The sequence below is a fragment of the Girardinichthys multiradiatus genome, chromosome 23 (assembly GCF_021462225.1).
Source record: "Girardinichthys multiradiatus isolate DD_20200921_A chromosome 23, DD_fGirMul_XY1, whole genome shotgun sequence".
NCBI classification, from domain to species: Eukaryota; Metazoa; Chordata; class Actinopteri; order Cyprinodontiformes; family Goodeidae; genus Girardinichthys; species Girardinichthys multiradiatus.
In genome coordinates this window covers 16,331,966-16,476,144 of record NC_061815.1, presented here as the reverse complement: position 1 = coordinate 16,476,144, position 144,179 = coordinate 16,331,966, and the positions used below count along the sequence as shown (strand labels likewise).

General features: G+C 40.0%; 3 long non-coding RNA genes across 6 annotated transcripts; 1 reads left to right on the top strand and 2 right to left on the bottom strand.

Annotated features, from left to right (window-relative positions):
* Window positions 1-25,023: 25,023 nt before the first annotated feature.
* On the bottom strand, window positions 25,024-25,776 carry LOC124861000. Its single transcript, XR_007036538.1, has 2 exons — window positions 25,173-25,776; window positions 25,024-25,092 (listed from the first exon to the last, which is right to left on the bottom strand). It is a non-coding gene; the product is annotated as an uncharacterized LOC124861000 (long non-coding RNA).
* A 29,142-nt stretch (window positions 25,777-54,918) lies between these two features.
* Window positions 54,919-96,354, bottom strand: LOC124860022. Of its 4 annotated transcripts, none has more exons than XR_007036250.1 (5): window positions 96,162-96,354; window positions 95,875-96,018; window positions 55,473-55,592; window positions 55,116-55,380; window positions 54,919-55,039 (listed from the first exon to the last, which is right to left on the bottom strand). It is a non-coding gene; the product is annotated as an uncharacterized LOC124860022 (long non-coding RNA). The 4 variants fall into 4 exon arrangements; XR_007036248.1 differs by lacking the exons at window positions 95,875-96,018; window positions 96,162-96,354 and adding exons at window positions 65,754-66,269; window positions 71,498-71,611; XR_007036249.1 differs by lacking the exons at window positions 95,875-96,018; window positions 96,162-96,354 and adding exons at window positions 65,754-66,269; window positions 70,776-70,879.
* Window positions 96,355-116,366: 20,012 nt separating this feature from the next.
* On the top strand, window positions 116,367-119,087 carry LOC124860621. Its single transcript, XR_007036405.1, has 5 exons — window positions 116,367-116,824; window positions 116,936-117,010; window positions 118,530-118,650; window positions 118,725-118,948; window positions 119,034-119,087. It is a non-coding gene; the product is annotated as an uncharacterized LOC124860621 (long non-coding RNA).
* The last annotated feature ends 25,092 nt before the right edge of the window (window positions 119,088-144,179 follow it).

Here is a 144,179-nt window from a genome sequence, read left to right as displayed (position 1 = left end):
CCTGATGTGAGGTTAAATCTACATCTTTATTCTATGAGGCCACTAGATTAAGTAAAATGAAAACGGTGGTCCTTAGCAAAGTTGCTGCTCTCTAAAGCACTCTCCACCTTTCAGTCTCTGTCTTTTAATGAAGATCCTCCTGCCCTAACAGAGTCCTCTTGTTTGTCTATCATTATAGCCACTTTCAGCCCCTCCCACCGATTCTACCCTCAGCCCCACCCCTCCGTCTCAGTCACCCGCTCTGTTTTTTTACTCTTTAGCTGCTTTAATTGCTTGAAGGTCATTGACAATAATGTGACAACTTATTAGAAACCCCATCTGATGCCACTGATTTTAAACTTCACTTTACCACAGCGCTTGGTTTCCAGGCAATTACTGAGCATGCTATTTATTAATTTCACGGTTCACAGAGCATCACACACTATAAATAGTGAAGGATGATAGCTCAGTTATTCACAATGTTGGCGGCTGGTATCGATTTTGAGTTACATGCTTTGGTGGGATGGAGCCTTCATATTTTTGGGGTTTACGCTTGTGGGTATCTTTTAGTTCTCTGACTTAGACTTGGATTTTTTTTTTTCTGAAAATCCCCAAAACCTGCATACCATATTGAATGCACATGCCTACTAGCATTAGTTATATAAAAAGTTTCCTATAATATTCTCAAGATCTTTTCTGCAATAGTGACTGCTGATCACATGGTGTAGGTCATTTTATTGATCCCAGGTTGGGACACATGCAGAAATGTCGTACATTTCAATGAGGAGGGCAAATGTGAATTGAATTTCATTAATAGTAAACTAAAATGTAACAGGGAAGGTTACACAATTATGCTTTCTTCTTTGCTATCATCTTAAAGTAAAAACTTCAAATCTCAAAAATCCCTAACAACTTTTAAAAAACTCTAGCAATCTTAGTTTTGTCCATTATTTGTATTATTATTCCTTCAACTTCCTTTTAGCACAACATAAGATTTAGATTGTTTTACTGTTTTTATCAATAATTATAATATAATACAATACAATACAATATAATAATTATCAATAATAACATTTGCTGTGCAGCCTAATCACAGGTTTTGCTAAACCTCAATTTGGTTTTCTTTGCATTCACACAACCAAGACAGCTCTTCTTAGTCTTAAATTACATTTTGATGCAACATTATGCAGGTATTAGCATTCAAGAAAACTGAATCTGAAAATTCTAACTGAAAAAAAGGAAAAAAAAAGACAAAACATGAACATAAATACCACTATAAATAAATAAATAAACCATGAGAGAAAAATGGTTTACACTGACACCTTGTTGCCAAATTTTCCAGCTTCCATGATTCCCAGAGCTGTGGAGGTCCCTTGGCTTCCTTTTTTCTGGCATCATTTTTGTCCTTTGGTAAGCCAGTGCCAAGTGTCTTTCAGGTTGAGTTAACATCCCTGCTGTTCATGTGTGGACCATATTGGCTGACATTGACTTCCAGCATGGTCCAGGACCTGGTCTCTTGACTAACCTGCCAGATCCTGATTAGGAAGATTGGGTAAACTAACAACTCTAGAGCTGCCTGCAATAGTCAAACTACTCTGGTTTTTAGCTTCTGCTTAGCATATAAACTTCCTCCAGGTTCAGTAAGTGGCCCACCCATCCCTGAAGATCTGTTTCCCCTGCCAACATCTGTTGTTTTCTCATAGGGCATCTGTCTTCTCTGGGCAGACTTTCTGCTGAACATGATCTTGTGCAATCTCTACATGTGCATTATGAAACAATGTTAGTCAAAAGAAGTTGGTTGACTTGTCGCAACCTTTTATTACAAGAAATTTGGTCAGGATAATTGTGTGTTTTGGAACATAAATGCTTAAATAAAGGGCAACTAAACTTATCTTCTTATTAAAAAAATCCAGTTTCCCTATGCTTAAGCACTTAGTATTGACATGTCCTGGACAACAGGGAATCTACAGCAGGTAGTAAATGTACCTACACATAATTGTTTTGTTACTTGTTGGAGAAGGCAGTGAGCAAGCTGTCAAGAAATGCATAGAAAATTCTTAGTGAAAGTAGGTCACTGTTTTTCAGACATGAAGAAAATGAAATGTTTTTTTTTTTTTTTTACCACCTAAAGCAATAAAGACTTAAGGATCAGTATACCAGGATTTCACACTTTGTTAGATACAAAAGTATATAAACAACAACCCATGTAGCACTACCAAAATTCTTCTGGGTAAACAACCATCTGATTTAATCAGCTTGTCAGTCACGTGTGCACAACTGAAAGCGTGCTGACCGTGATGGTGAGTGTTCATCCAACCCCCTCCCAAATAAACGCCTTGTTATTTGAACAAATGTAAGATAATTTAATTAAACATATTGTTAATTTTAATATGTTATATTTTGTTAATTTAGAATAAAGTTATAACAATTGGGCTTTTTAATCTCCAAATAAGGTGGCACTTAAATTTTCTTGGTAAACTACTTAATTACCAGCAGGTCTGTGGCAAACTGGCAGTATGTTTCCAGACTTTTAATCACAATATAATACAACCAAAACAACACTAATTTTGACAGACGACACGCAAGCACACTATTCAGATATCAGGGTATAGTAGATTAAGTCAGAAGTTGTGAAATGTTGAATCTACAGTACCTATCAGCCTTAAGAGACAAGTCATAGGAATTAGGTTAAAAGAAACAGACTATACCACTAAGTAAAACTACTAACAAATATTTTTACTTACCATAGTGGCTCAAATAAAACCAAAATCTCCAATGTCAATTTGTGATTGATATATTATGAATAATCCCTCCATATATTTCCCAAAAGTGTCACTGTGAAAGCTCAAAACAACCTCATGTGTTTCAGTATTTTTTACAGCTTCAATCAGTCTCAATGGGTTTTTAGTTCCATGCAGCCTTCTCAGTCCACAGATTGCTTCCAACGCCATAACCTTCTGAGTCAAACTGTGTCCAATTCAGCTGCTAATAAATAAGAGATATCAAATTAGGGATTTAAAACAACATATACCACGGAAATGTTTTTGCATATCTTTTTAAGGTTTAATGACCTTGAAAAAAGTAGGAAAAATAATCTACTGTATAATGATTTTGTGTTCCTGTGAGAGCTCCATCTTTTATGATAATCATCTCTAGGCTTACAAGAACACCTTACGATGTTTACTTATTGCAATTCAAAATATAATTGGCTGTTCAAAGAGTCAGTCAGAATTTACACTGCCCATCGGTTTAAGGCTAAAAGTATTCAGACCAGGAAACATGACCCAAGTGAACTAGTGTCAAAAATGTCTGATTAAGTACATTTTTTTGTAAGATGTAATTACCATAAGACAGAGGTCTCAGACAGAAAACTTGCAATTTTATATAATTTTATTAGAAATAAGCTCTTCTCTGGACATTTTAATTTATGTTAAATATTAATTGACAATATTATTACTTGTTTACTTATTATTATTATTTAATATTGTACTAATTTTCTGTTATTTGTGGGACTACTCACTATCTTCTCTGTATACCTTGAAAGTAATGGTGGCTTGCCACATGTGAAATATAAAACATTCTTATATGTCCTATTTTGTAATGTATATTTTTAGGGTTTGTTAGTTGGTGAGGGGGGGGGGGGGGGATTTGCTCCCACATAATCAGCTTCCAACACCTCTACAGAATGTTCATCACTTGCAAAACTAACAGCACCTGAGCACCTGATTAGAAACAAGTTTCTCTGGTACACATGCTAGAAAATGTCATACTGATAATTACACAGATAAAGCAATATGCATGCTATGTGCTTTACATGAATTATAACAATGTCCAAATATAGGTGACATCCTCACACAAGGACTGAGACCAATTATATCTTGTTTTTTTGACAAGAGATTCACAGCTTTTAAGGTTTCTATTCACTTCATCTTCTCCATTGAGAACTATTTAACTGTCGAGACAAGAGATGTAGTTCATAATCAGTGTAATGATCAATTACATTGATACAGAACTTACAAGAAAGTAAAAGAAAAAAATCTGAATTAAATTTAAACAATGAACTGTCGAATTAATGTATTTGTTAAGCAGTATTTAAAATTAAAATTTTTAAGAAGTGCTTTGCATAACCGAGATATATTGAAATGGATGCTTCCCCCCTAAAGAGTTCTCAAATGATTATTACCCACAGTCCACAGCTCTGTCTTTTCAAGTCTCATTTCACATGAGTGGCTCTCTCACATCTACAGCTCGTTCTTTCGCCTGGAGGTGTGAAAAAGACAGGGGAATATGCACAAGACTTTGACCTTTAAAGTCAACAGCATAAATGTTGAGTCCCGGTGCCACAGTTGTCTTGTTATCATTACTAAATCACAACAGAGCGAGCAAATAAGGCTCAATATACCCGTTAATGTATGGGTTTAATCACCGGCAGGCACCAGCTTGTTTTCACAATCATCTCTTGATGCTTGTGAATAATCAAAGCTGAAGAAAATCAGAAATGAAGCCTGTAAAAGCTTCAGAGTTGTTGTTTTTTGGGATGTTTCTAATCAGGATGCAGTCTCCTGTTTTATTATTGCAACAAACACAATCAGTTGTTCATATTCTTGTAAATCAAGTCTACAAGCACTTAGTGTGTTGACAGTGTGCTGGAAGACACTTGTGCCTCAAAATACCACTTTAATGGCTTTCTACATGAGGCTATATATCCTCAGTGTGTTAAAGTCCCTGTCGAGGAAGCATGTGTTTGAGCCCCATGTTTTTATCTCACACTTTTTGACCGTAAAAAGCGCTGAAGCTAAAGGCTCTTCTGATTGAGAGGGCGGCTCCTTTTACGGTCCGGAGCACGCTGAACTTTACGAGAACGACACCGGCCCTTCAGCGCTGGTAGCTCCCAGTTGAAATATCAGGTTTGTTTATCACTGGAGAGAATTTATTCTGCTGATTCATTGGCTGGCACTTCTGCAACGGCTGAAGGAATTCGATTTTCGTTTATTTATGCGCTTTATTTTTCCTCTTGCGGAAGAGTTGTCTCTTGGGTGATACCATGGGAAAACTTCAATCTCCCCTTTGCTGTGGTCCCCTGTGAAATGTGATTACAAGGACAAAGAGAAACAAGAGATATAGAGGACTGGGGACACAATAGAGCTGTTATTCGATGTAGTTTTGCTGTACCTCGTGTTTCTTTTTGCCCTTATGTAAAAAAAACATTAGATGTATAGCAGCTTTTAACAAAAGAAATACATTTTTTTGATTGTATAAGGTGCCTTGTAAAAATATTTATATCCCTAGAACATTTCCACTTGCTGTCACGTGATGCAAGGGATCAAGCGCTTGTCTTTGACGCAGGCTGTCATGGGATTCAATCCCGGCTTGTCGACCTTTACTGCATACTCTTCCCCTGCTCTCTCCATCCTATTTCCTGTCATCTTTTGAAAAATTTGAAAAAATACAGGCTGCTAGTGCCCAAAAATTACCTTAAAGCTGAAAGTCTTTTTGGGTCTGTCTCTTCCAGCTTTGCACATCTTCTTTTCTTTTTAATTTTTTCTTACTCGTCTTTTTTTCCTCTTTTTTTCTACTCTTTTCAGTGCACACCTGGGGATTGAAACCTTTGCCCATTCTTCTTTTGAAACTGCACAAACTCAGTCAGATTGGTAGAAGATTGCCAGTGAACAGCAATTTCCCAGTCTTGCTGGAGATTCTCAATTGGTTTTAGGTCAGGAATTGGACTGCGGCATTCTTACACATGAATATGCTTTAATCTTAACCATTTCATTGTAACTCCGACTGTTTGTTTGGGTCGTTGGCTGCTTAAAGGTAAACCTCGACCCCAGTCTCAAGTCTCTAACAGCCTCTAACAGGTTTTATACTCTGATTTTGGTGAATTTTGCTTTATCTTCTTATCAACTCTGATCAATTCTCCTCTCTCTGCTGAAGAAGCACACTACAACACACAGGCTGTCACCAGACTGTTTTTTTTTGTAGTTACGTTGTCCTGAGAATGTGCAGAGTTTTCTTCCACACACTATTATTATTTAGAATCTATGCCAGTAAATCTGGTGTCGTCTGACCAGAGCACCTTTGTCCATGTGTTTGCTGTATCCCCTACATGGCCCGTCCCCACAAGACTTCTTAAGAGGTTCTTTCAACAATGGTTTTTGTTTTTGCCACTCTCACATTAAGGGCATATTTATCGCAAAAATGAATGGCTGTCCTGTTGATAAATTCTCCCAGAAGTACTGCTGGTCTCTGCAGCTCCTTTAAAGTTACTATTAAACTCTTGGCTGCTTCTCTGATTATTGCTCTTCCTTCCCAACTTGTCACTTTAGCAAGGGAGACATGTCTTAGTAGGATTGCAACTGAGTCATACTCTTTCCATTTTCAGATGGATGATTGAACAGTACTCTGTGACATGTTAAGAGCTTGGGATCGTGTTTTATTACCTAACCCAGCTCTAAACTTCTCCACATTATCCTTCTGTGTTTTCTGATCTTCATGATGCTGTTTGGTCTCTAATCTTTTCTAACAAAGCTCCAAGGCTTTTGCAAAACTATCGTATTTATACCTAGATTAAGTTACCAACAGATGGGCTCTATTAACAAATTAGGTGATATTTGAAGGAAATTTGCTTCACAAAATTGTATCATGGTACAAGAGAGTAAAAGCGACCAAATATAAATAGATGGCACACTTTTCACATGTTTATTAACAAAATTACTTGGAAACAATGTATCATTTCCTTCCACTTTACAATGATGCACTTTGTTTTAGTCCATCAAATAAAATCAGTATAAACTGCATTGTATTTATTGGTTGTAAAATTTAAAAAAATGAAAAGGTAGGTCCTAAAATAATCCAGGGGTTGAAGCTTAGTCCAGTAATTTTGATGAAGTATACTGTCTGATAAATTTTGATTACACACCTGGCAGGAAGCAAACTCCAGCCACCACCAACCATCTCTTCCAACTTATTTTTTGAGGCTTATGATATAAGATTAATGACATGATGTGGTTGGAAATTCATTAAAATTGACATTGAGAAATGATAAACCACACTGAATATGTGTGTCTGTGTATGTGAATGTGCTTGGAAAGAAAATGTCCCCTCAGCTAGTGCAGGTCACCCATGCTGATTGGCTTCAGAGGGAATTCACTCTGACTGTGCAGCAGTTCACGGACCTGTGAAATAACATAAGTAAAGGATACTAACATATGGTACCTGCTGTGATTTTCTTTGCAAACACATTTCAAACACAGACTTCTCTAAATCCTTCTGTCTGGGTTGTGTCAGCGGCAGGATACAAGCCATCACGAATCCTACAATTAATGCCCCTTATTCGAGCCCTGCCCATTTGTCTGAAATAGCTTGGTTCAGCAGTGGGACAAGCCCAAAATGCTGCTGTCAGTGCTGCCGGGGAATGCATGACACACCTTTTGCCATTTTCTCACTCTTCCTGCAGTTTTTCACGCATCCAATGTGCAGTCAGCTTGATGTGTGACACTTGGCTCTATGTGTCACATGGCCTGCCCTTAACCCATAGGGAGGAGACCCTTAGCATGACACAATTCTCTGAAGTCAAGAGAGCATCAACTTAACATGTAGGTCACATGGTTGCTGCATAAATTTTGTTTTTGGTTTAATTCCACCTGTAGTCATAGAATACAGCATTGTCGAGCAAGAGCAATGCCTTGCCTTTCATTCTGCTCCAAAGTAGCACAGATTATTTGTATATGTAAAGTCTGGTTGCAGTCTTATTTCTTTGCAAATTTCTGGTTGCAGTTTTTTCCTCACCTGCTCTCGTGGTTTTGGTACAGCTGGCAGGTGGAATTTAATGGCACATAACCCTGCTTGCTCTGTTCTTTTTTTTGCTCTTCAGTCTGTAATTATAAATTTGTGTAGGACAGTGTCAACATTTTAGAATAGAATAGAATAGAATAGAATAGAAAAACTCAGGTACATTAAAATAGTTTATTACAGTAAAGAATATTAGTAATTCCGAATAAGGATAGGTAAAACATAAATTAGGTTCATGGATATTTAATGGCTTAATCACCCCCTTGTCAGTTTGCACCCTTGATATGTCCCTTGCTAATTCCACTTCTTATCCACGTATTTAAATTATTGCATAACAGTTTTTTATTTTGTTTTTGTTGGCATTATGAATGTTTTTTTGTATTTTAGTGCTCTCATTTGTTGTTCTGTTTTCCCATTGGTTTATTGTACATCACGTGACATGTCTAATTTAATGCACCTATGTGAAATAAAAAGTGTGTGTGCTCCTTAAACAATGGAGAAACAACACAGAGCCGAGTTGAGCATTATGCGTGTCGTGTTTAATGCTGCGCCAAAAAGTGACTATGCAAACAGGTTATGGGCCCAGGAAGAACTATGAACAGTTTGGAGATTAATGCACAAACAGGTAAATGCCACGACGGACAATGTGCACCTGTTCTTTAAGTGACTAATGAACATGAACAGAGGAGAAAAGGATATGGCATATAGTCGCTGGTCAAGACTTCTTTTTGATGGAGATGAGAAAAACTACGAATTATGGGAAACAAAGTTTTTAGGACATCTTCGGTTACAAGGGCCGAAGGACAGAATTTTAACAGGTCCTATTGATGAGGAAGAAGAAGAGGCAGATGCAACAAAAAATGCCGAAGCTTATGCAGAGCTCATACAGTTTTTAGATGACAAGAGTTTGTCACTTATCCTACATGATGCGGCAGACAATGGACGCGCGGCACTTCGAATCCTGCGTGAACACTATGCCGGAAAAGGCAAGCCCAGGGTAATTATATACTGTATACTGAATTGACTTCACTGCAGAAATCGACAAGTGGGTCGGTAACCGAGTACATCATCAGAGCTAATGCCGCAATGACCGCTTTAAGAAGTGCAGATGAGGATTTGAGTGATGGACTTTTGATAGCCATGTTTCTGAAGGGGCTTCCAGAGGTATTCAAGCCATTTGCTATTTATATCACTCAAAGCGAAGATGGAGATAAATTGACTTTTGCAGAGTTTAAGACTAAACTCAGAAGGTATGAAGACATTGTAAATATGCGCACGAATGTATCTAAAGACAATATGATGAAAGCTAAGGCACACTCGGACACAAAATGCACACCTAGAGGTGCCAATGATCCTGGGGCTGAAAGTTCTGAAATCGTGTGCTTTAAGTGTAGGATGAAAGGCCACATAAGCAGAATCTGCCAGCGGAAACAATGGTGCAGTCACTGTAAAAATAACACACACAGCAACAGAACCTGCAGGCAGAAAAAGCAGTGGGACAACGCATGCAAATTAGCTGAAGAGGAGAATGGCAGCGAGAAAGAGTTTGCTTTCTGGGTGAGTGATGCTGACACGCAAATGGACGACAACAAGAGGAGAAGTCTGATAGTGGACGCCGGAGCAACGTCACACATTATCACTGACATCAGGAAGTTCCGGAGGTTTGATGAAAGTTTCCAGGCCGAAACACACTGCATGGAATTGGCGGAACAAGGTGCCTTGGGGTTGCTAAGCAGCGAGGAGAAGTGTAGGTGTATTTGATCGACAGCAGAGGTTGACGTCTTAAAATGGTGCTGAGGAACACACTGTACATCCCATCATATCCGCACGACATCTTCTCAGTGAAGGCTACCACAACCAGTGGAGCAACTGTAATCTTTAAAGAGGGAAAGAACGTTCTTCTCAGACACGGTACCAAATTCCCCATTCACGTATGTAACTAACTTCATTACTTACAGACCACGGACAATTAATGTGGGGATCAGAGTAAAAAATGTGACTTACAAAGCTGGCATGAAATTCTAGGACATTGCAACTATGGAGATGTGTTGAAACTAGAAAATGTTCATGGCATGGAAATTAAAGGAAGAGGTTATCTGAACGACTATGTTGCATTAATGAGGATGTAACTAATATTGATTATAGTTGCAGACTAATTAGTAATGTACCACAAACCTACAAAGAAGCTGTAACATCAGTAAATGCGAAAGAATGGATTACAGCAATGGATGAGGAAATGCAGTCATTAGATGAGAATGCCACTTTTACTCTGACCAACTTACCTGAGGACAAAACTGTAGTGGGGGTAAATGGGTGTATGCAAAAAAAATGAATAGTGATGGTTCAGACAAATATGAGGCTAGAATTGTTGCCAAAGGGTACAGTCAAGAGAAAGGTGTGGACTATGATGAACCCTTCTCACCAACTGCTAGCATGACAAGCATCGGAATATTAATGCAAAAGGTGGCACAAGAGAACATGTTTGTTCACGAGATGGGTGTGAAGACAGCATATTTACATGCCCCAATAGAGTACGAACTTCACATTGATCAACCAGAGGGCTATAGGAAGGAATCTCAGAAAAATGAAAGACTTGTGTATAAACTGCAAAAATCCCTCTATGGACTTAAACAGTCCGGCAGAAACTGGAACAAAATGTTGCATGACTACCTATGTGAAATCAAGTTTGTTCAAAACCCTGCTGATCATTGTGCTTACACAAAGATTACTGGTACTGAAAAGGTGTTTATAATTATATGGGTAGATGATTTTATCATGGCTGCCAGTGATATGAATACCCTTAGAGATGTGAAAGAGAAGCTCGAGTTCAAATTTAAAATGAAGGATTTAGGAGAGTTGACACATTTTCTCGGTATTGACTTTGAGCACGGTGCTGACAGTATTAAAATGTCACAGTCCAGATATGTGGGAAAGATACTGAAGAAGTTTGACATGCAAAACTGTAAGCTAAGAATGACACCCTGTGAGCAGAAACTCAACTATGCTGATAATGCTGAAGTAATGAGTGATGTCAGAAAGTGCAGGGAGGCAGTAGGGAGCTTAATCTGTTTGTCAACATGTACAAGACCAGATTTAAGCTATGTAGTAAGTAAACTGGCACAGTATTTTGCAAACCCTACCACAGAGCAGTGGAATACTGTCAAACATGTTTTTAGATATCTAAAAGGCATGCAAATTAAAGGACTGTTTTAAAAAGGGTGCCAGTGAAAACCGTATATATCCATACAGTGATGCCAATTGGGCAGCTGATGTAACAGATTGAGAAGTACTACAGGTTACTGCATAAGCCTAAAAATGGATGGTCCATTAGTCTCATTGAAGACCAAAAGACAGCCTACTGTAGCACTGTCCACGTGTGAGGCAGAGTACATGGCACTAGCTGCTACTATACAGGAGTGCCTATACCTGAGACAACTGTTATTCAACATGGATGGTCTGGATTATTTAGCTAAGGTCTATGAGGATAATCAAGGTACCATATCCTTAGCCAAAAATCTTGTATACAGACAAAGGTGTAAGCATATTGATATTAAATATCACTTTATCAGATCAGTTGTAAATGAAGGGAAAGTTATTCTGGAGTACTGTCCAACTAATATGCAGGTCCTTCTCAAAATATTAGCATATTGTGATGAAGTTCATTATTTTCCATAATGTCATGATGAAAATTTAACATTCATATATTTTAGATTTATTGCACACTAACTGAAATATTTCAGGTCTTTTATTGTCTTAATACAGATGATTTTGGCATCCAGCTCATGAAAACCCAAAATTCCTATCTCACAAAATTAGCATATCATTAAAAGGGTCTCTAAACGAGCTATGAACCTAATCATCTGAATCAACGAGTTAACTCTAAACACCTGCAAAAGATTCCTGAGGCCTTTAAAACTCCCAGCCTGGTTCATCACTCAAAACCCCAATCATGGGTAAGACTGCCGACCTGACTGCTGTCCAGAAGGCCACTATTGACACCCTTAAGCAAGAGGGTAAGACACAGAAATAAATTTCTGAACGAATAGGCTGTTCCCAGAGTGCTGTATCAAGGCACCTCAGTGGGAAGTCTGTAGGAAGGAAAAAGTGTGGCAGAAAACGTTGCACAACGAGAAGAGGTGACCGGACCCTGAGGAAGATTGTGGAGAAGGGCCGATTCCAGACCTTGGGGACCTGCGGAAGCAGTGGACTGAGTCTGGAGTAGAAACATCCAGAGCCACTGTGCACAGGAAATGGGCTACAGGGGCCGCATTCCCCAGGTCAAGCCACTTTTGAACCAGAAACAGCGGCAGAAGCGCCTGACCTGGGCTTCAGAGAAGCAGCACTGGACTGTTGCTCAGTGATCCAAAGTACTTTTTTCAGATGAACGCAAATTCTGCATGTCATTCGGAAATCAAGGTGCCAGAGTCTGGAGGAAGACTGGGGAGAAGGAAATGCCAAAATGCCAGAAGTCCAGTGTCAAGTACCCACAGTCAGTGATGGTCTGGGGTGCCGTGTCAGCTGCTGGTGTTGGTCCACTGTGTTTTATCAAGGGCAGGGTCAATGCAGCTAGCTATCAGGAGATGTTGGAGCACTTCATGCTTCCATCTGCTGAAAAGCTTTATGGAGATGAAGATTTCATTTTTCAGCACGACCTGGCACCTGCTCACAGTGCCAAAACCACTGGTTTACTGACCATGGTATCACTGTGCTCTATTGGCCTGCCAACTCTCCTGACCTGAACCCCATAGAGAATCTGTGGGATATTGTGAAGAGAACGTTGAGAGACTCAAGACCCAACACTCTGGATGAGCTAAAGGCTGCTATCGAAGCATCCTGGGCCTCCATAAGACCTCAGCAGTGCCACAGGCTGATTGCCTCCATGCCACGCCGCATTGAAGCAGTCGTTTCTGCAAAAGGATTCCCAACCAAGTATTGAGTGCATAACTGTACATGATTATTTGAAGGTTGACGTTTTTTGTATTAAAAACACTTTTCTTTTATTGGTCGGATGAAATATGCTAATTTTGTGAGATAGGAATTTTGGGTTTTCATGAGCTGTATGCCAAAATCATCCGTATTAAGGCAATAAAAGACCTGAAATATTTCAGTTAGTGTGCCATGAATCTAAAATATATGAATGTTAAATTTTCATCATGACATTATGGAAAATAATGAACTTTATCACAATATGCTAATATTTTGAGAAGGACCTGTATAATATAAATAATATTAAGATATGGTTGCAGATGTACTAATCAAACCAGCAACACAGATGAAGTTAAGGAAGTATGACATGTGTATGTTTGGTATGACAAAAATGAATTTGGAGTTGAAACATTAAGAGTCTAAGGGAGTCACCCAAATGTGAGCAAGTGGGGATGTTGACATGATGAATGTTTTTTGTATTTTAGTGCTCTCATTTGTTGTTCTGTTTTCCCATTGGTTTATTGTATGTCATGTGACATGTCTAATTTAATGCACCTATGTGAAATAAAAGGTGTGTGTGCTCCTTAAACAATGAAGGAACACTACGGAGTCGAGTTGAGCATTATGCGTGTCGTGTTTAATGCTGCGCCAAAAAGTGACTTTGCGAACAGTTTTAAAGTTGTTTTCCTCAATTATTTAGATAAATAATTATCAAAATGCTCAAATGTTAGATGTAATTAATGACCGCTGGAGGAAGGCAGCAGTATTCTGCGTGCCTGCAACAATAAGCGGTTATAGAAAATGATTGGATGAATGGATGTATATTGTATTCTAAAATACGATAGATAAGGATAGATAATAATAATCAAAAATATCTTCAATTTGTTGCTTGTTGATAGTGAGTACCAAATATTCCACTGAAGGAGGCTCTATTTTGTACCCAAACAACAAAAACCACAAAGGTGCAAAACGGCAAAATGAATAGGATGGTATCTAACAACCTACTGCAATGCTGCAAGCTACAGTACTTCTACAAGAAACTTAAAAAAAAATAAAAATGAGATATGTGAATGTTGGCTGAAGCTGTTTATCTGTAATTGGAGGATGTTTCTTTCCTGATTCCACCTATAGCTTTGTCAATGATATTCCAGCCAGGTGACTGACAGATAGGAACCTGACTACACATTAGACGTGAGTGGTAAGTCATGTTTCTATTGCAGCCCAACCTAGAATTAACTTAACAAGGTTAACTATCCATGTTGAATAGATATATGTTGGGACTCCATCCATGAAGTGAAACATGGATTAACATGGACTTTGAACTGCACACAAAGGCTTGTTTGAACCTTAAACACTACACTAACCTATTCCTAACCCAGCCTAGGAAGAGGAGGAGTCATAGCTGACTTTTTGCAGTCTTGCTGCTAAACAATATTTTAAAACTGCAACAAGCAATTCTTTTGCAGAGAAAAAAAGCACAGGAATTGAAGGAGGCTTATACACCAGACTCTCGCCATGGAAGAAGTCTTTGTTTGTAAGGTGATTTAAATGTTATGGGCTACTGACGGCCCAGAATCACTCTGAAGCCGGTGGCACCTTACAATGTTGAGCCTAAAAAAAACGGTAAAAAAAACTATATATAATTGGCTTGTTGCCTAAACTTTAGGTGGATCTTATTATTCTGAATTGATGGTTGATTACATTGATGGTTGTGATTGGTTTTTGCTCAAAACCTCACATGCAGCAATGAATTGGCAACATACTTCGGCGAAGTACGCTTAGATGTTCGCTTAGCTGAAGTGTGGATCAAAGGCACAAAGGAGGCAGAACGAAAGACCACTCTGGAGAATTGGGACATACTACGCACTTGAACCCATCAATGGGAACGCACAATTGAGGGACACAAGGGTGGAAGTGCAAGTATTGGGACAGGGCCACTGTTTGAACAAAAACGCCATGTTCCAACATGGCAGCCTCTATCACACGGGTCTCAAGCAGAGCTGGATGAAGCGACGCATCGCATGTGAATGTGTCCTTGCTGACGGGCAGACATAACTCTTCAACTTGAATCCAAAAGTGACTTCGATCACGACGATTGCGAACAACAAAGTTAAGTAATGATTTGTTGCTCAAGTAACCGGCATTTATTTACTTTTCTTCTGAGGCCTCCAGAAGCAGCCCTAATTGAAGAGGATTTTCCCCACGACCAGAGAACACTGCATCGGGACCGCATCATCGCACGCCTTCCTGTGTGCATGTCCAGGTAGAGAGCTCCCACTGAAGGAGCTGCACGTGCCTTTGTTGTACTGCTCAGTCCATATGTGGATGACCAGATAACTTTGCTTCCCTCAACTCCGGAAACCTTTTCATGTTCATGTAAGATGGTGTGTTTGGGCAGAGAAGATTAGTTTAGAAAGAAAACATCATGACATTTGGTTTTTGTTGTGTTGAGAATCAGCTAATGTTGTGTTCTGTGTTGTGTTTTTAAAGTTAAGACAAACTTTATTTAAAGGGTGGTTTTTAAACACAGATCGGCCATAACATGCCGTTATCACTTATGCATTTTGGTCATTTATTGCTGGAATTTTAAAGGTCCATGTCTGATTTTAAAGGAGTGGTAACAAGCTAAGACTTCCCTTTTTGTTAGCTGAAAGCACTAACAGCTAAGGCTAAACATGGGACTCGACGCCATCCTATGAATCCATTAAGAATCGCTTAACAATAAAGGTTGTTAGTTTCCGATCTAGGAAAATAATATTTCCTTAAATATTATTTTATCATTCAAAATAATATTTCCTTAAAGATTATTGTACTAAATAAAGGCAGCTAATTAAACACCATTGAGAATTAGTTATTCAGAAGGTTGGTTTAATTCAGCTAATTTGGTTGGTTGCACCAACCCAGACAAACCCAGAAGGTCCTGGGTTTGACCCCCCGGCCGGAAGTCTTTCTGCATGGAGTTTGCATGTTCCCCCCGTGCATGAGCGGGTTTTCACCAGTTACTCCAGCTTCCTCCCACAATCCAAAGTCATGCCTGTTAGGTTAATTGGTCTCTCTAAATCGCCCTTAGATGTGTGAATGAGTGTGTGCATACTTGTTTGTGTGTTGCCCTGCGATGGACTGGCGACCTGTCCAGGGTGTACCCCGCCTAAAATCTGATCTTGTTCTCACAAACCAGATATCATGTATTGTATCATCTCGTGAGCTGGATGCATAGATACACCCCTAATGTTTAACAAATTAGAGAGTTCCTGGGCTGTTTTGGCATTCTGAAGATAAAGTGGTTAGCTAATGTTTTGACTCAAATTAATTGTTCTATTTAGACACTAATAATAATAAAAGCCACCCTGAACAAGGCTAGTTCTGCTGTGGTCTAGTAGCAAAATACAAAATGTATTAAAAAAAAATAATTTGTTCTTGAGAAACCTGCATAGTTATTACGCTAAAGCTAACGACTTAGTTATTTTGCAATTTGCATCGTATTTGTTGCTTATTTCTACAACCAAAAACAGAAAATAGCCTTTTAAAAAAAAAAATTTTCTTTTTGTGTCAGATTTTGACAGCGTTAATGCACCTACTGATAGCAAAATCCAACTGCAGCCAACAAGTAATCACACCATACAGTTTAGGTAGCTGCAAGTATAAAGATGGGACCTATAAGATTATTCTTTAGCTTAATAAGGTGGATTTATTATTTATATTTTAGACCTGTACATAAACTAAGGATAAGTTGACAGCTGGGCTTTGCTCTATAAACTCATGCCATCTTTAAACTGCATGTGTTAGTGTCATTCCTCTAATTTTCATCATCAAACAAAATTTGGAAATTTAAAGTTCCTTCTATATAACATGAATATTTCACTGATATGTTGTTGCAGAAAATATACAGTAGTCTTCAAATGAACATAATCCAATATGGAAGGTGACCAACTACTCTGTTATTAGCAAAGAAGGGAAATTGTCCACTTTTGTCATTCAATTTTTATTTATTTTCCGTATATAACAGATAAGACAAGTTACTTTTATTTTTAGTTGTTTATTAGACTACCAAATCCCAGTCTAATGAAGTATGTCTTTTTAAGAGATACCTTGTAGCAATTTCGCTTTTGGTTGTTACAACATGTAGTGGTTGTGTATCACACTATCACCTATTAAATATAAAAGATGATTCAAAGCAGTAGGTAATCTATCTGATTTTGACAAGCGTCTAACAAAAGCAACAGATGATCAAGTAGGTTGTCAGTCTCCCCAACTTGTGAATAGCTCTGCCATGCCAATTCAATGGCTAATTGGTAGCTGCACTAGACACGAGTTGCCCATGGTAAATGAATAGTCATCTTTGCATTTGCCAAAGCAGGATGTTTATTTATCAGCTCTAAATTATCATTGGCCCGATCAGTGATTGTCTGCAGCTATGGCTTATGTCAGACCTAAACAAAACACTGACCTAATGAGCTAGTGCTACACTAGAAAAATGAGTCCTGGTTGGTAGATAAAACTTATAAATAGATATAAAGATAAAACTGTAAAAAAGTAATTACCCCTTGCAGATATATTCTGTTTGTACTTTTTTGACACTCAAATGTTTCAGATCATTAATAACCTACAAAAATATATAAAAAAGATAACATAAATAAACATGAAATGCAGCTTTCAAATTACGGCTTAATATTCATTCATTCATCTTCTATACCACTTATTCCATAGTGGGTCATGGTGCCTATCTGTAGCAGGTAGGGTATACCCTAGACAGATCGCCCAATTCATCGCCAGGCAACACAGACATACAGGACAAACAACCATGCACACACACATTCACACCTAAGGGCAATTTAGAGAGACCAATTAACCTAACCAGCATGTTTTTTAGACTGTGGGAGAAAGCCAGAGTACCCAGTGAGAACCCGCACAGGGGAGAACATGCAAACTCCATGCAGAAAGACCCCCGGCCGGGAGCCGATCTCAGAACCTTCTTACTGCAAGGTAGCAGTGCTGCCAACTTCGCCACTGTGCAGACCTTTTGTTTAATATTTGAAGTGATAAAAAAATTTGTTCCAAACCAAAGAGAAATTGCCTCCTAAACCTGGTAACTTGTGCTACCATTGTCTTCAACAGCTGCAATCAAGTGCACACAATTACTGGAAATGAGTGTCTTTTGTTGCTTTGGAGAATTTTTGGCCCAATCTTCTTTGTAGAATTATTTAAATTCGATCACAATGGAGGTTTTTCGAGCCTAAATGGCTTTTATACGGTCATTGGTCAGTCCTAGATCACTGTAGTCGCAAAGTCTTAAAAATGGCTTTGTAACTCTTCCCAGACTGTTCATGTCAGAAACTTTGTTGATCATGTGTTCTAAAATTTCATTAGCTTGGAGCATGATGTGTTGCTTTTTGAGATCCTTTAGTCCACTTCATGTCGTTAGACAGGTTCCATTGTAGCACTTTCCTGATTCTACAGGTCATGTAGTACATTGTTGCCAGTGCTATTGAACTTAGCTCTCCAAAATATTTTGTTTATCAAGGTTGTTTCAGGATTTAACAGGGGCAATTACTTATTCATAAAGGGCCAGGTTGGTTTTGAAGAATATTTTTTTCTTTATTAAGTAAAAATAATAATTTGAAAACTGCATTTGTGTTTACTCCCTTAATATTTGATGACTTGAAACATTGCAGTGTAACTAAAACAGGGAGAAATCTTTAAGGCATAATATAGTTTTTTTTTTTATTGAACTGTTTTGACATGAATGTAATTGAAATACTGTATTTAACAACTGCTGATAAATTGATGGTGTAACTAAAAGACTATTCCTTTAAAAAAACAATCATCTTCTCAAATTTGACTTTTGTCATGTATAAAATGACCAAATTAAACATAATGTTCAATTTACTTCATTAACCTGACAACATTTTGCAGCTGGAGTTATTTACAGCATCTTTACATATCCCAGTGTACAATAATTCCATTACTGATGCTAGTTATTTAATGTACTGTGAGAAGATTGCACCTGTACCTGCAAGAAAATTCTCCAAGGATGATTTCAGTTAGGTAAGCATATGGTTGTTTTAAGCTGCTTTTAATTTATCAAAAAAATTAAATGAATGCAATTATATTCTCATGCTAAATTACACTTTCCCCCCGAAATGATCCAAAAAACAGGGAAAAGTGCAACATATGTTGCAATAAGTGCTTTTATCAGTCGCACTGTGAGCAGTTAAGATTTGTTAAAGGAATAGTTTAGTAGCTTAAACTCCAAACACATGATAGCATTGCATTTAGGCTTTAGTAATATATCTTTTGAGAAAATAATCTCAGTTTCTGAAGTAAATAAATTTTATCCAGTAAAGCAGAAAGTTCACATTTAAACAAACTCCCCGTTTATTTGTTTGTTTCTTTTGAAGTAAAGTAGTGTTAATAGATGCACCACTTGATCACTAAGCAGTGTGGAAAAATAATATGCCATGAAAGTGACTTTTCATTTGCCAGCAAGACATATAACCACATTACACGCTAAACACAAGAAAGGCAGAAGGACAAAATTAAGGGTTGTTTTCTCTGATAGCTGTGTATCTAATTTGCATGACTTTGCATAATACAGTCCATAAAGGCAACAATATTCATAATGTGACAGCCAAATCATATTTTCGTTGATAGTTCACCAAGATTGATTTTTACTTTTGATGCGGGGTAAAAAGGGTCCCGTTTTGGTGAAAAACACTGACAGCTGAGTGGAAGAAAAAAGAGAAAAGGAAGCTTTACACCTACAATGAGTTTTTATTAAATCTTTATCAAGGTCTACTGATTAAATTACTTACGTTAATAATGTCTTTTACCATCTAGTCAGCCAGTTGAGTCTTTAATTTAGTGGAATTAATCAAATTACTACATGGGGGTTTAAGTGTAAAGGGAATTGTGGGATTAGATTTTTTTGTTCAGTATTTGACTAATACAAGTAGCTCTGTTGACATTTATTCTACACGCATTTCCATTCATATAATAAACACCCCTTCCAATTGTTCATTCACATACTATTTATGCAAACACATTTAATCCCTATCAAAAATTCAGGTCTATGTGTAAAATATCAACCTGGTTATGAGGGGAAACGATGCTGGGCATTTGGCATCATGGTGAAAAAGAGAATACTAATTACCTCCTGAAATAATTCAGTGTCAGCCCCAGTGTGGGCTCCAATCAGGGGGACAGCTGAACAGGCCGGCCCTCTACTGGGAGATTCATCTCTGTCAGTTTAAATAAACCCACTGGCCATCACAGCATTGGCATGCATACAACCTGTTCCTGGACTTGAAGATAAAAAAAAGCTGATAAAGCTATCCATTCTGGCCTCCCCTGGAAAAAGACAGAAGAGCTAAGTGAACTTGAGCTTTCATTACTTCTTACCTTTATAGGTGCTCATGTTGAGCATCTATTTTCTTCTTTAATCTCTCAGCTTATTCAAAATGTGACTTTCATGATTTTGATGCAACCTGTGATCTTTGTTAGATGCCAACACATTAATTATTTCTGTTTTTTTTAAATAACATGTTAGACTTAACCCATGTATGTCCCAGGTTTCTGAGTATTTGACTATCCTAACAAAATTACATGTTTTAGATCTGATATATGTTGTATCTTATTGTGCCAATTCCAAAAATATGTATTTACTTTGTCTTCACTGCTTCATTCATGAAAATTCATGTCTTTCTTTCTGGACATCTCAGGCTTGGGTGTGTTTAGCTTAGAAATACAACATTTTTGTTACATTTCAATAACTAATATGTTAGCTGAAAGGGTGCTTTTAAATTGACTTCAAGAGTAAGCGTAAAATGATTCTTGTCTACTTTTTGTTGCCTGCACAATGTCTTAAACATGATACCGCGTCTTGCAAATGCATTCATATCCCTTGAACCTATTTGCATTTGATCTTGTTACAGCCACAAACCTCAATTTATTTTATTTGGGTTTTCTGTTATCAACCAACACAAAATAGTGCATAACTGTGAAGTGGAAGGAAATGATACATGCCTGCAAAAACCTTTCACATACAGGTCCTTCTCAAAATATTAGCATATTGTGATAAAGTTCATTATTTTCCATAATGTCATGATGAAAATTTAACATTCATATATTTTAGATTCATTGCACACTAACTGAAATATTTCAGGTCTTTTATTGTCTTAATACGGATGATTTTTGGCATACAGCTCATGAAAACCCAAAATTCCTATCTCACAAAATTAGCATATCATTAAAAGGGTCTCTAAACGAGCTATGAACCTAATCATCTGAATCAACAAGTTAACTCTAAACACCTGCAAACGATTCCTGAGGCCTTTAAAACTCCCAGCCTGGTTCATCACTCAAACCCCAATCATGGGTAAGACTGCCGACCTGACTGCTGTCCAGAAGGCCACTATTGACACCCTCAAGCAAGAGGGTAAGACACAGAAAGACATTTCTGAACGAATAGGCTGTTCCCAGAGTGCTGTATCAAGGCACCTCAGTGGGAAGTCTGTGGGAAGGAAAACGTGTGGCAGAAAACGCTGCACAACAAGAAGAGGTGACCGGACCCTGAGGAAGATTGTGGAGAAGGGCCGATTCCAGACCTTGGGGGACCTGCGGAAGCAGTGGACTGAGTCTGGAGTAGAAACATCCAGAGCCACCGTGCACAGGCGTGTGCAGGAAATGGGCTACAGGTGCCGCATTCCACAGGTCAAGCCACTTTTGAACCAGAAACAGCGGCAGAAGCGCCTGACCTGGGCTACAGAGAAGCAGCACTGGACTGTTGCTCAGTGGTCCTAAGTACTTTTTTCAGATGAACGCAAATTCTGCATGTCATTCGGAAATCAAGGTGCCAGAGTCTGGAGGAAGACTGGGGAGAAGGAAATGCCAAAATGCCAGAGGTCCAGTGTCAAGTACCCACAGTCAGTGATGGTCTGGGGTGCCGTGTCAGCTGCTGGTGTTGGTCCACTGTGTTTTATCAAGGGCAGGGTCAATGCAGCTAGCTATCAGGAGATTTTGGAGCACTTCATGCTTCCATCTGCTGAAAAGCTTTATGGAGATGAAGATTTCATTTTTCAGCACGACCTGGCACCTGCTCACAGTGCCAAAACCACTGGTAAATGGTTTACTGACCATGGTATCACTGTGCTCAATTGCCTGCCAACTCTCCTGACCTGAACCCCATAGAGAATCTGTGGGATATTGTGAAGAGAACTTTGAGAGACTCAAGACCCAACACTCTGGATGAGCTAAAGGCCGCTATCGGAGCATCCAGGGCCTCCATAAGACCTCAGCAGTGCCACAGGCTGATTGCCTCCATGCCACGCCGCATTGAAGCAGTCATTTCTGCAAAAGGATTCCCGACCAAGTATTGAGTGCATAACTGTACATGATTATTTGAAGGTTGATGTTTTTTGTATTAAAAACACTTTTCTTTTATTGGTCGGATGAAATATGCTAATTTTGTGAGATAGGAATTTTGGGTTTTCATGAGCTGTATGCCAAAATCATCCGTATTAAGACAATAAAAGACCTGAAATATTTCAGTTAGTGTGCAATGAATCTAAAATATATGAATGTTAAATTTTCATCATGACATTATGGAAAATAATGAACTTTATCACAATATGCTAATATTTTGAGAAGGACCTGTACATAACTCTGAATAGTTTGACATTCATTTGTTTTCAACCCTTTTTACCCCAAGAGCCCTAATCAAAATCCAGTGAATCCAGTTGTCTCCTGAAATCACATTTTTTGTAAATGAAGTCTGAATATGTTCAGTTGTATTGTGGTCTTATTACAATAGAGAAAAAGCCTCAAATGGCCTGTACTTGTAAAGTGCTTTATGGGCAACCCAGTGGTTATAGGACGTACCCCTACCCCCTACCTATCTCTCCACTGTCACGCCTCAGTGGTTTGTTAGAGAACAATTGTGAATAAAGAACATCAGATAAGATCAAATACTGTTCTCTCTGGCCAATGTTTAAAACTCTGTGTGTGGGGAAAAACTAACAATGCACTTCACCTTGAATACACCATCCAATAATGAAGATGGTGGTGGCAGCACATGCTATGGAGATTTGACGTGTGCTTCAACACAGTTGATAAGTACAGAGATGATAGGGTGGAGTTGTACTGTGTCATTGTGGTTCTTACAACAACCAAATCTGAAGAAGCAATCAGAACTCTGACCCAGTAAGGCAAGAAGAGAACAACTTCCAAAAACAATTATTGTTTTTTTTGTCACTTCATTCCAGAAAGTAAAACTCATAGATTATGTAATTCATTATACATAAAGGGAAATATTTCAAGCCTTTATTTTTGTACCCTTTATCTTTTGATGATTTATCTTACACATAATGAAAACCCAAAATTCAGTGTCTCCGGAACTATAATAGTACATAAGATCAATAAAAGATTATGTTGTAAACAGAAATGTCTGGTTTCTGCAATTAATGTTCATTTCCATGCACTTAATACTTGTAGATTTTCTACAGGGTTCAGGTCAGGAGAGTTTGCTGGCCAATCAAGAACAGGAACACCATGGTCACTGAACCAGATGTGGGCAGGTACCAGGTCCTACTGGAAAATAAAATCAGCATCTTTATAAAGCTTTTTTGTGGAAGGAAATTTTCTGCTAGATGGCTGCTTTGGAGAATTTCAGAATACACAGAAAACCAACACATGCTGATGTCATGGCACAACAAATCATGACTGATGGTGGGAATTTCATGCGGGACCTTCATCAACATGGATTCAATGCATCTTCACTCTTCCTCCAGACTCTGGGACCTTGATTTTCAAATAAAATGCAAGTTTAACTTTCATCTGAAATCAGGACTTTCGACCATAGCAAATGTACAGTTCTTGATGTTGTTGCTCTTTATTCATTGTAGCCTCAATTCACCCCATTTTGAAGCTACCCTAAATTCTTGAAAGGACTTTACTTGGCAACCTTCTCAGGGATGTGTTTATCTGTGTATGTGATGCACCTTTTATTGTCACAATTCTTCCTTCCACTCAACTTTCTATGAATATGTTTGGATACAGCAGGCTGTGAACAACCAGCATTATTAGTGATGGTCTTTTGTGGCTTACCCTCCTTGTCAATAACAGTCTTCTGGACATCAGTCAACAGTTTTCACCATGATTGTGTAGCCTGCTGACCCAGATTTAGAGACCATTAAGAGGCTCGGAAAACATTTGCAAGTTAATTAAGTTAATTTGCTAATTAGGTTATGAGACTGAGTCTTTTTTTAAATTATATTTCAATTACAAGAAACAAATGCTGGAAATATTTTCTATTTGTAATAAATGTACATAAGTTTTACTTTCTAAAATGAGTTACAAAAAATATTTAACTTTCTCACAATATTCAACCTGTGTTAGATTCACCTATCAATTTATGTCACTCACTGCTAAATATTTCATAATTTTCAAGCTCTTCTACTTATTGGAAGACAAACAATTCCTATCATTTAAAGTTGGCCATAAAGCCAGCGATAGACAGATGGTTCATACAATCAGCTGGCAAACATTTTTTGAAGTGACTATGGTTTCCCTACAGTGTTCTGTGTAACAAACCATCTGGCCTGTCAAATTCTATTCAGCACATTCAGTTTCAGAGAGTTGATTTGGATATAACACTTAAGGTTGTCACCCGTTATTTGTAATTATGTGAAGATATGTTTGTGTATCTTTAGGGTGACATTTATACTGAAGCCAGTGGTCTATGAGATACATTCATGGAGAAAGTTCCTAAAGATGCGCTAATAAAGACTTTTTGCATAAAATGTGTCATGCGTTACATTTTGTCGGTTTTGTGTTGACTAAATATGAAATTAATTTCTGCACAACACACACACACAAGAAATTACCTCCAGGTAGCTGTGACAAAAATGTTTAGGGGGTGTCACAGTCAGTAATAACCAAAAGATCTCCTAAATTACTAGCCTTCCTATCAGCGAAAATGGGAAGACTTTTAAAGCCATTTCCTGTAGTCGGGTCAATGCGCCAAAGTTTGATGACACATTTTTTGATCTCTTCAGATAATGGGGAGAATGTAGTATGTAATTATTTTTAAGAGCTTCAACTAGGAAACTTTTACATAGGGTCTGAAAAAAAAAAAAAAGGGAGCAAAAGGAGCATCTGCGAAACTTAAAATAAAAATGGGGGAGCAATCTTCTGTTTCTGCTCCCTCAATTTTTTTAACCAAGTAAAATTTGATCACTCCTTGCATTAATATTTTTTAGTTCTAAGCAAGCAAAAAATGTCATAATGGGGTTTTCTTAGACTCCGAGATACACAACCATGTGGACAAAGACAGCGTTTTAACAGTTTATTTAGAAACATGGATAAAGGTTGGACTGGAGCTGGCGGACAAACGGGGTCTCTCTGAAGGAGAAAGACAGAATCTAGTAAACACTCTGGGTGGAAACGGAGAAAATGTGAATGTTCTTTAGATGCTGACTTACAGGGGTTCTTGGCAAGACTGGGCGAAAATAATTCCTTCTCCACGGTGGCTTGAGGCTGTGAACAGTTTTCAGAGGATGAAGTGCTTTGTTTCTTCTCTTCCAGGAAACTCCCCTATGGTTGGAGGGTCTTAGCGTTGGACTGTGATTCTCAGGTGGCTCCTGAGAAGCTGGACTTGGAGTTGGAAACAGAAAGGAGGCTCAAGGCAGAAATGTTGAGGCTGGAGTTCCCAAACTCCTCTGAACATGACACAAGTGAAAACGGAGACCAGAAAGGTTCCACGACTTCCTTCAGCAAAGGGGGATCTTCAAGGCAGGGGGGGTAAAAAACGAGGTCAGAGAAACTGCTTGGAAGCAGGACTGCAGAGAAGCAGAGGTCTAGCAGTTACCACGCCAAGTGAGAAAATGAGCCGACGCCTCACTCTGGGTTTTCACTCCCTAAGTAGCCCAGCTGATTGCTCTCAGATGAGCAACACCTGTGCCGCAGCACCTGCCAGTCACACCCTGCACAGAAAGAACACAGCACACAAAAACACAGCCTCCAAACAGCCTGCGCACAAACCACCGTGGATATGACAACAAATAAATAGTAGAAATAGCTGCTAAATTTTAGTCCCATCTGCCTTCACCTCTGACTTGGATCGATCCAACTCAATGTATAACACTTCATCTCCTCCTGATTTCTGAAGCATGGGTCTGAGTTAAGTGCCATTTAGGTGCAACCAATGACCATCTCCGGTGGAAGAATTACAGCTAGTTAGTCAGAAGCATTATTTTAGCTGACCAAAGTCAGCTAAAATAGCAAAACAGTTCTACAACAGAAAACATCCACAGCCATGGGATACAACACTATATTAACAATAGAACTCCCTGAATTCTAACACTACTAGATAATAGTATTTGATCAAAACCTATTAAGTTTTATTATTATTTATAAATAGTACTGAAAAATAATACAGAGTAGTGGGTATATTTAAAAAAAAAGCTTTACTAATCTGACCAAAAGCATGTTACGCCCCCCTTTCACTCCGCGGACATAAACTAGCGCTAAAAATGCCTTCAGCTCATCCACACTCATGTCCGAGGAGGAATCATCTCCTAAAACTCTGCGGGCCTCAGCCACCCTGCAGCCCTGAACATGGATGAGCATTTCGGCATCCACCAAGCAGAGGAACGCTAACAGGACAACTCGTGTTTTTTAGTCGGGCAAGGCTCACTCTCTGACCCGCCGTCACTGGAACTGAATGCTGACCAAGAGCCGTCAGAATCCCTCTCGACCCCAGAATCATAATCATGTAATTTTTGAAGCATTTCCAATGCCTCATGAGCAGAAAATATCCTTCTGGAAGCCATTTGTAGGATGCCAACAATCTGACTGCGTTCTAGAGTGGCGGTTGCTAGGCAATGCTTGCGGAAAAAAATATCAATGTAAATAACAAGGCCGTCAAAATAGCGGCAGTGGTAGTTAAAGGTAGAAATACTTAGATCTTTTATTTACTTTGTTATTTTTTTTTTAAATAGAGACATAGGAACACACAAGACACAGGTTTAGAAAAAGTCAGGATGCCAGGAAGATAGGAGTTTTAATAAACCAGAGTTATGGCATGTCAAACTTTCAAAACCGTCAAATTGACGGCCCTGGGAGTTCTAGTGTTAAAGGATGTTTATAGTTTATAGTTAGACTGTTTTTGGTGCAGAGTAAGCTTTTTGATTTTTCAATAGGCTGTCAGTTCTGCAACATCTTTAAAGATGGTGTGTTCATGTGTTTTTCAAGGTCCCATAGTTGAAAATTATTATGGCAAACTCATAAAAAAAAATCTTATGATTAATACAGCCTGCAGCTTCCTCCAGTGTAACTGTAGTGTTAACAAAGATTTTGTTCGGCTGAGAAAACAGCAGCAACCCTAACAACTGCCTCTTATGAAAGTGTAGTTGAGTAACATTCGCTAATACTTTAGTGTTGTATGCTGACAATAAATATTTCCAATTTCATTTGGTTGAAATAGCTTGAACTGGCTAATATGAGGTGTTTGTCTGACTAGCTGTTATCCTTCCACCACTCAGACAATTTATTCACTTTTCTACAAATTTGCTGTGACATATTCTTCTTCTATACTACCTATTACTGATAATTAACTCACAAATAATCCCTTTAAATAATAGTATATTTTCTTTTAAATGACATAGCTACCTTGTATATTCACATTAATTTCAACAAAAAGAGACTTGCTTGCAGGTACACATACTTTACTTGCAGTGAATCTATCACCTCCTGTTACTGAGGTTTATATTTGCTGCGTCCTTGTCATCCAATCAAGCTGCTCCTTTTGTGGCAGTCACAGTCTGATGACAAATAGCTGCTTGTATTCCATCATCCTTTATAAATGAATCTTAAAAGATCTTTTGAAAATTAGCAAGCTTTTAAGATTGGACGTGAAGTGCCTGCATGTCCATCTCAAAACACAAACCTTTCAGAAGAACTTTAGCTGCACATCTCATGAAAACTACTCAATTTTCCTTTGATCATAGCCTTTTAATCTGAGGATCTCATTAAGTGGCTGTGCTTCAGAATTTAGAGCAAATAAGTGAAATACACTGTATTGCAGGGCCATCCCTCTCACTTCAAAAATGTGTTTTACTATTTGAGACTTTTTGATCTCAAGTAACTTGAGATATTTGTAAGTATATATTCATTCAGCCTATAGCCACAATTAAAAGGCATTTATTTGGTTACTGTTGTACTTTTCAAAAATCATGAAAAGATCCAGGCTGATGTAATTACACTGCAAAAACCTGAAAAACTATATCAGTGGAGTGCAGTATAGTTTCTTTTGTATTAATGCCAGGCAGTAGAAGAGAAGGGATTATTTGTTGGCAATTTATTGATAGACATAAAGGGTTGAAAACAACCTTTTTTGCTGTGGGATGGACATGAAAATCACACAAATGAGGACTTTGATGTTGCCCCTGCCTCTCGTTATTTGATGAGAAATGGACATAAAGGGCAAAAATGAAAAGCATCAACTGTTAAAATTGTCTACGCAGGAAGTGGCTGTTGTTGGTGATTGATGGTGCAAAGAAACGTTACACAGATTACATAAATAGTGTTCTGTAAAAAACAATGTCATGGTTCTTCTGTTTACAAATTCTATCCATAGAAGAAAGATTTCTGAAGTCCACAATTAAGTTATTTCTTTGACAGAATCTCCCAATTCAGCTGTCGACCTCTGCGATTTCTCCAGAATTACCATACACAAAATGACTTTATTTACTAGGTCACTTTTGAAGGCAGTTGAATGTACTTGATTTAATTTAGAAGGTTCAGAGTAAAGAGGCCTCATTACAAGTGCATCCCACATATTTCCAATTTTTATTTTAACTTTTTATGTATATTCTCCTTATATATGTACAAGGGACACAGCAGTGTTGCAGGGGTAAAGCGCGCGACCCATATTCACAGGCTTCAGTCTCCATCTCAGCTGTTGTGAGTTTGATTCCCGGCCCAGGCGACCATTGTTGCAAGTCTTCCCCCTCTCTCCATCCCTTTCCTGCCAGCTCACTCTAAAAAAAAATTAGAAAAATAAAAGTCATTTGTGCTGCAAAAAAAACATATAATAATTACTACCTTCTACTCTGTGTTGTTTGTATCACATAAGATCTTATGTGATACAAACAACACAGAGTAGTATATTATATTAAAGAAAAAAAAAAGAAATATATATAGATATATATATATATATATATATATATATATATATATATATATATATATATATATATATATATATATATATATATTAGTCACTTTTACAGCTTTGTCAAGTGATTCCCAATTCAGTTGAACAGTGGTTTTAACACAAAGATCTACAGGGGTTGGACAATGAAACTGAAACACCTGTCATTTTAGTGTGGGAGGTTTCATGGCTAAATTGGACCAGCCTGGTAGCCAGTCTTCATTGATTGCACCAGTAAGAGCAGAGTGTGAAGGTTCAATTAGCCGGGTAAGAGCACAGTTTTGCTCAAAATATTGAAATGCACACAATATTATGGGTGACATACCAGTGGACAAATTGTTGGTGCACATCTTGCTGGCGCATTTGTGACAAGACAGCAAGTCTTTGTGATGTATCAAGAGCCACGGTATCCAGGGTAATGTCAGCATACCGCCAAGAAGGACGAACTACATCCAACAGGATTAACTGTGGACGCTAGAGGAAGCTCTCTAAAAGGGATGTTCGGGTGCTAACCCAGATTGTATCCAAAAAACATAAAACCACGGCTGCCCAAATCATGGCAGAATTAAATGTGCATCTCAACTCTCCTGTTTCCACCAGAACTGTCGGTCGGGAGCTCCACAGGGTCAATATACACGGCTGCTATAGCCAAACCTTTGGTCACTCATGCCAATGCCAAACGTCGGTTTCAATGGTGCAAGGAGTGGAAATCTTGGGCTGTGGACAATGTGAAACATGTATTGTTCTCTGATGAGTCCACCTTTACTGTTTTCCCCACATCCGGGAGAGTTACGGTGTGGAGAAGCCCCAATGAAGCGTACCACCCAGACTGTTGCATGCCCAGAGTGAAGCATGGGGGTGGATCAGTGATGGTTTGGGCTGCCATATCATGGCATTCCCTTGGCCCAATACTTGTGCTAGATGGGCGTGTCACTGCCAAGGACTACCGAACCATTCTTGAGCACCATGTGCATCCAATGGTTCAGACATTGTATCCTGATGGCGGTGCCGTGTATCAGGATGACAATGCACCAATACACACAGCAAGACTGGTGAAAGATTGGTTTGATGAACATGAAAGTGAAGTTGAACATCTCCCATGGCCTGCACAGTCACCAGATCTAAATATTATTGAGCCACTTTGGGGTGTTTTGGAGGAGCGAGTCAGGAAACGTTTTCCTCCACCAATATCACGTAGTGACCTGGCCACTATCCTGCAAGAAGAATGGCTTAAAATCCCTCTGACCACTGTGCAGGACTTGTATATGTCATTCCCAAGATGAATTGACGCTGTATTGGCCGCAAAAGGAGGCCTTACACCATACTAATAGATTATTGTGGTCTAAATCCAGGTGTTTCAGTTTCATTGTCCAACCCCTGTATATATATATATATATATATATATATATATGAGGTCAAATGTGTGTGAGTCACAGTGCCATGTTTTGCCTAAATTTGTTTGTTAAAAAGCTGCTGACACGATTTTGTTAATAATGTTTCTTGACATAAATCATTCTATTATTTGTTATCTATGAAACTGTAGAAGATGCAGGACGTCGCCCCCGAGGCTTGACCTCTATGAAATTGAATTCTAGTATTTTGTGGATGACTGTAGCAGCTCTGAGCAGGTGTCATTTAGATGTGATGAGGGGGCCTTAGTGTGAATTAACCTGTGTCAAACACAGTGTTATTCATCCACTCCTCACCTCTTCATCCATGCTTTTTTTTGCTTCTCCCTACAGTTTTCTTTTTTCTTCAACAAGAACCCATCTTCTATTGCACAATTAATCCCTTGAACAGCACACAGAGGGGTAAAAAGAAACGAGGAATTGTGAGGGTGAAGGATGATAGAATCCTAAGGCTTTAAGGCCAACATTACTACAGTATCTAGGTGGTGTACAATGAGCTCCATTATGGCTCTCAGGGCTCAAATTGAAAACATTACTACTCCTATTCACAGTCCTCAGACACAGAGGATGGTCTTTATTTCCAATCTCAGTCTCCTTTCTGGTTGAAGGAGCACCCGTCCTGTGTGTGTGGGTGTGTGTGTGCCCGAGAGGAATGATTGTGTGTTTTTGTGTCTATGAGCGCTTCTCAATAAAGTCCTCACTGCTGAGGCTGGACATACAGGTGACCTCTCCTGAGCCTTTCTCATTACGAGCCACCACTCAATGCCGGAGAGTTAGGTGCATTTTTTTTAAAAACGCCGTTATGCCACAGAAGCTGTGGCTTTACCCACTAATGCTGCGGTGATGACCTTTAAGCCAGGACACCATCAGTATGCATTGCGTTTCACTCAAAAGAATATAGTGACATGCCGTAGAGGTTGAACGACTGATATTGCAACACACAGAAAGAGCACGTTTCATAATTTTTGCAATTTCTCCTTTTCAGCTTTGTTTAGGCTCATAGCTTAGGTGAGTTATATTTATTTTTATCTCTGGAATCAAGAAATAAAAATAAAAAAACAGTAAAAAAAAAAGACTGCAAACAAAAAGTTGCCAGAGTGAAGACGTTGTGTTTGGAACACCGGATGTTATGGTTTTTTGGGTTTGAAGTTAGACCCAGCTGCAGACAGAAACATTGGATGAACATGGTGAAGTTTAACAAAATAAGGAAAAGTACAAACTTACAGGAGAGTACAAGGAGAACAGGACTAAGAACATGGGTAGAACAACAGGTATGGAAATGATGAATAACGGGAGGATCCAGCAAAAAACAAATAGAGTGAGTGAGCATATATGCGCTGAGGGAGGTGTGGAGAATGATACTGGATACCGTTGTGTTAATCAGGAAATAATGTAGAGCAGCTGATGGCAGAAGGTAAGCAGAGGGAGAGAGGCCAATTAACCCAAGAAGCTATACTAAGACACAAGAAAAGAGTAATTTAAGATGAAAAAGGAAAATACTAGCCTAAGGGGAATAAACCAAAATGCACAAGAAATAAACTAAGATATATATAATATAAAGAAATAAGCTAATGACACAAGAACAAACTGACACTTATGAACATAGATAAGTTAATAGGAAATTGCAATAAGGATTATAATGGACAATAGGGAATGATGAAAACCAACACAAATGAAAACCACAGTGGTCTGACTGCTGACTCTGCTCACGCTATTTGCAGTGGCTGTGGTATGAACTGTGTTGTGTCCTCATCTCTCAACTTCGGGTTGTTCCTATCCTCAGAACCAATATTCCAACTGTTTCATAATACTGGAGCAAACGTTTCCAATAAAGACACAATTTTGGTGGGTTAGAAGAAATGCATCCATCAAGCAAAACTGTATTTAACCATGTGAGACTTTCAGATGGAGCTTCTAAATACATTACAAAATCTATTTAGGGTATTGCCTTCCTGCTTTAATAAGAGGACTAAAAAGGCTTGTTTGGTTTGCGAAAGATTGCTTTTCAAAATAATTTAATTTAATTTCAAAATGGTGGAGGAATCAACTTTAACTCATGATTGTTTTATATGTTTTAAAATTTTTTGGGTCTTCTAACTCTAAATACGATGATGTATGCAGTCTAAAAACAAATAACAAAGATATTAGAAGCTCTTTAACTTAAGTGTTACATATTTAATAAAATTTTAGAATAATGCAACAAAAGCCATCGGGTAACAAATTTCTTTGCTATGACATCCACTAACCTGTCACACAGCTCACTTCCAAAAGGCTGTTTACCTAAACACAATTATCTGAAAGTAGAAAGGTCACATCTCCTTCATCCCTCCTCCAGCCTTGTTTCTCCCTTCACCACCACAAACACCCTCCCCATTTATTCGTGGGAGGCTGCCAGATTGCTTTTGCCTTTTTAGCAGAGCTAGCTGACAGACAGACAAGGCCCTGACAAGGTCACAGCCAGGAAAAACATTCATGATGAAAAGACCAGCTTTAAGGTCAGACACTGCCATAAATCAAAGATGTCTAGCACAAACCCTGTTGCGAAATTATCAGTTCAATTGCTAACAGATATTTATTACAAACAAATTGGAACAAATGTGTAGAGACCCAGCAGTAATGACACTAAAAGTCAAACAATGGCTTTGTTGTGGCAGGTACATAAATTCATTAACTGCTGATGCACATATTTTCTCGCTTTGATGGGGTGATTTAGGTTTTTCTTCAGTAGGAGCAGATTATGAGCCGCCATTGTTTGATGCAGCCTGAGGTAGATCTGTTAACTGCAGCTACACTCTTTCTGTTAACCTGATTGAATCAGGAATATGAACATAGTAAAAGCATTGTTAACTTGTTAACTGCTAACCTATACCAAAATGTATCTGATTTAAAATGTTGTCAGTCAACTCAATGTTTTAAAGATGCATGCTACTAAACATCTGTATGCTTTTTATTCTGAATATTACTTTTCTGTTCAGCAATCCTGATTTTTTGTCATTGACAATCATGAAAAGATGTTAAGTACATTTGAGAATCAAAAACTATATGAACCTTTTCATGTGATATCTTCCTCACTTCTCCACCCATTATTTTTATGTTTATCAGAAACACAGCTAGATGGTCCATATACAGGGGTTAGACAATGAAACTGAAACACCTGTCATTTTAGTGTGGGAGGTTTCATGACTAAATTGGACCAGCTTGGTAGCCAGTCTTCATTGATTGCACATTGCACCAGTAAGAGCAGAGTGTGAAGGTTCAATTAGCAGGGTAAGAGCACAGTTTTGCTCAAAATATTGAAATGCACACAACATTATGGGTGACATACCAGAGTTCAAAAGAGGACAAATTGTTGGTGCACGTCTTGCTGGCGCATCTGTGACCGAGACAGCAAGTCTTTGTGATGTATCAAGAGCCACGGTATCCAGGGTAATGTCAGCATACCACCAAGAAGGACGAACCATATCCAACAGGATTAACTGTGGACGCAAGAGGAAGCTGTCTGAAAGGGATGTTCGGGTGCTAACCCGGATTGTATCCAAAAAACTAAAAGCACGGCTGCCCAAATCATGGCAGAATTAAATGTGCACCTCAACTCTCTTGTTTCCACCAGAACTGTCCGTCGGGAGCTCCACAGGGTCAATATACACGGCCGGGCTGCTATAGCCAAACCTTTGGTCACTCATGCCAATGCCAAACGTCGGTTTCAATGGTGCAAGGAGAACAAATCTTGGGCTGTGGACAATGTGAAACATGTATTGTTCTCTGATGAGTCCTCCTTTACTGTTTTCCCCACATCCTGGAGAGTTACGGTGTGGAGAAGCCCCAAAGAAGCGTACCACCCAGACTGTTGCATGCCCAGAGTGAAGCATGGGGGTGGATCAGTGATGGTTTGGGCTGCCATATCATGGCATTCCCTTGGCCCAATACTTGTGCTAGATGGGCACGTCACTGCCAAGGACTACCGAACCATTCTTGAGGACCATGTGCATCCAATGGTTCAAACATTGTATCCTGAAGGTGGTGCCGTGTATCATGATGACAATGCACCAATACACACAGCAAGACTGGTGAAAGATTGGTTTGATGAACATGAAAGTGAAGTTGAACATCTCCAATGGCCTGCACAGTCACCAGATCTAAATATTATTGAGCCACTTTGGGGTGTTTTGGAGGAGCGAGTCAGGAAACGTTTTCCTCCACCAGTATCACGTAGTGACCTGGCCACTATCCTGCAAGAAGAATGGCTTAAAATCCCTCTGACCACTGTGCAGGACTTGTATATGTCATTCCCAAGACAAATTGACGCTGTATTGGCCGCAAAAGGAGGCCCTACACCATACTAATAAATGATTGTGGTCTAAAACCAGGTGTTTCAGTTTCATTGTCTAAACCCTGTATATTGCAACTATTTGCAATCTCTGCACATCAACTAGGTTGATGTGCAGAGATTTAACTATGAAGTGGGCATTTAAAGGGTTTTCAAAGCTGATTCTAGCTAGGAAAACATGGTGAAATTATTTGTTTCTTACTGCTACTATTGTAAGGCAGGAGTTTGCACTTTTAAATGTAAACATTTCTTTAAAAGCATCAATAGCATCAGCTCCTCTGTGACAGCATGGTTTGAGTTTCTAAAAATGACAGGGTCTTCACTAATCGCATGCAGGCGTACACCTATCTGGAAATACCCTGACATCCTACAAAAACATAATATAATAGATTGGAGGTGTAATAGCTTTAGGGCAACTGTACCTGAAGTTATAGGTTACTGGCCTGGTGGCCTTGTTGTTCCTCGTTGGGTCTGGGGTGGGCTTGGGGTTCCCGGGGCATGTTGCCCCCAGGCTGGGGTCCTGGCTGGGCTTGATGAGCTTGACATGTATGTCGCCAGGATTTTGGGCTGTTGCATGCACCGCTGCCCAGCCCTGGCACAGGGGCCTATGATGCATTGATGGACCTCATAAGCTGGTGGGGGGGATCCTCAATTTCAGTTCTGTTTGGAGAATCCGTTGGGCTTCTTCTTGGCACTCAGACAACAATTCTGAGTCCTACTGTGCCAGATAGGACATGTTAACAAAAACAACTAAAAAACACATGATTTGATTGCTATAATTACAGGTTATCCTTTAAGGCTTCCTATTTTGACTATTTGCCATCATTTGCAAACATAAAACACATAAGCTATTACTGTTCTGTGATAACTTTCGGTTTTCCAATGAAATGTGGCTGCGAGGTCCATCTTTCTTGGCCACCAGCTGCAAACACATTATGAAGACTAATGTCCTTTCAGCTGACAGCTTAAAAAGAAGGACAAAAGGCTAATTGGGCTGAATGGAAGATTTACATTAGCGAATGGTAAATGCATGGGCTTTTTCCTTTTATTCTTAGACAAAAATGTGCTACAAGATATCTAGTAGAATTGCTTCAAATTCTTGCCATCAGTTTGAAAAAACTGAATTGCTTTGTGTGTATTCTCAAATGTGAAGATAGCTTTCAAAGCCTTTTGTAATTTAGTTCAAACTTGTATCTTTTGCTCAGCGCTTTACCAATAAAACTATTTTCTGAATCATTGTTTAAGAGAAATTAAGTTAATGCATTTATTGCGTAGGCCTTTTACAACCTTACAATTGTAGCCTTGTAAGGCAGAATTTCCAACAATGATGAATAATGATGGAAGCTATTGTGGGCAATAGCTAAAAACATTTTGAGTGCTCCTGAGACAAAAATTCCCTTTTATTGCCCTGTTTTTTGACTTATTTGGTGTTCCAGGGCTTAACGCAACTCCACTCCACAGATCAGTGGAGGTGTTTAAAGGACTGAACAGATGTATTGGCATTGTAAAAAAGGGCGCAAGCTGACAAAAAGATAAATGCAGAGATAAGAGGGGGGAAAGTCAATGATATAGTAAAGACAGAGCGAGTGTAGGAAAAAAATGGAGTGAAAAATGAAGAAGTTTGAACCAGTCTATTGCCTTACCTTGCTATCTTTATCCCAGTCTGCATTAGATTTATTGGCACTCCTGGCATGGATAAAAGTATTACAGTTTCCAGTATTGTCTGCTCTGGGCAATGCACACCAAACATCAAATAGTGTTAGTGTTTTTATTTTTAGCAGGTTATATGTAATTTCAAAACAGTAAATCAATCCATGTGATCAACTGCCACTGCAGCTGTCTATGTGATCTCATCTTTTTCTACTCTGAAGTCTGTCAGATTGGCTCTTTTCAATTTCAAATTGCAAGAGATGTATTGTGCAGCAATGGTTACATCCGTTGTGTTACAAAGAAATGACAAGATCATTCATTAGCCTATACATGTTATGATTTGGGGTTGTTTGGTTTTTGGTTTCTGGGTTTTTCTTATATTTGTCTCACAGTTTTTGAATCATGCTTCTGTTTATTATTTTTCTGGTCATGTTTTAGTCTTGTTCATGTTTTGTCAAGTTTGGGTTTTGGTTCTGGTCATGCTTTAGTTTTTGTTTGTATTCAAGAGTCTCTGTTCTTGCTCCAGCCACGTTCTGTTCTGTCTGTTAATTATCTTTATCCGGTTCACCTGCTCCAAACTAATCTGTCTCCTAGCTCCACCTGGTTTACTCTCCATATATACACTCCTGTTCAGTTGTTCATTGCGGAAACATTATTCAGATAATGCTCCTGTCCTGTAGTCACGCCATGCCTGTTTCACCAGCCAGGCCAAGTCTATTTTTTGCCTGTTCTGCCTGCCCGTTCATTGTTTTGTTCCTGCCTCTTCTTTGAGTGAATTTTTGTTAAATAAATTTTTTACTTACCGACATGCTGCCTTCTGGTCTGCATTCTGGGGTCCTTTATCTCACTAGCCTTAACAAAACAATTGTGATGTTTTGCTTGCTAATACCTAACTTGTAATACTGTAATGTAGATGCTTAAGTACATTTATTCTACATCAAATACATCAGTCTTATGATGCAAATATTAAATAGGTGAGACATTTTTTTGAGTTCAGACACATTATTATAAGCAGAGCATGAAGCGTGATGATCATTTATAGCCATGTCAGAGAGCAGCAGATTACCTATCACTCTCTTGATGATAAAACATTAGCTTAGCAACAGTGTCAAACCCTTTTACTGTGAGGCAAATGCAATGCTGCATATTCAGAGAGGTGCAGTCATTATAATCACAGGTACAGTCTTTATAGGGCTTTGCCATTAATGTCTGGGAGTCTGAACCTCCTGAAGTGCAGAGGGAAATTACTCACACTATTTTTCAGTTGCTGACTCCCTCTTTGACTATTATAATGGGAGGGTGAATCATTCAAAAAAAATCTTCATTTATTTCCAATAAAACTGTGCCTATATTATATTAACACCAAGAAAAGACATCTAGTTTCTCTGAAAAGGAGTCTTTTGAATCTATCATGAACTGTGAAACATCTAGATCCACCAGATTGATAAGAGGAGCTTAAAATTGCGTTGCAAATGTACTCATGCCTCTTTATCTCTTCCACATTTTCTCTCGTTACAACCACAAAGTTCAATATATTTCACATGGGGTTTAATGATGTAAACTAAGACAAAGTAATACATAATTGTAAAGTGCAAGGTAAACAATACATGGCTTTTCAAAATCGTTTTACAGATAAAAATCTGAAAAGTGTAGCAGGCATTTGTTATCAACCCCTTTACTCTGATTTCCCGAAATAAAAAGTCCAACTAATTGCCTGTAGAAGTCACCTAATTAATAAAAACATTTTTATTTGATTCTGTTCAAATGGAATTGTAAATAGACTACAGTTATAATTGACAATGAACAAGTCAAAGAATGGGTTCTTCATACTTGTTTTTTCTTGTTACCACTCCCAGTGTATCATGCTTGGTTTGAACCAAGCAAATTTGTTTTATCGGCTATCATCGCACATAATTTGATTATTTTTGAAGCTTCCTATTATTTGGAATGATCATATATCATTTTATTTCTTTAGGAAGGCATGCAACAAAGGTGAAAGAGTCAGGATTCAAACCCATGACGGCCTGTGTCTGGCCGAAGGCCTCCGAATGGGTTGCTTGTTTTACCCCGGTCTAACCCCAGTGCCCCCATTTTCCTTTTTTTTTTTTTGGGAAAAGATTTATGTCAGTTAGTTTGAGACTCATAGGGGTGTCACAATAATAATTCACAAAATAGAAGAACAAATATCTTGATACACCAGTAATATTAATTATGAGTAATTGCAAGAGAGACTAAATGTACATCCTTCAATCAAACGAGGTGTGAACATTTTGACAGGTGGCAGGACTTCCGGTGGCGTTACCGGATATTGTCATTAACCGGATATTGTCATCACAAGGAAGTGAATCTTTCTAATTGTATGTTTTTAGATAAAAACAAAAACAAAAAAACATGTAGTTTCTCCACTTTAAAGGACACTCAGGTTAATGCAGGCACGTCACATAAAATTCTGATAAAAAGAGAGAACCTGACGGAATTATAAATTCATTTTGTTTTAACGCAGGGGTTATTTAGATGGATTTGTCAGGATGTGACATTTTGGACTTTGTTTTGGGTTTTTGTTTACTTTAGCTAGAAGTTTCTCGTTTTTGGTTTGCATTTATGTTCGGTTATTTTTTGATTTCCTGACTTTTCTGGTTTCCTTCTCCCTCCCAGTGTGTTCTCCTCTCGCCCTTGTTCCCTTAGTGTAGCTTCCCTACTTAGAATGGTTTCTTTATTATTATTATTATTATAGTTTTCTGGTCCCTTGGGTTTCATATCATAAGTGAACCTCCACAATGTCAACTTGTCAGCTATCAAAACTTATTTTTTTGTGTGATGGAAATGATTGTATTATTCTTATCCACAAGGATTTCAGAGATGTTTCTTCTAACCCCTTACTGTTTGTCTTGTCTGGCTCCTCATCTGGTTCACCTGCCCCTCTGTCTTGCTGCATGCCTGTTCCACACCTGTGTCTGTTTTCCCTGATTACCTGCCCTATTGTTTCTTGTCCACCTTCGTTTAAGTTTGTCTTTGTCCTTATGTCTCTTCCATGTATTTTGTTGTGTCTTTGGATACTCACCCTGCTCCAGATCTTATTGTTTCCGTTTTTGAGGATAACTGTGCTCTGGATATCTGTACCCCTGCTCCTCACCTGCAAGTGAGTGAACTCTAAAAATAAAGACAAGTTTTTGATCCCACTCTGCTTCCTCCGAGCCTGTCTGCCTTTGTCCAGCAACAGAATAGCTAACTATGACAGTACGACACCGCCACAAGAACCAGGCAGATGGAGAGAAGCAGATCACTCTGTGGGAATATTTCCGGCGAGCCGCAGAGAAGTCTACTTGCCAGGAGGGACAAGCCTCGGAGCAGCTGTCACCATTCTGGGGCACCAGACTGGCAGTGCTTCAACCCGGGACCGGTCCGTTACGCTGCGGGTCAGCGCCTGACTCCTCCGCCAGCCACAGGCAGCATCGGAGGCGTAGAGCCCCGGTCCCAGACTCCGTGGCGGGTCGAGGGGATGCCTCAGCTCCTTGCTCTACTGGGGGTCCTCACGATGCCGCAACACCGGGTTCTGGAGTCCGTTCGCCCCTGCTGTCTGGCTTCACTCCGGAGAAGCGCACAGCGGAGCCGTCCACATCAGCAGCGGTGTTGTCCGAGCTCATCACACCTACGGCAGCTTCGCCAACAGCTGCTGCAGAATTTCCGGCTGGATTTTCCTCCAGCCCTGGACGGCGTCGTCGTCGGAGGGCAGTCGTCACTGAGAGGGTACGGGTGGGCCCCTCCAGCTTATCCAGGGAGGGTCCATCCGCCATTTCCTCCTCACAACTGTCTGCCCTGGACTATGAGGGCGGTTGCCCAACTCCCTCCGCTGGCCTCCGGTCGTTGGTGCGGCTTCCAATCCCGGCGTGCATCCTGGCCATTGCTAGCAGGGAGTGCATGAGGGAACGGGTTATGGAGTGTGTACCCCATCTGGATGGGTTTCCCTCAGGACTTGATTTTTGTGCACTCCATACTGCAGGCGGAGTTTCTCAAGGAGGGGTGGCTCGAAGCTCCAGCACCACTCTCAGCTGGAGGTCCCTTCACGCCCCTTCTTGAGGCCGTGAGTGCCGCCGCCGGATTGCCAGAGCCTCAGCCGCCCGCCGACGGGTCTACAGAGTCACAGCCGGCCACCGCCGGGTCTACAGGGCGGGCTGGCTCCACTTCCTCGCCTGATTCCGGAGGAGCCCGGGGGCGGGCTGCCTCCATTCCCAGGTCCTGAGAACCTTCTCAGTTTTCTCTGGGGGTTGCTCACGGAACTCAGGCCTGACTCAGAGCCTGACTTCAGACACCCTGACACACTGCCAGACACGCGCACAGCCAGACACACACCAGCCTGATGCACTGCCAGACACACACCAGCCTGTCTCCAAGCCTGAGACACCACAGCCAGACACACACCCTGACACACTACAGCCAGACACACACCAGCCTGTCTCCAGGCCAGACACACACCAGCCTGTCTCCAAGCCTGAGACACTACAGCCAGACACACACCGTGACACACCACAGCCAGACACACACCCTGACACACCACAGCCAGACACACACCCTGACACACTACAGCCAGACACACACCCTGACACACTACAGCCAGACACATACCCTGACACACTACAGCCAGACACATACCCTGACACTCTACAGCCAGACACACACCCTGACACTCTACAGCCAGACACACACCCTGACACACTACAGCCAGACACACACCCTGACACACTACAGCCAGACACACACCCTGACACACCACAGGCAGACACGCACCCTGACACACCACAGCCAGACACGCACCCTGACACACCACAGCCAGACACACCGCATGACACACTACATCCAGACACACACCCTGACACACCACAGGCAGACACGGTTCCTGAAGGTTCATCCAACCTGCTTGGCCGACCTCCAGATCTCCTGCCTGGGTCCAAGCCGGACGCCAGGTCTAAGCCTCTGCGGGCCCTGCCTGGGTCCAAGGCTCTGCGGGCCCTGCCTGGGTCCAAGGCTCTGCGGGTCCTGCCTGGGTCCAAGGCTCTGTGGGCCCTGCCTGGGTCCGAGGCTCTGCGGGTCCTGCCTGGGTCTAAGCCTCTGCGGGCCCTGCCTGGGTCCAAGGCTCTGCGGGCCCTGCCTGGGTCCAAGGCTCTGCGGGCCCTGCCTGGGTCCAAGGCTCTGCGGGTCCTGCCTGGGTCCAAGGCTCTGCGGGCCCTGCCTGGGTCCAAGGCTCTGCGGGTCCTGCCTGGGTCCAAGCCTCTACGGGCCCTGCCTGGGTCCAAGCCAGACGCCAGGCCCAAGTCTGTGCCACGGTTCCCGCCACACCACAGACCTCCAACGACCTCGCTTTGTGGATTCTTCTGGCCTCGTCGCCGGCCTCCTAGACGCCTGAATCTATGTCGCCGCCGGCCTCCTAGACGCCTGCATCTCTGTTGCCGCCGGCCTCCTAGACGCCTGAATCTCTGTCGCCGCCGGCCTCCTAGACGCCTGCATCTCTGTTGCCGCCGGCCTCCTAGACGCCTGAATCTCTGTCGCCGCCGGCCTCCTAGACGCCTGCATCTCTGTTGCCGCCGGCCTCCTAGACGCCTGAATCTCTGTCGCCGCCGGCCTCCTAGACGCTTGAATCTATGTCGCCGCCGGCCTCCTAGATGCCTGAATCTCTGTCGCCGCCGGCATCCTAGACCTAAGAACTCGTGTCTCACCCTACTGGGTTATTTTGTTTTGGACGGGTTTTTTCCCGTTTGGGTCAGTTTTTGGATTTTGTGAGTTAAATTGGATTAAGTACTTCTAAATACAGAGTATTTCAAAGTTTGAGGGAATGAAGATTAGTCTCTGTGGCATGGCCATTAATAACATCAGCGTGTTCTAAGATTGGCAGCACCAGTTGTGGAAAACTCCTTTACGAGCTGGAAGGGAAAAACATTCTGCAGAACGATAATGTGACAATTTTTAGGCAACAGGCTTGCAAACAATATTAAATTTAGGACTTTAGCTCGTCCAGTTAGACTCAGATTTTATCTGACTCCAAAAGATAATTTTTCGAAAACTTTACAACAAATAATTGCAATGATTAAACTTAGAAAAACTTTCACTCATTTAAGACTTACAGCAGGAGGAAAAATGCTGTTAACTTTATATAATTTGAAAAGAATAAACCCTTCTGACAAAATTAACATTAATGTCCATTTAATGCAACTACCACTTTTGGTGGTATTAAATGTTTGGTTGCATTAAATGTTAGAGTTGATTTAAGTAAAAGCAATAAAATGTCAGGCGAATTATACATACCGATTTATGTCATGTCAAGTTTATTTATATAGCGCTTTCCAGCAACAAGGCTCTCAGGACGCTGTGCATAAGGAGGGGCATTGCAGTGATGCAAAATCAAATAACAGAGGTAAGAATAGAAGGATGGATAAGAAAATGAAAGGAAAGTTGGACTGAAAACTTAACTAAAACTTACCTAATAATGTTTAGATGGCACAGCCATTATATATGCATAAATAGGTTCATTGGGGTAGGCAGAAGTACAAATAAATTTTCAATTTTCACAACTTGATGCTGCAAAAGGGTAACAAGAGGCCAAGTATCCATAGTGTTTGCATCAGACCACAGGGTACTACAAAGGTAGGCAATCCTTTCCTTTTTCTGAAAGAAATGATTCTGTTTATAACTAATCTATTTGCCTTTTGAGGGCTGCACGGTGGTGCAGTTGGTAGCAATGTTGCCTTGCAGCAAGAAGGTCCTGGGTTCAATTCCTGGCCTGGGGTCTTTCTGCATGGAGTTTGCATGTTCTCCCTGTGCATGTGTGGGTTCTCACCGGGTACTTCGACTTCCTCCCACAGTCCAAAGACATGCCTGTTAGGTTAATTGGTAAATCTAAATTGCCCTTAGGTGTATGAATGAGTGTGTGCTTGATTGTTTGTGTGTTGCCCTGCGATGGACTGGTGACCTGTCCAGGGTGTAACCTGCCTCTTGCCCATAGACTGCTGGAGATAGGCAACAGCTCCCCCGTGACCCACTATGGAATAAGCGGTACAAAATGAAGGAATGACTGACTGACTGATCTTCTTTTACTCCTTAATAAGCTGGTACACAGCAAGACTGTAATGTTGTTTATTTTTGTCTTCTTTGTAAATAATAATAATGGAAATAACAATGTACAAATATGATTATGTGTTGTGAAATGAAGATGGCAAAAGAAAGAAAAATGCTGATTTCACTACCCAAGTTTGTGATTTGTTGTTTGTGTTAATTTGTTGTACCAGGATGGCTGTACAATCAAATTGTTTATTTTCAGGCATTGCCGGTCACAATACTCATGATTTCTCTGGAAAGGTTGATGAAGAGTCATCCCACTATATTGCCTGATGATGTGAGCGATAACCCTAAACATTTGTTTTTCTCCTAGGTGAAGAAAGCCTGAAAAGGTGGCTGGGACCAGCCTGACCAATGGATCCATTGACACATTATTACTTAGAACATGAGATCTCTGGGGTTCAGGAACAACAGGAATCCAAAGATTGTGTTTGAGGGTGGAAAACGTGTGGTTGAGAAGAGTGTGACAGGAATGAATGAAGGCCCAAGGTATGAATGGGCCACATGAGTGAAAGGTTCATGAATCGAATGGTATATTTTATTTTCTTTGAGCTCATTATTTGTTTTGGGTTTTGATTCATAGTTGTGTTCGGACACCGAATGAACGGTTTGGAGTGCACCAAGTTTTTTTTTCTTTTGTTTTTCTCTAATGTCGGTGTTCCCTATATGTGTTTAGATGCTCGCAAGTTGGAACAATGTTCTGGGTTTTAGTTTCAGAGGGTGAAAACTTAAATTTCTTATGAATTTTCTTGAGGTGAAATTGGATCTAAATTCTCTTTGGGATGGTAACAGAACCAAATAGAACCTCTCATTCTGCCATAGGGTTCTGGTTGAATAATTTGATGGTCAACAATTTGGCCACCCAAACTTCCTTAAGAGGGAAGGCCGAAGCTGGCAGGTGTTGTGTGTCTTAAGTGTTTGTCTAAATTTCTGTTTCAATGTTTGTCTCAAATGTTTGTCTGACTAACCTTAAGACTTCAGAGAAAACAAAAAGAAATAATAATAATCATAGGATGGAAAAATGGAAATTGATATATTGGGAAAAAATGACTGGTTATAGCGATCAAATATTTAACAGGAATGAATAACTAAATAATGGTATGATTAAGGGTGTACAGAATATGCAAATACTTTTATCTAGTGTTCGGGGTAGAGGTTACGGGGAAGGACCCTAAAGGTCTAATTTAGGTAGATATAACCAAATTATCAATGCGCTCGAAAAGTAGGTTGTCCAAAACACTGGAGACCTTCATGATAAATAATGTAAATACTTTGTTCCGGGGATGATTTCAAAAACTTTTATGGAGAAAAACGGTTTGAACAAATCTAACATTGGCTAACAGTTAAAGGACAATAAAGTAGCAACTAACTGGGTTACAATATAAATATGATTTTTGGTTAAAGGTGAGAAGATGACTCTGTTATATAATCTACATAGAAGATTCTCATGAAAACAGGTATTGGAGCATTTCCTGTTCCCAACAAACCCTAAAGGAAACTGTTATTGATTGTATGGGTGCTGACAACAGAGTGAAAGGATGTAGAGATGTGCTTGACACTTTCACCAGGTCGGCTGAGAGAACTAACCACACAATCAAAAAACGATTGGCTAAAGTAATACAAAAATGAGGTGGCTGAAGATGCGCTGCCCTTGGTGATGTTTTACATCAGATCATCACCCACTGAGTTCATGGGTTTAACTCCACATGAGCTGCTGACAGGAAGAACCATGCCCTGACCTTTCACCTCCTCTCTTCAGTTGGGGTGTGAATCCAGTCTGGATTCACAGAGAGAACAACTGACACACTATGCTCAACGATTCTAATCTGCTGTGAAGTTTTTGTCTCATAACACACAGGAGGCTCTAACCAAAGAACCAACAGGAGAAACAAATGGAACTCTGGATGAGGGCAAAACTAAGGTCAGCAGATCATATTGCAGGAAGGGAGAGCCATCCTCCAAAGGAAACCTCAGAGAAATCAGAAAGCACCTGAGGAAGAACATACGAATAGGTTCGATTGGATATCTTTTGACTTAACATTTCATTTCCAGCTAACACATTAAAAATGTGCTTGTGGAATAAAATTAATTTATTCCAGTAACCATAACGTCAAACGGTAAGATTAACTCATCTTTTTGCTTTCAACTAACAAAATACAATTATGTGGAACCTGTTTCATAAAGTTTTGAGTGGGCTGGGTTACTTCAACAGAGGGAACGTGATAAAGAAATAAACAATAAAAATTTTATTTGTTGGGTTAAAGCTTGAAGGAGTAAGTCCCGGTAAATTTCACAAAATAAAAAATCACAGAGGGGAGAAGGATTTCTAAAGTAAAACTGTATGAATAATCAACAAACAAATGTTTATTTCTGTGAATGTGGAAAATTGTGGAATAATTTGCATGAAGGGTTAAAGGAGTGTTGAACTATTTAATCAATTCGAATAACTTCATGAATAGAAATTATAACTTCCTATTTGCTTCTGTGTTATTTATTTATAGATGATGTTTGCAACTTAGATTGTAAATTAACTTGATACAAGACCTTGAACGTTTACTTGCTGCTGAACAGAACTGATTTATAGGGAATAATTGCTTTGGGGTGACTACCTATTGACTGGACAGGAAATATGTGCCCTGGTTTCCCTCTCCATCCAGGATGACCTGACACCGATTGGCCTACTTCGTCAGGGGAACCTTTCAGAAAATGTGTTTTTGAATTTGATATATCGGCTAGAATACAAACTGCTTCTTGTTAGAACTGATTCTAATCTTTTAAATGACACCGAGGCAAAACAGGAGAGACAGCTGAAGGCTGTGTAAACAGGATGTTGAAATTATTTCTTGTCAAAATAGAATAGCTTTGGATATGATCCTTACAAAAAAAAAAAAAAAGAAAGAAAAATGGTTGTGTGGTGTTTTTGGAGAGGTTTGTTTTGCTTTTATTCCCAAAAATTACATCACCTAATGGATCTCTAACGAAGGCCCTAAAAGGATATCAATCAATATCCATTGAATTAAAATCGCACTCAGGAATCGATGAACAATTCACAAAGAATGTTTGAAAGGTCGTTTAGAAAATGGGGAAACCTACTGGTGAGTATATTCACTTCATTGACTGTTGGTGGTGATCAAAGTTTATGTATGCTGTTGTGCAATGTGTATTCGAGCTCTCATCCTCAGGTGTATTAATCATGCTATTGGTTCCAGTGATACCAAAGGTTTGAGATTACCAGAATATCAAATGGATGTGGTGCCAGAGCACACACTGATGTTGTCCACTGAATATTTAAGCACAAGTGATGATGTGGATCTCATAGAACCAGACCAAAGTGCTGGAGAAATTATGATGCTGTGCTATGAGGAGGAGGACCAGACAACTGCAATAGATAATTGAACAGGATCTACGATTCAGGGTCAGGTTTTTATTATTTTTGTTGTTTTTAATTTTTCAACAGGGCATTATTATCTATTTGCATGTTTTAATCATTTAAATTTCAAACACACATCAGCATAGGTCTGTTCTATGGGAAACAGAGGGGGTGCACACACTGAGGGCTGCAGGCAGTTGCTGGAGAGATGGCACCCCGTTTGGGGGGCTGGAGTTACACGACGGATGGAAGGAACTGCCTCCAATATTCTAGCTTAGGTCCATATGCACTAGACACATTGATTAATGTGAGGTGGGTTTTTCCCACCTCAACAGGGGGATTGTTATGAATGTATGATTCTTTGGCCTTTTTCTAATTATCTCTTTGCTTAATTAAATATATCTGCCCTTGTTGCTTATCTGCCGCACCGCTCACTGCTACAGCTTACACAACATAACTGTTGATATCACATATGATGCAACACATAGTCAAAGATAAACTGATACAAGAGGATGACACCCTTCAGGCTCTCATCCTTAGGGGAATAACTACAACCACGTACTCAGGGGGACTGAGAGTGACAACCGCCTGTCAGATGCAAAAACTTAAACTCAAATCAAGGATGTAAGAAAGAGGGGGCCGTGATCAGGCTCACTGGATTGACAGAGGATAACCCATAAGTGAAAAGGGGGCCCGCCGTCTGACCCAATAACCTTTACAGTGATTTCTGTGACTTAATGAATAATGTTGATATTAAAGGAATCAGAATATTTCATTTAATGGTATGAATGCTGTATCAGATAAGTTAATGACAGATTGATTAAGTTAAATTAGTTAAGCATATATCATGAATGAAAGTATTAATAGGACCTCGCAGGTTATTTTAATTATGTGCTCACCTCTCCATAGGTTGATTTTTAGGACATGTGTTAGATAATAAATGGAGGCTGCTTTAAAGTAAAAGTTTTCTAATTGTGCTAAACCGGTACATTGTTTTTGATAATGATGAAATATGTTTGACTAAGATCCATTTGATTAAGCCACTATGTGGCCTGCTTTAATGATAATAATAGTAGTTGATAATTACCTACAATTGGGCGTAATCTGCCCGTTATGAACATATGATTCTATATTCCATTTTAAGACCAACCTTTTCAGGTAGCTGAACCTGCCAAAAGACGCTTGGGAATGGATGTTGCTCAGGGGGCACCGAAGATGGACGAAGACAATCAACACTTAGGGTCTACATTAATTGATTCACATGATGTTAGACAGAATTTTCTGCTGTGCTTCAGACTGTTGTCCTTTCTCTCTCTCTTTTCTCTAGATCATACACATACAGGTTTAAGATTTGTCTCCACTAGGTGTATCAACTGTTGGTTAGACACAACCAGGGGTCTACCGGAGAGGGGGGGGGGACCACGTGAGAGCTGGAAGGAGATTCCCTGGTCATATATAGGTTTAACACACACATACTGTTAGCACACAGCTTCAGTTAATACAGCTAGAAACCACCAGTCAGGCTCAAAATCTGGGTGTAGTGAAGGACTCAGACCTGAACCTTCAGAGGCACATAAAGATAGCAACAAGGTCGGCCTTCTATCACCTAAAGAACATCTCCAGGATGTTAAAGGACTAATGTTTCAACAGGACCTTGAAAAACTAATTAATGCCTTCATTTTTAGTAGAATTGATTATTGCAACGGTGTTTTCACAGGTCTGCCTAAAAAGTCAATCAGACAGCTGCAGTTGATCCAGAACGCTGCTGCCCGCGTCCTCACAAGAACTAAGAAAGGGGAGCACATCAGCCCGGTTCTAAAGTCCCTACACTGGCTCCCTGTAGCTCAGAGAATAGACTTTAAAATACTTCTGTTAGTCTATAAATCACTGAATGGCTTGGCACCAAAATACATTACAGACTTGTTGTCAGTGTATCAACCAGCCAGACCAGCCAGGTCATCTCACTCAAATCTACTCTGCATACCCAAAACCAGAACCAAACATGGAGAAGCAGCTTTTAGTTCTTATGATCCACTATTCTGGAATAAACTGCCAGAAAACTGTAAAAGCGCCGAAACCCTAAGTTGCTTTAAATCAAGATTAAAAACTTATTTGTTTAGAGTGGCCTTTGACTGTGCCATCTAGGCATGATTAGTTGCGTTTTCAGTCCAATTTTCCTTTCATTTTCTTGTCCATCATTCTATTCTCTTTATTTTATTTTCCTTTTTTAAATTACCTCTGTTGTTTGATTTTATCATTTGATTTGTTTTTCTGTGTCTGTATCTGTGTTTATTTGCTTTGTGATTGTATTGTAATTGTATGTACAGCGCTTTGAGTGTCTCGTTGCTGAAAAGCGCTATATAAATAAACTTACCTCACCTTACCTTACCTTACATACAGGGTTGAATGATTGTTTCGGGGGGTGGGTACCCAGTTGCTGGTGCTCCACTACCCAGGGCCTAGGGGGTTAACTGATCTAAATAAGTGAGGTGCCTTTAAATGACACCTCATCAGGGGGGTTGTTAGGAATAACCTTTATTAATATGCTCATAGCTGTTTTTCCCTTTTATAAAATAGTGAAGTAAAGTATAAGTTCTAATGTTTCCTTTTTGTTACAATAGGATAAGACTGCTCATAGACAAAGTACAAGGACAAATAGCCCAAGGTTAGTTATAAATGACCTGAAGCTGGGGCACTGATGTTGATAGTGGAGCAGCCGGTATAACTGGGTTGATTAGAAACCTACAAAACACTTAGATTAAGTATGGACACCCGCTACTACACAATCTAACAGATAGACACCTCAATGCTGACACATAGTCTACTGATAATCACTGAGGGAGTGCACATCCATTGCATTTGAGTGCCAGATATAAAAACTACATGTGACCTTCTATTGAGGCTCTTCGTCATCCTCTAACAGACTGCGACAGTCCGAGATGAGAGCCTCAGCGCTGATCTCTGTAATCATTCCTCTGCCTTAATATAGATTAAAGGAGCTAAAAGTTAGAAACTGGTTGAGATGTTCCTTTAAGAGTCAAAGTTAGATAGAGTGTGTGATCGATTCCAGGGTTCCAAGAACCGGAGGGGCTCCGAGGCGTCTGACCACCAACAGGGTGCGGTGGTTCGGACACCTTAAAGGTGGTTTTAATGTCTGCTAGAGTCCCATTTCAACACACCAGTGGGCCCTGGGTGAAATCTAGTTTCCAACAGGTATAAAATATGCAATCTCACTACCTACAGAGGTAGATTCCTTTTGTCAGTATGGGAGTTAGTAGCCTGAACTGAGATAACTCATTGGGAAACATATAGGTTAATTAATTAAGTTGGTTAATATAAAGTAATCTTAGTTTGCTGCTCCACAAGATCTATAAAATATAATCAAGAACACAGAAAGTAACAGAAAAAATGGTAAAACAGTGACAAGTGAAAAGTGACACAATGGATTATATAAATATAACAAAAGCCCCCCCCCCCCCGAGCAATAAATGTCTTCTCTGACAAACATTTTCTGTTGTGTTGTGCCCTTGAAGGTTATCTATAACATGCAACAAAAAGTCCTCCCACCCAGGAAAGTGGGAAGGAGGGAAAAGAGCCAATCTTCATCAATTCCATTCCCCGGCTCGGGGAGGTGGCACAGCCAGAGGGGAGGAACACTGACTTACACACCTCCACTTACCCTCAGCGAAAAGACCCCCATCACCCATGAGATGGAGTTACCACAGGGGGCCACTTGGAGGCTGAACACCCTCCTTCAACACACCCCTCAGGGCCCCATTGTACATTCGTCCCTCAGTGGGAATCCTTGCCACTGCAATCTCTTTCCAGTCGTCCTCCCCAGAGACAATTTGATTTGTGTAGACCTTAAGTGAGCTTTCTGCAGATATGTAGTAAAATTTACACTTCAAAGGTCTGTTCCATAAAGGCTGCCATTGTTCTATATTTATATGTCTAACTACAAAGTATAATATCCTACAGCATACCACAGCCACACAGATAAGCAAGTCAGTGGTTTTTGTCTTACTTCAGTTGCATTGACTTTAAACTGTGACCTTAGGTAACTTAAATGCTTCAGTTCAGACCAGTGATTTACTGCCTTTAACTTGTGCCTGTCCCCTGTAGTTTACTATTAGATAAAAGATTTATTGGTGACACCTTGGGTAAGAGTTGCAAAGTATCATCTATCTCAGTGGAGCAGGACTTTGTGAAGGAATTTGCTTTCAGATGGTAGCTTTGCCTTTTAAAAAAGATCTAGCAATGTGGGCTCTGCACCCTGTGGCCTCTTGCAAAAAGGCCACATCTGTGTGGGTTGACCCAGAGATAGGGTCCTAAGGTAGGGGCTGATCAGTTCTTTCTTCTGTACTCCTTGTGCTGGCTCAATCCACTGATAAACCGAGTCCCAGTGAGCACCTGGTGTTCCTTCTGAAAGTCCAGAACAGCAGAGCTTCTCCAGAAATTGTAATAAGTCAGTGAACAAGATTTACTTTGCACTGATCTTTCTTATCACAAACACACAGGTGTTTTCTTCTAGGCTTTAAGACACTAAAAAGAAGGTATGCAAGAGATTAAAACTTTTTTTTCTAGTTAGCTTTATGGCTACTTTTTTCAAACATAAATGTATATTTAATTTGACAGTCTTAAAAAATAATAAATAGAAAGAAATAAAAAGAGCAGATAATTATATCATACAATTTTTTATGGAAATCTAAACACTCACGCATAAGTATATAAACTTTACTAAAGGCTAAAAGTTTTGGAAATTTGCACATAGATTAGAATAGATTTTAAAATGGATTTGGAAAAGTTCATCAGACAGTCTTTGGATAGAAATTAAACTTTATGTAAGGAAATTGCATCCATTTAACGGCCCTTAAGCAGCATAAACTATAACAAGCATCAATATCATTACATCTCTGTTGGGATTATCTTAAATTGATTTGGTTGATGATTCTCCCATGCAGATGAAAATGCTTTTGGAAAAACCAAAACAACCTGCAAAATAAAATAGTTCCTAAATTTTTACATTTGATGTAAAAGATTTCATGCCCTTTATTTTTAGAAGATTTATATTGCATGGATAAAGTGAAATTCTTTAAATATCCCCAACTAAAAGCTATTGCTCTGTCCAAATTTAAGATTAACAAATAACCATAGAACTCTCTTTAGTAATACCTTGCTTCCTTCAACTTCAATCCAGGTTCAATGTTTGGGGCGCAGGTGTGCCGTGTAGGGGATGGGGATGCACGGCTGGCTGCTTTGGGTGCCTCTGGGTTAGTGGTGTGGGGTTGGTGGAATGCCCGGTCTTTGGCACACTGTGTTTGCCTTCCTCCGATGCTTCTTCCTGCACCTTGCACCTTGCACCTGCGCTGGGGTGGCTGGCGGGTGTGTTGATCAGCCCGGGTGCATATGTTGAATTTATAATTTTTTTTCTGCTGGACGGGCAGTCTGGGGCTGCTGGCGTTTCTTTTTTTTTTTTCTTTTTGATCCCATCTCTGGAGGGGATTGGAAGTGCGACAAAGCTGGTATCAAGGTATACAAGCGTTTTAATAAGATACAGTTTTGCAAAATGACAAAAGATTTCCCTTGTACAGTATGGTTTAAAGTCCTTTCATTGAGATGCCAGAGAAAGTGCTGGAGTGGCAATAGTTATTTTTTTTTTCCAGTTGTTTGTAGTACAGTATTGAAGCACTAACTCCCCTCTGCCTGATGCTGTGCACTGCGATCAGCTGGCTGAAAGAGGGCTACAATTCTGTAACTTAAAGATGGATTCAGTCGTTTGAAAAGGTTTTCAGTCTTGAAAAATACATTGGAAACTGAATGAGTGCCACGCATCAGTCTTATTTGGGTGACATTGTTTTATAACTATGGTTGGCAAACAACAAACTAAGAACAGGATGAGCTGATAACCTGACTAATTAACCAGGTAATATTAGTTTATTTCTACTACAGCAACAGAACTCCCAAAAATGCATAATATTCTGTGCAAAAAACCTATAAAAATCAGATGTTGCTATTCTGTTAAAAACATTGACTGTTATAATATTTTGCTTTAAATTTCTGTAAATACAGTCAACCTAGCGTACTTTTCCTTAAGCTTAAAGTGAAAGAACACAAGGCTCTGAAAAACAGCAGGCCTTACCGTTTACACAACAACCATGAGTCTAAAACAGGATGTCATGATCCTTGGGTGTTAGGTTTTGGATCCTATTTTGTTTTTCATTACTGTTCAGAATCAGAATCAGTATCAGCTTTATTGCCAAGTTCGTACATACAAACAAGGAATTTGACTCCGGTACACTTTGCTCTTTGGTTTTGTTTTTGCATTACAGAATATACATATTTACAATGTACAATATACACATATATAATAAAAAGGTGCATTTGCAACATCTGTATGCTTTTGTTCTGTACTCTATTGAATGTTCAACAGAGAAACAGCCTGGGGGAAGAAACTGCCTCTGTGGCGGCTGGTTTTTGTGAACAGTGCTCTGTAGCGGCGGCCTGAAGGTAAAGCTCTGAACAGTTTATGTGCAGGGTGTGTGGGGTCTGCAGACATTTTAGCAGCTCTTTTCCTGACCCTAGACCTGTATAAGTCCTGGATGGAGGGAAGGTCAGCCCTGATTATTCTCTCTGCAGTCCTGATTATTCGTTGCAGTCTGCACAGGTCCTGTTTTGTGGATGAGCCAAACCACACTGAGATGGACGAAGACAGGATAGATTGAATGATGGCAATGTAGAAAATGACCAGCAGCTCCTGTGGAAGGTTGAACTTCTTGAGTTGCCTCAGGAAGTACAGTCTCTGCTGGGCCTTCTTTCGAACAGTGTCTATGTGTGAAGACCATCTCAGGTCCTCAGAGATGGTGGTTCCTAAGAACCTGAAGTGGTCGACGGCCGATACAGTGTTGTTGAGGATGGTGAGGGGGGTGTATGGGGGTGGTGTTCTCCAAAGGTCCACCACCATTTCCAAAGTCTTGAGTGGGTTGAGTTCAAGGTAGTTCTGACTGCACCAGTGTACCAGCCGATCCACCTGCTGTCTGTATGCAGACTCATCACCGTCCTGGATCAGTCCAATGACAGTGGTGTCGTCTGCAAACTTAAGGAGTTTCATGGACGAGTCCGATGAGGTGCAGTCATTTGTGTACAGGGAGAAGAGGAGTGGGGATAGAACACCCCTGGGGGGCACCAGTACTTATTGATCTGGATCGGGAGAAGATGCTCCCCAGTCTCACCTGCTGCTGTCGGTCCGTCAGGAAACTGTTGATCCACTGACAGGTGGAGGCTGGGATGTTGAGCTGGGTGAGCTTCTGGTGGAGGATGTCTGGAATGATGGTGTTGAAGGCCGAGCTGAAGTCTACAAACAGGATCCTGGCATACGTCCCTGGGTGGTCGAGGTGTTGCAGGATGAAGTGTAGACCTAAGTTAACAGCATCATCTGCCGACCTGGTTGCTCGGTAAACGAATTGCAGGGGGGTCCAGCAGGGGGCCTGTGATGTCTTTCAGGTGCTTCAACACCAGCAGCTCAAAAGAGTTCATGACCACAGACGTCAAGGCTACAGGCCTGTAGTCATTTAATCCTAGGATAGTGGGTTTCTTGGGCACCAGGATGATGGTGGATCGTTTGAGGCAGGAGGGGACCTCACATTTCTCCAGTGATTTATTGAAGATCCTTGTGAAGATCGGAGCGAGTTGATTTGCACAGGCTTTCAGGCATGATGGGGAGACGTTATCAGGTCCTCCAGCTTTCTTTGTTTTCATGCGCTGAAAGAGCCTATTTACATCTTCCTCTGAGATCTTTAGTGCAGGCAGAGGATCTGAAGGTAGGGGGTTGGTTGTTTTACGGGTCAAATTTGTTCCTGAACGGGATGTGGAGGGGATGATTTGAGGTGTGAATGGCTTCTTGTCATGTCTGCAGTAGAAGCCATTCAGACGGTTGGCCAGGAGATGACTCTATTTAGAATGGATGGGGGGGCTCCTATAGGCAGTCAGGTTTCTCAGACCGGTCCATACAGCTGAAGTGTCACCAGTAGAAAGGCTGTTCTTAAGCTTCTCACTGTTTCTTCAAAGCTTCTCTTGGCAGCTTTGATCTCCTTTGTTATCTCCTTTGTTCATTGTGTTTCTTATTTTGCTATACCCAGTGTGTCATCGTTTTAACGGCCGACTTAACCCACATGCGGAAGAACACTCAGAGAACAGTAAACAGTTGTGGAAGTTTATTGCTAGAATTCTGGAACAGATAATGATCAGGGCTAGCCACGCAGACAGGAACCGGAGGACTGCGAAAAAGAGGGAAACAGGTCAGGTAAGTACTTGGTGAGTGACAGCTAACAGTCTCTGTTTCAGAAGGCTTACGATGTGCAGGGAGGACTAGATCTGCCAGGGAGATGGCAAATGAGTCTGGAGATCCAGGGGGGCCTCTTCTGGGATTCCACCAGGAACTTCCGTGGTCCAAGTAAGCGGATCGTTGGAGGGTGGACTGGGTGCGTGCAGGAGAGGAAAGAGTACCGGAGAACGGACAGCCAGCTGGGACTTGATCCGGGTTTTCTGAAGCAGGGTGCGATAAACCATCAGACTCAAAGAGTCAGATGAGTCAGAGTCAAAAGAGTGAATATGGAACCTGGAAGGAGTGAGACAGAAACGGTGAGTAATTTCTCTTAATCAAAGAGACACAAGATTTTCAAAATACAAGATCTGGCCAGGTGATGGTACCGCTGTAGGCAGAACACTCAGGCAAAGAAGTGCTGGCAATACGTCCCTTATATACTCCTCCAGATGATCATCAAAATGAGGAACACCTGTCGCACCCAGAGATGCAGCCCTCAGCAGCACCTGGTGGTGGAAGAAGGTAAGCAGGAGAGGCAGAGACTGCAGACTCTGACACAGTGGTTCTTATTTATTCCCTGTGCTTAGTTTCTTAGGGTGTATTCACACCAGCAAAGTCCTTTGGTCCGCTTGTTTGGTCAGGAGCAAAAACGGACTTTATTTTTTTTTTGTTTGGTGCGGTTTTCTTTCACATTGTACTTTTTGAAAGTGAACTATTACTTGTAAACAAAGCCACGCGGGTGACGATCATTGCTCCCATTGTATAGATGGGGGCCGGACATAGCAAAGACCCGGAAATGTAGGAAAACAGCTGTAGACGTGTTGCGTGCAGCACCTCTGTTCTGCATATTTGTGCTGTTATTACAGCTGCAATATTATTGTGAGTGTGAAGAGCAGCTCATTCAACACAGATTTTGCGACGTTCTATTTATAAGATTGGAACAGCATTGGAGAATGCGTGCTGAATGCCGAAGAAGACGGTGTGCTCTGCGTGCCCGTTCCCACATGCTCGGTGTTGCAACAGTCAGCTGGCCAGGTATGATTTGAGTATAATGTACACCTTTGCTATCGGCTACAGTGGCTTGTTAAGTCCAAAGAGACGTACAGGGGTTGGACAATGAAACTGAAACACCTGTAATTTTAGTGTGGGAGGTTTCATGGCTAAATTGGACCAGCCTGGTAGCCAGTCTTCATTGATTGCACATTGCACCAGTAAGAGCAGAGTGTGAAGGTTCAATAAGCAGGGTAAGAGCACAGTTTTGCTCAAAATATTAAAATGCACACAACATTATGGGTGACATACCAGAGCTCAAAAGAGGACAAATTGTTGGTGCACGTCTTGCTGGTGCATCTGTGACCAAGACAGCAAGTCTTTGTGATGTAACAAGAGCCACGGTATCCAGGGTAATGTCAGCATACCACCAAGAAGGACGGACCACATCCAACAGGATTAACTGTGGACGCAAGAGGAAGCTGTCTGAAAGGGATGTTCGGGTGATAACCCGGATTGTATCCAAAAAACATAAAGCCATGGCTGCCCAAATCACAGCAGAATTAAATGTGCATCTCAACTCTCCTGTTTCCACCAGAACTGTCCGTCGGGAGCTCCACAGGGTCAATATACACAGCCGGGCTGCTACAGCCAAACCTTTGGTCACTCATGCCAATGCCAAACGTCGGTTTCAATGGTGCAAGGAGCGCAAATCTTGGGCTGTGGACAATGTGAAACATGTATTGTTCTCTGATGAGTCCACCTTTACTGTTTTCCCCACATCAGGGAGAGTTACGGTGTGGAGAAGCCCCAAAGAAGCGTACCACCCAGACTGTTGCATGCCCAGAGTGAATCATGGGGGGTGGATCAGTGATGGTTTGGGCTGCCATATCAAGGCATTCCCTTGGCCCAATACTTGTGCTAGATGGGACTACCGAACCATTCTTGAGGACCATGTGCATCCAATAGTTCAAACATTGTGTCCTGAAGGTGGTGCCGTGTATCCAGATGACAATGCACCAATACACACAGCAAGACTGGTAAAAGATTGATTTGATGAACATGAAAGTGAAGTTGAACATCTCCCATGGCCTGCACAGTCACCAGATCTAAATATTAGTGAGCCACTTTGGGGTGTTTTGGAGGAGCGAATCAGGAAACGTTTTCCTCCACCAGTATCACAAAGTGACCTGGCCACTATCCTGCAAGAAGAATGGCTTAAAGTCCCTCTGACCACTGTGCAGGACTTGTATATGTCATTCCCAAGACGGATTGACGCTGTATTGGCCGCAAAAGGAGGCCCTACACCATACTAATAAATTATTGTGGTCTAAAACCAGGTGTTTCAGTTTCATTGTCCAACCCCTGTACGTTTTCTGCAGTAGGTTCGGATCGGGGCCAGTTCGTATTCAGACCATAAGCGAACTGCACCAGAGTCCTTTTGGAAGCGGACCGAGACCACCTCAAAAAGTGGGTCACGGTCCGATTGTTTGGTCCGGACCAGGGTTCTCTTGAGTGTATTCACACCTGCACAAATGTTCCGCACCAAGGGGGGAAACGAACTCTGGTCTGTTTAAAGCAGACCAAAAGTGGCAAGTGTGAATACACCCTTAATTTATTCCATGTGCACTCTAGTTTATATTCCATTATGTTTATATTTATCTTTTCTTCTTTATTTAGTGATCTGCATATGTCTGTTTAGTTCTAGCGTCTTCCTTCAGTTGCTCAGCCTTCTTATGCACTGCCACCTTGGTAGTTAAGCTCATTCTACTCACTGGCCCATTACCTTGATCACCCTACCTGTGTTTGTCATGCCCTCTTCTCTATTTTCCCGTTCTGTTGCTCATTGTTGTTTGCTGGATTCTACTGTTGGCTTAACTGCTAAATGTCTGTTGCTTCTCCTCATGTGCTATGACCAGTTATTTCCCACTGTGTCTCCTGTCTCCAGTGTTAAGATGTAAGTTTGCCTTTTTATAATTAAACATGACATAATAGTCGTGCCAAGCTTTGGATCAAGCAGGACATTTTTAGACGTTCCATGTGATTGCTAATGTTTATGCTTCTTGTTACCCCTAGTTTACCGTGGCATCAATTAGAGGTGGCTGGTCATTTGAAGAACTGGACACACCAAACAATCCACCGAGTGCAACAGCGAAAACTGGACATGATGAATACGCCTTACCACGCCTATCCAGCAGAGGCAGTCTGAACATACGATGTAAACATATGAAATAAAACCTCTGTGGGTTTTTCACCTGCGCCGGATGTCGGCGTGGTCTTCGATTTGTATATGAATCTTATGATCTTGTTGTATCAGACAGATTTGCAGCTTTCAAGCTCTTCCAGGAATGGCCTTGTGGAACAAAAGTTCGCCTGCGAGCTTTTGTCTCTCCAGATATGCGCCTACTCTGCATCGTCCCGTGAGACACACTGGAAATGGCAACGAAACTTTATTTTCTGTGGGTTTTTACAATCCCAGGTGACGTCAGAGCAGCTATGTCTGTTGAGCTGCACATGTTCAACTGTGCGACCAAAATGGAATACTCCAACACCGTCTCAGGTTCCTGTGCCTTAGTTATTCAACAAGGGTGTCCAGGTGGAGCAGCATTATATTCCTGTGTTCTTCGACAAGGGTGTCTTGTGTTTTTGATCCTGAGCTTCATCAAGGGTTCACCTCGCTTCAATACTGCTCTCCAGAGCAGGGTTCCAGTGCATCTTTTCAGTGTTCCAGTGTTTCTTTGAGGGTTCCAGTGATACTCTCCAGGGTTGAAGCAGTTCCATCGCTGCTCTCAAAGGCTCCGTCAAGGTCCCAGCCCTGCTCTCCAGGGTTCCTCTGAGGGTTCCATTGGTTCCACTGCAGTTCTCCAGAGTTCCTCCAAGGGTTCCTGTTTCCAGTGAATAAGTCCCTAGAGCTCACCCTGGGTTCTGGCATCCAGAAGACCAGTCTAAATTTCAGTATCCTGTGTGTCCATCTCCTGAGATTCTCCTTAAGTTCTCCCAGAGCTAGGGTCATCCATGTTATCTGACTGGTCTTCTGACAAGATTCTTCAAGCGTCCCAGTCGATCTACAGACATGGCTCTTCGTGGGTTCTCCCAGTTCCCTGGTCAACCTCCTGACAAGCTTCTTCATGCATTCCCCCGGTGAGTCCCCAGACTTCCAGCACTGCCGACCTGCAGACCTTCTCTTCTACTACCAGCCTCCTGGGTTCCTGCACCACCAGCCTCCTCTGTCAGCCTCCAGGGCTTCATATGTGCCTCTGCTGGCCTGTCCTGGCCTGTGCTGGCCTCCAAGGTTCCTGTGTCACTGCTGCTGATCTTCAAGGCTTCGACTCCACCTGGAATCTACTTCAAGGGTTCCTGCGCCAGAGATCTCGAGGGTTCCTGGGGCTGCTGATCATCAGGGCTTTGTATCTCCCAGCTCCCAAGGTTTCACCTCCTCTGACCTACAGATTTATTTAGTCTCAGCCGGCCTGAACTCTTTTGTTTTCTTTTTTTTTTGCCTCTTTTGAATATCTTTAAGTGTGACCCATGGAATGCAACTATTGTGAAGTACAAGCCCAACCACAAATAAAAAAAAGTAATGTCATGTTCCATTTAACATTTATTTAACCTGGATATCACCTAGAAAATCTCTCTTGCAAGTGAGACTGGCCAAGAGGTACGCCAATAAAGTATATTTTATTTTTGCTTTATGTTGACTGTGGTGTTATGTAGGTAAGTTCATTTTAAATATGATGTCAAGACCAACATTCAAAGAAGTAGGAGCCACATCATTATTTCCACTATGTTGCATCATCTGCTTTTCTCTGGTTTTGAACAGCAATCTGTGAGGAATAGAGATCTGATGAGTAAAGTTGAATTTCTTAGGTGGTGGATATTCTATGTGTATTTTATACACGAGGACACTGTATGCAAGATCTAGGAGAAAAATATCTAACTTTAAATTTTTAGATCACAAGATAGCTTTCTATTTCTCCCTATTCTATTTAAAGTAGGTTCAGTCCAGAAAGAAAGTGGCAGCACTTCTGAAACTATTTTCTGCATTGTAGAGTAACACCAGCAACAGTTTTCAAAAGAAGTCCCTAAAGGGTAAAACTTGAAACATAGAAATATTAAAAGGAAACATAATAAAACAAAAAGCAACCACAAGCAGCCGTGGATGGAGCCAAGCGTTGCTGAAGAGTGAAAAAGTTACATTTGGAACACTGAACTTGGGCATTAATGTGTAACACAATGTCCATCCAAAACAAAAGTAGCGAGAGCAGAGTCTTGACATTTCTATGATGATATATCCCACTGGGTCAGTGGATCGGTATCTCATAACAATTTTTTAATAAATTATATTTAAACTGTTTTTATTCCTTTTCTGAAGTGTTTTTTGCAACATTAGAACTGAAAAAAGGGTGTAGCATCTATTATTCTCCAAATCCACTTTTGTGAAGTCACAAGAAAGCAAAAGCTATAGAACGGCTGGGAGTCCCAGAGAGCACATCTGATAAATCTCCAATGCAGTTTGGGCATGTTAGTAAGTGAGAAACCCATTTGGAAAATCCCTTGTCCTGTATAGTGCATAATATGAAGGATTTTGTATTGTAATAATGTCAACGTTTGCAGTCTAAGGGGCTTTACTACTGTACTAGCCTTTCAGTATTGGAGAACACCATAAGGAGGTTTGTTTGATTTTTTTGTTTTTATTTTTTGTGTTCTCTGACATTTTTAACAGTATTTTGTGCCACTGGAAAGAAAAACGCTCCAGTCTTACAATTTCCAGAATTTTATTGAGGGGAGTTTTATTCTTACACTAATAAATTACATGCACATTGGGTATTTTTTACTGTTCTGAAACCATCCCCATTATTCTGAACCATTGAGCCACTCTGGGATGCTCTTTGAATACTTAATCATGCCACTGACATTTTGCAAATTAACTTAATTAGTTGCGAGACGATCTAACATATGTTCTCCGTTTTAATAGCTGTCTTCCAGCACTTTCCCAGTCTTTTGTTGCCTCATCCCAACTTTTTTATTCAAGTCTCTGCCATCAAATTCAAACTGAGTTCATATTTTTGCAGGAACAGGGGTAAATTGTAATTTTCAAATGTCTGTTGTTTGTCTGTGCTGTAACATGTCTCTGTGGTGTTTTGAATAACGTCATTTTAAGGGTTCAAATGCTTCATCAGTCAGCTGAAATTTCAGTGGCTATTTACTCCTACATTTGACCAGTCTGTTGTCTTTGTGTCTAATCTTTGTGTAGCTTTCAAGGTTCTCATTAAATGATAATAAAATTGTTATCTGAAACCATATGAGTTTACTTTGATATACTGTATAACATTTTAGCTGTGAATGCAAATTTAGGTAAAAAAAACACAGTCTTGTAGTCCTTAACAAGTTTTTTCCAGGATCATATTAGCTCCCTCCATTTTACTATCAACTCTGACCAGCTGCCCTGTCACTGCTGTAATAAAGTATCTCTACATCACGATGGTTGTCCAATCATGTGTCACAATGGGGAAAGTGTCTTTAGGCTGTCGTGCTGTGTTAGTGATTCCTTAACATGTAAGACTTTGTATATCAACTAACAAGTTACACTTTGGTCTCATCTGACTAGAGCACCGTGTTCTTCACGTTACTGTGTCTCCCATATAGTTTGTGGAAAATTCTGAATTGGACATCTTACTGCTTACTTCTTTAAGTAGCTGTCTTGTTCACACCCTTTTATAGAGGCCAGATTTGTGTGGTATATTGGTATATAGTTGTTGTATCAAAAGATTCTCCCACCTGAATTGTGGATCTCTGCAAATCCTGCAGAGTTGCTAAAGACCTTTTGGGTGCATATTTGATTTCGCCAAACCTGTCTGCCTGTTTGTTTAATTAATGGTTGATCGATTAAGCAGTGCTCTGGGGGATGTCCATAGCTTGGTATATTGTTTTATAACCTAACCCTTAAATTTCTCTAGTGACTGTATTTAAAGAGAGATTAAATCACACATACAGTGCCTTGCAAAAGTATTCACCTCTTGACTTTTGACCTACTTTGTTACATTACAAACTATTTTTACATTTTATTTTATGTGATGGATCTGCGCAATTAGTTGGTGAAGTGAATTGAGAAAAAAACAAACAAAAAAAACAAAAAACTGAAAATTGGCAAGTGCATATGTATCCACCTCGTTGAAGTCCACCTGTATACAATCTTAGTGCCACATGATCTGTCAGTGTAAACACACCTTTTCTGAAAGGCCCCAGAGGCTGCAACATCACTTAGCGAGAGGCATCAGACCATGAAGACCAAGGACCTCTCCAAACAAGTCAGGGACAAAGTTATTGAGAAATACAAGTCAGGGTGGGGTTATAAAAAATCTTCAAATGTTTTATGTTCCCCTGGACCACCATCAAATCCATCATCTTCAAGTGGTAAGCATATGGTACCGCAACAATCTGGAGATGACTGCCTACCAAAACTCACAGACCGGGTAAGGAGGGCATTAATCAGAGGGGAAGCACAGAAATCAAAGGTAACCCTGAAGGAGTTTTAGAGTTCCACCACAGAGACTAGATTATTTGTCCACAGAACCACAATAAACCGTACCCCCTTAGAGCTAGGCTTAATGGAAGACTGGCCAGAAAAAAGTCATTACTTAGTTGCAAAAATAAGAAGTCATGTTTTGAGTTTGCCAAAATGCATGTATGCAACTCTCCAAATGTATGGAGGCAGGTGCTCTGGTCAGATTAGACTAAAATTGAACTTTTCAACCACCAAGGTTTTCACTTTTCCAACAGGGAAAACATTGTGTCTGGCGCGAACCTAGTGGAGTTTACCAGTTAGGTGACTTCTGTTGGCAACTGGTTGTATTTTGTTAAATTTCGGGGTATCAGATTGTTGCGGCCTGATTGGACACGCATTTTGTTCACCTCCACGCCCATTTCTCTTTTTATGACGTGCGTCCTCCGGCGCAAAAAGCGTTGTTTTCCGGTTGGAACGCCGCTGGGAGAACTGATGCGTGGCATTGGAGTGTGTGGCATTGACAGTTCGTGAGACAACAGCAGCAGATCTTGGATTACCTGAGAGTTCGTCTGGCTCACATCAAAAGCTCACCATTTGGATTGTGTTTCAAAACGCCGGTACCATGAGTGACAAAACAACCTGTCAGCTTAAAGATGCTGATACAGGTTGCCTAACTTTATGTACCGCCGAGCACAGTGTTTGTTTTGCTTCCTTGTGCGTGTATAAAAAAAACACGAAATGGAGTTGTTTCTTCTATTAGTTTTTTGGATGGAATGGACTGGCGAGAGGAAAAGCCTGGACTGGCTTATTTTTGTTTGAACTGAATTTGACTGAACTGAGTTAATTCTTATTGTATAGACTATTATTGATTTTTGTTGTTTTTATTTAATGGGCTTTTTCATTCAATGTTTCTCTTCATTTATAGGTCCCATCTGGGGTGCCACTTTTTTATGTAGCGGTATTATGGAATCAAGAGTTTGAAACATTCTTTCTGGGGTGCCAGCCAGGTCTCTCTCCTGACATATTTATTCTGCAATCCAAAACCCCGCACAAGGGAAAAAACGCAGAGACATGCTCATCACCCGAAACATTGATGGAGAATCACCCAACAACCACAATTTAATTGTCCACAGCAAAAAAACAACAAAAATTAATAATAGTCTATACAATAAGAATTAACTCAGTTCAGTCAAATTCAGTTCAAACAAAAAGAAGCCAGTCCAGGCTTTTCCTCTCGCCAGTCCAATCCATCCAACAAACTAATAGAAGAAGAAACTCCATTTTGTGTTTTTTATACACGCACAATCAGAATCAGAATCAGAATCAGCTTTATTGCCAAGTTCGTGCATACAAACAAGGAATTTGCCTCCGGTACACTTTGCTCTTTTGTTCTGTTTCTGCCTTACAGAATATACAAATTTACAATTTACAATGTACAATATACACATATCTAATAAAAAAGGTGCATTTGCAACATCTGTATGCTGTTGTTCTGTACTCTATTGAATGTTCATCAGAGAAACAGCCTGGGGGAAGAAACTGTCTCTGTGGCGGCTGTTTTTAGTAAACAGCGCTCTGTAGCGGCGGCCTGAAGGTAAAACTCTAAACAGTTTATGTGCAGGGTGTGTGGGGTCGGCAGAGATTTTGGCAGCAAAACAAACACTGTGCTCGGCAGCACATAAAGTTGTCTTGTTTAAAGTTTGCCACAAGCCACCTGGGAGACACACCAAACATGTGGAAGAAGATGCTTTGGTCAGATGAAACCAAAATCGAACTGTTTGGCCACAATGCAAAACGATATGTTTGCCGTAAAAGCAACACAGCTCATCACCCTGAACACACCATCCCCACTGTCAAACATGGTGGTGGCAGCATCATCGTTTGGGCCTGCTTTTTGTCAGCAGGGACAGGAAAGACGGTCAAAATTGATGGGAAGATGGATGGGGCCAAATACAGGAACATTCTGGAAGAAAACCTGTTGGAGTCTGCAAGAGACCTGAGACTGGGACGGAGATTTATCTTCCAACAAGACAATGATCCAAAACATAAAGCCCAATCTACAATGGAATGGTTCACAAATAAGCGTATCCAGGTGTTGGAATGGCCAAGTCAAAGTCCAGACCTGAATCCAATCGAGAATCTGTGGAAAGAGCTGAAGACTGCTGTTCATGAACGCTCTCCATCCAACCTCACTGAGCTCAAACTGTTTTGCAAGGAAGAATGGGCAAGAATTTCAGTCTCTCGATGTGCAAAACTGATAGAGACATACCCCAAGTGACTTGCAGCTGTAAGTGCAGCAAAGTTTGGCGCTACAAAGTATTAACGCAAGGGGGCCGAATAATATAGCACGCCCCACCTTTCAGTTTTTTATTTGTTAAAAAAGTTTGACATATCCAAGAAATGTCATTCTACTTCACGATTTTGTCCCACTTGTTGTTGATTCTTCACACAAAATTTGAATTTTATATCTTTATGTTTGAAGCCAGAAATGTGGCAAGAGGTTGACCAGTTCAAGGGGGCCGAGTACTTTCGCAAGGCACTGTACCTAACAAGTACTGTGTAAAACAAAGAAAACAAATTAAAACACATTTTTAGTGTTGAAGTACATAATATATCTCCACATTAGCCAATAGTGAACTTTTCAAGAAAAAATGTCTCTCATGCAGCAGTAACATTCCAAAAGTTTATATGTTTCTATCACCTTAGAGTGTCCTTAGAGTGCATATGTGTAAACAGGTTATCTATCCCACTGCTATCACCTCTGCAAAACAGTATTTGCCAAGATAAACACTAGATCAATTAGTTGTAGTCCTGGTATAGCATGGAGTTAGTAAAGTCACTGAGCGGCACCTTGTGTGATTTTGCTCTTGCAGCATCCAACACAGTAAGAGTAATGTGAGTGTTGTGACATTCTCCTAGTTTTAGTGAGGCACAGAGAAAGATGTGGTCTGTCAGCATGACGCAGATTGCTTGCTAGATGCCAAAATTGGAAAAGTGTGGAATGTGTGGCTCTGCACTCAGTGGCCTTAATTTGCATGAAGTAGTTTGTATTCAAAAGTACCAAAAAGACATGCAAGCAAGAGACTGGTGTGTGCAATCATAGAAACCACTTAAAAATCATTTGAAAACCCCTTGCTTGCTACAAATCTCTATCTCTGTCTCTGCTACTCACCAGAAACAGATGTCCAAGCGACCTGCCTCCATTAAGTGGATCTGCTCCAGAGTATAACTCAGCATTGCCTCAGAACCTGCCGAGATTTCAGGCAGCAGAGCCAGCCCACCGTCATCACCATCCCTCTGCCCAGACGTGGCACTTTGAGAGCAAATTTAGAGATGGAGTCGGCAGGGCAACACGCCAGTACCGGCTACATCTTCTTGAAACTCCTACTGCAGGTGGGAGAGCTGGAGCTGGACACAGCCCATCCCTCTGCTGTAAGTGGTCATTAAAAAGCTGTCTGACAGTGCTTTCCTCTATGAGTGGTATTGGAGTTGTCCTGCTCACTACACTGGCTACTCCACTCTCTACACCCCCAGGTTTCAGTTTAATGGTGCCTGCTGGTTAGTACTGATCCATCTGTCAGTGTTTGAGTGTGTTAGCTACCATCTTGCTCTGCAGTCCTGTGCTGGGCCGAGTGTGTCATGTCTTGTCTGACAGTAGTAATTGTTAGGATTGGAATCACCTCTGTGACTGTACAAGAAGGACAATAGAGAGTTTTAAAGAAAAGGAGGTGGCATTGTCATCCCTGTATTTTTTCTGTTCTGTCTTATTTAAAATTTTGTCATCATTTTCTCCTAAAAAGACCTCAATTGGTTTAGAAAATCATACAGACTGATCACGAGGTAACATCAGTTTAGGCCTTTCTGACTTATCTTTATTGAGTAAATTTACAAAGTGTGTACACAAGAATGTTTTAGATAAAGTTATTCTATGAATTTTGCAACAAAGTAAGTTTATGTGGGCAAAGAGAGGAGGAAGAAAATAAGCAATGTGAATAAGCCGGCAAAAGCAGGCTGCTATCCTTTGCAATGACATACTCTAACTTGTGCATGGCCTTAAACACTTTATTTTATGAATAAAATGTGAATAAATGAAAAGCAGTTCATGTAGAACTACAAATATATAAGTCCAGTTGAAATCTGTGATTTTAACTTCAAACCAGTTCTTGTTCAGGATAAACATGCTCAGTCCATATAGTAATCACCGAGTAGACTGTTGAGGGGTGCTGAAACAAGAAGCCTAACAACTGTCACTTAAAGATTACAAAAGGTAGTAAAGGAGGTTGGATTGAACACAATTTAGGTTAGGTGTACATTTTACCATAACAAACTGATAAATTCCAAGATTTTAATTCTAACAAAATAGTAGGTATTGTAAACTTCATCTTTCAATTTTGTAATGATATGATATAATTAACATACATAGTCATTCTATCACTTTCCAGTGTCTATTGTTTTTATAGTCATCCATACAATTAATATTGATGTGACATCATCTAATTTTTGTAGCAGGTTTATGTTTAGAGTTAGTGGTAGATGTAATTTTATATCCATCAACTACAACATAATATTCCATTTCTTCTTCATCCTTCAGCTCCACTGAATTGTTCTCGCTCCAGGTATTCTGGCAAATGGTGAATAAATTACTTGGAGACACCCAGAAGCCTTTATGGGTTTTCATTGGTATTCACTCATAATCGTTTTGGGTTTTTATTTATTTATTTATCTTTATTTTATCCTGGCAAATCATTGCAGATAATCTAAGGAGCAGGCATGGGAGAATTAAAATGCGTGCAACCACCATTCACACACAAGCACAAACGGCACTACCACCACCGCCCCTTTCTAGTTTATGTCTGCCCTGTCCTTTCCTTTTGCCTGGCTCCCAATCTAAACTATGCAATTTATCAGATAGAAGTGATAAGTTTGGGGAGCACATGAAAAAGGATTATATCAGCTAAGCTCTCTTTGACTCTGATATATTGTAGTAACTTGATATTCTAGGGTTTGGCTATTTAGTATGTGGTAAAAAGTGGTACAGATCATTATAGCACACAAAAAATCTGAAATATTGCTTGATTGAAGATAAAACTGACCATCACATTCTTTGAGTTGTTGTGTATTATCATATAGCTAATATCCTATATTTTGAATAATCTGAGCAGCATTTCAACAATATAAATACGAATGGGATATTTATGGATGTGGATTCTTCGCTTTAAATACGAATCCACAACTGTCAAAATTATGTCATGGGGTCATAGGCACAGTGGAATCCCCAGAATTTCTTTACCCAAATTACAAATTATTCAGAACAGTTTACACAACTCACCAGTCTTATGGATGCACACTCTCAAAGATACTACATAAACTGCATCCAAACTCTGCTCCTGATGATTCTCTCTGATTTGTTTACATCGGTCCTTAACATTACTCACAAACTAGCCATACTCCTAGTGGCACGCTCGAAAACTGCACCACAGTCCTGTCTTCAGAATGCAGCTCTAGATTGTCATAAAATGCAAAATAAAGGCAAATAAACCAGATAATGTGCGCCACGGTTGCATTCCAATCCATGAAACCAAATCCTTTTATATAAAATAACAAGCAAAGTTCCTCACAAGTAAAAATTAAGAACAATATAAATATGGTTTTTATTGATAGAAACCATACCCCATAGCTTTCTGTCTGACGAAAATCTAATGTGCCTGGATCCATAGTAAGTAAAGGATGTGGAATCTGGGGATTACCTTAAGTAAAGGTTTAATTACAGCTAACTTAAAAGCCTGTGGTACATATCCATTTACTAAAGATAGATTAATCATATCTAAAATGGGGCTTGTAATCAGAGGGAACATTTCCTTAAATAATTTAGTTGGGATTGGGTCTAACATACAAGTTGAAGGTTTAGATGAAGCTAATATTTCTGATAACTCAGGAAGCTTCACAGGATCAAAACAGTCCAAACACAGATCAAGTTCTACAGTTACTTCCAATGTTGTCTCACTTGCTGAGGATGAAGTAATCATCTTCGGGAGTATGTCAAAGATTTTCTTTTTAATAGAATTAATTTTATTTAAGAAGAATCCCATAAAGTCATGGCTGCTAAGAGCTAAGGGAATGGATGGCTCAACAGAGCTATGACTCTGTGTAAGTTTAGCAACTGTACTAAAGAGAAACCTAAGATTATTCTTGTTATCTTCTATTAATGATGAGAAATAAGCTGTTCTAGCTTGGTGAAGTGTCTTTTTATACAACAGTAGGCTATTTTTCCAGATTAAGTAGGAATCCTCTAGGTATGTAGAGTGCCATTTTCTCTCCAATGTTCTAACATTGTGCTTTAAAGTATGCAGCTCTGAATTAAACCAAGGAGCTAGCCTCCTATGAATGATTACCTTCTTTTTCAAGGGGGTCTAATGAACCACGCAATGATGAAGAAACACTAACAAAAGAATCAATTTGTGAAGGGGCAGAAACAGAATTATTACCCTCCACTGTGCTTTTCAGTGATAATGAGGAAATTAAACGTGGAACAGATTCTTTAAAGGTTGTTACAGCATTGCCTGATAATGATCTACTATAATGAAATTTTCTTTCAGGTGTGGAGTACTCGGTTAAATTAAACCCAAAGGTTATTAAGAAATGGTCAGACAGGACAGGGTTATGAGAGAATATTGTTATGTCTTTACACTCAATGCCATATGTCAGCACAAGGTCCAGAGAATGAAGACAAAGGTGGGTAGGTTTGTTAATGTTTTTAGCAAAGCCAATTGAGTCTAAGATAGCATTAAACGCTATATTTAGGCTATCACTTTCAGTGTCAACATGAATGTTAAAATCCCCCACTATAATAACTTTATCTGTATTTAACACTAAATCAGATAAAAGGTCTGAAAACTGATCTACAGATTGAGAGTAAGGGCCTGGTGGACAGTACAAAACAACAAACAGAAGTGGTTTTAGTGCTTTGCAATTAGGATGAGGAAAACTAAGGATTAAATATTCAAAAGAGTTGTAGCTATTGATCGGTGTGGGACTAATCAATAAATCGGACTGAAAGATGGTTGCTACTCCTCCTCCTCCTCGCCCAGTATTTCGAGGAATGTGAAAATTTCAATAATTAGTAGGAGTTGACTCATTTATAGTAACATAATCCTCTTGCTGCAGCCAGGTTTCTGTGAGGCAAAATAAATCAATCTGATTGTCACAAATCAGGTCACTAACTAGCAATGTCTTTGAAGAGAGAGATCCTATGTTCAGTAAGCCACATTTAATTGTTTTAGTTTTCTTTTCGTCTGAGTTGTGTTTATTTTTATGAGATTTTCCTGATTTCCTCCTTTTAGATTATTTTTTAATCTATTGAATTTTGGCCGTGGGCGAGACATTGTCTTAATAGGGTAATGGGTGGGTAGCAGTACAGAAGCTGCAGAGAGGAGTGTTAAACTACAACCCTGCTTCCTGGTCTGAACCATGGGTTGTCAGAGTTTTGGAGAACTAATAAATTCAGCCAGATTCCTAGAAAGAAGAGCTGCTCCATCCAAAGTGGGATGGATGCCGTCTCTCCGGATCAGACCAGGTTTTCCCCAAAATGTTCGCCAGTTATCAATGTAGCCCACATCGTTTTTCAGGCGAATTTTTGCAGGTGAATTTCTGCAGGTGAATATTTGCAGACAAATTTCTGCAGGTGAATTTTTGCAGGTGAATGTTTTCAGGCGAAGTTTTGCAGGTGAATTTCTGCAGGTGAATTTTTTCAGGCGAATTCTTGCAGGTGATTTTTTGCTGGCAAATTTTAAGTACAAAAAAAATTCACATACATAATTGCACAGGATAAAAATTCAGTGTTATAAATTCAATGTCTAAAAAATGTCTGATTCTAATGAGACTATTTTACTTCCATAAAAAAATACTATTTTATCATTTATAGAAACTGTATGGAGATGCACTTTCTTGCATCCTGTTTGGAATTGACAAGTAGAATTGACAGTGTATACTTTTGATGATTGTAAATGTCTTGAGTTAAATAACTGTATTTATTTAAACACAAATCCTTAATTTCTGGTATCATGTTTTGACGTTTCTACAGTGCTAATCCAAAATTTACATATGTTCATCATCAACATTGATAGTAATAAAGATAATAAAAAAGTACCTTCTGGAGATCTATTAGTAGATGTGTGTAAAGCAATGTGGTCCTTACCTACTTTGAGTATCACAGACACCAATAAGCTGGAATTTAGGCATGGCAACAGTGATACTTGAGAGACTTGCAAGACCAAGCACATTACCAACCATAATCCCCAGATTCCACATCCTCCATACTCGTTCCGTTCCATTCACGTTCAAGCGACGGAGCAACTCCGTTGTTATGTTGATTAATGAGGACGGTTCCGCATTCTCTGACTACACCAAACGTCACCGTGAAATTACGGAACAACTCCAATTTTCTGTTCCGTCCTGGGACATCTGGCTCCAGCCGGGACACTTTATAATTTCAATCGTAGCAAACAGGAAAAAGAACGCCAACAACATCCGGTTTGTCAAGGTTAAATAGAGTAAACAGACATCGTTAACCACATACTAAATACTTTTTTAAATATTCACAATAAAGTTAACCGTTTTATTTAAATATTGGATACAAACAACTCTTTTTGCATCAAATAAGGAAGCAGATTTGTTATTTAAACATTCAATTTGAAACGTGGTAATCCTCTCAAGATAGATTTACATCCTGCTTGCAAATACGATGCCAAGTAAACAACGGCTAAACTTGACTGCATTAGCTTTTTTATGGGCTATATTTTGGTGGTAACGGGAAAAACACAATGTCTAATTATATATATATATATATATATATATATATATATATATATATATTTTTTTTTTTTTTATTCTGAAAGGCTTAAATTTCGTAACTCGTACCTATCGCGCATGCTCTCTACGGCCTCCAAGGAACTTGGAGAGAAGCTTGACGGAGTTACTGTGGATGTACCTGGCGTTGCTTTTCACGGACTTACGGACAAGGTGATAACTAACCAACCTGCCATTATGGTGGTAGGTCAAGCAGAAAGGACAAGAGTTGTCATAGACATAGCAACCCCAAGCAATAACAACAAGGAACTCAAGAAGCTCCAGAAATACCAGGGGCTAAATAAGGAAATAGAGAACTTGTGGAGAGAGAAGGCTTTATCTGTTTCAAATGATATTTTGGGGATGATTGTCTTAAGTCTATAATAACTTTAATTAACCACATTAACTCAATTATAGCCTATAACTGTGAGGCTACTTACCAGGACATGATGAATGTTTCATTGAGTAATTTTTTTACAATTGGACAGGAAAAAGATTAAGCTTTTTTGCCACAAGGACATAAAGTATGTTTGAAGGAAATTACATCACCGGAGAAGGTGCTACCTATCTCCAGCAGTCATTGGAAAAGAGGGTACACTGTATCTGTACAGTGTCCTTGAATGTTTTGAAAGGCGCTTTGAATTAAAATGCATTATTATTATTATTGTTGTAATTATGAATATGAATATATTATTTAATATTAATACATTAATATTTTATTAAATAATATTTCAACCTGTTAAGGGTTGTCCTGTGAATACCAGCCCGATAAGGCGGTGGTATTAGGACAAAATTGAAAGGGATGAGCCAAGCTCTGACATTATTGAACAGCAAAACTCTGCACACACACACAATGAATTCACACAATTTCTTAAAATACAAATATTTATTAACAAAATAAGTCAACTCAAGTCAAACATATTTCAATCAACAAACTCTTTACTATGCTAAAACAATCCATCTAACTACCAAGCCGAATTAAAGAATAACGAAGACTATTGGGCTATGTACAATATAAACAAGTTGATCAAAGAAGGTTGAAAACCATGACCGAAAGAGTGATGCAACATTACCATGCAATGTTATTTATGTTTGAGAACCAAGGGTTTATCTTGAAGAATCTGGAAGTGAAGTTAAGTTAGTCTTGGAACTAACTTAGGCAATAATTGGCATACTTTTAGACAACCATTCACAATGCAAGATCAGATAAAATATTATTTTAATAAAATATTATTTTAAAGAATGATTTGCTGAATAAAACCAACCTTTTGGATGACCAATTCTCAATGGTGTTTAATTAGCTCCTATTACTTATTAAAATAATATTTCAAGAAATATTATTAAGGAAATAGTGAAATAATATTTAAGGAAATATTTTAAAGAAGAACCAAATCTTTGAGAAATGAGCTTAATTGTGTTGCTTAGTTATCAAGTTTAGTAAAATAATATTTAGGGAAATGTTATTTTACTAGATTCAAAACTAACAACCTTTTTGGGTAAATGATCTTTAGTAGGCAAGAACATGTTCTTAGCTGTTAGCGGTTGAAGCTTACAAAAGAAGCTTATAGGTTATCATCAGAATCAAACACATGCTTTTAAAATACCACTAATAAAAGGGTTCAAATGCATAAGCATGGACGGCACGTTATGGCCAATCTTCTGTTTAAAATCACCCTTTAAATAAGGTTTGTCTTAACTTAAAAAAAAAAAAAACAACACAAACACAGAACACAAACTGAGCACGTGTGCTGAGCAGATAATCAGCTAGCACTAAGATGGCTGAATTTCAACACAAACAAAACCAAACGTCATAAATCGAAAAATGTTTGGATTATTTCACTCTAAACTACTTTTCTCTGCGCAAAACACAACCTCTTTTGTGAACCGTGCTGAGGAAAAGTTGTCCGGGCGACGAAGTTGAAGAAAGCTTCCACAGTGAACAAAGGGTTAACTGCACCTGACCTCCGTAGCTGTGGGGTGGCACGGCTCATTCTGTCGGCTGGCCAAACTGCACGTTACAGCTGTAGCCACGGTGATGCGGTCCTGTTGTCCTTCCTTCAGACTGGGAAAACTGCTCCACTCGGCGTCGTAGAGACAGGGTCTTTGCTGGGAACTCTCTGGAACACAGTTTGATTCTGTAGACCTCAGAGAGAAAAGTCAAGCAACGCTTGTACCTTAATTACTCCCGTTCATGAATGAATACCGGATACACAAACAGCAATTCATTCCTACTTAACTTAATGCATATGATCACATGATCATATGACACTCTTGGATCCAGTTTGAAGAGTTATGTCTGTTTGCCTGCATAGAGACAATAGTGCGCTGTGTCCCTCCGTCCAGTTCCGCTGGGGACCTGCGTAGAAGAGGTCAGTTTTTATTTGGAGAGTGACATCACGAGAAGTCAGCTGTTATTCCCTGTTTCTGGCTGTGCGGGAAGTAGGTTAATGCGATTTATTTTGAAAGTTCCAGAAAAGCTCGAACTGGCCCATCATGTTGTACCCATGGCTGTGGTCCCAACATTATTATTATTACACCGGGGAAAGGTCACCAGGTTGCAGCAAACCTGCTCATTTAAATGAGAGGCTTGGTGAGAAATATGCCACAAGCTTGAGAATGGCTTTAAAAAGTGTGTGATTATTTTGTAATTGCTGAAGGATATTTATCCAAATATTAGTGGTTGTTTGTGAATATCTTTTAGTCCGTATATGTAATTTTTTTTATGTATGATCTGCGAAAATCCACAGTGAATTCAAATTTAAATGACTGATTCTTGATTTTAGAAAGAAAAAATACACAAAATAAATTATATTCATGTTGCTAATTAGTGTATCTAAACCTCTGCTTGACACAGTAAATACAGTCTATCTTCAGTTCATTGCACACTGTATTTTTCTGATACCTTTTTCATATCTATAGAGCAGCCATACGTTATAACATAAAAAATTTAATTTTTACATAATACAACCTTAAAATGAAACCGAGCCTTGCCTCTGCACTTCTAGGAAAAAAAAATACCTTCATCTTTTCATTACACACTTTATCTTGCTCCTTTTCTTTTATTTATCTATCTAGAAGAGCATTCATGTGTCCCTTTCCTTTATCCTTGGAGACGAGAATGGAGACAATGGTTCCGCTGCTGCATTTCCTCCCCATTCTGTCTCTGCCCAGCAAAACATGACGGAACAAATGAACCAATTAATTGTGCCGGTGGCTGTGCTGTCCCAAGGGGTGCATCCACAGAACTGAGACGGCCTGATTAGCTTGCAGGTAGGCCTGAGTTGAGACAGGCAGCTTAGACGACTGGATTGAGAAAGCTCAAATAATGTGATGTAACACATAAAAAACTTTACACTGCAGCTGCTTTTACTGTCTTCTTTGGCTTTGGCCTTGTTGCTGGTGTTTATTGGTATCAAGACTGTTTTTCTGATTGTTTATCAATAGAGCAAAACAAGGAAATGTATTTATTGCAGATTAGCACAAAGAGCATTTAAGATAAATAGCTGTGCATAATAAATGTATTCTGCAACTACAGATGTTCACAAGTATTTGTTTTCAAGTCCAAATTAATAAACTGCTGTGAATCGTTAAAATTGAAGAAGGTGTCATATTTGCCCCATTAGGAATATAAATATGCATTTATGTAAAAGAAAGAACAAGTAGGAATGTGTTAGCCCCTGTTAATAAATACATTTATAATAAGTCAGACAGGAATTGCTATTATTTTGAAGAAGTGGGAATCTCTTTGTAAGGATCCTGACTTGACAGTGAGAAAATCTGATGTAAATTGTATTTATTTAGGATTAAAAATACATTAAGTCAATTAATAAAGAGTTAGGTTTTAGAGATAATGCCGTCATAATTATTAAGCTAAAACGAGCATGAATATGCAATATTTTAATGCGTCTTTATTAGCTCATGGCCCCAGTCAATAAATCAAGTGTCACGTTAGAGGCTTTTTATTATTATAAATCTTTAGTTGACAGTAAAAAAACTAAGTGTGGGGGGTGATGTTGACATTCCAAACTGCTATCAACTCCTTTTACTGGCACATACTGTTGAGAAACATTAGAGAGAAGGCATATATAATATGCATAATGTTGGGACCCACAGCCATGGTTACAACGTGAAAGGCCAATACAGATTTTCCTGGAACTTTCCAAATAAATTGCATTAACCTACTTCCGGCACAGCCAGGCAAACTGTAGCAGCGGACTTCCCATGAGACCACTGGCTGCATAAAAGCACCCCCTTTCCAATGGTCCGACCTCTTCCACGCCGGTGATCATTGGGATAGGAGGAGACAGCGCGCTAATATCTCTTTGCTGGCAAACAGACATAAACTCTTCAACTGGATCCAGGAGTGTCATACAATCCCGCGATCATATGCACAAGTTAAGTACTGATGAATTACTGTTGAAAGATTCCGGTATTCATTCATAAAAATGGGTAATTTAAGGTATAAGCATTGCTTACTTTCTCTTTGAGGCCTTCAGAAGCAAACTGTCCCAGAGAAGTCCCCAGTAGAGAAGCTATCTCTACAAGCCTAGTGAAGCGGTTTTCCCTGCCTGAGAGAAGGACAACAGGAGCCGCATCACCGTGGTTACAGTAACGTGCAGTTTGGCTGGCCGACAGAACAGCCGCCTCTCCCCACAGCTAAGGAGGTTAGCTGTAGCTAACCGTTTAAAGACTGTGGACGTTTCTTCAAACTTCGCCACCTTGGACAACGTTCCTCACCACAGTTCATGAAGTTAAGTGTTTGGGCAGAGAAATAGAAGGATTTAGATTGAAATGATCTAAACGTTTTCCATTTTATGAAGTTTAGTTTTGTTTGCGTTGAACTCAGCTATCTTCGTGCTAGCAGAATATCTGCAGCACACGTGTTCAGTTTTGTGTTCTTTGTATGTTTTTAAAGTTAAGACAAACTTTACTTGAAGGGTGATTTTAAACAGAAGATTGATCATAACGCGCCGTCCGCGCTTATGCATTTTAACCCTTTTATTAACGGTATTTTTAAAGGTGTGTGTTTGATTCTGGTGCTAAGCTATCAGCCTCCTTTGTTAGCTTCAACTGCTAACAGCTAAGGACATGTGGTTGCTGCTAAATAATATTTACCCAGAAAGGTTTAGTTTTCAATCCAGTAAATAATGTGTCCCTAACATAATTTTACTAAATTTGATAACTAAGTAAACACCATTAAGCCCCATTTCCCTAGAAAGATTTGGCACTTTTCCAAACTATTCCCTTAAATATTTTACCGTTTCTTTTAATAATATTTCTTTAAATATTATTTTAATAATAACATTGAATGGTAATGTTGCATCACTCCTTCAGTCATGGTTCTCAATCATCTTTAATCAACTTGTTTATATTTTACATAGACCATTAGCCTTCCCTATTCTTTAATTCTGCTTGGTAGTTAGTTGGATTGTTTTAGCATAGTAAAGAGTTTGTTGATTGAAATATGTTTGACTTTGAGTTGACTTATTTTTGTTAATAAATTCTTGTATTTTAAGAAATTGTGTGAATTCATTCCATGTGTGTGCAGAGTTTTTGCTGTTCAATAATGTCAGACCTCGTCTCATACTTTTCTATTTTGTCCTAATATCATCGCCTTACTGGGCTTGTATTCACAGGACAACCCTTAACAGATCGAAATATTATCTGATAAAATATTAATATTAAATAATATTCCCATATTCATAATCCTAATAATAACATTATCAAGACTCATCAGTTACATACATTGCAGTTTGCCTTTGGTAGCATTAAACATTTACAAAAATCATCTACTTCCATCTGCTTATTTTAACCACAAGTTAAAGATTGAACATAAAGATTGTTCATGTGACTCAAGTCCCAGACCTTGAGCTTAAGTCAAGTCACAAGTGTTTAGAACTCAAAACCAAGTCTAGTCTAAATTCTTTTGGGGGACTTATAACCACAGTCTCCATCTGTGTCTGCAACAGGGACAGATGTTGAAATAAATAATACCAATACTGCAAAAAACTTACCTTCATGAGTGACATGAGTATGAAGCACAAGAAAGTTTGAAAAACTTTTGTAACTTTATTTCAATCGATCCCATGTTCTTCCAGAACAGAGTTTCACCTGACTTTAAACAAGAATGATCAGGTAATACCTGCAGTATTGATCTAACTTGACCCTCTAATATTAGGTGTCTTCCAGACAATCTTCCATCTTTCTGTTATCACACACTCAATGAACTGAAACTCATGGGCTATCTGGGACAGAGGGAAAATAGACCTCTAAGGGTGTCATTTTACTGACAAGGTCAGGTTGTGTCGAAAACCTGGGATGTGCTGGAAATGGGCTGTTTAAAACATGCTGAAGTCACAACCCATGGGGTTGGTGGATGATTTTTGAATTTAAAGATGATCTAAGAGCACTAGAGGTCATGTGTGCCACATTTTAGCTGAGCTACAAATAATATTGTGCAAAGATCCATTGTTTGGCCTTTGACTCACAATCTGCTGATAGGTGTCTGTGTCATATCAGGAGTCCATTGAAGGCAATAGTCTTTTATTGTCAATGCCTTACTGCAGTGGTTTCAACCCTCAAAGACAAGATCCCAGGTCCAAATTAAATTCCTAGAAAAGGGCATAGATGTGGAAAAAACAATAAATGACAAAGTCCCTTTTCTTAAATTAGTTTACAATTTGCAATCAAAAGAAACAGCACTTTTTACCTACAATTTTTTTGTTTGTGACCCGGAGCAGCTCAAATGTTTGACCATACAGCAGAATAAGCATTCATAACTGATACCCAGGGGCAGGTTTCAACGAGTTGCAAAAACCTAGAATCTATAAAATTTGTATCTTTTTTACAAACTTTCATTTTATTACTTTCCCAAATTCAACTAGTTCTATTTTTAGCTACCAGAACCCCAACATCAACACTTGAATTAACGTAAAAGTCATATAGTCATTTGGTTAGTTCTTTACAGAGTCAATTTGAGCTTCACTATTTAATTGTGTATATTTCTTCTTTTTTTTGCTCTTCACTGCATATATTTTTACTGCTTGCTATTTATTTTTAGTTTTTGCTTTGTGTGTTATACTTACCTTTTTTTTTACATAAGTGTTAGGCTTCGTAACTGGGACCTGAGTTCGAATTACGTACCTTAACATGTAAATGTGAGCTGGAATGACAATAACAAATCATTGAATCCCTGAATCCCTGGTTGATATATTAACAGTAAAAAGTTCATTTGTTTTCTGCCACTTCTTCCATAGTTGGTCATCGGGAAGCTCCAGCTCCAGCAGTCTATGGGCAGGAGGCAGGGTACACCCTGGACAGGTCACCAGTCCATCGCAGGGCAACACACAAACAACCATGCACACACTCATTCACACGCCTAAGAGCAATTTAGAGACCAATTATCCCAACAGGCATGTCTGTGGACTGTGAACACTTATCTTACATACCTTATAACTCTATGCGACCTCCTTTTGGTAGATATCATTTATTGAAGTCAAGGAGGTACAAAATGTCCCTCCTCCTGAGTAGGATTGCGACAATATTAGCTCACACACCTCTCACTTCTTTTGAATTTGTTTGACAGTGACCAACATTTTATCCCCTACCGTTTCTGGTGAGTCTAATATACTCCAACTCAGAGCTTTCTGGTATGCCTGAAATACAAAAACCTTTAGGGTTGCACGGTGGCGCAGTTGGTAGCACTGTTGCCTTGCAGCAAGAAGGTCCTGGGTACAATTCCTGATCAGGGGTCTTTCTGCATGGAGTTTGCATGTTCTCCCCGTGCATGCGTGGGTTCTCACCAGGTACTCCGGCTTCCTCCCACAGTCCAAAGACATGACTGTTTGGTTAATTGGTAACTCTAAATTGCCCTTAGGTGTATGAATGAGTGTGTGCATGGTTGTTTGTGTGTTGCCCTGCGATGGACTGGCGACCTGTCCAGGGTCTACTCTGCCTCTCGCCCATAGACTGCTGGAGATAGGCACCAGCTCCCCTGCGACCCACTATGGGATAAGCGGTAGAAAATGACTGACTGATTGACAAAAATCTTTATCCCTTATTTCTAAAGGAAGAACTGAACCAGCACATGTGCTGCAAAAAGTAGTCTTTAAGTAAACAAGGGCTGAAAACATTATTTGGATTAATCGTGATTAGTCGATTATTGAAAAAATCATCAACTAATTTACTAATCGAATAATGGTTAACTGGCATGTAGAGAGTCTAAAGCATGCCATTTGCTTAAAGAACCCACTTAGAGCAGTAATTAAACCAAAACTGTACAACAATGACATACATTTTGCATTTAAGATGAAAAACCTTCTTTGTCTAGAAATATGCTCTATCCAGAACACCTCGGCCCAGCTTTAGCTGCACCTGGTTCAAATTCTGTGAAGAATTTCCTCTTAAGCACTTTTGCCATCTGACTGGTTAATCGAAAAAATTGTCAACAGATTATTCTATTAGCAAAACAACTGTTTTGAGTTGCAGCCCTAAAGTAAACACTCATCTTGTTCTGCTGAGGATATGTGGGAGATGTTTGCAAGGCAGATAATACTAGGCTGCTTCCTCTCTATTTTGATATTATTCACTGTTTGCAGTTCCAAACAAATGCCATGCAGACAAAACTTACAGAAACAGCTGTTTTCCTGTTTCATGAACTAAGTGGTTGACTTTGAATATTGAAATTAACTATTGTCACAGCAGTATATTGCTGAGCACTCCTTCAGCATAAGGTCTGGGCAGGGTCCTTATCTAAGTCAAGTCCAGATGCAGATAATTTTGTTTCTGCATCTGAATCTGGCCTTGCCTGCATTACCTTTCCTGTTTTTCTCATTTTTAATGAATTTTCACATGGCTTTTCTCTGGGTCCTTGCAATTTGGACAACATTTGCAGTTTTCACTTGTAAAAGTACAATAGAACATTCAAAACTACTTTGTCTACAAGGCAATTCAGCAGCAGCATATCCACCATGGTCAATTTGTCACCGTGGGCAAGCCAGGAGGTATCCTTAAGGGTCAAGACTGGTCATTGCTCTCTCGGGCGCTTGGAGAAAAAGAGGGCAATAGTGGAAGGTAAAGTGAGACAGAATAAGGGAGGCGAGAGGGAGAATGATCCTGACAAAGGCCCTGAAACAGATCTGTCCCAGTCAGCAGAGCCAGGGGAGTATGCAGCCAGGCTGTCAGCACCTCTCATTAGTCAAAGGCACCCTCCTCGACAATGTGACACTGATTACTGAAAGCCCTGATTCAGACTTTCTCTCTCTCTCTGTGTGTAGCCACCAACAGCGTCAGCTAAGGCTGCATGCATATATCCATTTGTACACAAAGACAATAAAGTACACCCACACACACTAGTTACATTTACTGTCTTTGGCCTGCAAAATGCTTAAATTGCATTTAATTCAATTTACAGATTTACCTTATATCTTCAAAAGGACATGAGCCATTAAAAAAAAATAAATAACGGGGCAGGGCAAATAAGTGTCCAGCCAGGTGCAATGGTTTGTGTGGCCAATTGGGCATATCTCACAAATGGCATATGTCTTATAAAAGTATTAATACCCTCACACACTCATCACAGCCACAGACATCAATGAATTGTATTGAGACTTACACAAAGTATCACATACGTATGCGAGTCAGATTGAATGTAATGCATCTGTGAGCAACAATATTCAAGTCTTGCCACATAATTTTTGTTGGATTTAGGTTTGAGTGAGTCATTCACATGAATATGCTTTGTAGCTTTGGCTTAGGTGTGTAAATCTCTGATATATATATAAAATATTGAGTTTTATGCCACAATAAAGGAGGATGGAGATATAACTTCAAATCATACTTGATTAGGTTCTGTGGAAGATTCAATTATTCCTACAAAAGGAAGGAGAACATTTACACAACTCAGTATAGGGCAGGCGGGTCAGACAGAGGCTGACAAACTGATCCATTGTTTAAGAAATTTAAGAAAATTTCTCTAAAGAAATGTGCCATCTGTTGTTGTTTTTTTTTCTTCAAATATGTTTGCCAGGCTAATATGCTTTTTTAAATTAGACAGTCTAATAGCTCATCATCATTGTTTTAGATTTGGATTAGTTAAAACTCTCTAAGGAAGTTTAAAAAAGACAGATTTCAAGTCTCATTTGAAATGCTAAAGGAAAGTTGGAGTTGTCTTTAGAGAGCAGTAAAGGCTGCCAAAACTAATTATTCTTCTGGTATTATGTTGTCAACTTGTACGGCCCTTCCATGCTTTATAACACACTGGGCTTAGTTTTAAATGAACATGTCCATTTGCAAGCCTCAAATAAGATGTGCAACAATTTTCTCAACGTCTTTGTAGAAAAAACTCTTAATATTAGATCTCTGATCATACTGCCTTGCGGCCACCCATGCATGCTAGTGTCCTGTTTCAGGTGTGCTTGACCAATTCTACCCTATTTCTCTAGTATTCAGAGATTTGTGTCTAGTACCAAACCATGTGGATCTCCATGTGACATTGTCCCTTCTCAATTGCTAAAAGATATTTTTTCCACTCTGATACCTTTTATTCTTAACTTAATTAATAGGAATCTGACAGGACTTTATAATAGACTTTAAGCAAGTACTTGCTCATCCTGGGCTGAATAAACCGATGCTTGACTCAGCTTTCCTAGCCAAGGACTTCCTGGACTAGCATAACATTTTTGAAGAATTTCAGTCTGGTTTTAAAGCATTCCACAGCACAGAATCAGCTCTGTTAAGTGTTTTTAATGACATTTCTTTACCGACTAACTGTGAAAACCATGTACTGCTAGTACTCCTAGATCTCAGCACTGCCTTTGACACAGCAGACCAGAATATTTTGATTTCACAACTGGAGCAATGGATGGGAATCAGGGGCTCAGCTCTCCAGTGGATGAAGTCCTACCTCTTAGATAGAAGTATATTGGCAACTCTACCTCATCCTGTGCTGACCTGCCATGGGGGGAAACCACATGGCCTGATTCTTGGGCCACTTATTTTTCCCTGTACCTTTTGCCACTGGAATTTGTTTTACAAAAATTATGGGATTTCATTCTATTTATATGCCGACAACTGTCAAATCTAATTCCCCCCTTAAGCAGTCTGAGGCTTATTCTATTCAACCCCTTCTTTACTGTCTCGGTGACATCAACATAAGACCTAAGTGACTGTATTCAGTCCCAAATGTTCCACCATTTTCCTCAGTGCTGGTCTCTCCACACTGCCCCCTTATTTGAAGTCTGTTGTAACCAACTTAGTTGTTAAAATAGATGCTCCTGGCATTGGTGCAGGGGTAAAGCACATGATCCATGTATAAAGGCCTTAGTCCTCAACACAGGCTGTTGCCAGTTCAAGTCCCATTGACGTTTATTGCAAATCCTCCCCCCTCCCTCCACCGTATTTCCTGTCAACTTACCTTAAAAAAAAAAAAAAACAACAGTAAAGGCCACAAGTGCCTGAAAATGTTTTTTTTTTATTTTATTTGTTTTTAAGTGTCTCAACAGCCTTGCCAACAGATTTTGTTTAACCTGCTGCACAACTACATCCTATTTCCTTCCCTTAGGTCAGTTGTCCTGCTGGTGATTTTTTTGAATAATGGATTGAACAGTGCCTCATGGGATGTCCAAAGCTTGGAATATTGATTTATAACTTAACCCTACTTTAAAATTCTCCAAAACCTTATCCTTGATCTTTTGAGTGTGTTCCTTGGTCTTTGTGATGTTGTTTGTTTACTGACGTTCTCTGAAATACATTTCTGAGACCTTCGCAGATCAGCGGTATAGAACTCACACTGCAGATACATCCTGGCCCTGCATTTTACCTCCAATATAAAAATACTGTAGAAGAAAATTAAGACTTGTGTTGCCAATTATGACATTAATTTATCAAGGGAATCATAAGTGTTGCCGCTCTATATTTTCAGCCAAAAGGACCCGAATTACTTCAGCTGTGACATTGAACTCACTCACCTTCAAGCTGATGAAATGATTTCTTTAGGTGAAAGATACAAAAACATTTTGGGTTATGAATGGACACCGTGACTGACAAGACTGGCCAAACGAGCATTTAGAGGTGGCTTCTGTACCTGGTTACAATAAAATCACAACCTATAAGTAACATCCAGTGCCCATCTGATATCATCCCTAAAGAGAGGTACGAAATGTTATGGTGTTCATTTTATGCTTATAGAAGAAAAACTGTCTCACCACCTGAAATGTTGTAGAGCTAAGCCAGATCCGATTATTTCATCAAATAAAAAATTTAAACATAAATGACTCAGGGACATAGATGGTAGCTGTGTTTAAATACTAAAGAGGACAGTTTTGCTGGTGTATCTCTTGTGCAAGTTGTAAAACACATCTAAGTCTTCAAAATTAGTTCAACAGTATTTTTCCCTTTACAACCACCCCCACCTCATTTTGTAAATTTAACAAAAACACTATGTGACCATGAATGTATGACATTAGCTGGGAATGATAATTAGCTACTCCAAAGCTGAATAACAATGTCTAGTTGATAACCTCATTCTTTTTGTGATATTTTTATAGGCTATTGTACATCTCTACACTGTCATTTATATTTGATTATCAGGAATTAACTAAAAGCAAGAAACTTTTTAAAGGCTCTAAGTTTTACTGTGTATTTCATCTGCGCCTTTTATTATTATTTTATCAACGAAATGCACATTTTCTTAATTGGGAAGCTCATGTGTTACATTATTGGCAGATTCTTTTTTACTCAGTCATGCATGAATTTCCTTCAAGTTATGCTCTTCTGGTTGGTGATTAAATGCAAATTATGCATAAAGTCTTAATAAAAGTCCAACAACTACCAAGTCAAAGTATCACATTTGAAGGGTTTCTTGTAAGCAATCGACACTGATTAACATGTACAACAGTGGGAAGGAAAAAGGAAAAGCTTCCATGTATGCGACAGTTGAATTTTGAAACATGCACTTTGTAGTGTCGCAGTTAAGTATTTATCACCTTCTTAAAACTTCTATGTTGACATCAGCAGTTTCCCCAGTGCTGACAGGAATATAAATATGAAGAGCCCTCCAGGCTTCTACAAAGGGGTCGTTTCATGTGGCGCCTCTGAAGGAAGGCAGCAGGAAACACGACCCCAGAGAGAAAAGTGTCCAGCATGCCCTTCAAGCACATATACTGCTGTCAGCCTGACCAGGCCAAGGATTAAAGGGAATTTGTTGGGAGTCCTTTGCTCTCCAATTCTGACTCCTACACTGGATCTACTAGCTTGTACCACCTGTGGACTTGCCACAGGAAATGCACTCTGTTCGCCTTTGATTGATCCACATGGCATTTTGACCTGGAAAGGCTCTATTTTTTTTATTAGAGAACCAGCAAGCTAGCTTCCACTGAAAGCTGAGAGTGTGAAAGCCTACTTAGAGTCTGCTTCGGCCTTCCTGACAGGAATGCTAAGTTATCTGTAGTTAGCCTGCTTTATTTATCCACTTTTAACCCCTTGACCAACTGACAGCCTCACTTCTGTGGATACAAACACTATGTGGTATGCATCTCATTAGATCTTTGTTATTCCAACTCCAAATCAAACTGCCTGGTTGTCAATATACAGGCGGGGGTATGTTATGTATCAGGGGATAAAGTCCGCCCTTCTCACTATGTTGGTTCTAACAAGGCCAGGATAGCAGCCAGATTGACAGCTGCCGGGGCATTTTAACAGGCTTCGTGTTAAACTGCTAAACTCTGAACAGCCATACGAATGAGTCCCTGCCAAATCACACAGAGCACAAACCCACTGCCTTTATCGCTACAATTTTCCAACTAACCATAAGCTTTCATGAGGAGAGAAAATATAGTCTTGGACTCTTACAAAGATTGAATTTTTCAGTACAAACAACCTCAAATCTGCACTCCTCATCTTTTATTGCGACACAGATATTTTTTTCCCTGTTGTCATCTTAGATAATGGTAGAATGATGATTAGCATGAAAGTAATGGTTAAGATTTGGACATACAATGTTGTTTTTAAATTCTATTACCAATAGGATGAATGATATAGATGTTGGTCCTTATGGGAGCATTTGAACTGTTCTTTTTTCCAGAATGAATGCTTATACAACAGACAACATCAAAAATATTTTTTTTAACCCACACATTGTCAAAATTATGCAACAGGCTAAAAACAAACATAGGCACTACAAATATTTGATGAAATATCGCTTAGAGAATTGTACCTTTACCACACACTGTTTGCCACCATCAACAAGCTTCTGGCTTGATTCTGACTGGATGTTTCAGCTCTCTTCATGGCAGAATTTATAGAGTTCTTTTAAACTGATTGCTTTTTTGGAACTGACTCTCCTGGCATAGTCCACATATTTTTATGAGGTAGCAGTTAATAGCAGTCTTGCCTTGCAGCAAGGAGGTCCTGGGTTCGACTCCTGACCGGGGTCTTTCTGCATGGAGTTTGCATGTTCTTCCCAAGCATAAAAAGGTTCTCTCAGGACACTCTGACTTTCTCCCAGAGTCCAAAAACATGACTGTTAGGTTAATTGGTCTCTCTCAATTGCCTTAAGGGTAAGTGGGTGTATGCATGGTTGTTTGTCCTTTGTGTTGCCCTGCAATAGACTGGAAACCTGTCCAGGGTGTACCCCGCCTTCCGCCATTAGACCGCTGTTGATTGGCACCAGCTCCCCTGTGACACTATACAGAAGAAGCGAATATAGAGGATGGATAGATTTAGTATTTTATTTTATCATAAAGTTATTATGACCAGATGAATGATCTTTAGCTTTTTAAATGTAGAAGTTCTTCGGAACAAAGAAAAAAACTGGATATTAAAAATCGGTATTCCATTACTTACTGTACTATCAAAAGCCCTCCAGCCTCTTGATGTCTTATTGCAGAGCAGTTTTTGCTGCCTGCATAATTTTTTTTTTCTGTGGCCGGTGCATCATGGCACCAGCACTATATGACAACTTGTGTGAATCTCAGAGTCACTATCAGCATTGATGAAAAAGGCATTAGTTAAAACCCTGGGAGTGAACACAGAATTGAAGTGGATGAAAATGTTCAGCTCTCAAGCTGTCTGTGGATCCATCTTTAGACATAAAACACTATTCCATGGTTAAAATGTAATGTCTCCTCAAGCTAATAAATAGATCTTAAATTGGGAATATTTTTTTCCAAATGAATATGTAATGTTTATCCCTGCAACATTTACAATCCAGTGAAATGGGTCTATATATACTATAGGTTCAGACTTTTAGTGTTTTGGATGAAAATGTGTTTGCAAAGTTAAAAGAAGCTCATTAATGTTAGACCAATGCATATAACTACAGCACATGGGGAATTTATTTGGGCAAAAAGGAAACAACAGTAGAATTTGCCAGTTCTCTTTTCTGTCACCTCTCTTTCTCTACAAAAAGAGGGGAAGTCAAAAACACCATTTGTTGGTGCACATTACATCTCTGCTGCTATATTCCCAAATGAAAGCCCAGTATGTGGCTCCTTTCAACAGAGGATGGTAGCAGACCCTGTTAATTGGACTTGGCTCGGTTTTCTACGAAGCTCTATTGTCAGCATGACAAACTGAGGATTACTGAGCTAGAACTGCACCGTGCTCATGGCGACATGAACTGAGCTCAGAGTGTTCAACCATTCTGCTGTATACTTTAAATTGAGACATAATAGTTGAACTTAGAAAACTGAGCCAAAATAGCAGGTCCTCTGCAATGCCTTGCAAAAGTTTTTTTTCACATTTGCATTTTTTGTTTTACTTTTTTACATTGTGTCATATTTCTACCACAGATTCCAATGTATTTCATAGGCATTTTATAGAATAGAACACAGAGTAATGCATAATTGTGAATTTAAAAAATATTATATATTATATATACCTTACAAATATTATATTTATTTTTTTCTTTTTCCAAATAAAAAAACAGAAAAATGTACTGTTCTTCCCTATATATGCTGAAACACCGCTATACAATTTGATGCAACTAACTGCCTACAGAAGTCAACTAATTATGAAACAATCATCCTTTGTGTAATAAATATAAAAACTCCTGTTCTCTGAAGACCTCAGAGGTTTGTAAGAGAACAGCACTGAACCAAGAGCATCAAGAAGACCAAAGAACACACCAAACAAGTCAGAGATAAAGTGTTGGGAGCTGAAAAAGACTAGGACTGGGAAGGAAGTCCACTGTCAAGCAGGAGAACAACTCTAGACATACAACCACAATGATAATGGAACGGTTTTGCTCAAAACATATTTGAATGTTAAAATGGCCTAGTGTTACTTTGTGTTAGTCCATCACTTATTATTCGTTTAAAATATAAAAAAGTCCAAGGGTTCTGAACAGTTTAGCAAGGTACTGAACATCAGTAATTGTGCTCTTCGGAAAACAGACAGACAGACCGATGAGGAACGTCAGAATTTTATTTAATTCTCATATGGTTACTGAGGTAAGAACATAAACATCTCTGCTTTTACAGCTGCATATACTGAGATGTTTACACAAGCCTGATGAATAATTTTAGGTCTCTGGAGACACATAGTGGCAAAGTAATAGAAAAACCCTTAATAATTACGGTTTTTAAACATGCCTTGTTCCCAGGTTGGCTGGGATTAGGCTTTAAAGTCATTTAAACAAACTAAAAATAATCTTCACACAACAGAAAACCTGTTATTTGCTTCCTAATTCTTTCACCTCAATCAGTTAGCTCACTTTACATGTTTTCTCTGTGTATGCAGGCCAATCATCTATCTCTTTAGCTTGACCCCGTTAACCATGAACTGCTATTTATTTATTTTCAAGTAACCTTAAATAATCTTATTTTACATAATTTTTTGAACATTAGTTACTTTAGCTTGTTAATCATAAAGATTAGTGTTTTTAAGACTGCTAGTCACACATTACTTTAAACAAGCATTAAAGTATTTCAGTTGATTAATTGCTTGCTTAATTCAGTTTTGATACCTCATTTTGCCAGAATTAAATGAAGATTTTTCACACATTAGCATCATAGTGATGCATTTTTTGAGTGAATGAATGTTGGTTTAAAACCTGTAGACTTGGGCAGCATATGGAAGACTGAATGCCATTGATTTTTATTTTTCTTGTAACAATATTTAACAGCAGTTCTTGACTTAAAGAAATTAGTTCTGTTGAAATTTAATCCATTTTGATTAAGAAGTCTTGTTATTTCTTTTTCAGAGGCCACAACAATAGAAAATTAAATTATGTCTTTCTGACACAGCTTTAAGCTTCATGAGTGCTCCCCAAGGAAATGTCACTTCACCCTCTTGGTATATCTGATGTGTCAGATTCCAATTTTGTCAGTTTCTATAGTGATACTCTCATAAAGAAAATGCTGCTCTACATGTCCATCTGCAATAATGAGTACTCACATTAAAGACATGCAAAAAGCTACACAATCAATTCAGCTTTTATATCAATAGAATAAACTTACAGTAAGAAAACAAAAATCAGTGATTACAATTGTTTAGTTGTAAAAATAAAAAAAGCATGTTAAGAAATAACTCAATTACAAAATCATTAGTGCTACACTTTTTAGCACAACTGCTGTAAATATGTTGTACCTTCAGCCTTTGTATTTTCTTGAAAATATCATGTGACATGAGAAATAAATAAATGAAACAAGTTTAACATTGTGCCTTTGGACCCTGTTGATATAGATTTAACCAGATGTTTTGATCCAGTATTCAGATGTCAACCAATTTCAGGTTTCCTTCCAAAGTCCTCAAGACATTAAAATGTCCTGGTATGTCAATGAGTTCATCATACCATCATTCTAACAAGGCTCCAACTACCTACTGAGTGGAAAGTAGGTAGAGTCAGGTTGGTGTAATAAGACCTGGTGACCTCAAAAGGCTTTGTTTTGTAGCAGTTCTGTAACAAAGTACTTTGGAGGTGCCTGAGGTAATAAAAGTAGGTTTGGTCCTCGTCCGTGCTTATCATTTTCCAAGTTTTTAATTACTGCTCTAAATCCAGATATGGGCAAGGTTCTGTGAGTAGCTACTTTCTTGTAGCCAGTTTCTGACTTATAAAACTGAACATAAATCTGATTTGCTTCTTCTCTTGTGTTTCCCATTTTGAAGAGCATCTAAGATAAGACTTCTATTTGACTTCTATTGCTATGCAAATCAGAATTTCAAAAAATAACAAATTCAAAGTTCCTAGACAGTCCGATTAGCTTGAAAAAGTCAACTATTAAATAATGATCCAAAGTGTTAGAATTGTTGTATCCCTATCATACTATTGTGTCTGCCTTTAGTTTCAACAATGTAGGAAGACACTATGCCTTCCAAAAATAACACTCAGTCTCCATCTTTCTGTCCATTTAACGCTATGTCATATACAATCTGATCACCAGATAAGAGGTCCTTTGTACATAAAAAGTGGTGCAGCTTACAGACTCAGAATCAATGCAACTGTGACCGAAATATCCCTGAAATAACACACAAATAATGCAACACTGAATGCTACAGTCTGCAGATGTTTTAGTCACCTCTGCAGATGGCATGATCTACTTTCTGACCAATCTGGCTAATAATTGTTTAACCACTTGGGCACACTTATACAGGGTTGGATAGTTCTTCATAGATGGTTAATTGATATTTTAATTTGAAGTAATTAACAAAATGAAATGATGATGTCATGACAAAAGTAATGTGCCCAGTCCTCATGCAATTGAACATTGAATCACACACACTCTTGATTCAAATGTACACATACTATTCAGGACAGAAACATTCAAAGACTTGACAGAGTTTGATGTTTTTCACCTTTAGACCTCATCAAATTAATCTTTACTTTGGTAAAAATGGCAAGAAAGGAAACTGTGTGACCAAAGCTTAAAAATGCTATTAAATGTGTCACTAGTGATTATTCTTTCTTAATGTGGGATCGTTTCCTTTATAATTAAGTGTAATCAAATTAAAGGGTGGACTTTAATAAATTTTGTAGTATCAGATCATGACACTGCAATACAAGTTTATTTTACAATTTGATTCAATTCAAAAATACTTTATTAATCCCAAAGGGAAATTAAATACAACTATTTACACACTTTTATGAGGGATAGCAGTTCGTATGGAGGATACTGTAAGTCCCATGGTTAACTGGACTGGTGAGATGAGCATCATTAATGCACATGCAAGTGAAGAATGTACACAGTCCTATGTATTTTTAGTCCTGACATAAGACACATACCTTTTATTATACTACAGATAATTGCTGTCTTGGCTGAAATACTTACAATTCTAGTCAAATCTTACCTAGGGAAAGATGACTGCTTAACTGCTAATATTGCTCAAGAATGCTACCTAGTTTGCTTGTTATGTATTTACTACAGTTTGGCTTTAAACATTCTTCACCTTGTAGGTTTTTTTTTTTTTTCCTTCCCACGATGGAAAGTGAACAGTTTAATGATCATGCTTTTTACATGTGCTTTTAATTATTTTGGTGGTGATATTGCCTCAGCTCCCTCTATCTCAGGTAATTGTCCTCAACAGGAGACAGTGGAAGTAACCTCACCTTAAAACTGTGCTTTAGCTCTCGCAGTGTTTTGAATGAAAATATGTGTATGCAGGCAACTGCTGGGTGTGTGTAACTTTCTAGAAAGTTGGAGTGGCAGACTGAATTAAGTATCTACAAGAGTGCAAAAAGCAATCCCTTTGAAGTTTCGCTGGATCAGAGGGAGAGTGAAAGCTTAAGTTTGATGAGAGTTTGACATCAAAACATTTGACAATTTTATACTCTAAGGTTGGACTTTTTTGGTAAAAGACTTCACAAATGAAGTTTAAAAAAAAATGCTAATTAGCACTATAAATAACACATTAATTTCTTACTGAGAGTAGAGTCTACAGTTTTGAATGGGCAAGACTGAAACAGAGGGGTTGTTTTGGTTGCATTGTCACCCTCTGGCCTGGATGCTTGGGTTTTTTCAAATAAATAATTTTAATTTATTCTAAATTTAAAAAAATAAAAGCCCTCATAAATTCACTAAAGGAAAGGCCTCATGTGCATCTGTGTAATCATGTAATTAGCAGAAAATATATTTTTTGCAGTAGCATCATCTAACTCTTTATTATTTCAAAGATCTCAATTTCTCTTAAATTCTTTTCAAAAAAGGAAAGAGAAGATAATATGCCATTCAAGTAAGTCAGTGACTGATAATTAAAGAAAGAAGTTGTCCAAAAGGCATGGTTTGAAAACTGCAGGGCCGAATGGATTACTTCCTCTACCTTCCACAACTGACGATCAGCTTGATGATGTAACAGGTCTAGGATAGAAATACAGAAATGCCTTTCATCAGGGACACACCAACTCATTTTGGTGGATTCCAAGACCAGAAAGGAAATATGGCATCTTCAGGTCCCAGTAGGAGATCCCTGAGATTCCTGCCCCAGATCACTGAACCACCTCAGTTGATTAGTTTCCATGGAAAGGAGCATTGGGTCTACTGTAAGCTTCTGCTGGATTATGGAGACCCTCAGCCTGTCTCTAAGACTGACACTATTTCCCCTGTGAAGAAAGTTTAATTCAGTTGCTTGTATCTTTGTATCCATTTTTTTTATTTTGATCAATATCTCAGTTTCTCAATATCTTGGTCTGAGGGATGGAAAAGCAACCAGTAATTAAATCTGAAAAGACTCACAAAGAAAGGGTAGCCAATTAGAAAAGTTTTAATGATGTGAAATTACATAATTATGGCACCCTGACCTGGGAGGAAGACATGAATGCTGTGAATGATATGAGCTAAGATGAACATTTGTAAGGCTTAGATTTAGAGATGTTCCCCCCCAAAAAATGCCGAGGACGTGACGAGGCCTAATTGAGTACTAAGGAGAGTGGAATGAAATGGGAATTGAGAGGGGCGGAAGCCGCAGGAAAGATTAAAGCAGAAAAGAGAAGTTTGTTAATATGGTATGAAGTAAGGAAAATAATTGAGAAGCAGAGGAGATGATAGATATGCCGAAAAGGGCAATAAGAAGTGTTAGATATGGCGTTTAGGCGATGCAAGGAGATGCGATGCTTGATGAAAAGTTTAGAGATCAGAGTAAGATGATAGATATGCCGTGTTGGCAATGCATGATGATTGATGCTCAAATAGCTGAGCGAGGTGATAGATATGCCGTGTTTGGCAATGCGTGATTATTTCAAACTTTGAAAGAAGAGCAAGCTGATAGATATGCCATGTTGGCACTGCAAGGCGATGCGACGCTTGATGAAAGCTTAAAGAGCAGAGCGAGATGATAGATATGCCGTGTGGCAATGCGCAATTAGAGGTATATTCCGCTGAGGTTTTGAATAAAGATATGAAGTTATGAATGGTTCAGCTAGTAATGAACAGATAGAACGGGTAATGAAAGAATAAAAAGATGAAGGATATAGAAAAATTAGATGAAGAAATTACAGAAATTCTATGAAGTGCTGAAAATGCCATTAAAGAAATGCAGATGAAGATAAGAAATAAGGTTAAAATAAAGATCTATGAGTCGAGGTTGAGTAATTAAAGAATGTCAAGGTAAATGCAGGAAGATGAGTAAAGTAATTGCACAAAGCATGAGAAGACAAGGAATAATCAGCTTCCAATTAAGGAAGGGCGAAACGAATAAAAGTACTTTTTGAAGAACATAGGTGAGCTAGAGTGAGGGAGAAAATTAGACAAGACTGGCAGGTGCTGAGGGGAAGAGACTTGCAAAACAGTAACATAACGATTGAACAAAGCCAATGATGGATAAAGGCCAACCACCACCAGGAATTGTTGAGAGCTCTTACCTGAAAGCTGATAAAACATTGAGTAGATAGAACGGAGTGGAAATCTGGGCGAACATAGGAAGAGAAGGATGAAGACCAACGACCCAATTGCTGGAGAGCGGCTGAGGGAGAGACATTGGGTCACTGCAGTAGTGGCTGCTCATATTCTGAAGGACTGGCGTGAAAACTGGATGGGGCGTAATGCATTGAACTGGACATGCCTATAATATTTGAGGAACCAGGATGCGGACACGGGGCTCCTTCTAGCGTGAGAAATGGGGCATGCGAAGGAAAAGGATTTGAAAGTAGAAAAAAGGTTAAACCTGATAAATAATAGAATGCGGGTTGATATTAGCAAGGATGAAGAGATGGATTCAATCAACCTTAGACTTTAAAAGAGAAATTGAAGTAGACTGATGGGGAGAAACAGTAGAAGACCTAGGAACTAAATAGAATAACCTGGAACATGATGGGCAGGAATGATGAAGTTATGAATTATGACTTGCCAGGATTCACCAGAGGTAAGGCATAATGCCTTAGAGGACGAGCGGCTTTGACTAACGGGATTGACCACTGCTGCATTATCAGAAAAGCGTCGATGCGCTTCTTCCAGAAATGCCCCAAATGCAACAGGCTATAGTGATGGGATGATCTCATAGAAAGCTGGGGATTCAGATCAGGGAAGAAAGAAGGCCTTACAGCAGAAACGAATTGCCCTGAGAAACCCCCCAAAACCTACGGACGGAGCTACATCGGTGTAAATAACCTTACTAAAAATTGACTGTTCATAAATGTTTCATAAGAGTTTGTTAAGCTGCTGTGGCAGCAGCACGATTAGCGCTTATGATGAAACCCATAGTCCTGGGAGATGCTGTAAACCACTGAACAGAGCAGCGCCAACCCTGTGTGCAGAGAGAGTGTGCTTTACAATCATCACGGGAAAAGATAGTTATGATGAATATCGTAACAGGAAATAGTTTTAGCGCCTGGTTGATAAGGGAACAAGGTTAAAATATTATAATAATAATCCCTGACTGGCTGCTTGGGGTTCCACCATCAGGAGATAAGGGTCGGTAGCCAATGAGAGGCACATTGCTTAACTCCACACCTGGTGGGTCATATCCACCTGTTTGCAGGTTACGGTGGAGCATGGTGCCAGTTGCCACAGACAGGAAGAAAGAAGAAATGTTCAATGATCTCTTAGCCATGCACTAAGGAAATATCTCAACGTGTTACTCAGATGATAAACACCTAAATGAATTTATAGCTGAACTCTGCTATTAAAATGACTCTCAAATCCTTTTGGGAATAAGACCATTAAGACGAGCCTTTCTCGTAAACTAAAAATCTGGCTGCTTCCGGCAAAAATAAGTGCTTACATATTAAAAGCTGCATTGAGGACAAAGATTTGTTGCTCAAGTACAATTTCCTTTTAGTTGAGTCACAGAGAAGCACACACAGGCTCTTCCTTTACAACTCTGTTTAAATGGAAGACAAACAGAAGAGAAGGAGTGCAGCAAGGTCATGTGCTGAGCTTATTTGACATGTGAATACTAAGTTACATTATTTATTTAATTTTTATAGTAGAGGGTGCCAATATTCTTAGTACGTTATGCACACTTAATCGCAATACGAAAGTTTATTAGGTTCGATTTCATAAACTAAGTAAAGTCACAGACAGTTGAAATATATATTTTATATAATTTCATGGCACTGGGAAATATAGGGAGGTGAGATGTTTAATATATGGTGAAATGGGGTAAAAGCACTCAAGGGAAAGATTGTCAAGGGCGAAAGGGTTGTAATAATTCAAGATAAATAAGTCTTTTATGGTAAGGTAATGAGGCAAAAAGGTTAAAAGCAGCATAAAGATAGTTATTAAAAGGCATTACATTATGCATATCCTAGATCTTGCAATGTGTATACACATCGACACACATACAAGGATAAATGGCCTAAGATTTTGACATGAATGACCTGTGGCTGGGGCACTGGGTTTTTTTAAGGGGAGTAGCCAATAACTGTTTAATTGGAATGCAGCAGCACACTTAGATTTAAAATGGACATCAGCTACTACACAACCTATCAGACAAACACGGCAATGGTGGCACGTAATCTACCGATAAACACTAGGGAAGTGCACATCTATTGCTTTGGAGTGCCAGATAAAACCACGTGTGACCTTCTTTCGGGGCTCTTTGTAAACCTTTTACATACGGCGATGATCCGAGATAGGAGCCTCAGCGCTGATCTCTGTAATCATTCCTCTGCTTAATTTAGAATAAAAGAGCAGAAAGTTAGAAGCTGTTTGAGAATCGTTCCTTCAAGAGTCAGTGTTAGATAGATCGCTTCTGGGGACCAAGGATCGGAGAAACTCCGAGAGGTCTGACCGGCAGCAGGGTGCGGTAGTTCGGACAGAAAGTTGGGGACGAGATGATTTAAACGAAGCAGAAAGTAATCAAAGGAAGCGATTCATTTAGACAGCCTCGGGAGATGGTAAAATGAAAGAACCAGATAATAAGCTGCCTCGGTAGGATTTAGAGCTGAGCCTGAACGAGATGGTAAAATACATGAGAGTAAATGATCAACCTGAATGAAAAGAGGTGTGGGAAACACCGCACGCTTGAAGAGCACATGAATGAAATAGATAGAGAAGAGAGAGTGGAGTGATACATCTCACCTAGAGACGAGCTAGGCTGGGCGCTAGCAAGGGCGAACGGCGGTGGGAGGAGCCGAGGAGCAGGTAGCTACGATGGAGCGGGAAGAGGAAATGCTGATGTAGCAGAGATGGCGGCGAACTCATAGCAGGTGAGTAAGGAATCACCTGGAGAGAATCCATGAATGAGATGAATGAAGCAGGGAAATTTGTAGGATGATCGGTTTGAGAGATGAAGATGGTTGGAGAAACTGCTGGAGAAACCAGGCCGGGTGACGCAGCGGCGGGAGCCGGTGAGGAGGCAGGGTTACCTCGGCGACGCTTTGCAGGAGAAGTGTAGGAGTTCTTGATGCGCTTTCCACTTGCCCAGAGCTGAGACAAGGAAGAAATGAGCCATGAAGCGAGACGAGCGCTCCTACGAGCGGTAGGGGAGGAAGGAGAGTCTGTTACGAACAGCGTGAGAAGGCGTCGGAGTTGTAGATGAGCTCAGCTGACAAGCGAGGAGGATCACAGCCGAAGGTCCTTTAAAAACCATGCGTCGGAAGGTGATTGGATGATGAATCAGGCGGATAGGATGCTGATTTGAAGGCCTGGAGACGCACGGGTAAGTCATTGGACGGTGGAAACGGCGAGGGTGAGTCTTTCATTCTGAATTTTCGTTTAGACTCCATTTCAAGGTCTATGTTTTTTTGCTCAGCTCTTCATTCACCATGATCCACCAGAACAAGAGTTGCATTACAGCAGACGAGGCCCAGATTGTTTTATCTCACTATCCGTCATGAAAAAGGCTGGATTTTCTGGATATGGAATGTCCACAATAACCATTTATTATAAAGCTTTTTTCACACTTTTAGACATGGTGGTGTCTATGATTGTTGCAATCTGCAATAATACTCTGAGTAAATAAAGGAAGTTGTTAAGATTATGTTTTCTTCTTTAAAGGGTTACCCTTAATGCACACGGCAGACTTATAGAAATAACACAAAATATTGCAAATCAATGTCAGCTAAACTTTAGTTGTTGAAGTTTATCTAACAAAACACTTCAAAATCCTGCACGGCTAGCATTTCCGCACACATCTTGGAATGTTAGAATATTAGCAACCGAGCTAGGATAACCCTGCCCCTAGGAGTGAGTGAAGCCATTCACTGGGACTGTCATATGATTGGATTGAGGCAGACCTAAGCACAGCTCAAGCTGCACTTATCAGCGAGCTGGCAGATAGGACTTGTCATACCGCCTGTCAGATCTGATGAGGGGACCACAAGCCTCACAATGAAGCTAAAATGCAATCTTCTTCTCTGCAGCTGCACGGTCTTCCAAGGGAACACACTTATTAGACTTTGTAAACAGCCAAATGTGAGAGCTAAACTGTAAGAGTTACGGTTAGGCTGGCTTTGCCTCTGTCAGCCTGTTAGTTAAGAATGGGAGCAATTCTCTACAACCTACTGATGTAATAAATTACAGAGAACCTAAAAGAAAGGCGTATGTCTTGGGTATTGAGTACAACTGTCTTACAATGCTTTGCAGATCCATATTCCAAAAAGTGTTTGATTGCAGTTTGTGTAAACAGGCTATTATGATTTCATCATTACAGGTAATAAATTAAATATTTATTTTTTATTGCACTCTACAGGTCTAAAGACAGTTGAAATATTTAGCCTCTGATGCAGGGGAGTTGTGCTTGAAGCTTTCTTTGAACGTGTAGAAGGAGCCTTCAAATAAGGTCAAACTGAATAGAAATTTGGGAAAACGTCCATCCAAAGTTGACATTTTGAGGTCCTAATTACACTTATGAATAAAACTCTCAAAATATCATGTCAATCATAAAGAGGTTTAACATGTTCTAAAATGTCCCTCTACCAGATTTTATGAAACGCATAAAAAATTATGCAGCTAACTGTAGTCATCTTCTTCAGGAAATGTGCTCTTCTTGAATCTTTAAAGTTCATTAATTACTTTTAAATGAAATAAGGTTTAGATCTCGTACAGCTGAATCAAGAAAGGCATAGATCATGGTCTGACCACATTTATTTGCACCTCTGGTGAAGATGTGTAAAAAGGCCTTAAAATAAATTAATCTTTTATGGCATAAGCATAAACTCAGGGTGAAAAACTTAGGAAATAAAATAACCTTTCATTTGAGTGCATATAACAGAGAGTTCCCGTTTGCACCATTCTCTTTGGCACAATCTTCCTAACTTGTCCAGTCCTAGGGCCTCTCTTCATCATTCTTCTCTGAAGCTTATCCTATAAGCTTTCAGTTAGGGAATCTGAAGGTAACGGAAGGTTGACAGTATGCCTGGTAAACCATTTCATTTGCTTATTAAAAACCCAATTAAGAGCTATTTTCATTTTTTTTTGTAAAGTCTGCGCTATTTATTTTAAAACCTCCTAATATTTCAAAGAATTCACAATGCCTTGCACTCTGACAAGGTTTATGGGACCTTTGAAAGAGAAACAAAGTCACAGCATTACACATCCGTCACTGTACTAACAGTTGGCTCAAAGGGCTTTTCTTTTGTTACATGCTAAACCCTCTTAGTGTGTTTGTTGCAGAAAAGCTCGATTTTAGTCTAATTTGATTCATGAGTGTAGTGCAGAAAAGGCTTTCTTCAGGCATTCTAAAAAAAATCAGTTAGCATGCAGAGAGTGTCTACTAGTTGTTATGGAGACTTAATGACCCCAAAACGCCACTGTTTGATGCAATTTTGATGCAACAGTGAACTTTGGAGGCTTTTTGACCCAATTTTTATCCTTCTTACTCTGTAACTATGGCCGCTTGCCCAGCCTTGTGAATACTGGCTAAAAGAGATGAGTTTCTGTGCCATACCATATGGCATATAAAACATAAGGTAATGGATTACTAATTCGAAGTTTCAGGTAATTCTAGTGAAGTCCAGAACGTAGTATGTACAGTATGTAACACATACATTTATTTCATAGGAATCCAATGTGTCAACAGTAATTTAGTCAAAAATAAAAATTTCCTAACATTGTAACATTTTACCTAAATTTACTCAAATTAAAATGTTAAATATTTGATTAATTTTTTTCTACATGAGTTTATGATACTGCAGTTACAAATGCAAAGTCTTCAACATGGATACCAATTAAATTCTTATCTTCTCATTTTATTTGCCACAAGATTTATGAAATTACAGCAATCATCCAGACAGTTTTTCCATATATTTGTTGTGTTTGAAAAAACAAGTTTGGCTTTAACACTTTTCTGACACATAGTACTTTGACTTATCCATAATAGAAATGATGGGAGACATGGTAAGAAGTACACAATGAAAAATAATTATTCTTTATTAGCCTGTTCAATCCATTTTGAATTCTCACATCTCCCCAACCAGGTACAGAGACCTCAGCTGGATGGCACTGCTATTGAGACCTGCCTTGCTCTGTCTCTTTTTATTTATTCTTTAAATGCTCCCTGCTGAGAACACATTCCTCTTTTTAATATAATCTCTGATTATGAACCTTTCACCAAAAGGCTTCGTTTCCCCCTGAAATAATTATATTTAAACAAGCGGACATGAACGGGATCGCCAGAGGAAGCCCGCAGACGTTTAATATCTGCCGGAGTACAAAGAGCAAAGGAGAAAGAAAGCCCAGTTGACAAGAGACTCCTTCCACCATGGAGCGCACAGTCTGCTTTCTTGAGATCATTAATATCTCCAAAAGAGACCTCTCCGGGTGAGACTCATTCACATGCAGATGGCACTATTCTGCGGGAGCCTCTATCGCTCTTTTACTCCCATTCCATCAGACCATTTAGTGCTCCCGTTCTCTCTCTTTTGCTTCGTCGCTCCTTCCTATATTAGGAAAACGGTTAGCTTGGCAGCCTTAGGTGACATTGCGCTCATATTTCTGCACCAGGGAAACGGAATAATGCAGTGTTCTGCTATGGATACATTACATGAGAATTTGTCTCTTTTAAAGAGAGGAAAGTTGGGGAGGGCGTCGTTTAGTGATACAAGCATTTATCTGTGGGAATCATTTCTCATTTCTGGCCTCTGCTGTCAAAACCTAATCTCCCTCTGTTTTTTTTCCACATGGTTAAGTCACAGTTTAAAACCTCTTTACATTCACACCACCTAAAAATGCCAGAAAAATTTATACCTGAATTAAATTAGATGCAGTTCATTATCCCTTTTGAGGACATGCAGAAGCTTGGTCTCTTTTTAAAGGTAACAATGAAAATATTTTATTTGAGCAGTCAAACCTCTTGTAACTGTAACTATCCTGTAGCTACTGATGTTGTATTAGACTGTATCCTAACTTTTTCTCTCTCTTCTGGATTTTTTTGTTTGTTTTAATTTAGCTGTACATGGAGGGCTAATGATATGGACTCAGAAATCAAATGAGGCATTAGATACAAGTCCTACCTACTACAAGCTCAAATTTGATCACAATAGCAAAAACAAATTACTCTTCCGGAGATGTTTTTCTGTAGGTATGTCCTGGCATTTTCCAAACTGGCCATTTGGATTCCCAAATGGTCACTATAGAAAATACTTCCACATCTAAACTTCAAAAGGCTGTAATTCTTGAATCCTTCAACATACAAGTGGTAAAAGAAGGTCTTCCACAACACCACACAGGTAAACAAAGCACCTCTGCATCCCCCCATTAGCATGCACACACACAGGTAGACACAAAACCCCCAACCTCTTATTTGCTTATTTTAAATCTTTGTTTCCCAGCTAAACAACGTATGAACAAATCATACCTGTACATGAAAGTTTTCTTTTAATGGTCAATGATAGACTCCTCTTCTTCTAAGTCTTCTACCTCCCAATTGGCAAACAATGAGAGCCCAAAATATGCTTTGTAATGCTATACCATTTGACATCTAGCTTTGCTGGCTTTAAAGATTATAGATAAATACATCCCCTGCCTCCTGAAGCAAAACAGCTGTCTTTGCCATACTTTTCTTCATTTTGTTTTAATTTTATCACTTAATGGCAGAGATGGGGGGTGTAAATCTGCAACTTTGGCTTGAGTCACACTTAAGCCACAAAAACAGACTTCAGGCTTCACTTAGAAGATCATCGGTTTCCAAAGTCATTCATCAAATGATGGTATCCTGTGTTTCAGATCAGGGGTGCACAACCCCAATGCTCAAGAGCTCCTATTCAGCAGCTTTTAGATGCATCACTTCTCCAACACACCTGAATCAGATGGATGGTTGTTACCAGGCCTCTGCTGAATGATATTCTAATAAGTGAATTCAGACACTTGATTCCGGTGTGGTAGAGAAGGGATGTATTTAAACGTTGCAGGATAGTAGCTCTCGAGAACTGGACTTAGGCTCTCCTAAAATAAAACCTGCAGGACAGCAGCCCTTTAGGAATGAATTTGGACACCCCTGACATAAGACTTATGCCCAGACTGGATACTCGATTTGGACTCTATTTTCATGAGCAATGTTGACCATAAACAGAGCGAACGTGTGCTAGTAGGTGTTGATTATTTCAAAACATGTTTGTAGTTGCCCCCTCTTAGTTTCCCACAGTGTATATTAATTAATACCACATGGCAATGCAATGTACATATAGATTATTGGTACATGTCAGCAAAAAAACATCATTGGCAGATCCCAAGTTCTATATTTATTGAATGCTATACCTTCAATCAAACATTGGTAAACCACACACCACAGCTCTGACAGAGATGCACATATTCTCCTCTGAACAGGTAAGTATAATTTATTTACCAGGGATGTTCACAATACAATTAATGGTTCACAGCTATCTGTTCATGTTAGCTGTAGCTTCATAATACTGATTGCATGGGTATCCCATTGAACTCTGTGTTGAATGATATTGGCATTTCAGAACACAATAACTTACCTCCAATAACTGATTCTCTTGTCCAATACAAATACACAGTTTCTTCAAAATAAAACACAGTTCCAGTTATGTTTACTCAGAAAATCAAAAAGTATTTCTCATTTACCCACTACATTTCACCTCACTCTTCATTTTCTAATTTATTGCATACTTTGGGACATCTGCACAGTTCTATAGAGAGGGGAGGTAAGTCTCTACACAAGCTCAATGCATATAATGCTCTATATCGTAAAGTTGTGGAGAAGTATAACATAAGGATTAGCAAGTTTTAACTAGGTTCATCTCAAGGCATACAGAGTTCTTCAAAAATAAAAGCATTTCATGTTTAAATTATTCAGAAATGTGACATGACCATGTGTTAACCTATTTCTAATAAAGTCTGCACATAAAAGGATATTTTTATTTTCAGTAGGGTAAATATTATGCGTTATCACTTTTCAAATGGATAACTGTTAGCTGCAGTTAAATTGCTTTTTATGAAAAGATGATGTTAACTGTTAATATGTTAAATAAGGCGTAAGGACATTTGATAACTAATTTTATTTTTAAGACAGACTAGGTGGCCTGCATCTGATGTGAGATTGAAACTTGGTTATTAGAGACTGGGCACTTTACGTAGACTTAGGACAAAATAATTGAGGCTTGACTTAGACTTGCCCTTAAAGACTTGAGATATCCAGTGGAAAATATGACTTGTGAATATCTCGGCTTAATGGTGGTGTTGCTGGACTGAGACCCTTTATCAGTGCTTCATCATGTCATCACTCATACCAATAGTTAATTTGTAAACATTCTTACCCAAACTGTATTTATTAATCAGCGACCTGTTACTGCTTACATTTCTGTCACAACTAGAGGTGTGAGCAGCAATCTCCCCACCTCAATCCCCCTTACCTCATTCAGTTCATACCTAACATGAAAGACTTTGATGACACATTTCTTTGAAGACCTGATCAAAGACGAAAGTCTTTGATGAGAGTGATGTTTGCCGTTGGTGAGGAATACCAATCATTTATTTCTGGGAAAGAGACCAAAAGAGAGAGAGAGTGGGGAAGGGAAGGAGGGAGTCTAAGTATGAAAGAATTCCTATACACACAATCTAAATGTACGGATTATTTACCATACAAACATTTCTAATTTATATATTTAAATATCAAATATTTTTTTATTACTATATCAGTTTTTGATTGAGTACATAATGATGCTGATGATACTGATGATGAAGTCATATATATTTTGAGGAAAGCTGTTTGGTATGTTTACAAAATTATTTTACAAATGCTAATATACTCTTTTTAAACTATCCTCCCACTTATTGTCATTCTCATGATTTGATAATCTTGAGTAAAAAAAATAAAAAAATCAATTAATCACGCATTCAATAAGTTAATATGTTGCTCTTTGTCATTGACCCTTTGATCCTTGCTTGGGAGATAGCTTGCATACTTTCCTTTAAATAATTTAAAATACAATATATAGTTGCATTAAACGCAACTGTCTGTCAAACTAATAAGTATCTATAGGATAAATGTAGATAGAAAATGCTGAATGGTGGATAATGGGTAGACATTGGTGGTTGTAGGTTCAGAGACTGTGAAAGTATTGCCTCTCTTAAAGGGTCTTGTACAAATCTGGCTTAAGGTTTAAACTTGATCACCTTACATATAAAAGTCCTAATGGTCAAGTTCTAAAAATTATTATGTAGATTGTAGACTTCCCTGTGATGTGGCATTGCCCCATCTACGTTTCACCATAAAAAGATGTGTAGAAACAAATATTTTTTTTGTTCAAATCATGACGATACCAAACAACTAAACTGCATGAAAAACAAAACAAATATATTTTGGCAGCGTATTCATGTTGTCAGCTGAACGATTGTATTTACTGCTCCTTTCAGATCACCCTTTCGTTTTGTGATCTGCAGATATTACAAACTGCGATCAACTGAAAGATCCTCACATGGAATTGGGTGGTTAAGATGACCCACCAATAATACAACTCCGGTCCAACTCTGGAGATAGCAATGAACCCAACACACTATGAACTGTGAAGGGTAATATGGTGTTGGGACCTGGAGTGAAATATGGATGGAACATGGGCTCTTAATTGTATACCGTCAAAGGACAGTATGAGCTTTTCATGAACTTTCAAAGTAAACCACATTAACCTACTTCCAGCTCAGCCCAGAAAGAGTAGTCAGAGCTGAATCTCTGAACAAAAACCCTATCCCAACCTCCATTTGCCTTCTACCACACAGACCTCCAGCGAGAGCCGGACGGAGAGACACACACGTCAGCTGAAGCCCTTTAAACTTGTGGGCGAATATAAGGCTCTTACTTCAAAGAATCCTTGGATCCACAGTGACTACGATCTCACTGCCGAATACCCGACAATCAGAAGCAACTACAAAGATAAGTATTGATCTACAGTTCACATAATCCAGCATTCTTACAAAAAGGAAGGGAATAAGACAAGCATTGCTTGACATCTCTTTTTTTGAGGCCTTCAGAAGCAATATGTTTACTAGAAAAGCTACACGCAGAGTCCCTGCCAAATTAAAGCAGTTTTCCCCACGACCTGGGGGAAAAGGTATCTGGACCGCAGTGGTATTGTATTCTACTAAAGAAAGCTAGCCTATTAAACAACATTGAGAGTTAAATATTCAGAAAGTTAGGTTTTATTCAGCAATACATTTTGCATTGTGATTGGTGATTTGAAGCTATACCAATTGTTGTTAATTCCAAGACTAACGTAAACTCATTTCCAGATTCCTCAAGATAATCCTTGGTTCTCAAACCTAAATAACATTGAATAGTGATGTTGGATCACTCTATTGGTCATAGTTTTTAAGCATGTTTGATTCACTTGTTCATATTGTATGTAGTTCATTGCTCATTCAGTCTTGCTTATTCTTTCTGTTGGCTTGGTAGTTTTAGCTCAATTGTTCTAGTATAGTAAAGAGTTTGTTGATTGAAATATGTTTGACTCTGAGTTTAATTATTTTTGTAAATAAATTATTTTATTTTAAGTGTGTGTGTGCAGAGTTGTAATGTTCAGTAATGCCAGAGCTCGATTCATCCTTTTCTTTAATGTCCTTATACCACTGCCTTATTGGGCTGGTATTCACAAGACATCACTTAAAAAACCAAATTATTAAACAAAGACACTAGGTTCTCAGTCCACAGTTACACACAAACTGGATATAACAGCTGATTCTCCAGTGTTCATTTGATTTTAGATATCTGTGATCATTAGAATCTGATGTTCTGTTGTGTGCTGAGGAAGGAACACAACAACTTTGCTTTCATTTAAAGCACTGAATACATTTTTACTGCCTACATAAAAATCATAACACAGAGCTAAGCCCTCTTGCTTCCCCTTGGGGAAATCTCCTGCAGGTGTAGGCTATTGGTTGTTCACCACACCCGTTTGATTCTGCAACTCCAGCTGCATTCTCTGGTAGCTCACACAGGTCATGATCATGGATGATCAAAAGTAGTAGTTTTGCTGTTTTTGATTTCCCCTGTATTAAGCAGTGATTGCTGCCAACATCTAAATATATAAACACTGAAGCAGTCCACATCAATTTTGAACTGTGAAAAACAATATATGAGCTGTTTGTAAACACTGTAAGAAAACTGTTGCATTGTGGCAGGCTAATGATGCTGATGTTGTGTTGCTTGTGGCTGTTATTGCTAAAGTTAAGGGATGTTTTTCAGTTCTTTTCTGGACTTTGTACTATATTTGATCTGTGGTGTAAGATCCGAAAAGTTGAACTGTGAAATTCTAAACAGAACAAAGATTCTTTACAACCTAGATTCATGAAGCCTTAGGAACAATGTTATCGTTAACAAAACTAACGAAATAACAAAAACTAGAAATAAAAAAACATTTTCGTTAACTAAAATAAAAATGAAAACGAGACTTTGCAAAATAACAAAAACTAACTGAAACTGTAATGAGTGTTCACAAAACTAACTAAAATTAACTCAGTTTATAGAGATAATGTGCTTAGTTTTCGTTTGTGTGTCTCATGCATAAGTATGAAGTCTAGTCTCGGGTTGTTGCTGTTGTCTCGCTGTGCCGCATTACGCCAGCAGATGGCGGGTACGTCAGTCAAGTCATCTGAGCGTCAATAGTTATCTGAGCGTCATGTCAGCAAAAGTTGGGATAAAGCACCAGAGTCTAAATTGGGATTACTTTGAATATGACTGCGTTTTGGATAAAACCAAGTGTCTTGTATTGTAAGGTGACCAGACGTCCCCGATTTAGACGGCCTGTCTCCAGAAATGTCCCCGATTTTAGTGTTTTGTGAATGAGAAATGTTGCGTGTAGACTTACTACGGTAGCCGGTGAAAGCGAGAGTGAGCATGTTGCGCGCAACATATGCTGTTATGGTAGCTGGTCGCGCTGCTGTTAACGTTATAGACACAGCAGAAGAAGAAGAACTGAGTGCGCCGCTTTGGACTGGGCTGATCCTGACCGTGATGAAGGTTTGTTTCACCAAGTTTTATGAACGAACAGAACAGCAAATAGGAAGACAAGAGCACAACTCCCTCATTTGGGAATATGGAGCTACAGTGTCAATAAGGATTCGTCCAAAGTAAGATGTTTTAGAATTGATTGGTGACCTTTAGTTTATATTTCCTGAGTTAGTTATTGGTTGTTTTGCTAATTTATTATAGTGATTTGTGCACTCAGGCTGAGGGGTGTTTTCCACTCAGTTTTGACATAAAAGGTCCTTCTCAAAATATTAGCATATTGTGATAAAGTTAATTATTTTCCATAATGTCATGATGAAAATTTAACATTCATATATTTTAGATTCATTGCACACTAACTGAAATATTTCAGGTCTTTTATTGTCTTAATACGGATGATTGTGGCATACAGCTCATGAAAACCCAAAATTCCTATCTCACAAAATTAGCATATTTCATCCGACCAATAAAAGAAAAGTGTTTTTAATACAAAAAACATCAACCTTCAAATAATCATGTACAGTTATGCACTCAATACTTGGTCGGGAATCCTTTTGCAGAAATGACTGCTTCAATGCGGCGTGGCATGGAGGCAATCAGCCTGTGGCACTGCTGAGGTCTTATGGAGGCCCAGGATGCTTCGATAGCGGCCTTTAGCTCATCCAGAGTGTTGGGTCTTGAGTCTCTCAAAGTTCTCTTCACAATATCCCACAGATTCTCTATGGGGTTCAGGTCAGGAGAGTTGGCAGGCCAATTGAGCACAGTGATACCATGGTCAGTAAACCATTTACCAGTGGTTTTGGCACTGTGAGCAGGTGCCACGTCGTGCTGAAAAATGAAATCTTCATCTCCATTAAGCTTTTCAGCAGATGGAAGCATGAAGTGCTCCAAAATCTCCTGATAGCTAGCTGCATTGACCCTGCCCTTGATAAAACACAGTGGACCAACACCAGCAGCTGACACGGCAACCCAGACCATCACTGACTGTGGGTACTTGACACTGGACTTCTGGCATTTTGGCATTTCCTTCTCCCCAGTCTTCCTCCAGACTCTGGCACCTTGATTTCCAAATGACATGCAGAATTTGCTTTCATCCGAAAAAAGTACTTTGGACCACTGAGCAACAGTCCAGTGCTGCTTCTCTGTAGCCCAGGTCAGGCGCTTCTGCCGCTGTTTCTGGTTCAAAAGTGGCTTGACCTGGGGAATGCGGCACCTGTAGCCCATTTCCTGCACACGCCTGTGCACGGTGGCTCTGGATGTTTCTACTCCAGACTCAGTCCACTGCTTCCGCAGGTCCCCCAAGGTCTGGAATCGGCCCTTCTCCACAATCTTCCTCAGGGTCCGGTCACCTCTTCTCGTTGTGCAGCGTTTTCTGTCACACTTTTTCCTTCCCACAGACTTCCCACTGAGGTGCCTTGATACAGCACTCTGGGAACAGCCTATTCATTCGGAAATTTCTTTCTGTGTCTTACCCTCTTGCTTGAGGGTGTCAATAGTGGCCTTCTGAACAGCAGTCAGGTCGGCAGTCTTACCCATGATTGGGGTTTTGAGTGATGAACCAGGCTGGGAGTTTTAAAGGCCTCAGGAATCTTTTGCAGGTGTTTAGAGTTAACTCGTTGATTCAGATGATTAGGTTCATAGCTCATTTAGAGACCCTTTTAATGATATGCTAATTTTGTGAGATAGGAATTTTGGGTTTTCATGAGCTGTATGCCAAAATCATCCGTATTAGGACAATAAAATACCTGAAATATTTCAGTTAGTGTGCAATGAATCTCAAATATATGAATGATAAATTTTCATCATGACATTATGGAAAATAATTAACTTTATCACAATATGCTAATATTTTGAGAAGGACCTGCATGAAAGTTACTGAAAGGAGTCAGTAACAGGGAAAGTGAATGAGGCAAGAACTGCATGAACTGAGAATGATGAGAAGGGAGAGAGAATCGCCTGGTTAAATGTGCATTTCTTCTGTTGTGTGAGCCTGTAGCTCCAAGTAAAAATAGTTGTTTTTTTCTTTTTGCTAAATATCACAATTTTGGTATTTTGTCAACTGAGGAAAATAGTTAAATAATTAAAGAAAAGTTAATATTTAAAGGACTATCCTAGTTTCCTACTATCTAAAAATATCCAACAACTATAGGGTATCTGAAACAAAAATCCTATTTTTTTGGTAAATTGTAATTTTTCAGTATTTTATACACTAACGATTTTGGAGAGGATTGTGATTATTTTTTGTCTCTTTCAGAATAGTGAACGTCTGATAGAAGAGGAGAGAGGAGGAAAATAGAAAGTCTGATAGAAAGAAGACTAAAGCTAAGAGCAGGGAAAGAGAAGATGAGTGTTAGAAAAAGGAGGAGAGTAAAGAAGACAGACATTAGCACTGCTATTTATTTGTTTTATTACTCTTAGGAAATGCTAACAACAAGATAGACTTCTCTGCTGTTACACTTGATTTTATAGTTTATTTATGAATAAATATTTTAAAATAAATGAAACTGTAACTCTACCAATGTTTTCATTATATCTTGATAACATTTACTTCTTTTAATCTCTAAGCTGGAAATATCCCTGGATTTGATTTTAGAAAAAAGACTAAAACTATAACTGAAACTAATAAAAACTATACTGAAACTAAGCATTTAAAAAAAAAAAAAAAAAACTAAACTAAAATAGCAAAAAATGCAAAAAACGTATTAAAACTATAATTGAATTGAAAATGTGAAGTAAAACTAAATAAAGATAAAAACTAATGAAAATTGCAAAACTATTAAAACCTTGCTTGGGATCACACTAAAAGAGTTTGTTTTACTGCATTTGTTTGGCATTGCTACCCATTAAAAATGTTTACCCACAAAATATTGTTAATATTGTTCTCATGTACTCAAGATCAGGCATTTTTTTGTCTTGTGATTTTAAAGTATTGTTACAGCCCTAGAAAGCAAAAGCAAAACATGTTCCTCAAGCATGCTTGTTAAATAAAGCTTATAAGATATATATTTGTTTGCATCTTTTTGAGAAAACTGCATTTAAATTATAACAAGAATGGCCTGTCTTGGCTTCAGTAGTGATTGTTATATTTCAGCTATCCTAAGTTACTATGCTGGGGAGATACACTATATTGCCAAAAGTATTTGTCTGCCTACTTATACATGTACGTGAACTTTGATGAAACCATATTCTTAATCTATAAAGTCCAATTTGTTAACCCACCGTTGCCAGCAATAATAACTTTGACTATTCTGTAAACATCTTCCAGGTGTAGGAGTATGTTCATAGTTAGATGAGAAAACCAGAAATGCAGCCTCCCCTTCACCCAAAGGTGTTCACGAAGGTTGAGGTCAGGACTTTGTACAGGCAAGTCAAGTTTATCCACACCAAACTTTACACACCTGCAGCCATGGAAGTGATTGTAACACTGGAATTCAATGATTTAGTGGTGTGACTCAATGTTTGGTAGTAAAGTATATGTTGTTTATTTCTGTGACAGAAATTGGTAATTTACCTGCTTTTGTATATTGTACGCCACCTCCTCTGAGTGTAAATGCAGTAAATATTAATTTCTAAGAATGGCACCTGTTTTCGTTTTAATATTTTCCGGTAAATTACAAGTGTAGTCAATGAGAGGTTTAAGTAGTTCTTCTTAACAGTTTTAATACTGTTGGATGTTTCTGAAGAGTTAGGGTTAGGTTACACAAGACAGAGAAAACACTGAGCAAATAAATGCAAAAACAAAAAATTTAAAAACAACACAACCACAACAAAATTCTGTGAGGTGGAAGAAGGAAAGTAGAAGCAGAATGACATCAGGCAAAACAGACAACAATCTAATTTCATTGAGATGCAGCAAACAATAAAAGCACACTTTATTCTTGCTGTTATAATGTTTATTGTTGCTGTTGTTTTGTTTCTCCTTTCATATGTTTTGTCCACTTCATTTGAAGCTTAGCCATCTACATGTGGCACGTTAGGGGGGAAAAACAGGAATCTCAAATCGGCATCTGTATTCAGGTGCACTAATGGAATCACTGAGGCTAAAATGGCAGGAGGTGAAAGGTGAATGCACAGAGAACAGCAGAAAGCTCCACACGACTGCCGCAGCTGTCGCTCTGCCAAACCACTCGACTGTGATGGTATGGGAGGTGTGTGTTTTTCTAGGAGTAGATGTCCATGTTTGTGTGTGTCAGTGTGATCCAGAGAAGGGAATGACTAAAAGAGTGGTTTTCTTTTTTTTCTTTAGTTACAGACCTTTGCCTTTATTTAGTTGACAAACATCTGTAGTTTGGTGTGAATATTTGAAGTACACAGTCTCATGAATGTTTGCTGAGGGTAAGGAATAAATAGCTACTGATTTTAATTAATATATTGGAGGTTTTTCCATTTGTATTTCTCATTATACAGGGCGAGTGTGGCTCAGGTAGTAGAAGTTCGTCCTGTAACCGGTGGGCTGCTGGTTTGAACCCCCGTTCTGTCCGTGTCAGTGTCCTTTGCCAAGACACTTCTCCCTACTTGCCTGCTGATGGTGATCAGAGGGCCCGGTGGTGCCGACTGTATGGCAGCCTCGCTACTGTCAGTCTGCCCCATGGCAGCTGTAGCTACAATGTACAGTAGCTCACCACTGTCAGTGTGTAAATGTGTGTATGAATGAGTGGATTACTGATTGTAGTGTAAAGCGCTTTTGGGGTGTCTGGGAAGTTGATAAAGTGCTATACAAGTGCAGGCCATTTACCATTGGGGTGACTATTTCTTTTCTATTTCACACAATCTTTTATTTTTTGTCTTTTCAGAAGAGATTGAAATTTGTCATCAATTCATACTGGACAAGGGCTTAGCAAACAATTTGGCATGAGTTCCCACTAGTTAGATTTTTCAATTTAACTTTTCATGTTGGGCACATCGTAATAATTTAATCAGTATCCCATTCATTTTCACTGATAGTAAATCAGTTTAGTTTTGTTTTTGCCTTGTCCACATGAAAACCTTTTAACCTTCCTAAAAAATGTCTATTAAACGTGACATGGTTATTAGAACTATCTTCCTCCATACAAAAATAAGACCCAAAACACCATAGTAACTATGACAGGCCGTTATGCAGTGATTTAACGCATCACTGTAGCAAAAACAAAGAAGGAGCCATTGAGTACGAACCAAGCCACTGACTTTAGTATTGTCTGGTAATCTTAGGGAGGAGATATGTTTTTGTGTTTCCTATTGCTCTGAACTCCATAGTTTTAGGCTTCAGAAACACAACCCCCATATTAATTGGTCGGATAGTCGTGTCGAGTCATGGTCCACTGGATGCCTTTCCTCATGCCTTCAGTCAGCCGTTGCCCCACTCCCTACTGACATTGCTACTGCTGAGAGTGAAGATACCGATCTTTCGTGCATCCCCACTTATTACCATGACCTAAACCTAGTCTTTAGTAAGGTTAAGGCTTTAACACTGCCTCCACATAGACCTTATGACTGCGCCATATATTTACTTCCTGGCGCTCCCCTACCGGCCAGTAGGCTGTACGACATATCCGGACCCGAACGGAAAGCTATGGAGATCTATATTAATGAGTCTTTGGTTGCCAGCATAATTCGCCCCTCATCATCTCCAATCGGAGCTGGGCTTTTCTTTGTAGGTAAAAAGGATGGATCCCTCTGCCTATGTAGAGACTACAGGGGACTAAATCTGATTACAGTTAAGAATAAATACCCACTCCCATTCCTTATTTCGGCTTTTGAGCCTGTTCATGGTGCTACAATCTTTTCTAAATTAGATCTGAGAAATGCCTATAATTTAGTCAAGATCCGCCCGGGGGATGAGTGGAAGACTGCATTTAAGACTCCATTGGGACATTTTGGGACCCGGTGATGCCTTTTGGCCTTTGTAATGCACCGGCAGTTTTTCAGTCACTTGTCAATGATGTTCTCAGGAACTTTTTGAATGTCTTTGTTTTTGTTTATCTTGATGATATTCTGATTTATTCAAAGGACATTGAGGAGCACCGCCGTCACGTTCGCTTAGTCCTTCAAAGACTGTTAGAGAATCGGCTGTTTGTGACGGCTGAGAAGTATGACTTTCATAAGACATCAGTCACATTTTTGGGTTTCATTCTAGAGGAAGGACAGGTTCGCTCGGACCCAGAGAAGATTAAAGCAGTCCTCGAGTGGCCTGTTCCGGACTACCACAAGCAGCTACAGCGTTTTTTAGGTTTTGCAAACTTTTATCGCAGGTTCATCAAGAACTTTAGTCCGACTGCCGCCCCGCTCACTACCTTGACCTCCACGAACACTGTGTTCTCCTGGACACCAGAGGCAGATAAGGCTTTCCTTGCTCTGAAGGAAAGGTTCTCACAGACTCCCATTTTGATTTACCCAGATTCCTCCTGGCAGTTCATTTTGGAAGTTGACGCCTCTGAAACAGGTGTAGGAGCGGTTCTTTCTCAGCAGTCCCCCGCGGATGGGAGACTTCATCCATGTGCTTTTTTTCTTGACGACTTAGTAACACTGAACAGAACTATGATGTGGGGGACAGAGAGTTGTTAGCCATTAAACTGGCCTTAGAAGAATGGCGGCATTGGCTTGAGGGAGCTAAACCCCCCGTTTTAGTGTGGACCGACCACAAGAATTGGACTGAATCCGCGGCAGTCACGCTGGTCACTTTTTTTTCCCGTTTCGATCTTTCCATTTCCTATAGGCCTGGTTTGAAGAATATCAAGCCTGATGCTCTGTCCTGACTGTACTGCCCAGATAACTCTGAGAAAGAAGCTGTGCCAATCGTTTCCCCTCATTGGACTTTTGGGCTTTGGTTTGGGAGATTGAGGACCTTGTTAATCAGGCCAAGTGGCTAGAACCTGACCCAAGCACAGGTCTCCCCAATAGGGTTTTTGTTCCTACGTCTGTTAGGTTTCGGCTAATCCGTTGGTTTCACACCGCCAGGTTTTCTGGCCACCCAGGGGTTAGCCAGACCATTTCTCTTATTTCTAGAAGATTCTGGTGGCCATCTCTTCATAAAGATGTCAGAGAGTACTGTTATGGATGTATGATTCTGTGGCCTTTTTGTAATTATCTCTTTGCTGCCTTAATTAAATATATATCTGCCCTTGTTGCTTACCTGCCTCACTGCTACGGCTTACACACCATAACTGTTGATATCACATATATATTGTCATATATAGGTTTAACGCAAACATACAGGGTTGAATGATTGTTTCGGGGGGTGGGTACCCAGTTGCAGGTGGTCCACTACCCAGTGCCTAGGGGGTTAACTGATCTAAATTTGTGAGGTGCCTTTAAATGACACCTCATCAGGGAGGATGTTAGGAATAATCTTTATTAATATGCTCATAGCTGTTTTTCCCTTTTATACTATAGTGAAATAAATATAAGTTCCAATGTTTCCCTTTTGTTACAATATGATAAGAATGCTCATAAATATACAGTACAAGGATAAATGGCCCAAGGGTTGTCATAAATGACCTGAATCTGGGGCACTGGGGTTGTGGAGCAGCCGGTATAACTGGTTTGATTAGAAAGCCACAGCACACTTAAATTAAGGATGGACACTCGCTACTACACAATCTAACAGATAGACACCACAATGGTGATACATAGTCTACTGATAATCACTGAGGGAGTGCATCCATTGCATTGGAGTGCCAGATATAAAAACTGTATGTGACCTATCGAGGCTCTTCGTCAACTTTACACAGACGGCAACGGTCCGAGACGGGAGGCTCAGCGCTGATCTCTGTAATCATTCCTCTGCCTTAATTTAGATTAAAAAGAGCTAAAAGTTAGAAACTGGTTCAGAGTCGTTCCTTTAAGAGTCTTTAGATAGAGTGGTGACTGTTTCCGGGGTCCAAGTACCGGTGGAGCTCCGAGGCATCTGACCGCCAACAGGGTGCGGTAGCTCGGACAGTATGTACAAGCATGGTCAGTCTGTGCTAGGCAGAAACCAGGCAACCAGCCACATTCTGGCTTACTCCAACCACTCAGCATTCCCCAGTGCCCCTGGTCACATATTGCCCTTGACTTTGTAACTGGTTTGCCCATCTCTAAAGGGATGATGACCATCCTTACTATTGTAGACTGCTTTTCTAAGTCCTGTCACCTCGTTCCCTTGAAGAAGCTCCCGTCAGCGTTTAAGACAGCACAGCTGCTAGTTCAGCATGTTTTTCACCTTTATGGCATTCCTCAGAACATATTGTCAGATCGAGGGTCTCAGTTTGTATCTCGTGTATGGAAACAGTTTTGTTTGGCTCTTGGGGCCAAGACCTCCCTGACCTCTGGTTACCACCCCCAATCTTATGGACAGACTGAATGCATGAACCAGCAAATGGAGTCCATTCTCAGGTGCTTGACTGCTACAAATCCTCTGGACTGGAGCATTTACCTTCCTTGGGTAGAATATGCCATAAATTCACATGTTTCATCAGCTACTGGCCTCTCACCATTTGAGGCTTCTATTGGCTACCAACCACCTTTATTCCCTGAAGACGAGAAGGACATAGCAGTTACCTCCATTCGCCACCACATTCTCCGTTGTAAATGGGTCTGGTGTACTGCTTCCCAAGCTCTCCTCCACACCGCTGACCAGAACAAGAAGTATGCCGACCGCAGAAGGCGGCTGACTCCTGTATACTGTCCTGGCCAGAAGGTTTGGTTGTCCACCCCAATGGTAAATGGCCTGTCTAAGAAACTGTCTCCTCATTTCCTGTAAATATATCTTTGCCGTAACGTCTCTGTCTCCTGAATGCTTAATGCATGGGGGTCAAATCTGTTCCTAAAACTATGACAGATTAAAGTTTGCAGTTGCTACACATGACAGGCTTGGGTTCAAAGGTTAGCTCACAGTTGGACCTATGACCTCATAATTTTAAAATAGTTGTGTATTGATTAATTACATTGATTATTTCCACCCCAGTCAACATGTCTTTATGGGCTTGATGGGTATTAAACTGTCCTGGGTTCACAATGAGCTTCTCGTATGGAACTGACTTGTGTTTAATAAATAAACCATTATCAGTAAAACCAGTTGGGCGATTTCAAATGGATAATGACAAAATTTGTTCAAATAGCTAATTTTTATCTTGCATCAAACATATCAAGCCAATTAGCATGGAACTATTATGTAACCCAGTGATTACCAACCAGGGGTACGAGAATGCCTAGTGGTATGTGAGCACATTGCAGGGGGTAAGTGGAAACATTTGATATTTTATTTATAAGATGATGGGTAAATATCAGTTAGTAGGGATAATTCTTGGATGTGTGGTGCTTTATTAGGACGCAGGTACAAAATACACCAAGCTTTTATCAACCAAATGAAAAAGGCACAATATAACAACTACAGGTGGGAAAGACTTGAGCAGGGAGGTCATTGCTGTTCACCTGCACTATGCTCTGCTACCGGGAGAAGGAGAGGGAGAAAAAGCACAGTTTCCACTCCAACTCCAGACCTATCAATGCTTATCAAAGAGAAGCAAAGTCGGGTGTCTTATTAAAACTCAGTTGAATGATTAAAACAAAGTAAAACTGATATAGTGGGCCTGAATTTTAAGTGTTCTGTTACTGATTTTAAGTTTAAATGTCTGTTTTTTGGGGACTTATTCAAAAAGAGCTCCAGTTTTTGGTATGACAAAAGCAGGTTTATTATTTGTGTTGATTTTGTATTTTTTTAGATTACTTCACTTTCACATCAACAGAGTTATCTTTATGTTTAATTTGAGCTGAAAATAATAAAATGCTTGAGAAATGTTTAAGTTAAGGAGATTAAATAAAATTATTTTCATCTAATAATCAGTTGTTTTACATTCTATTTTTGGTAAACTGTTTGACTGAGGGGGCACCCGTGGTATAACAAAATAGCTCAGGGAGTACCCAAGTCAAAAAGGTTGGACACGACTGATCTAAATGTTGCAGCTGAAACAAAACTCATGGTATCAGGCAATTTAATTGCAATTTGTTGTCCGATTTTGGGGAGCTTCAGTTTCCTTTTCTTAGCCAACAAGACTAAAACCCAATATAGTCTTCTGTTGCTTAAGCCCTAGTGTCTTGGTAGTTTTAACTGATTTGACCCACATGGAGATCACACTCAGGAGACAGAAAAAGGTTTAACAGTTGATTTTCTTTAAACAGAGACTTCTGGTAATGGACCCAAAACTGGAAATACGCAACCTGTATGGAGAGGGAGGACAGGTAAGTGGATGAATGACCTTAAGGGGAGTCTTGAAATTTGTAGAGAATAGTTTGCTTACAGAAAGGAGCTGGAGGAAACCACCAGAGGGTGAAACGATGCAGAGCCTGGGAGGTCGGTGGATGTTTTTTTGTTGAGGTAGCATTTGTAATCCCTAGATGAAAGGCTTGGATTAACACAGGTTTGAATTGCATTTTCCAGGATTGATGGTTGCCAGACAGAGGTGAGTTTTGCACTTGGTGGTGGACTCTGTTACTCACAGTAGAGGGTGGACTAGGTTTGCGTGCAGGTTGCTTGGAGCTTGGACACAGCCAGCTGGAGCTGGGTAGAACGAGGGAGTTTGGAATCAGAGATACTTAGATCTTGCCAGAGAAGCGACACCGGGACTGGAGCCAAGGTCAGGAAAAAAACCTGAGAAGGAGCATAACAACAAGGTAAATTCTTGGAAACGCTAAGAGTCAGGAAGCAAAGCTTACTTGGCCATTTTAGTTACCACTAATGGCAAACACTCAAAGTACTGACTGCTCGTTCCTTTTAAACCTCAGGACTTGATTGATGATAACCAACACCTGCTGCACACATCTACAAGGAGCCCTGACGCCATCTGGTGACTAAGCACAGTAAGTAGGAAGCAACAAGTCTCCCAGACCCCGACACCAAGTACTTCAGGGCTGGACATGTTATGCCATTAAAGATGGAAGGGTGCATTCCTTAACGGTAACAAGTGGTAATTAGATTTTTTTTTTTGCCTCTGTCATCTCCAACCAGTTTGTCCATTCTCCTCTGACCTCTAACATCAACAAATGTTTTTCAACCACACAACTTCAGCTTAGTGGATACTTTCTCTCTTTGGTTCTCTCTCTAAAAGCCCCAGAGGTCATTTTACTTGAAAATGCCAGTAGATCATCAAATGCTGAAATACTCCAACTACTAGACAGCTTTCAAAGTCACTTAACTACCCTTACTTTCCCATTCCGATGGTTGTTTTGAACATCAGCAAGCCATCTTAACCATGTCTAGACCCTAAAGGTGTTAACCCAGTTGAACAGGTCTACCTAATGAAATGACCATTGAGTGCTGTTCCATTATTGTAGCAGCACTCATTTAGTTTATTTTGTTTATTTCCCCTAATGTACTAATACTAACTTGATAGCAGAGGTATGCACCAAAACTTTATTTTCCTCTTGCTGTTTTGTTCAATCTCATGGAACTGTACTCAACATAACTTCTACAGATATTGTAAGCTATGCCTCCAAGACATACCCAATTTGGCATTAAATTTAGCATTAAATCTGCTAATAAATAATGCACAAAAACTAGCATCAGCTTAAACTCATTCTGATGATGTGCAGTGGGTAGGTTTTAATTTAACATTTTCTGCTTTACAATTTTAGGATGTCCTGCTGTGAGAACTAAGTGTGCACAACACTCACATTTTCCCAGTTTAGATCCGAGCATAGGCATTCCCAACTAATTGTTGTGATATTTTGTGATCTGCTGTAATTAAATGTGCATTAGAATGTGACTTTTCCTTCTTTATAGTGTGGGTAATATTTCTGTAATTTTTCTATACAGTCTTGTTCTTTGCAGTGGATGAATTGCCCTCAGTGAATAAAGAGCCTGTTCTATTTTGGAGAAAGATTGTTCAGTGGAACAGTGGAAACTACTTGTAAGAATATTTCCTGGCAGCAGGCATTTTAATCAGTCTCTGTATGTTCTCTGTAAGCCAGAGTTGAAGATAGAAAAAGAGCAAGAGTAGAAAGGTTCAAAAATGAGCTTGGACCAATTAACTTAACCCTGAAAAGGTGGTGGAGGGAGATAGGGGGGGGATGTACAACAAAAGCAATAGCTGGAAAAGACCGAAGTAATGATTGAAAAAAAGATCAATGCTGTCCTGCCATCTTAGTTATAAAATATGGTTGATGAGGGTATGGTAAACATAATTAGTAAATACTTTGGTAATCTATGTAGAGTACAGTTAAATTAAAATCAAATCACAATTTATCTGGATATTAAATATTTGTTACGTCTTCATGGCATTTCCCACCTGTTATGTCGCACCAACAATATGCACTAGACTACAGTGTGTTAGGATTGTGTTCTGTTGGAGGACTTGTTTGTTGTTTCCTTACCTTCCAGAGTCAGAGTGGCAGGGGCGGAGCCTTCTTCACACACCTGACCTGGATCCTGCTGATGAGTGCAGCTGGCATTTAAGCTCTAGGATGTGATCCATTCCTTGTCGGATTATTCAGTGACACTGGTACTGAATGAGACAGGCGACAATCGACCTTTGAGAAATTCTTGAGTAATCTTGTGTTTTTGTGTTTTCTTAAGGACACTTTGTGAAGTCTGGAACTCACCTTTTGCTGGAGCTTAAGGACTCTTGGATGTGGACTCACTCTCCTGGAAACTCTCACCTGAAGGTCAACAATCTTCTGTCCTGCCACTCTCCCTCTCTCTCTCGGACCTGTAACACAAACTTACCCCGAAAACGGAATCACTTACCTCCTGGATATCTTGTGCCTCCTCCTCAGAGCTTACCTTCCTCCCAAGAGCCTGTAAGAAAGAAAGATACATTCTCCTCTTCATACTCACTTATACTCCTATGGATTATTCATTTAACATCTTCCTATTCCCTTGCAGGATGAATCAACTTCCATCATTTCCTTTTGTAAATAAACTTCACTTAAACTTTTCATCAGTCTCTGCCTCATTGTTCTTGTTTTGCCTGTACTTGGGTACTCCTCCTGTTACAACTCAACACAATGCGCTTGATAAAAACAAAGAACAATGTAAAAACAACACTTTTTTTAAAAACTTTTTTTAATAGTCTATTCCCAATTATGGATCAGCTCCTCCGAGGCCATGGTACTGGACCGGAAAAAGGTGGCTTGTCCTCTTCAGGTTGGAGGGGAGTTCCTGCCTCAAGTGGAGGAGTTTAAGTATCTCGGGGTCTTGTTCACGAGTGAGGGAAGAATGGAGCGGGAGATCGACAGACGGATTGGTGCGGCTGCCGCAGTAATGGGGGCACTGTGCCGGTCCGTTGTGGTGAAGAGAGAGCTGAGCCGAAAAGCAAAGCTCTCAATTTACCGGTCGGTCTACGTTCCTACCCTCACCTATGGCCATGAACTTTGGGTCATGACCGAAAGAACGAGATCCCGGATACAAGTGGCTGAAATGAGCTTCCTCCGTAGGGTGGCCGGGCACTCCCTTAGAGATAGGGTGAGGAGCTCGGCCATTAGGGAGGGGCTCGGAGTAGAGCCACTGCTCCTCCACATCGAGAGGAGCCAGTTGAGGTGGCTCGGGCATCTATACCGGATGCCTCCTGGACGTCTTCCTCGGGAGGTGTTCCAGGCACGTCCCAGGGGACGGCCCAGGACACGCTGGAGGGACTATGTCTCTCGGCTGGCCTGGGAACGCCTTGGGCTCCCCCTGGAGGAACTGGAGGAGGTGTCTGGAGAGAGGGACGTCTGGGTGTCTCTACTGAGTCTGCTGCCCCCGCGACCCGGTCCCGGATAAGCGGAAGATGACGAGTACGAGTATTCCCAATTATCTCAAGCGAAGACGTTTAGGATCCTTAAAGACCGGGGTTTAGCCCAGGCCAGAAATATTTGACTTTTAACACAGATGTATATATTTTTTTAGAATTTTTATATTAAAAACAAAAAAAAAAAAAAAATTGCCAGACCTTCAATCAGTACAACTCAGTTTATTACCTCTGCCAAGGGGATTATGTTTTTTTTGTGGCAATACTGGCCTTCACTTTGAATATCAACTGACAGGAAATAGGTTGGAGAGAAAGAGTGAAGATATGCAGCAAAGGTCAACTGGGTAGGCCTTGAACCCATGACAGGCTGCATCGAGGACTAAGGCCTCTGTAAATGGGTTGCGTGCTCTACCTGCACCACAGTCGGTTATGATTTTGTTGGCGTTGATATTTCTGGCTGTCTGTCTGTCTGCAAAATATTGCAAAAAGTTATAAACAGATTTGGATGAAACCTTCAGACAAGGTGTGTATCAGGACAAGGAAAAGATGATCAGATTTTGGTGGTGATGTGGAGCACCATCTGGATGTTGAATTTTTTTTGAAGGATTCTTTATCATTGCCAGACCATGGTGCAACAACTTGGAATTTCCACGTGGTTCATCACGCTGTTAGCAGCTGATATACAGTGGCCAGAAGTGACCTAGAATATGACTTGTCAGTCAGGAAAAAGCTGACGTGTCATTGACCATATTGCCTTGGTGAAGGTTTGTGCTCTTTGGGTACTTTTCTATTTTCATATAGTGCCAATTTCCAACACGTTATCTCAAGGCACATTACAAAAAAAACTAATTCAGTCAAATCATAAAAACAGATTCCAAGTCAAGAGCTTACATTCCAAATTGATCCTTGTTATAAAACAATTCAGTTAAGTTCAGTTTTAGGAAAACCCAACAGTGTCATGACACATATTTTGTCATTAACTTTGCAGCATCCCCTCATATTGAGCAAGCATGTAGCGACAGCAGAAATGAAAACTCCCTTTTAACAGAAAAACAAAAACCAACCGCAGAAGTTGGCTCAGTCTGAGTGGCCATCTTCTATTACCAACTGAGGGTTTGAGAAGCCAGAGCAGAACTTTAAAGGACTGTAAGAAAGTTTTACACTTCAAAAGACGATTGAAAAAAGTGATTCAAGATGTTTTGAAATGTATGCTTTTCCATTTCTGGTATTTTTACAGCTATTTTTTTCTTATTAGCTATTTATTTTTATAATTATCTGCTCTAAGAGAAGAAATTCTCACTGTTTGCATACATGATAAAAGTCCCAGACCACTTTCATAGGATGATCTGGAAATAAAAACGTCCAAACTGATTCTTTAAAGGAAGTTGTTCTGCTGTTACTAAAGCAATAGTAGAAAACGTTTTTCCTTCATCATCATTTGCCGCATTACTAATAAATTGTTCAGAACTAAGCAACTCACACAAGTAGACATAGATACATATTTTAACAATGTAAAATTTAATTCAAGAAAATAATTATACAATTAGGCAATCTTTGAATATTATATTTTATTCAAGAAAAATATTGCTATGCTTGGGACTTTCGTCTTTTATTTCAATTGCTCATGCTCAAAAGTAGACACAAGGGCTAAGAATTTTCCATTAGGAGTATTATTGAAGTACCTGTGCTTCACTTTGTCTAGAGACTTGATCACTGGTATTTCAAGTGGGACTAAGAGGACCCAGAGAAAGAATATAGAAAGTTTTATTTTCTAACATTACATAAACTACGACATACCACTCTTTCTTTCTTTCAAATGTGCTAATTTAATGTTAGTTTTAACAAGAAAAGGATTTTGCCCTCACCTAAATATGTAAAATAAAAGAGTAGAGGCTGGCTTCTCTAAAATTATTTAAGAGTGACAGATGGTTATTTATGAAAACAGTAAGCAAGATAAGGTGGAGATTGCGCTACAATAAAAAGCTAAATGTAAACTCTATGTGTTGATGTCAAATGATGTGTTTATGAGGCTATTACATGACACCATGGGTTATGATTTCCCTTTCTTTATCTCAAAACACCTCTGTAGAATCTAGTTAAAAAAAAGGGAGTGTAAATTAAATCTGCAGTGCATCCAGGAATTAGATATGTGAATTTTGTAACTAGAAAACAGCAGAATGTAATACCTTCACATATGGCACACAATCAGTGCAAGTTGCTTAATACATTAAAAGGGGTTGTGACAAAGGATTGCTGACATTGTTGTCATTGAACATCTGTTATGTTTTGCCACTCTCAATTGGCTTGATTGCAATGCTAAAAAAATATGACAGAATATTAATTCAACTGTCGGTGTTGGAGTAATATTCAATGTGAATATTCAGTATTTAGAATATTGTATGTCAATCTCGGTAAAGACAAGATATACTGTATGAAAGAGATAACTCAAATGTTTTTTGGTTTTTTTTATCTCAGTTTCTGCCAGATAGTCATACAATAAACTCAAACTGATCAAATTTCAAAGGCGCTTTTCAACTCAAAACCGAACAACTCTTATTTGTTACTCAAACTATAAACAAAAAGGAGATTGGACATTGGAAACAGGAGAAAAAGGAATTGAAGAAATTGTAAATGATAACGTAGCGCACCCAGCGTCCCAGAAGTTCTACAAATACACATGTACAAATGTGCTTCTATGTGGCTTAAACAGCATTTACCAGAGCAAACATCTACATGCATTACATCCTGTATGTGTTGTGCATGACTGTTGCGAATAAACCAGCAGATAAGGCCTTCTGGGAAGTAAAGGTTGTGTAAAGCATCTCCAGACTGACTTTGGAGGTAAATAGCAGAAGGGATTTGACCTTTCCAAAGACAAAGAATACAGTTGAAACATAAGAAAACTGCATATTAAATAAAAGTGTCAGAATCTTTTTACATCTTTCACATCTTTTGTGAAATTTGTTAAGCTACAGTATCAATTTACCAGTTCTCCACGATAGAAACACTAATGCAAGAATGTAAACTTCTATGTCATTCTAAAAGTTACTCATGCTTTTTAAAGCATTATGATATGATCTGCATAAAACATTGCACAATACCTTTGGAAATATACAGTGAAAATAATAACTACCTGTTGTACAGTCCTTTGAAAGCAATTGCAAGTTAAAAATGCAATTTAATATGCTGCATTTCAGTCAATTATCAGGCAGTTTTGTTCTGTAACGATTTTATGCTTTCTTCCTTTTTTGTCACACTTAAATCTTTCAGATCATCAAACAAATTTTAAAAGCAGGCAAAGATTACCTGAGCAAATATGTTGTGTTGTACTATTGCTATTTAATAGGAATTACAAAAAACACATCATAGACCATTTGTCTTTTGTTTTGTTTTTACAAATTTATATTTCACACTGACTAGAAAAGAGCATCAACTGAGCAACTTAGGAACTCAGCTAACATCTCAGTTAACGCCTCACATCCTGGACAGAAACTGTTTATACTGTTGTGTCAGATCAGTGGTACAGATCACTAATGACAAATACTACAGGGACAGTTTTTTTCCCCCATGTTGTCCTTCCCCTGAACACAGTGAATACCTCACAGCCAGATTAGTCAGCTACTCTGGCTGTGAAATTGCACAGCGTAGCGTGCACTGGTTAAATGCCTGTATGATCCCCAAATCAGTGATCAGGCCAGGTGATGCTTCCTTCAATAAGCAGATTCAGGTATACAGGTATGGGTGTCTAGGGTTCCACAAATCAGAATATACAAATCAGACACATTATTATTTAATGTAATCACAACTTCTCATATCAGTAGATTACATAGAATATTACAGTCACATGCTGTATTGTTAGCCTAACTAAGATGCCTAAAGGACATTATTTGTAGCCTAAACAATGTTTGGTAACAAATGAAATATACCATTTTATAATTTTTCCAGTCCTGTGTTTCAATCACTTATGCTGTGGAGCTCAAGTTAGAGAAAGGCAACTAAATATAATAAAAATCACCAACTAAAGGTAAAAACAGCTTTGTTAGCAATATCTCCTATTAAGTTAAAAGAGAACAGAAAATGCCCAGAAAAAAACAAACCTAATTAAGAAATAATTCTTATAGAACAGTACAAAAAACTCACCACTCTTATGGACCCAACCCGCAAAGATGCTGCATAAACTGCATTCAAACTCGGCTTCTGATGATTCTCTCTGCTTACTTGAACACCCTTTGTTCATTACTTCTTAACATTACAAACAAACCGACCTTGCCCCTAGTGACGTTATCATGCATTCTGTAGCTTTACATTATCATAAAATTTAAAATAAAGGCAAATAAACAAGATAATGTGTGCCACAGTTATATGCAAAGCCATCCAAACAAGTGGAGTCAGCCTGAGAGCTAAAATACCACATGCATGCATGGTGTAAATATACATATAGATGGTTTGCTTTTGTTTCAAAGCGAACATATTGGACCCAGCAAGATAACTGACAGACACCATTGGACTTTCATCATACAAAAAGGCTAAACAAATTAATTGGTCTCACAACCTGGATTGGGGTTGGTATGGATTGGATGTTTCCTTCGATAAATGAAACTATAATTTGAAAACTGTTTTTGGGTTTACTTAGGTTATTTGTGTCTGATTTTATAATCAGTTTGATGACCTAAAACATTTAAGTGTGACAAAAAAGAAATCTATAAGAAGGGAAAAACTTTTTCGCAACACCGTTAATGTGAGCACAAAGAATACTAAGGAAGCAAACAGATTTAAATTAGCTGGCAAGGGGACCAGATTGCAATTTCTATTATAATGCTAAATGATGCATGACTTGTGCATGACTGCACACATTTAAATTTTGGGGGAAATTTTTATAAGTGCAAATGTTCTTATTGGTGTAAATTTAGCTCAGTGTTCAAGTAGTGAATAATCAACAGGAATTAAATCAGTTTTAATCTGTCTAAACTGAACTCTGAGCCAGTTCTTGTGAAGTGTGAACTTGTAGAACATCCATAATGATACATTCAGATGACTTTTTTCACTCCAGTTAACACAAATGCTTTGTGTTCTCTTGGCTTAACATTGTACATTTTGCTTCCAACACCAATTTCAGCTCAACCAGCTGGTTGGGTGCATCAGAGCTAGAACAGCACCAACAATGATTCTCCAAAAAAACAAAAGTAGAACAACCAACTAAAGTATTCTTTTCAGCTACCCCATATAGGCCTTCCAAGGTAGGCTGTGCAGTGTGATATCCTGATAATTGGAATGATCTCTGCAGTCCACCTTTTTTAAATATGACAACCACTAAGAGCTGGTCAACGAGGTTTGTGATGCTGCTCCATAATGGACTGTTTTAAAGGCTGAGTTACCGCTTTCAACAGGGAGATTCAGGGACAGCCCAGTCAAGTCAATAGGGTGTTTTGTGTTCTAAAACTCTAAGTGGCAGTGAAACTCCATTGTCTGGAGAGACATAAGAAAAACAAAACAGATAAAAGCAGCCTCCATTTCCATAACAAAACATTTCTTAACCTTTTATATATGGGCCTTAATCTAATATACTGTGCCTTTCAAAAGCATGCATAAAACTTCAACCTTTTCATATTTTGCTTGTCACAATCATATTCTTCACAATGGTTTACTGGGATTTCATGTGTTAGTCCAACTGAATGTAGTTACTAATAGTGAGAGGGAAGTAAAAAATACATGGTTTTCTACAGTTTTTACAAACAGAAATCAAAAAAGCGTGGCATGCATTTCTATTCAGCCCCATAAGTAAATATTATGTAGAACCCAATTTTACTGCTGTTACAGCTGTAGGTATTTGGGGGTTTGTCTTTTCCAGGTTTTCACATCTAGAGAATTAAATTCTTGACCATTCTTTAAAGCTAAGTTAGAGCATCTGTGACTATCAAAGGTCGACCCAAGGAGACCCACAGCCGGAACCTCAGGGTCACATGCTGGAATGGCTGGGGCTTTCGATTGAGGAGCTGTGGAAGGTGACACCGGCTGCGAAAAAGCTCAGGAGGCCTATAGCAGGAACCTTGTGTTGAGTTGGATTTTTGACTGACGGGACTGTTATGGCTGTGGTTACTAACGATTAGTACACTGCTGCAATGGACGACAAATAGGATGAGGAATAGGTGATGGAGAATGAAGCTGCAACCAAGGCGGAGGTGGCTTGTCAAATATCTCCAATGCAGCCTGCTGGTCCCACTCCGCCTCCTCCAACAGCTCCATAAGTCCCATTGAGTGTAGCAGAGAATGCCATTCCCAAATCAGATGCTAAAGGTCCATGAAAACACTCGATCACTCCTACTTTGAACAGGGCTTAGCCACAGGGTCATGTAGACATTCACAGTCTCTTCTACTATTCAAAAAGGCAATTCAGTAAATAGGTCTGCTGTGATCCGTAGCTGGATTCTTCTGTCATGTTTAGTGTTTTACTTGACCCAAATGCAGGCAGAATTAGAGCCAGAGAGGTGATGGGTTTTTAAAAATGAAACATAAATACTTACAATTCTGTCACAAAGAGAACAGAATATGGAACCTGTGTGAAAGTAACAGAAAAATCCAGCAATGATCAATGCAACCAGGGAGCTTATAGACTGAGGCAGGAGTGGAAAATTACATAAGAACCAGATGAGCTAATCAGAAAAAATGCAGAACAGCTGTGGCAAAATGAGAGTAGGAAAACTGAGGGAGGGTGACTTATTAATACAAAGTATGTATGAACTAAGAGTCAAAATGATCTACAAACTAGTAGGGAAAAGCCTAAAAATAACATAAGAGAATAAACGAAAATGCATAGAGGTAAGAACACAACAAAAAATAAACTAAACACAAATGAATGTACAGATATGGCAAAACTCTGATGACATTAATAAACAATTGAATATGGTAAGACCCTAATGGCAATAATAAACCCAAAAATGAATAGAATAGAAATGTCCTTTATTGTCCCACTGTTAGGAAATTCAGGTGTACCAACAGCAAATAAAAGGCAGACAGAAGCAGGAAGATACAGACATAGGTAAAAAATAAAAAAATAACAACAGATTGTACTGTAAGGGATAATTTACCACATAAGAAAAATAAACTTCGGGGGCCAGTGGATTTCGTCTCTTCTTTTTGCGGATGACGTGGTCCTGCTGGCCCCCTCTAGCCAAGACCTACAGCATGCGCGGTTCGCAGTCGAGTGTGAAGCGGCTGGGATGAGGATCAGCTCCTCCAAGTCCGAGGCCATGGTTCTCGACCGGAAAAGGGTGGCTTGTCCTCTTCAGGTTGGAGGGGAGTTCCTGCCTCAAGTGGAGGAGTTTAAGTATCTCGGGGTCTTGTTCACGAGTGAGGGAAGAATGGAGCGGGAGATCGACAGACGGATCGGTGCAGCTGCCACAGTAATGGGGGCGCTGTGCTGGTCCGTTGTGGTGAAGAGAGAGCTGAGCCGAAAAGTAAAGCTCTCAATTTACTGGTCGGTCTACGTTCCTACCCTCACCTATGGCCATGAACTTTGGGTCATGACCGAAAGAACGAGATCCCGGATACAAGCGGCTGAAATGAGCTTCCTCCGTAGGGCACTCCCTTAGAGATAGTGTGAGGAGCTCGGCCATCCGGGAGGGGCTCGGAGTAGAGCCGCTACTCCTCCACATCGAGAGGAACCAGTTGAGGTGGCTCGGGCATCTATACCGGATGCCTCCTGGACGCCTTCCTCGGGAGGTGTTCCAGGCACGTCCCACCGGGAGGAGGCCCAGGGGACGGCCCAGGACACGCTGGAGGGACTATGTCTCTCGGCTGGCCTGGGAACGCCTTGGGCTCCCCCTGGAGGAACTGGAGGAGGTGTCTGGAGAGAGGGACGTCTGGGCGCCTCTGCTGAGTCTGCTGCCCCCGCGACCCGGTCCCGGATAAGCAGAAGACGAGTGCAAGAAAAATAAACTGTACAGTTATTAAAAATAGAATACTCAGGTTAAAATAAATGTGCAACTGAGTAGTGTGATTAAAAAAATTACAAAATGTGCAAATAACAGCAGGGGTTAAAACACTTATTGAGATTGTTAGAAGGAGTTGTGGTTATAAACTAACAGCTGCTTGTAGTAAGGATCTGCGATTACACTATGTTGTGCACCTAGAATGCAGCAGTCTGTTACTGTAGGAGCTCTCTAGTTCTGCAACAGCTTCATGCTTGGGGTGGGATCGAATGCAAATCTAGTGTGGGACCACTGTCTTTTCAGTGTTACTCGAAGCTTTTATGAGTCTTCTGACAAGCCAGTTTTTATCTAATTTCTTTGTGGTTGCTATTCATTAGCTTTATACTTGATATATTATTTTCTTTCAGGAGTTTTGTCAGACTACAGCTAATTTAAATACGTATACACATAGCATTTAGAACTCCAGGGGTCAGTTTTATCATGGCTAAACACTGCCTAAATATCTAATAATAAATACTAAAATTGGCAACATCATCTTTGGAGTAATTATCTTCACCACCTGTTAAAGATCCCCCCGAAAAACAAGAATTCATGCAAAAGAGGTTTAGCTGGCATTGTGCCTTCAGTTTCTAAAACCCTGTTCCCGTGTAATTTTGGACCTACGTCCTGTGTCTGAGTCTTGGTGACAAGTTTCTCCACATATCCCACAGAGAACCGCTTTCTCTCTCACACGCAAGCATTTTCTGTCAAACTGCCTCATCCTTCCTGTCTGTCATTTTCCTTTCTCTCTCTGATGAGCACACATGCTCTCTCTCACACACACACCTCAGACCCCTGTGGGCCCTGTTTAGAGCATTACTTTCTTTGTCAGTGAGGAGCCACAGTGAAGTTGTTGATCCTAAGGGAAGATAGGCCAATTTAACCCTCGCCGTATCACTTGTGCTCTCATTCCCTCTTCCTCTCTCCCAAAATTTCTCATGTCCCTGCTGACTTGTTTGTCCCAGTGGTGTTTACCTCCTCCTACTCTCCAGGCTTGGCTCGACTTGGCTCAGCGTCCACCTTGACAGTAAGGCCATTATTTTTCTTTCTCACTTGTATCCTCTCTTCTCACCTTCTCCTCTTTTACTTTCTATCTCTTCCCCTCAGTCGCACCCATCTGCTTTTTTCTTTTTGGACCCTAATTGGCTCGGTACTTCCCCCCTGTCATCTCCAGTGTTTCTTTGAATGCTGCAGTGAGCCCAGCAGGGGACAGGAGAATGTGCAAGGCCCCCTGCTCTAACAGAGTCCAATGATTGTTCTCATCTTTATTTACACTATGTGCTTCCTCATTTGCACCTAAAGACAGGGGGTTAACATCATGTTGTATGCAGTCAAGCATCCATAATCAATCAAAACAATATGACCAGTGACATAAGAGTGCTTTACTCATAAAGTAAAGCTCTCTTGAGGACATCTGTATGTTGAAAATCAACTGGATACAACTTTGAAAGGAAATACATACTGAAAATCCTCTAAAAGATTCACCAGTGCATGAGTGATGAGTGCCTGCATAGTGCACATAACCTACGCAAATGTGCTATACCTGCTAGGATGCACCTCCTCAGTTTCAAAATGTTCGATATGGCTACAATAGCTAATTGTGGAACTGGATTAAGAGAGATGATTAATAAGCATTAGAACATCCTTTCAGGGGTTAAACAGCAAAAATCAGAAAGATCGCCACCGGTGACAAACTCAAAAATGAATGTCTCAGGCAGCAGAAACCCTATGTACAAAAAGAAGACCAGGTGAAACTTTCCACTAACAGATTGAAGAAGTATTTATTTATTTATTTATTATTATTATTATTTATTTATATTTATTTCTTTATTATTTATTAAATATTTTTAAGTTAGACCAATTCCTAGAGGTGCATGGACCAAAGACAAGTGAAGGCACACTATTTTATGCATCACAGAAGCAGTCTCGTAGCACAAGAGCAATAAAGGATGGATTCTTCCACAACAGCCCGGACGTGTCATTTAGGCTGTCCAAAGATGGCTCTGAAACAGTCCAACACATCATAGTTGAGTGCACTGGCAGACCAAAGGTACATGAAATGCCATAACCAAGTGGCTGGACAGTGTACAGCAATCTGTGCTGAGTATGAATTCAGAATACAGAAGGTGATCTCATTCTGAGACTAACAAGACAACATATATTCACTCACAACACAAATCAAGAAGATATAGACATTATTCTAATTAATTAGTAGGAAAATGAAAGCACAAGTAATGTACAATGGTTAGGGAAACACCATGATTTCAAAGGACATTGCTTGCACCTCACTAAAAAATCACTAGAAATGTATCAACAAAAACTGCATTGATTCTGAGGTGAAATGCTGATGGGATGGCATATTTGGATAGCAAGCACAACCCACAAAGAACCCCTTATTTCAATCCATATAACCAAAGCAGTTCCTGGTTTCCAGAATACCAGTCCCTGCTTTAGATTCTGTCAATGAATGGCTTTAGTGGCAAATGTTTGAGCATCAGTGCATGCCATGCATTACAAAATAAATCATGCTGTTCCGAGAAATCTTTATCTGAAACTGTGAAGCAAAGTAGGCAAAGTACAGCATGTTACTTCAGCTAAAAGAGAGTATGACAGGAAATAATCCTCAAAGAGTTCTCTGTGCATTTAAGAGTGTAAATATTTGAGTGGCCCCTGCTGTTGCTGTGCATTCTGCCTAGAGCAGAGTAATGCTTTTCTTTTCTCCAGGGTTGAGACCTTACCGCCTAGCTTGGCTAAACCACTTTATGATTGGCTTGGAATTTCCACGTTGGAAATGGCAAACTGCCTATAGTTATGTATGATATGTTGCCTTAGACTCTCGTGCTTTAAATATTCCCAGTTGTGCTCTAGTCAAAGTATAACTTATAGTTATAGATTCACTCAAAAACAAAGTTACCTTCTAAGTATTTATGATTTTGCTCTGTATAAAAGAAAAAAAAAACAGAAATGAATTAACTCTTGTGTGACAAATATGACTTTAATGCCCAATACTTTACCAGGTGTTAAGAAGAAGCTTGTTTTTAATGTTCAAATAAGGAGTTCCATGACTTACAGTTTTAATTTTGAAGAAACTTTAGGAACGGGAAGGAAGTGACTCAAGGTTTCTAAAGCTGTATGGACATTTAACAAACCAGTCAGACCTTCAGGGAATGCCAACTTGGGTCAGACAGGGCTGTGTGTGTTACTGCTTCATAGTTTAGCCACCATGATCTTTCTATGTCTGAATAGATTGTTGCTTTGGTGGATATGCCTGCCCTAGGTCACTCCTAGTAAAGGCAGTTGTGCTGACCTCTCCCGGTATTGGCTTTAGGGATGCCTAGATGCTCCCCACTTCAGATTCAAAACAGTTATTAAAGCCCAGGAAAACATTTCTGAAGGTTTAAGCCCAAGACATGAGCTTTAACATACAGCCTAATGGTGAGCAAGCAAATATCACAAGGATGATCAGTCATGGTTGACTCGATTGGGCCTGACTTTTTGATGAACACGTTCTTCACTTCTTCTGCGTATGGTTGTGAGGAGATTTCTTGCAGCAGATTTGCACTTTTATCAAAACCACGTTAGTCAAGGCTGATCAACCAATCATGTGTCTGCATCATACTATCCAGCCAGTGACAAAAAGCGAACATTGAAATTTCACAGATGTTGACTAAAAAGATTTTTTTTCTTTTCTAACCAAAACACTGTTTGCGTAGAATAGTTTTAGTGATTTAAGGTATTTTAAACACGTGAACATTACAGATGGTAAAAGCAGTTGAACAGTCATGATTTTAAAATAATCAAGATTCAACATTTAGCCTTATGAAGAATAAATTGATGTTTCTAGCTACAAGAGAGTAGTAAGAAGGAGTATTGGGGAAACATGATGGATTTCTTTTTCTGGTGGATATTCTTTCCTTTCAATTACAGACTAAAGTTGAAATATTGAGAATAATGTTAACACTGCAGTGCTCTTTCCAAAATTTGATTGCCATTCTACCAGTCTGGTTGCTGTCTTTGAATGTTCATCCACATGTTTGTATGCTAAAAGAGAAAATATTACTTTGTTATTAAATACTGTAGTATAAAGTCACAAGCTCAATTACACAAGGTCACATTTCTTTGCGCCAGTGTCAGTTTATTGTTGTCGACTTTATTGTTAAAATAATTTTTCTCTATTTTCTCTTCAATTCATATAGACTTTTTCAATTCAATTCAATTCAGTTTATTTATATAGCACCAATTCACAACGCATGTCGTCTCAAGGCACTTCACAAAGGGTCCGGAATGGTGTAGGGTTGTTGGGGAGGTAAGAATAAACTACTGAGTGTTAGTTTGGCCATTTTAGAATGGGCTATGTGTAAGGGTACTAAGTAAAATAATAAACTGATGAGGTTTGTCCATCTAGAGCCCACTGGTGGCCATTGTTATACAAAAACCCATAAGGATTGAGGGTACCCATCTCTGTCAGACTGATTATAACCATTGGAAAAGAGAAGGGTAGCAGAAATGGAGGGTGTGTTTGCACCTCAACCATAACTGAGCTGGTTTAGGCTAAACCTGACTCCACCTTGCTCCATCCAACAGGGAGGGAGGAAGGCAGAGATACAAATAATTGGAGTGTTGTTTCCTGTTGCATTGTGTGAAAGATGGGTAACTTTAAAATGGGCTAAGTCAATTCAATTGAATCATATAGATTTGAAGTTAGGTACATACATTCCAGTTAATCCTAACCATTGAACAGTGCAGTCAGATTCAGTTATTTATTCAAATTGGATAAAAAGTTTTTCTATCTAAGGAAACCCAGCAGATTGCATCGAGTCAGTGACTTGTAGCATTCATTCCTCCTGGATGAACATGTAGAGACAGTGGACAGTCACTGCCGTTGACTTTGCAGCAATCCCTCATACTGAGCATGCATGTAGCGACAGTGGAGAGGAAAAATTCCCTTTTAACAAGAAGAAACCTCCACCAGAACCAGGCTCAGTGTGAGCGGCCATCTGCCACGACCAACTGGGGGTTTGAGAGAACAGAGCAGAGACCCAAAAAGAACACAGAAGCACTGATCAAGGAGTACTTTCTATGGGAAGGAAAAGTAAATGTTAATGGATGTAGCTCTTTTAGTCGTTTCTTCTAGAAAGAAAGAACAGATAACCTCTGAGCAAGTTTTCAAGGTTAGAGTCTGAAAGAGAGCACATAGAGTTAGTCACAGTACGAGCTCATTCAGTAGCTATGTCTAGGAGAGAGAAAGGGTTAAACACTGAAAGACAGGGCCAAGTGGATCATCTGTAGAAGGTGAGCATTAAGTTGTTGCCAGCAGAAGCTTGGACGACGCTCCCCTCCAGAAAGGTGTCACAGGTAGACACAGTCAGGTCAGGTGTAGCTTCTATGAAGAGAAAAGAGAGAGAACATAAAGTTAGAAGCTGAAATAACAGCAAATAATGCAAAATTGGAGAGTAGTGTGAGAATGTGGCGAAGATGGTGAAAGTGGTCATTATGTCCTCCAGCAGCCTAAGCCTATAGCAGCATAACTACAGAGGTAGCTCAGGATAACCTAAGCCACTTTAACTATAAGCTTTATCAAAAAGGAAAGTTTTAAGCCTAGCCTTAAAAGTAGACAGGGTGTCTCACGGACTAAAACCGGGAGCTGGTTCCACAGGAGAGGAGCTCGATAACTAAGAATCTGCCTTCCATTCTACTTCTAGAAACTCTAGGAACCACCAGTAAACCTGCAGTCTGAGAACGAAGTGCTCTGTTAGGAACATATGGAAGAATCAGCCCTCTGATATATGATGGAGCTAGATCATTAAGGCCTTTATATGTGAGGAGGAGAATTTTAAATTCTATTCTGGATTTAACAGGGAACCAATGAAGGGAAGCTAAAGTTGGAGAAATATTATTTCTCTTTTTAATTTTCATCAGAACTCTCGCTGCAGCATTTTGAATCAGCTGAAGGCTTTTAACTGCATTTTGTGGATATCCTGATAGTAAACAATTACAATAGTCCAGCCTTGAAGTAACAAATGCATGGACTAGTTTTTCAGCGTCACTCCTGGATAGGATATTTCTAATTTTGGCAATGTTCCGGAGGGGAAAGAAGGAAATCCCAGAAATCTGTTTAATATGGGATTAAAATGACATGTCCTGGTCAAAAATAACACCAAGATTTTTTACTTTATTACCGGAGGTCAATTTAATGCCTTCCAGGTTAAGTGATTGACTAAGCAGTTTCTTTTTAAAGACTCCAGTCCAAAGATGAAAAAACTCCTGCCTTGTCTGAATTTAGAAGCAGAAAACTTAAAGTCATCCAAGTTTTTATGTCTTCAAGACATGCTTGTAATCTGTCTAACTGGTTGGGCTCATCAGAATTTATGGATAAGTAAAGCTGAGTATCATCAGCGTAAAAATGAAAATTTATCCTATGCTGCCTGATAATTTGACCTATTGGAAGCATATATATTGTAAAGAGAATTGGCCCAAGTACTGAACCCTGTGGTACTCCACAATTAACCCTGGAGTTTAAAGATGATTTATCATTCACATGAACAAACTGGAATCTGTCAGACAAATAAGATTTAAACCAGCCTAGCTCTGTTCCCCTGATCCCTACAGAATATTCCAGCCTTTCTAAGAGAATATTGTGATTGACTGTATCAAATGCAGCACTGACATCTAACAGAACCAGTACAGACACAAGTCCATTATCTGAGGCCATAAAAATATCATTAGTGACTTTCAGCAGAGCTGTTTCAGTGCTATGATGAGCTCTGAAGCCTGACTGAAACTCTTCAAACAGGTCATTGCTGTGTTAATGCTCACACATTTGATTAGCAACTATTTTCTCAAGGCTTTTAGATAAAAATGGAAGATTGGATATAGGTCTGTTATTTTTTAAGTCATCTTGATCAAGCGAAGGTTTATTAAGTAAAGGTTTAATTACAGCTACCTTAAAAGCTTGTGGTACATATCCATTTACTAAGGATAGATTAATCATATCTAAAATGGGGCTGGTAATCAGAGGGAACACTTCCTTAAGCAATTTGGTCGGTACTGGGTCTAACATACAAGTAGTTTAGATAAAGCTAATATTTCTGATAACTCAGGAAGCTCCACAGGATCAAAACAGTCCAAACACAGATCAGGTTCTACAGTTACTTCCAATGTTGTCTCACTTGCTGAGGATGAAGTAATCATCTTCGGGAGTATGGTCAAAGATTTAATTTTTAATAGAATTAATTTTATTTAAGAAGAATCCCATAAAGTCATGACTGCTAAGAGCTAATGGAATGGATGGCTCAACAGAGCTATGACTCTGTGTAAGTTTAGCAACTGTACTAAAGAGAAACCTAGGATTATTCTTGTTCTCTTCTATTAATGATGAGAAATAAGCTTTTATGGCTTGGCGAAGTTTCTTTTTATACAACAGTAGACTATTTTTACAGATTAAGTAGGAATCCTCTAGGTGTGTAGAGCGCCATTTTCTCTCCAATTTTCTAACATTGTGCTTTAAAGTACGCAGCTCTGAATTAAACCAAGGAGCTAGCCTCCTATGAATAATTACCTTCTTTTTCAATGGGGCCACATTGTCTAATGCACCACGCAATGAGGAAGTAACACTATGAACAAGAGAATCAATTTGTGAAGGGGAAGAAACCAAATTATTGTCCTCCATTGTGTTTTTCTGTGATAATGTAAAGCTTTTTTTTTTTTTAAATATACCCTCTACTCTATTATTTTTCAGTACAATTTATAAATAATAAAACATCATAGGTTTTGATCAAGTACTTGTCATTATGTTCGAAAAAGCTCTGACCCACATACAGAGAACACTCAGGAGGAGGAAGTAAAATAAAGAATGTTTTATTGATGATGAAATCAGGAACGAAATGGACGAAAATCTCACTGTAGGGAGAGAAGTGAAGAGAATGGATGAGTATGAGTAACGGAAGGAAAAACGAAACTAAGAACAAATAATTAACATGATTTTCATATCGGCTTACTGAGTAATGGTGGTCAGGTCAACAGGGGGAATGAGATTCAAGATCCAGGTCTTAAGCAGGGATATCCGTAGAGAGTTCACTTGGTGCTGTTCTGTGTGAGCTCGGAACAAAGAAATTAGTTCGATGTGCGGTGGCTTACATTAGAGGGTGGACAGGGTACGCTTGTGGCTTGGCACAGGAGACGAAGAGGACAGGAAGCTGCCAACTTGATGCGAATCCAAACGAAGGCAGATGACAGGATAGGAATCCACAGAACGTAGACGGGCTTGATCATCCAGAATAACTTCCAGAAACGTAGTCAGAAACTCAGTGACATACAGTGCTTGGCGAAAGTACTCAGCCCCCTTGAACTTTTCAACCTCTTGCCACATTTCAGGCTTCAAACATCGTTCGTTCGTTCGTCGTCTTCCGCTTATCCAGGACCGGGTCGCGGGGGCAGCAGACTCAGCAGAGACGCCCAGACGTCCCTCTCTCCAGACACCTCCTCCAGCTCCTCCAGGGGGAGCCCAAGGCGTTCCCAGGCCAGCCGAGAGACATAGTCCCTCCAGCGTGTCCTGGGCCGTCCCCTGGGCCTCCTCCCAGTGGGACGTGCCTGGAACACCTCCCGAGGAAGGCGTCCAGGAGGCATCCGGTATAGATGCCCGAGCCACCTCAACTGGCTCCTCTCAATGTGGAGGAGCAGCGGCTCTACTCCGAGCTCCTCCCGGATGGCCGAGCTCCTCACCCTATCTCTAAGGGAGTGCCCGGCCACCCTACGGAGGAAGCTCATTTCAGCCGCTTGTATCCGTGATCTCGTTCTTTCGGTCATGACCCAAAGTTCATGGCCATAGGTGAGGGTAGGAACGTAGACCGACCAGTAAATTGAGAGCTTTGCTTTTCGGCTCAGCTCTCTCTTCACCACAATGGACCGGCACAGCGCCCCCATTACTGTGGCAGCTGCACCAATCCGTCTGTCGATCTCCCGCTCCATTCTTCCCTCACTCGTGAACAAGACCCCGAGATACTTAAACTCCTCCACTTGAGGCAGGAACTCCCCTCCAACCTGAAGAGGACAAGCCACCCTTTTCCGGTCGAGAACCATGGCCTCGGACTTGGAGGAGCTGATCCTCATCCCAGCCGCTTCACACTCGACTGCGAACCGCGCATGCTGTAGGTCTTGGCTAGAGGGGGCCAGCAGGACCACGTCATCCGCAAAAAGAAGAGATGAAATCCACTGGTCCCCAAACCAGACCCCCTCCGGCCCTTGGCTGCGTCTAGAAATCCTGTCCATAAAAGTTATGAACAGGACCAGTGACATAGGGCAGCCCTGCCGGAGTCCAACATGCACTGGGAACAGGTCCGACTTAGTGCCGGCAATGCGGACCAAACTCCTGCTCCGCTCGTACAGGGACCGGATGGCCCCTAATAAAGGGCCCCCGATTCCATACTCCTGGAGCACCCCCCACAGGGCATCACGAGGGACACAGTCGAATGCCTTCTCCAGGTCCACAAAACACATGTGAACCGGTTGGGCAAACTCCCATGAACCCTCGAGCACCCTGTAGAGGGTATAGAGCTGGTCCAGTGTTCCACGGCTGGGACGAACACCACACTGTTCCTCCTGAAGCCGAGGTTCGACTATCGGTCGGACTCTCCTCTCCAATACCCTGGCGTAGGCCTTACCAGGGAGGCTGAGGAGTGTGATCCCCCTGTAGTTGGAACACACCCTCCGGTCCCCCTTCTTATAAAGGGGGACCACCACCCCAGTCTGCCAGTCCAGAGGCACTGTCCCCGACCACCACGCAATGTTGAAGAGGCGTGTCAACCATGACAGCCCTACAACATCCAGACACTTGAGGTACTCAGGGCGGATCTCATCCATCCCCGAAGCCTTGCCATCGCGGAGCTTTTTAACCACCTCGGTGACTTCAGCCTGAGTGATGAAAGAGTCCAACCCCGAGTCCCCAGCCTCTGTTTCCACCACGGAATGCGTGATGGCAGGATTGAGGAGATCCTCGAAGTACTCCTTCCACCGCCCGATAATGTCCTCAGTCGAGGTCAGCAGTCTCCCGCCCCCACTATAAACAGTGTTGGCAAAGCACTGCTTCCCCCTCCTGAGGCGCCGGACGGTTTGCCAGAATCGCTTCGAGGCCAACCGGTAGTCCTTCTCCATGGCCTCACCGAACTCTTCCCAGGCCCGAGTTTTTGCCTCTGCCACAGCCCGGGCCGCAGCACGCTTGGCCTCACGGTACCCGTCAGCCGCCTCAGGAGTCCCACAAGCCAACCACAGCCGATAGGACTCCTTCTTCAGCTTAACTGCATCCCTTACTGCCGGTGTCCACCACCGGGTTCTGGGATATCCGCCACGACAGGCACCGCAGACCTTACGGCCGCAGCTATGGGCAGCAGCATCGACAATAGATGCAGAGAACATGGTCCACTCGGACTCTATGTCTCCAACATCCCCCGGGATCTGGTCGAAGCTCTCCCGGAGGTGGGAGTTGAATACATCCCTGGCCGAGGGCTCCGCCAGGCGTTCCCAGCAGACCCTCACTATGCGCTTGGGCCTGCCGAGTCTGTCCGGCTTTCTCCTCCTCCAGCGGATCCAACTCACCACCAGGTGATGATCAGTGGACAGCTCAGCCCCTCTCTTCACTCGAGTATCCAAAACATGCGGCCGAAGGTCTGATGATACGACAACAAAGTCGATCAACGACCTCCTGCCTAGGGTGTCCTGGTGCCAAGTGCACTGATGGATACCCTTATGTTTGAACATGGTGTTCGTTATGGACAATCCGTGACTAGCACAGAAGTCCAATAACAAAACACCACTCGGATTCAGATCGGGGAGGCCATTCCTCCCGATCACGCCTCTCCAGGTGTCACTGTCGTTCCCCACGTGGGCGTTGAAGTCCCCCAGCAGAATAATGGAGTCCCCGGGAGGGGCACTATCCAGCACCCCAGACAGGGACGCCAAGAAGGCCAGGTACTCTGCACTACCACTCGGCCCGTAGGCTGAAATGATAGTCAGAGACCTCTCCCCAACCCGAAGGCGCAGGGATACAACCCTCTCATCCACTGGGGTAAACCCCAACACGAGACGGCTGAGCTGGGGGGCAACAAGCAAACCCACACCAGCCTGCCGCCTCTCCCCGTGGGCCACTCCAGAGTAGAAGAGAGTCCAACCCCTCTCAAGGAGATGGGTTCCAGAGCCCACGCTGTGCGTGGAGGCGAGCCCGACTATTTCTAGTCGATATCTCTCGACCTCCAGCACAAGCTCAGGCTCCTTCCCCCCCAGCGAGGTGACATTCCACGTCCCTAGAGCCAGCCTAAGCATCCGGGGATCAGGCCGTTGAGGTCTCCACCTTCGTCCGCAACCCAATCCTCTTTGCACCGGTCCCTCACGGTTCCCCCTGCAGGTGGTGGGCCCACTGGGGGATGGCCTCGCGTCTCTCGTTCGGGCTTGGCCCGGCCGGGTCCCGCGAGGAGCAACCCGGCCACCAGGCGCTCTCCGACGAGTCCCGACCCCAGGCCTGGCTCCAGGGTGGGACCCCGGCTCCGCCGTACCGGGCGACGTCACGTGCCTCGATATTGTGTTTTTCATGAGGGATTCTTGAACCATTCTTTGTCTGACCCATCACCTAGAGCCTGTTTGCCATGGGAGACCCTACCAGGGGCATTTAGGCCCCAGACAACATAGCCTCTAGGATCATTTGAGCACTCAAACCCCTCCACCACGTTAAGGTGACGGTTCAAGGACGGGGGCTCTCGCCCATAGACTGCTGGAGATAGGCACCAGCTCCCCCGCGACCCACTATGGAATAAGCGGTAGAAAATGACTGACTGACTGACTGGCTTCAAACATAAAGATATAAAATCCTATTTTTTGTGAAGAATCAACAACAAGTGGGACACAATCATGAAGTGGAATGAAATTTATTGGATGTGTCAAACTATTTTAACAAATAAAAAACTGAAAAGTGGGGCGTGCAATATTATTCGGCCGCCTTGCGTTAATACTTTGTAGCGCCACCCTTTGCTGCAATTACAGCTGCAAGTCGCTTGGGGTATGTCTCTATCAGTTTTGCACATCGAGAGACTGAAATTCTTGCCCATTCTTCCTTGCAAAACAGCTTGAGCTCAATAAGGTTGGATGGAGAGCGTTCGTGAACAGCAGTCTTCAGCTCTTTCCACAGATTCTCGATTGGATTCAGGTCTGGACTTTGACTTGGCCATTCCAACACCTGGATACGTTTATTTGTGAACTATTCCATTGTAGATTGGGCTTTATGTTTTGGATCATTGTCTTGTTGGAAAATAAATCTCCGTCCTAGTCTCAGGTCTCTTGCAGACTCCAACAGGTTTTCTTCCAGAATGGTCCTGTATTTGGCCACATCCATCTTCCCATCAATTTTGACCATCTTCCCTGTCCCTGCTGACGAAAAGCAGGCCCAAACCATGATGCTGCCACCACCATGTTTGACAGTGGGGATGGTGTGTTCAGGGTGATGAGCTGCGTTGCTTTTACGCCAAACATATAGTTTTGCATTGTGGCCAAACAGTTAGATTTTGGTTTAATCTGACCAGAGCATCTTCTTCCACATGTTTGGTGTGTCTCCCAGGTGGCTTGTGGCAAACTTTAAACGAGACATTTTATGGATATCTTTGAGAAATGGCTTTCTTCTTGCCACTCTTCCATAAAGGCCAGATTTGTGCAGTGTACGACTGATTGTTGTCCTATGGACAGACTCTCCCACCTCAGCTGTAGATCTCTGCAGTTCACCCAGAGTGATCATGGGCCTCTTGGCTACATCTCTGATCAGTCTTCTCCTTGTTCGAGATGAAAGTTTAGAGGGACGGCCGGGTCCTGGTAGATTTGCAGTGGTCTGATACTCCTTCCATTTCAATATGATTGCTTGCACAATGCTCCTTGGGATGTTTAAAGCTTGGGAAATCTTTTTGTATCCAAATCCGGCTTTAAACTTCTCCACAACAGTATCTCGGACCTGCCTGGTCTGTTCCTTGGTCTTCATGATGCTCTCTGCTCTTTGAACAGAACCCTGAGACTATCACAGAGCAGGTGCATTTATACGGAGACTTGATTACACACAGGTGGATTCTATTTATCATCATCAGTCATTTGGGACAACATTGGATCATTCAGAGATCCTCACTTAACGTCTGGAGTGAGTTTGCTGCACTGAAAGTAAAGGGGCCAAATAATATTGCACCCCCCACTTTTCAGTTTTTTATTTGTTAAAAAAGTTGGACACATCCAATAAATTTCAGTCCACTTCACAATTGTGTCCCACTTGTTGATTCTTCACAAAAAAGTTGAATTTTACATGTTTATGTTTGAAGCCTGAAATGTGGCAAAAGGTTGAAAAGTTCAAGGAGGCCGAATACTGTCGCATGGCACTGTATATCCAAAGCTTAGGCTTTCAAAATCTGCAGAGGAGCAAAAAGAAAGTTAAACGAGGTCAAAGAACGAAGCATAACTTAGAGTGTGGCTCAAGTTTGTACCCACTGGTGGCAAAACACTCTCGCATTGAAGTGCTGGCAGCCTCCTGCTTAAGTACTCCTCACAGTAATCAGTGGAACAAGTCGCACCTGTCACCCAGCACACCTGAGAGCCCCTGCACCGTCTGAAACAGAGCACATGTAGCAACACCAAAACACAAACACAGCCCAGATCCTGACAATACTATTATTAATTCTTGTCAAAACCATAATTTTATAGCGTCCAAGAAAACCTTTAGCATTCTGACCGCATGTAATGCGATGACGTCATCACCGCCCTCGCATCCAGAATGCTCGCTGTCAAATTGACGGGCTTGGGAGTTCTAGTAGATTTAGAATTCTGGGAGTCCTAGTGTTAATAGGGTAATGGGTGGATAGCAGTACAGAAGCTGCAGAGAGGAGTGTTAAGCTACGACCCTGCTTCCTGGTCTGAACCCTGGGTTTTTGTCTTGTCATTTTAAGTTTAATCTTAAACATTTTCTCTTTTTTTATCTCTATGAGATCCTGATACCCCACCATGGAGCAAAGTGAATAGTCTTCATGACTTTGTATTTTGTCTCTTAAAAGCAAGTCCCGTGTAGCTGCAGGCGGCGTTATATAAACAAAATGACACAACAGTAAGTTACCTACACACCTTTTATAGTTTTCCTAAATTATAAAACATTATTTAATTGTTTTATATATAAAATAATTAAAAGTTAAATCCAACTATTGTATATGTTGCTTAGTCCGTGTACAAGAAAAGTTAATACGGACACCTGGTACAAAGGCACATCGTTACTGCAGTATATTTCGTAACACAGCCAAAGAGCCTTTGGACCTCCTGTACTTTATGTTTACTTGTCATTGTTTGCACCTCCTCATCTTTTAACACCACTTATTCATGCTCACTCCACTCTCACTGCTCTCTCCTCACAACTTCCCATCTTCCTCTTCTGCACTGTCTCAAGATTCAGATGAATAATTCATCTCCACTCTTGTTAAAGAGAACACAAACCTTGAAAAGAGATAGATGAGAAAAGAATCCCCTTCCACTAACACATCGAATGCAGTGGCACAACAGTTAGGAGCTGGAGGCTTTTCCCTGTTTTTTTGTGTGTTTCCCCTCCACCCACATTTCCTCTCTGCCCCTGTTTCATGGCGCACTCTTATGCCATCCTCCTTCCCTCAGCATGTGCGCATCATTTTCTACCCCGGAGCATGCCCAGGATGGTCACAGCTGTGAGGAAATGTCAGACGTTTACCACCCGCCAATCTCCTCACCAAATATGCATGCTCATGCAAACACAGAAAAGCAAAAACATAGAGCACATGCATGCACAGACGTGCACACAGAAACACACACACTGGCACTCTTTACACACAACACAGCAGCAGAAACCCCATTACTCACAGGGCGTATGGCATTGATTTTTGCCTCTCCTTGGTCTTGGTGAGTTCTGGCTTGGCACAGTCTGGGCTCATGCAGGAGCGCCCACAGCAACACTACGGGTTAAGCCGATTACGGTTTTGGGGAGCAGGGAAACCTGAGGAGCAAAAAGATCCAGTTTTGTTCCCATCCTATCCCCCTGCCCCTCCCTCTGCCCTTCTTTTTTCTTTCCTCTTTCTTCTTCTCCTGATTCATTTATATGCTTTTGAGGTTTAAGCAGCATGGGGTTGTGTTTGCAGTCACTGTCACAAGAAGAAAAAAAGATTTTAAATTTAAAGCATTACATTTGTAAAAGATGAATAAGGAAAGGCTTGATGAAAGGGAGGTTGGTTGTTTTTGGGGGGAAACAGACGTGGCTCACTGATATGTTACTCTGAAAATAAACTTCAGAACAAACCCAACTGATAGTGAGGCTGAGTAAATGTCACCTTGCTGTTGGTTATATTTAAAGTGCCCGTGGCATTGAATTCTTATGATAAATTTAATTACATTTATTGAAGGGAAACAGATAAAATATAAAAATAAATAAATTAATCCCATTCAAATGAACAGTTGTTGAGATAGGAGGTCATAAATTCCACTAAAAAAGGTACTTCCAGACAAGTCCTTTGCGATTTTGTTTTGTTCTTTTATGACGTGAAAGGGGAACCCTGGCACATAAACTGATCGCGGATGCAATGGCTGATAACACAGACATTGGAGAAGAATCTGATGTTTCTTTAGATATACTTTAGTCACTTTCAAAGAGAGATGAAGCAGAGTCAGAAGAAGAAAGTCAGCTGTCATCAGAAAGCAGAGCACAAGTTTTGGTCGCAGCTAATTAAATGTTTGAGCCGCTGAAAGCTGACAGCACCACGCGGCAATAAAACCAGCATGTTACATTATATAAAGCACCGAGTAAAACTCCCAGAGACAAGCTGAGCAGCATGGAGCAGCAGCATTAACAAGGTTTGTTTTAAGGTTTAAAGACACTACAAGGTGTGTAATTGTGTTTACACTAATATTCGTTTAAGCAAGTGACAACCTTTTCTTTGGCAATCTTTTCACATCAGATGCACTGAACTGCGTTGCTATAGCATCTTCTTTCAACATTCTCCTTTATCTGTAAGATATCCCGACCAATAACATCATTGCAAATTCAGAGGTTTCTTGTTTGGAGCAGTTTGAAGTTTGAAGCTGAAAGTACTCCGATCAAAACTGGCTGTTCTTAATGGGACCAGTCGATCACTCCTTTGTCAGTTTTCGAGCTCTGATCCTCTTCACTTCAGGAAAGTAGTGCAGACCAACAGCTGTTTTTGCAGTATTGCTGCAACCACCAGCAATGCACTATTTCACTATGCTAGCGCTGTTTGTAATGCAACTTGGCTTCTACCTGAACAGTTTATCATTGACGCTCATGCAATGAATGAC